This window comes from Nyctereutes procyonoides, unplaced genomic scaffold, assembly GCF_905146905.1.
Source record: "Nyctereutes procyonoides isolate TBG_1078 unplaced genomic scaffold, NYPRO_anot_genome, whole genome shotgun sequence".
Classification (NCBI taxonomy): domain Eukaryota; kingdom Metazoa; phylum Chordata; class Mammalia; order Carnivora; family Canidae; genus Nyctereutes; species Nyctereutes procyonoides.
The window spans coordinates 31,994,832-32,139,010 of NW_026575052.1; the positions used below are offsets into that span (position 1 = coordinate 31,994,832).

General features: G+C 44.2%; 1 protein-coding gene across 5 annotated transcripts; it reads right to left on the reverse strand.

Annotated features, from left to right (window-relative positions):
• Nucleotides 1–22,770: 22,770 nt before the first annotated feature.
• Nucleotides 22,771–105,494, reverse strand: PIK3R1 (phosphoinositide-3-kinase regulatory subunit 1). Of its 5 annotated transcripts, none has more exons than XM_055331414.1 (16): nucleotides 105,318–105,494; nucleotides 94,829–95,551; nucleotides 49,024–49,116; nucleotides 48,514–48,588; nucleotides 43,418–43,549; nucleotides 42,393–42,594; nucleotides 42,103–42,182; nucleotides 31,159–31,261; nucleotides 30,382–30,480; nucleotides 30,100–30,280; nucleotides 29,770–29,895; nucleotides 28,921–29,063; nucleotides 28,553–28,729; nucleotides 28,387–28,455; nucleotides 27,643–27,813; nucleotides 22,771–27,088 (listed from the first exon to the last, which is right to left on the reverse strand). In XM_055331414.1, exons 2-16 carry the CDS (start codon nucleotides 95,163–95,165, stop codon nucleotides 26,899–26,901), a joined length of 2,178 nt encoding a protein of 725 aa, XP_055187389.1. In that variant the 5' UTR covers nucleotides 95,166–95,551; nucleotides 105,318–105,494; the 3' UTR covers nucleotides 22,771–26,898. The 5 variants fall into 5 exon arrangements, with proteins under 5 accessions (XP_055187389.1, XP_055187391.1, XP_055187390.1 ...); XM_055331416.1 differs by lacking the exon at nucleotides 105,318–105,494 and adding an exon at nucleotides 103,892–104,177; XM_055331415.1 differs by lacking the exon at nucleotides 105,318–105,494 and adding an exon at nucleotides 103,871–104,177.
• Between the last annotated feature and the right edge of the window lie 38,685 nt (nucleotides 105,495–144,179).

Consider the following 144,179-nt stretch of genomic DNA (forward strand, 5'->3'; position numbering starts at 1 on the left):
AAAAGGAATTTAACCAGACAGGTGAATAGAACAGAGCAATACACTATATCCGAGTGCATTTTGGTCAGTTTGTTAGAAGAAACTACGTCTCAAGATTGTAAAGAAAAACATAAGTATACAAAAATAAAATTAAATACACTGAAAGGATAGAATGTAACTGAAAATTAAAGATGAAAATTAAAGACTTTAATACAATGAAAACAAAAGAAAAAAGGGGGAAAAAGCAAATATGATCAGACAAGTGAAGAGAACAGAGCCATACACTAGATTCTGGGTGCATTTTGGTCCGTTAGAAGAAACTTCATCCCAAAACTGTAAATAAAGAAAAATCTATATGTATACAAAAATTAAATACAATGAAAGGATAGAATGTAACTGTAAAATGATAATTTAAAAAGGTAAAAAAAAAGAGTTTATAAAACAATAAATTGGTTGGAAAAGGGAAGAGAAAAAAATTAAAATGGAAAGACTAAAGGACTGTGGGGGGGGAACATGAGTTCTCTATGCTGTGAGGGGGGGGGACATGAGATCTCTATGCTGTAGTCTCCTAGCACTGGAGGTTTGGGGTTCTCGGTGATAGATGAGCTGGGTGTTGGCTGGATATTCTTGCTGATGCAGGGGACGGGCCTGCTGCACTGGTTCTCAGGTGTCTCTGCCCCGGGGCAGACCTGGGCCACCTGGCCAGGCGGCAGGGCTAAGTAACCTGCTCCCAGATCTCTACGAGGCTTTGTTCCCCGAAGGCTTTCCGTGCAGCTTTAGAGGATGAGAGTGAAAACGTCGGCCTCCCCAGCTCTAGCCTCGGTGCACCCCCAGGGCAAAGCAGGCAACCCCTCCTGTCTCCCTGGTCTCTGACTGTCCGCACCCCCATTCACCCAGCCGGGGACCGAGCATCTCTATCTCAGGCACGCGACCTCCTTCCCAGTCTCCTAACTCTAGACTCCTGGGCGCACAGGTGCACGCGGCTCCCCTGGGGCAGGGGGAGGGGGAGACTCTCTGGTTCTGTCATCTGCCGGGCCCCTGCTCCTGGAGCCCTTGTGCCATGTGTGCCCTGGCTCCTGGTTTAGGGCCCCTCCCCGCCCTGGTGCCTGGGAGCCTGGCCGCACCCAGGCCCCTCCCCGCATCCTGGGACCCGGAGCACCCTGAGGCCACCGTCCCACGTCGGCTTCCACCCCCACTCCGCTGCCTGAGCACCTATCAGGCAGCTGTCTCCATGGGCACAGACTTCCAGAAGTCCTGCTAGCTGCTCCCAGGAGCTCGCTGCCCCCGCGACCCGGGCTCCCCTACATCGCCCCCACCTTGCAGACGGCGCCCACCTCTCCATCCTAGAGCTGCAGCTCTTCGCTTCTTAGATCTCCAGTGTCCAGAAAGAATGAACAGCTGTTTAGCTGAACTCCTGGGACAAAACTAAGGTCTCTCCTACTCCTCCTCCTCCGCCTCCCCCTTTCATCTTGGACTCCTCCCCCTAGAATTGATTGCATTCTTTTCTTTCTTTCTTTCTTTTTTTATTTAATTCTTTTCAAGACAATTTGTTATGGGCATATAGAAAAAAACTGCTGACTTCTGTATCCTACAATTTTGTCAAATTCACTGAATAGTTACAACAGTTTTTCAGCGGAAACTTAGGATTTTCTACACATAAAACCACATCATCTGCGAATAGAGACAACTTTCCTTCTTCTCCTATTTGGATGCTTTTTATTTCTAACCTGGTTTCCCTGGAAAGGCCTTCTGGGATTTTGTTGACTAGGAGTGATGAGACTGGGCATCCTTGTTTGTTCCTGATCCTGGAGGAAAAGCTTTCAACATTTCCTCATTGAGTATGATGTTAGCTGTGGGTTTATCATTTAGCATCCTTGTGTTAGGCCTGTTCCTTCCATTACCTGCTTCATTAAGAGTTAATTAAACATTAATTAATTAATTACTTCATTAAGAGTTCATTAATCTTGAGTGGATGTTGAATTTGGTCCGATGCTTTTTCTGTGTCTGCTGAGATTATATTTTTTTTCATTCTATTAATATATTTTTCACATTGATTGATGTGTATGTTGAACTGTCCTTGCATCCTATGTGTAAATTCCACAGGATCATGGTGAATGATTCGTCTAAGTGTTGCTGAATTTGGTTTACTAGGGTCCTTTTTTTTTTTTTTTTTTTTTTTTTTAGTATTTTTGGGTCTATATTCATCTAGAATATTGATCTGTTGTTTTCTTCCTTAGGAGTGTGCTCCCTAGCTTTGGTATAAAGCTAATGCTGGCTTTATAAAATGACTTTGGGCATGTTTCTTCCTCTTCAGTTTTCTTGGGAGAGTTGAGGAGTGGTGTTAATTCTTTAAAATTTGTCATAGTTACCAGTGGAGTCATCTGGACCTGGACTTTCCGATATTGGGAGATACTCCCTTTCTTTAGTAGTAATTTGGTTTATGCAGACTCTGAATTTCTTCATGATTCAGTCTTCGTAGTTTGTATGTTTCTAAGAATTTTATCACTTCTTCTGAGTTTTCCAGTTTGTTGGCATGTAATTGTTCATAGGAGTCTCAGGATCCTTTGTATTTCTGTGGCATCAGTTATGTCTCCTTTTTTATTTATAATTTTGTGGACTTGGGTCTTTCTCTCTCTCTCTCTCTCTCTCTTGGTTAGCCTACCTAAAGTTTTGACAATTTGTCTTATCTTTGGAAGGAACCAGTTCTTAGTTTGGTTAATCTTTCCTATTATTTTCCTGATCTCTATTTTGTTTATTTCTGCTCTCATCTTTAAAATTTTGGGGGGCGCATTTCTTTTTCTTGTTCCTTAAGGCATAGAGTTACATTCCTTAGTGGGCATCTTTCTTCTAAATTAGGAGTTTATTGCTAGGACTTCATTCTTAATCTGCTTTTGCTGGATCCCATTAGTTTTAGGCTTTTGTATTTCTGTTTTCTTAAGTTTTAAAAGTTATCTCCAATATTTTTCATTTGAAGTATGGTTGACATAGAATATCATATAAGTCTCGGGCGTACAACATAGTGATCGGACGTTCCAAAACATTACAAAATGGTCACCATGATAAGTCTAGCTACCACCTATTATTTTATAAAGTTACTATAATTCCTGTGACTTACTGATTTTATTAATGGAATTTTGTATCTCTTAATCCTCTTCGCAGGTTTTGCACATCTCCCCAGCTCCCCTCCCGCTGGCGGCCGTGAACTTGTTCTCTGTATTTATGAGCCAGTGTCTTTTTGGTTTTGGTGATTCATTTGTTCTTTTAGATTCCACATTTAAGTGAAATCCTATGGTATTTGTGTTTACGACTTATCTCAGCATAAATCCTATAGGTTTATTCATGTTGTTGCAAATGGATTCCTTTTTATGGCTGAGTAATATTCCATCCTTTTTAAATGACAGAGTAATATTCCCCTGTGTGTGTGTGTGTTTATATAAACAAACCAAAACAAAAGCTGATTTAAAAAATGAGTGTGTGTGTACATATATATAATATATATTATATATAAAAATGAGTATATATATAATATATATTATATATATAAAATGTATATATATAAATGGGCATATATTATATATTATATAATATAAATATATAATATATTATAATAATTATTAATATATTAATAATATAATATATATTATATATACCCATTTTTATATATATAATATAAAACACACACACACACCACCTGTTTATCCATTCGTCTGTTGAGGGACACTTGAGTTGCTTCCATATTTTAGCTATTGTAAGTAATGCTGCAGTGACCTTAGGATGCATGTGTCTTTTTTAATTTTTTTTAAAATTTTTATTTCTTTATGATAGTCACAGAGAGAGAAAGAGAGAGAGAGAGAGAGAGAGAGAGGCAGAGACACAGGCAGAGGGAGAAGCAGGCTCCATGCACCGGGAGCCCGACGTGGGATTCGATCCCGGGTCTCCAGGATCGCGCCCTGGGCCAAAGGCAGGCGCCAAACCGCTGCGCCACCCAGGGATCCTGCATGTGTCTTTTTGAATCAGTCTTTTTGTTTTCTTCAGATAAATACCCAGAAGTGGAATGACTGGATCATATGGTTCTTCTGTTCTTAATTTTTGAGGACTCTTCCTACCGTTTCCATAGTGGCTGCACCAGTTTACATTCCTACCAGCAAAGCATGAGGATTTACTTGCTCCACATCCTCACCAACACTTGCTGCCTTTTGTGGTTTTGATACTAGCCATTCCGACAAGTGCGAGGTGATATCTCATTGTGGTTTTAATTTGCATTCCCTGATGATTTGTTATGTTGAGCACCTTTCATGTGTCTTGGCCGTCTCTATGTCTTCTTTGGAAAAATGTCCATTGAGGTCCTCTGCCTATTTTTTAATCAGCTTTTGTTTTGTTTTGGTTTGGTTTTGTTTTTTTGGTGCTGTTGTATGAGTTCTTTGGATATTTTAGATACAAGCCCTAATCAGATAGATTATTTGTAAATAACTTCTCCCATTCAGTAAGTTGCCTTTCCATTTAGTAGATTATTTTCTTTACTGTTGAGATGCTTTTTGATTTGGTAGAGTCCCAATAGTTTATTTTCACTTTTGTTTCCTTGCCTGAACATGCAGATGCAAAAAAATATTGCTGAGACCTGTGACCAAGATTTACTGCCTGTGTTTTCTTTTAGGAGTTTTAAGCTTTAAAGTCTTAAATTTAGGTCTTTAATTCATTTTAAACTTTTTTTTGTATATAGTGTAAGAAGGTGACCTAGCTTCATTTTTTGCATGTAGCTGTCCATTTTCCCTAACACTTAAAGAGGCTGCCTTTCTCCCTTGTATATTCTTGCCTCCTTTGTTGTAGATTAATTGGCCATATAAATGTTATATCTTAGTTTATAAGATATATCTTAGTTTATATCTTAGTTCTGGTTATTGTTTCATTCATCTCTGTGTCTGTTTTTGTGCCAGTGATATCCTGTTTTTATGGCGAGAGCTTTCTAGTATAGTTTGAAATCTGGAAGTGTGATGCTTCCAACTCTGCTATTTCTCAAGATTGCTTTGGTATTTGGAGTCCTTTGTGGTTCCAGACAAATAGCAGTATTATTTGATCTTATTCAGTGAAAAATACAATTGATATTTTGTTAGGGATTGCACTGAATCTGTGGAGAGCATTGGGTAGTATGGACAATTTAACAATATTAATTCTTCCAATTGATGAGCACAGTATATCTTTCCATTTAATTTTGTTCTATTCAGTTGCTTTCATCAGTGTCTTACAGTTTTCCAAGTACAGGTCTTTTATATTCTTGGTTAAATTTTTTCCTAGGCATTTTACTCTTTTAAATGTGATTATAAATGGAATTATTTTCTTAATTTCTTTTTCTCCTACTTGGTCATCATTCTACAGAAATGGAACAGAGTTGTGTGTTTTTGTTGTGTATACTGCCACTTTGCTGATTTCTAATAGTTGTAATAATTTTTTTTGGTGGAGTGTTTAGGATGTTCTGTTTATGGTATCCTGTCATCCACATATAGTGGTAATTTTACTTCTTTTTTTATTTGGATGCTTTTTCTTTCTTTTTCTTGTCTGATTGCTGCAGGTAGGACAGCCAGTACTAAGTTGAATAAAAGTGGCCAGAGGGAGCATCTTTGTCTTTTTCCTGATCTTAGGGGAAAGCTGTCAGTTTTTCACCGAATATGTTAGCTGTGGGTTGTCATATATGGCCTTCATTATGTTGAGCTATGTTTCCTCTAAATTCACTTTGGAAAGTTTTTATCATAAACAATACTGAATTTTGTCAGATGTCAAATTTCATGCACCTTTTGAGATGACTATACAATTTTTATCATTCATTCTATTAATGTGGTGTATCACATTGATTTGTGGACAGGGAATCATCCTTGAATCCCTGAAATAAATACCACTTGATCTTGGTATACATTCTTTTAATGTATTGTTGAATTGTTTTTGCTCATATCTTGTTGTGGATTTTTGCATCTATGTCATCAGGAATATTGAACCATCATGTTCTTTCTTTGTAGTGTCTTTGTCTGATTTTGGTATTAGGGTAATTGCTGGCCTTCTAGAGTATATTTGGAAGTTTTCCTTCCTATTCTGCTTTTTGAAGTAGTTTCAGTAGGATTAACTCTTCTTTAAATGTTTAAAGAACATTCTCCTGGAATTCTCCTGCAAATCCGTCTGGTCCTGAACTTTCATTTGTTGGAAGTTTTTAAATTCAACTTCATTACCAGTAATGGGTCTGTTCAAATTTTCTATTCCTTCTTGATGCAGCCTCAGAAGACTATATTTCTGGAAATTTACTCCATTTCTTCTAGATTGTCCAGTTCGTTGGCTTGAGATTTTTTTTTTGTAGTAGTCTCATAATCCCTTGTACTTCTGTGTTACTTCTCTTTCATTTCTCATTTTATTTATTTGTGTCCTCTCTCTTTTGTTCTTAATGAGTCTGGCTAAATCAATTTTGTTTATCTTTTCAGTGAATCAGCTCTTGGTTTCATTGATCTTTTCTTCTTTTTTACTTTTTTTTTTTTAGGTCTATTTCATTTATTTCTACTCTGATCTTTTTTCCCCTTCCTTCTACTAACTTTGGACTCTTTTTGTTCTTTCAGTAGTTTTTAGAGAGTTTTTTTTGTTTCTGGTTACCACGAGGTTCATATATAATATCCCAAGTACATAGCAGTGTACTGGATTAAGTTGATGGTCACTTAAGATCAAACACATTTTAAAAGAACTTCATTTTTATTCCCCCTTTCTCCATGTTATATATGTTGTCATATTTATTTTATTTTGTGGGTCCCATTAGCTAATTTTTAAGATATAGTTTATTTCGGGATCCCTGGGTGGCGCAGCGGTTTGGCGCCTGCCTTTGGCCCAGGGCGCGATCCTGGAGACCCGGGATCGAATCCCACATCAGGCTCCCGGTGCATGGAGCCTGCTTCTCCCTCTGCCTGTGTCTCTGCCTCTCTCTCTCTCTCTCTGACTATCATAAATAAATAAAAAAAAAAATTTAAAAAAAGATATAGTTTATTTCACTACTTTGGTCTTCTAATCTTCATACTAGCTTTGTAAGTGATTGCTATGATACCTTTCCTATATGTTTGCTTTTACTCATGAAATTGTTTTCCTTCATAATTTCCTTCTAATTATGACCTTTTCTTTTCCACTTTAAATGTCTTTAATATTTCTTAGAAGGCTGGTTAAGTGGTGATGAACTCCTGTAACTTTGGTTTGTTTGGGGAAACTCCATCTCATCTTCAAATCTGAATAATAACCTTGCCAAGTAGAATATTAGTGGTTGTCAGGTATTTCTTTTCACTATCTTGACAATATCATGCCACTCACTTATGGCCTGCAAAGTTTCTGCTAAAAAGAAAGCTGATAACCTTATGTGGTTTCCCTTGTACATAACGAGTTGCTTCTCTCCTGCTACTCCTAACTCTGGGAAACAAGCTAGAGGTGGTGGAAGGGGAGGTGGGCGGGGGGTGGGGGTGACTGTGTGGTGGGCACTGAGGTGGGCACTTGACGGGATGAGCACTGGGTGTTATTCTGTATGTTGACAAATTGAGCACCAATAAAAAATAAATTTATTTAAAAAATAATAAAATAAAATTCTCTACCTTTAAATCTGACATTTGCATTAATATATGTCATGGTGTGGACCTCCCTGGGTCATCTTGTTTAGGATACTCTGTACTTTCTGAGCCTGGATGTCTGTTTCCTTTCCCGACTTTGCAGCTATTATTTCTTCAGATAAGGTTTCTTCCCCTTTGCCTCACTTTTCCTTCTGGGCCCCCTGTAATGCAGGTATTTGTTAGCTTGATATTATCTCAGAGATCCTATAACCTACTCTCATTTTTTTTTTTCTGTTTATCTTGAGTGCTTCCCATTATCCTCTTCCAGGTTGTGGATCTATTTTTCTGCATCCTTTAATCCATTGATTGCCTCTAGTGTATTTTCCATTTCAGTTATTGTAGCCTTCAACTCTGGTTCCTTTCAATATTTTCTATCTCTTTCTTGAAGTTCTCACAGAGTTCATTCACTCTTATCTCCATTCCACTGAGCATCTTTATGACCATTGTTTTGAACTCTTAGGTAGATTGGTTATCTCCATTTCATTTAGTTCTTTTTCTGGGGTGTTTTCCCCCCATTTGGAGTGTATTTCTCTGTCTCCTCATTTTGTTTGACTTCGTGTCTGTGTCTATGAATTAGGTGAGATAGCTACATTTTTTTATACTTGATGAAATGGTTTTATGTATAATTATCCCTGTGTAGGTTGTGTGCACCTGATGACCTTGATTGGATGACTGGAGCTGTGGATGACAGGGACTGGGGTTCCCAGGGCACTTTGTGCTGGTGCTGCCCTGGTGAGATGGCTGGAGCTGAAGTGAGCATGGGCCAATGCAGTCCTAGGGCTCTCTGCTCAGAGGATGCCCTGGCAAGAGAGCTGGAGCTGACATGGGTACAAGCTAGGGGTCTCAGGGCTCTCTGGATGGAGGATGCCCTGGCCAGACAGCTGAAGCTGAAGTGGAAGCAAGCTGGGGGATCTAGGGGCTGTCACTGCAGAGGGTACCTTGGCAGGACAGGTGAAACTTAAGTGGGCACAAATGGGGCATTCTGGGCAATTTTGCTTGGAGGCACCTTGGCAGAGCAGCTGGGACCAAAGTGGGCACAGGCCAGAGGTTCCCAGATGCTTTAAGAGGGTGATATCCTGGTGGATCAGCTGAAGGTGAATCAGGCATGGGCTGTGGGGTCCAGGGGTGCTGTATGCTGAGAGTGCCTGGTAAACTGTCTAGAGCTGAAGTGAAGGAGGCCTAGGGCTTTCCTGTATGCTTTGAGCCTCTGTCACCTTGGCAGGATGGCTGGAACTGTACTGAGGACTGACTGTGGGTGTCCCAATGGGTACCACCCTGAGGCCACCTTGGTGGGACCGCTGAGTCTGGTGTGGGCTAGAAGCCAGGGACTCCTTGAGAAAGTAGGCTGGCTAGGGTGCCTGAACCCTGCCTCTTTCTGTGCTAATAAGAGAGGAGGGGAACATAAACCAGCCTCACTGACCCAGACAGAGTTTTAGCAGCTCCCCCACTGTTTGGCGGATTTTTAGGGCTGGCTCTTTTATATTCTAGTTCCTCTTTTAAACCATACCTTTTTTTCCTATGCCCCCAGGCAACTGGGACCCAGTGCTTATTAGGGGATAGACCTTCTATGGCACTAGATCCTGCTCCGATGAGCACTATCAAAAACTTTAGAGGGGGAACACAAACCATGGAACTCACCAGCACCTCCAACCCACAGGAAGTACAAGCAGTTACCCTTCCTTTTGGTACAGTCCTAGGCCTGGTTCCTTTACATGTTAATTGTCCTTTTAAACAGCAGCTTTTATTCTGTACACCAGGGAAGACGAATCTGCTCACAGTCTCTTAATCCTATCCCTCATCGTTGCAGTTGACAGTGTTGGGGGTGAAGGTTCCCTTCAGGACTGTGTCTCTGTCTCTCTTGCCATCCTTTCGGTGGCCTGTCTTTGGTGAGCAGAAACTGTTCAGTCAGCCCTCAGTTCTTCCTTGGGAGGAATTGCTCTATACAAAATGGTGTAGATTTTCACGGTCTTTGTACCTCACCTCCTTGGACTGGAACACTCCTTTGACCATTTCTTGTAAGGCTGGTTTAGGGTGATGAACTCCTTTAACTTTTGTCTGTCTGGAAATCTCTATCTCCCTCTCAATTCTGTATGATAATTATGCCAAGTATAGAGTATTCATGGTTGTAGTTCTTTCCTTTGAGCACTTTGAATATATCTTGCCACTCCCACTGGCCTGCAAAGTTCCTACTGAGAAATCAGTTGATAGCTTTATGGGCATTTCCTTGTATGCAACTAAGAGTTTCCTCTTGCTGCTTTTAAGATTCCCTCTTTATTTTTAATTTCTGCCTTTGTTTCATCCTTAGTTTGGTTGTCTATTTCCTTCCCCAGGTTAGGGATGTTTCCAGCTGTTTCTTCAAATAAGAAGATAGGCTGAAGGTGAAAAGATAAAAATAAATATTTCGTTTGGAGATATGCTGAGAGTGAAAAGATAAAAATATATATATTTCAAGCGACTCTTGCTTTTTGTTGCTTACCATTTGCTTGAAATTCATATTTTTATTCTGTCACTGTCAGTTTATGTTTGTCTTTAAGGCTAAATTACAGAAGAACTTTATGATGATGCAACAGAGCCATAACATCCGGTAAAAAAACAAGCGTTCCTTCCGAGAAAAGCAGCTGGCGCTACAAGATGCACTTTTGAAAAAGAGAAAAAGAATGAGGTGGTAACCTCCAAGCAAGTTTTCCATTCTAAGAAGAATGCTAACTTTGTATTTATTTATTTATTTATTTATTTATTTATTTATTTATTTTTATTTATGATAGTCACAGAGAGAGAGAGAGAGAGAGGCAGAGACATAGGTAGAGGGAGAAGCAGGCTCCATGCACCGGGAGCCCTATGTGGGATTCGATCCCGGGTCTCCAGGATTGCGCCCTGGGCCAAAGGCAGGCGCCAAACCGCTGCACCACCCAGGGATCCCAGAATGCTAAATTTGTATCATTATTTTGAAAATTAGTTAATCAAGAATGTTTACATTGAAAAGTCCTGAAGTACCATATTGTGGAAAACACAGTAAATTTGGTAGAAAAAAAAAAGGCTAAAATATGTCTCTTGTAGGCAGTTTATTATTGGATCTATATTTTAAACTTGTTTAATTATTGATAAATAAAGACTTAATCTTGGCAGTTTCTTAATTGTTTTATAGGTCCATTGTTCCTTGTTTCTTACCCAACTGTCTTTTTTTGCATGTTGATGTCATGTGTTACTTCTTATCACATTTCTCTTTCTCTGACTGACTCATTTCACTTTAGCATTGTGCTAGATCCATCCATATTGTTGCAGACGGCAAGATTTCATTCTTTCTTATGGCTGAGTAATATTTCACTGTGTGTGTGTATAAATAACACATTTTGCTTATCAATTCATCTATCTGTGGACACTTGGGCTACTTCCATAATTTGGCTATTGTAAATAATGCTCCAGTAAACAGGGGTGCGTATATGTTTTTGAACTGGTGTTTTTGTATTCTTTGAGTACATATCAATTAGTGGAATTGCTGGATCATATGGTAATTCTGTTTTTATTTGTTATTTTAAAAAATTTTTTGAAGACTTTATTTATTAGAGCACGAGCAGAGAGGAGGACTAGAGGGAGTGGGAGAAGCAGACTCCTCATAAGCAGGGAGCCTGACACAGGTCTCGATCCCAGGACCCTGAAATCATGACCGGAGCCACCCAGGTGCCCTAGTAATTCTGTTTTTAATTTTTTTGAGGAAACTTCATACCGTTTTTCATGGTGGTTGCTCCAGTTTGCATTCCCACCAACAGTGTAAGAGAGTTCCTTTTTCTCCACATCCTTGCCAACACTTGTTGTTCTTGTATTTTTATTTTGGCTGTTCTCATAGATGGGAGGTGATACCTCCCTGTGGTTTCGATTTGCATTTCCCTGATAATGAGTGGTGTTGAACATCTTTTCATGTATCTATTGGTCATCTGGATGTCTTCTTTGGAAACATGGTCTTCTGCTCATTTTTAATTGGATTATTTTTTTGGTGTTATTTTGGTTGTTTATATATTTTGGATGCTAATCCTTTATTGAATATGTCATTTGTAAATACCTTCCTCCCATTCAGTACATTGTTTTTTAGTTTTGTTGATTGTTTCCTTTGTTGTGCAGAAGGTTTTAATTTGATGTAATCCCAATAGTTTTTGTTTTTGTTTTTGTTTTTGTTTCCTTTGCCTCAGGAGGCATACCTAGTTGTTATGGCCTATGTCACACAAATTACTGTCTGTGCTCTCTTCTAGGATTTTCCTGGTTTCAGCTCTCATATTTAGGTTTCTAATCCATTTTGAATTTATATTTTTAAAAGTAGTCCAGTTTCATTATTTGGCATTTGGCTCCCCAGTTTTCCCAACTCCACTGTTGAAGAGACTTTCTTGCACCCATTGCATATTCTTCACTCCTTTGTCAAAGATTAATTGATCTTATTCGGGCTTATTTCTGGCCTTTCCATTGATGGCCATCTTTGATGGCCGTCTCTCTCTTTGTGCTGGTACCATACTGTTTTGATGCTACAGGTTTGTAGTGTATCTTAAAATCTGAGATTGGGATACCTCCAGTTTTGTTCTTGTTTTTCAAGATTGCTTTGGTTATGTGGGGTCTTTTATGGTTTTATAAAAATGTTTCTAGTTCCGTGAAAAATGCTTCCGGTATTTTGGTAGGGACTGCATTACATCTGTAGTTTGCTTTGGGTAGTATGGGTATTTTAACAATCTTTGTTCTTCCAATCCATGAACGTGAAACATCTTTCTTATTTGTCATCTTCAATTCCTTTCATCTGTGTTTTACAGTTTTCATAGTAGTGGTCTTTTACCTCCTTGGTTAAGTTAATTTATGGATATTTTTTTCTTTCTTGTGCGATTGTAAATGAGATTTTTAAATTCCTTTTTCTGCTTTATTATTAGTTTATAGAAATGCAATGGATTTCTGTTATTGATTTTGTATCCTGTGATATTACTGAATTCATTTATCAGTCCTAATAGTCTTTGGTAGAGTCTTTAGGATTTTCTATCTAAATCTATATCTATTTATCTATCTATATATAGTAGCATATTAGCTGCAAAGAGTGACTGTTGTACTTCTTTCTTATCAGTTTGGATGGTTTTTATTTCTTTTTCTTGTTGGATTGCTGTGGCTAGGACTTCCAGTACTACATTGAATAAAACTGATGACAGTGGACATCCTTATGTTGTTCCTGACCTTAGGGGCAAAGCTTTCAGTTTTCCCCCGTTGAGTATGTTAGCTGTGGGTTTTTCCATATATTGCCTTTATTATGTTGAAGTATATTCCCTCTAAGCCTCTTTTGTTGAGGGTTCTTACCACATGAATGGATGTTGAACCTTGCCAGATGCTTTTTCTGCATCTATTGAAATAATCATATGGTTTTTAATCTTCTCTTCATGATGTGATGTATCATGTTGATTGATTAATCCCACTTGATCATGGTGAGTGGTATTTTTTTAATACATTGTTGGATTTGGTTTCCTAATATTTTGTTGAGGGTTTTTGCATCTGTGTTCTTCAGAGATATTGGCTTCTAGTTTTCTTTTTTGTGGTGTTTTTCATTTAATTTTATTTATTTATACATGAGAGACACAGAGAGAGACAGAGACGCAGGCAGAGGGAGGAGCAGGCTCCATGCTGGGAGCCCGATGCAGGACTCCATCCCAGGGCTCTGGGATCATGCCCTGGGCCCAAGGCAGGCACTAAACCACTGAGCCACCCAGGCGTCCCTTTTTTGTGGTGTCTTTATTTCATTTTGGTATCAGGGTTATGCTGGCCTCATAGAATGAATTTGGAAGCTTTCCTTCTTCCATTTTTTTTAGAATAGTTTGAGAAGAATGGGTATTTACTCTTCTTTAAATAATTGGTAGAATTCACCTTTGAAGGGTTCTGGTCCTAGACTTCTGTCTGTTGGGAGTTTTTTGATGACTGATTCAATTTTATTGCTGGTTATCAGTCTGTTCAAATTTTCTTTCTTCCTGCTTCATTTTTGGTAGGTTGTATGTTTCTAGGAGTTTATCCATTTCTTCTAGGTTGTCGGTTTGTTGGCATGTAATTTTTCATAATCTCCTACAATCCTTTGTATTTCTGTGATGTCAGTTATTTCTCCCCTTTCATTTCTGATTTTGTTTGAGCACTCTTTTTTTAATGAGTCTGGATACAGGTTTATCAATTTTGTTGATCCTTTCAAAGAGCCAGCTCCTGGTTTCATTCATCTGTTCTAATGTTGTTTTCTTTAGTTTTATTTTGTTGATTTCTGCCCTAATTTTATCATTTCCTCTTTTCTACTGGTTTTGAGTTTTGTTTGTTCTCTTCTAGATCATTGAGGTGTAAGGTTAGGTTGCTTGAGATTTTTCTTCTGAGGTGGGCCTGAATTGCTATACATTCCCCTCTTAGAACACCACCTACTGCCTCCCAAAGACTGTGAACTTTTGTGTTTTCAATTTCATTTGTCTCCATGTATTTTTTGATGTTTTTTTATGATTTCATAATTGACTGATGTATGGTTTGGTAGCATGTTATTAAACCTCTATGTATTTGTGTTCTTTCCAGATTTCTTCTTATGGTTGATTTCTAACTTTATGGCATTGTGGTCAGAATAGATGCATGGTCTGACTGCATTCTTTTTTTTTTTTTTATTAAGTTTCAGAGGTAGAATTTAGTGACTCATCAGTTGTATATAACACCCAGCTCTCATTATATCACTTGTCCTCCTAAATGTTCCTCACCCAGCTATCCCTTCCCTCTACCCACCTCCCGTCCAGTGACTCTCAGTTTGTTTCCTAGAGTTCAGCATCTCTTATGGTTTTCCTCCTTCTCAATTTTCATCTTATTTTATTTTCCTTCCCTTCCTCATTATTCATCTGTTATGTTTCTTAAATTCCACCTATGACTTCATTCTTTTCGATTTTGTTAAGACTTGAAATTTGTAATCTATTCTGTAGAATGTTCCATGTGTACTTGAAGATTTTGTATTCTGTTTTAGGATATAATGTTCTGAATATTGTTAGATCCATCTGTGTCATTCAAAGTCCCTTTTGCTTGCTGATTTTCTGATTGGATAATCTATCCATTGATGTAAGCGGAGTGTTAATGTCTCCTACTATTACTTTATTACTATCAATTACTTCCTTTATGTTTATTATTAGCTGCTTTATATATTTGGGTACTCCTGTATCGGTTGCATAAATATGTACAATTGTTATATCTTCTTGCTGGACTGTTCTCTTTATGATTAAATAGTGTCCTTCTTTGTCTCTTTTGGCCTGCAAAATTTCTGCTGAAAAATCCACTGATAGCCTCATGGAATTTCCCTTCTAACTGTTTTCTTTTACCTTAATGTTTTAAAAATTCTCTTTATCACAACTTTTTTGCCGTTTTAATTACCATGTGTTTTGGTGTAGACCTCCCTGGGTTGATTTTGTTATGGGTTCCCTGTGCCTCCTTGATCCTTCTCCAGAATTGGAAAGTTTTCAGCTATTATTTCTTCAAATATTTTTTCTGCTTGCCTCTCTCTCTTCTTCTGGGATCACTATAATGAGAATGTTAGTACACTTGATGATGTTGCTGAGTTCCCCTAGTTTATTGTCATTTTTTAAATTATACTTTTTCTCTCCCCTGTTCAGGTTGATTGCTTTCCATTACTGTGTCCTCCAGGTCACTGATCTATTCTTCTGCTTTCTCTAATCTACTATTTATTCCATTTGGTGTATTTTTAATTTCACTTATTGCATTCTTTATTTCTGATTTTTTTGTGTATTTTCTGTATCTGTTGAGGGTCTCCCTGAGGGTCTCTCTCCACTCTATTCTCAAGTCCAGTGAGTATCTTTATGACCAATACTAGAAATTATCTGTCAGGCATATTAGTTATCTCTGTTTCCTTTAGCTCTCTTGCTGGGATTTTGTCCTGTTCTTTTGTTTAGGAGATATCCCTCCATCTCCTCATTTTGTCCACCCTACTTTGAAAGTAGTGGCCTTATGAAGAAGAGTCCTTATAGTGCCCTGCTCACCAGAACCTGGTGCTTCAACGATGCGTCCTGTGTGTGTTGCATGTGCCCTACTGTTGTGGCCAAGCCACTTTTTCCTTCAGTTCAGTCATCTGCAATGCTCACTTTGTCTGTTGTGGGCAGGGTTTGGTTCCTGTGCTGCTAGTGGGCTAGTCTGGGGCTGCAGTGGACTTGAGTTGTGTCAGGTCAGGCACTTGGCCAGAGATGCAGTAGCATGGAACTAACTGCAGGCACTTTCCCTATCATTATTCCTCGAGATGCTTTCATTGGTGGGCAGGCCCTACAGTCAAATCCCATGCCTGCCAGGAGCCCACTCTGGGGGTTGCATTTGGACTGCTATGTGTGTGGATATCTTCTCCCTGCCCCAGGGGAGGAGTCACTGTAGTGATGCCAGCCCCTGTCGGGTCTGCTTGCTCTGGCAGGCTTGTGGCATTGGTTTGGTTGGGCTCCAGCTAAGGGCACATTGGAGGGGGTAGGTTTGCAGGAAAACTTGGGAGCAGGGGGGCAGTGTTAGCAAGATATTCACTTGCTAACAGTGTTAGCAAGTTATTCAAGATATTCATAGGTCTGCTATGGGAGGGGACCTAGACCAAATGCCTGGCTGCAGGGGTCATGTCTGCAGGAGAATGCAGGGGTAGGGCATCATCACAGCAAGTTAGGTGGAGAGTATTGGTGCCGCACTGGTTCCTGTAGGTGTCCACGTATCTAGGCTGGGAAGCAGGAAGCAAAAGCTTTTTTGTTCTTGGAGAAATGTCTGGACAACCCCTGCCCCTCCAGCACATGCTCTGAGAGCTATTGCTTCTATGCTGTATTTCTGCAGGGCTGTTTGTTGTGCTGTCTTTCAAAGGGCAGGGACTCAGTTTTCTCTCCCCCTTTGGGTCTCCCAGAGCTGAGACTACAGATTTTTAAAGGTCCAGACATTAAGCTTGCTGATTGTAAGAACTCCTGCATTTTGGCCTAATTTTCAAAGCTTCAAATGTTACAGAGGGTTGTCTTTCCTTTGCAGGTTCCCCAGGCCTAGGGTTCCTGGTGTGAGGGTCCATTTCTTTCACCTCTGTGCCCCGCAGCGTCTTACCCTCCTGTGGACAGTCCCACTTCGATGTGGCTGCTTCTCTACGTTTAGCCGTGGAGAATCTGCTCTGCCAGTCTTTGCTCTGTTTTCTAGGTTACTTACACTGATGTGAGTGTTATCTAGTTAAATCCATGGGACAGGGTGAGTTTAGGATCTTCTTACCCTGCCATCTTCCCTGGGGGTTTCTCATAAAATTATGACAAGTTTTTTCCAAGTTATCCCGAGTTTTACCTAAAATGTGTTAAAGCTACAGTGCCTCACTTTAAACTAAGAGCTTCAGTAGAATTCCTAAGCATTACACTTATTCTCCTTCCCCTCAGATTTTAGATTACGGATGTTACAGTTTATATGTTTTAGTCTGTTTAACTAATAACAGATAGCTGTATTTGGGTTATTTTATTGTATTTTTTTTAACTTTTTTGAAGATTTTATTTATTTATTTATTCATGAGAGACACACAGAGACAGAGAGAGAGAGAGGCAGAGACACAGGCAGAGGGAGAAGAAGCAGGCTCCACGCAGGGAGCCCAATGTGGGACTTGATCCTGGGTCTCCAGGATCATTCCCTGGGCTGAAGGCAGGCACTAAACCGCTGAGCCACCCAGGGATTCCTGTTTTTTAACTTTTAAACTAGAATCATAAGTGAATGACAGCCATTACCATATTATGTAATCCAGTTTTGACTATGGTTTTTTTGTTTGTTTGTTTGTTTGTTTGTTTTTACCACGACTAGTGAGTTTTACAATGCCGCCTTAGGTTTTTATGAACTCCCTTTAGCATTTCTTGTAAAGCAAGTCTATTGGAGATGAAATCTCTCAGCTTTTGCTTGTTTAGGAAAGTCTTTATTCCTCCTCCATTTCTGAAGAACAGCTTTGCTAGGTATAGTGTTTTGGGTTGACAGGTTTTTTGCCCCTCAATATTTTGGATATATCATCATACTATCTCCCAGCCTGAAACGTTCTGTTTAGAAAACTGCTGATAAACTTAGGACGGGGGTTCCCTTGGAGTTAACTTCTTTTCTCGTGCTGCTTTTAAAATTCTTTGTCTTTGACTTTTGACAATTTAATTATAATGTATCTTAGTGTAGCCCTCTTTGGTTTCAAGCTTTTTTGTGATCCTTTCGCCTCTTGGATCTGAATGTTTGCTTCTCTCCTCATCTTGGGGGAGTTTTTAGCCATTATTCCCTTAAATATCCCTTTTGTCCTTTTCCTTGTCTCATCCCTCTGGGATTCCATAATGAGAATAATGTTTCTTTGTGTTTTATGAATTTTGTAGGCTTTCTTCACTCGTCATTCTTTTTTCTCTCTGCTCCTCTGACTGGTTAATTTCAAATGTCTTAAGTTGCAAATTGCTTGTTCCTTCTTCACGGTCTAGTCTGCTTTTGAAGCTCTTTATTGAATGCTTCACTTCAGTTATTACATTTTTCCACTGTAGGATTTCTGTTTGGGGTTTTTCTTTTTGATGGTTTCACTTTCTTTGTTGAATTTCTCGTTTTGTTCATGCCTTATTTTCCTAATTTCATTTAGTTGTGCATTCTTGTAATTCATTAAATTTCCTTAAGAGGATTATTTTGAATTCTTTGTCTGACAGTTCATAGATCTCCATTTCTTTAGGGACAGTTATTAGTTTTATTAGTTCCTTTGGATGGCATCATATTTACCTGATTTTTGATGATCTTTGATTTCTTACATTGGTATCTGCACATTTGAGTGAGTGGTTTCCCCTCCCAGCTTTTGCTGGTTCATTTTGGCAGAGACAGTTTTTCATTAGTCAGTTCAGCTAAGGTTTTTGGGACATGTCTGCTGATAACGTTCTTGGGCAGATGGGGCCTGGTATTAGCATCTATTTTGGGGTGAGGCAACTGTTCACGCTCCGAGGTCATCAGGAGGAGTGGGAGGGATGGTATGACACTGAGAACAGCTGGATAGGACTGCTGTTTTGGTTTCCTGGCCAAATGAGGCTGTAGGATGGGCTGTGTAGTTGCCTAGATTTTCTGGTCAGGCTTATTAGACAGTCGGATCGGGTGCTATACTCAGCAGTAGATGGGGCTGTAAATTAGTTTCCTTGCCCTGGCAGGGCAACAGGTTGGGTCCTTGGGCCCACCTGGCTCATTGTTTGGGGACCCAAACCAGGCAGTGTTGTACACTGAATATCCTGGTCAGGAGAGGCACCCGGTGTTATTCTGCAGACAGGAAGTGCCATGGCCTGTGCCCTCCGCAAGTCCAGCTATAAGCAAGGCTCACGGTTGGGCTCTGCACCGTCCTGTGTGTTTGGGTCAGGTTCCCTGGTCAGGCAGGCTGAAGGTTGTACTCAGTGATAAGATGGTGTATGAATTAGTTTCTCTGCCTCATGCAGTGGGAGAAGTAGCTTCAAGGCCACCAGGGTTTTTTGTGGTCTTAAGCAGACCTGTGCCCCCAGTTTCCCTGACCAAACAGGGCCACTGGGTTTGCTCTGAGGGTGATGAGCTTCACCTGCCTGTCTCCTGGCTTGAATGATGTGGATCACACAGCCTGCCCTGTCAGTGGGGCCTGTAGACCATGATCTGCAGCGGATGGGACCGTGACTCAGCCTTTCTGCCTGGACACTGGCAGACCAAACTTCGGGGCTGGCAGAGCCATTTTGTTTGAGGGCCCTAATTGGGCTTACCTGAACTCTGCCAAGTTCCCTGGTCACACAGCATCCCGGACATGGTCCTGCAGATGAGCAAAACTGCTGGGTGGGAGCTATTCCTTGGGCTCTACAGGTAGGAATTGTTGGTTGAGGGAAACCCCTCCTCCTTTCAGGGTTACAATCAGATTCCCAGGTGGTTAATGTGGTTAAGTCCTACAGAATCACCTGTGATCTCTGTGGGACAAAACCAGAAGCGAGGGGCTCTCAAGAACTGATCCCCCACTGCCGTGGAGGCTGAATGTCACAGCTGGCCTCACTTGTTCCACTGGAGGAGTTGTGAGCTCAGGGGAGATCTCTCGGCATGGTGCTGCCCTGGCCAGGAGGAGGGGGGTGGGCTCAGCATGACGCTCCCATGTGCTAAGATGCTTTTGGTGGTGTTCAGTGCATGAACGGTCATTAGGTCATCCCTGACTTTGCTTCCCCTCACAAGACCAACCATGTCCCCGGCTCGGTTACGTCACTTGCTAATAATAAGCATTTGGACAGGTGTGAAGTGCTAGCTCATCCTGGTTTTGACTCGTATTTCCCTGATTAGTGACATAGGCTCCCTTTTCATGTGCCTTCAGCCGTTCACTTGTCTTCTGAGGAATAATTTCTCTTTGGGCATTCTGCGTATTTTAAATCGGATTCTTTGGGTTTACTCTGGAGTTTTCTGAGTTCTTTATGTATTTTGGACATTAACCTCTTATCTGAGAGATGGTCTGCATTTTCTCCCACTCCACAAATTATCTTTTCATTTTGTTAATCGTTTCCTTTGCTGTGAAGAAGCTTTTTAGTTTGACATAGTCCCACGCTTATTATTTACTTTGTCACTTATGCTTTAGGGGTCACATCCAAAAAATGATTGCCAAGACCCATGTCTGGGAGCTTTTATCCTGTTTTTCTGTTTGTTTTTTTTCTAGGAGTTTTGTGGTTTCTAGACTTACATTTAAGTCTTTACAAAATTCTTGTTTTTAGTCAGACTTCTTAAGGGGAAAGTTGAGAAAAAAAAAAAGTTGAATGGGCTGGTACAGTATCCATTCTTCACATACCACAGTCGCTTGCCTCCTGCCAAACCCCACAGGGTTTGGTAGGCAACGTCCTCTGACCCAGTCCTTATGCTTTAGATAGATCAACAAGATGTCATTTCCAAATTCCACTCCCTTTCACGTTGTCAAGAACTTGTCTTCTACATTTTGACTCACCTGAAATGTAGCCTTAAGACATCAGCTAGTTCATGGACTCTAATTCTGCTCATGCATTCTTGGTCGTGGGCACTGACAGCACAAGGGGCCAGTTGTGGTTCAGCTGCGGGGATCTGCAGGTGCCAGTTCTCTTGTGGGTTAGGACTGTGGCCACATGGTAAACGGAAAACCAGGGGAGCGAGTAGGCTCATTCAGTCCACTACATCACACCCTAGCATCTGGGGGTATGTGGACTCACAACTTTATTTTCACAGATAAGGAGTCAGAGGCCTGGATGGCTGAGTGGAGTTGCCCAAGTTGCCGCGGCTGGTTAAAGACAGCTAAGAACAGGCTAGGCTTCCGAAACTGAAAACCAGCCTATTTTCTATACAGACTCTATGCTATGAATGAAAATTCTATCACAAAGTAATATATAGGGATCCCTGGGTGGCTCAGCGGTTTAGCACCTGCCTTTGGCCCAGGGCGCGATCCTGGAGACCCGGGATCAAATCCCACGTCGGGCTCCCGGTGCATGGAGCCTGCTTCTCCCTCTGCCTGTGTCTCTGCCTCTCTCTCTGTGTGTGTGTGACTGTCATAAATAAATAAAAAATTAAAAAAAAACAAAGTAAAATATATTTCCATCACTCAATAACGGTGGTGGCTTTTAATTAAAATACTGGTAGTACGATTCCAATAATCAGGTGATCTTAAGAAGTGATCCTCGAACTATAGTATGTGTTAAAATCAGAGAGCTGGTTGAAAGAGATGGCTGGGTCCTACTCTGAGGGAGTAGTTCAGGAGTGAAGACCTGGAATCTGCACTTCTGACAGGTTTCCAAGTCGTGCTGGTGGTAAAGCTGTTAGGAACCCGCTGGTCTAAAGCAAACCTACGCCATTTCCTGCCATTGGCCACGTGTGCACGGTCCACCGATGGAGAACCACATGGTTAGATCCCCATCAGGAAGAGTAACCGGTTAACTTTTCTCAATGTCCTGGCATGACTTTCCATTGGAAGGCAGTTAGGGCGTCGGGGTGGAGAGCTCTGGCTTGAGTCAGACCCCGTAGGTGTTGCACTATGGGCTCTAACTGTTGCATGATCTGAGTACATCATTGAACAGTGGATGGGGACATGGTCTTTAACCTCAAAATTGTGAAAGGATTAAATGGGATCACGTATAAGATGTGGTCAGTGGATATGTAGATGGTTTATTAATCGGAGATCAACCAGGGGGAAAAAACTTCTAGCTCAAGGGATTGAATAAATCAGGAGAGTTGGTTCCTTGTGTGATGGAACAGCTCAGAAACCACAGGCGCTGGTGAGGGGATGCGGAGGGTTAGCAACAGCAGAAGGCTGTTCCCACCCCTGGGCTAGATCCAAATGGGACGAGGCACTGATGGTATAGCTCAGAAGCTAGAAGCTTCTGCTGAGCAGCAGAGTATCGGGGGGCTCCGAAATCTTGGAGAGAGTGTTTGTCTGGCAAGAGTTGGGGCCACAGCAAGACTGAGGACCTGGAATCCAGAGGGTTCTAGAGAGTTCCGTGTGCCACAGAACTGAGGGGGGCCGGCGAGGGCAGCAGGAAGTGGATTGGTCTCAACACGCTGTGGAGATTGGCGTCCTGTGCCTGTCGCTCCCGTCACTGCCCAGGCCTTCCTATCTGGGCCCCTCACTGTCCCCGTGTGTTCAACGAGTGCCGCGTACAGGCAAGGTACCCCCCGCCTGGAACGTGCTTGGCAATAAAGACAAATAGGCAAGTTCTCTCACGTTAAGAATGGTTTGTGCATGCCGACAAGATGCCGCAGAGAGAAACCTCGGTGTAGAGTCTAGTTTAGCTCCCCGAGTGCACGTCATACCCCGTGTCCCACTCGTGCACGTGGGCCAGGGCCTCGTGGCCGGCCCTGCCGCCGGGGACAGACAGCGGCTGCCTTAACAGAGCGCAGTGTGTCGAGAACAATCCTGAAGGTCTGGGGGTGGCTGGTGTGGACGGGGGAAAGGATGGCCAGGCGGTGGCCCTGCGGCAGGGATGTGCGTTGATAGGACATGGCCCAGAGGTGCGGGTTTTCATCATTAAGGACCAGGCGAAACATTGCCGGGAACACTAACTCGTCCTCCTTGGGGCCGCCTGGCGTCTCTCTCGCTTTCCAGAAATGGGGTAATGGGCTAATGGGATGCAAACCAGGTGGGGGAGGCTACGGGCCGGGCACGAGGCGAGAGAAGCCGTTTGAGAAGCCTCTCTTCTGCACGATGGACATTCCAACGCATGACTTAAGTTTCAAAACAATCTTTATTCTGTTTGAAGACCTAATACAATGCATTGAAGCAACTTAAAACAACAAGACGTAGCTCCACTGAATCTACAGCTTGAACAAAATGTCAAGGAGGCGCACTCCCCCCACCCCACCCCCGCCCCAGTTGCCTTGTAAAGGCAAAATTACAACTGATCATGACATCCTCCCTCTCGTCAAAAGACCAACTTTTAACAATGTCATATAAACAGATTTGTAAAAACATCAAACAGATTGTAGCTTTAAAAAATACACACGTATAAATGAGTTTTTTTGTTTTGTTTTGCCTTTTCTTTTTTTTTTTTTTTTTTTTTTAAATAGCAGCATCCTGGGCAGCTAATGCTATCTCATGGTGACAAGTTTAATGTGAAGTTGGATAGTGTCGCCAATGAACCCAATTCTGTTCCCTGACTACTCATGATACCAATACTTTATGTAACCCGATTTGTAGAAAAATAAGAATTTGGCATTTTCGAACTCTGTCCCATGCGAGGCATTGTGCTTTAAACTGCCCCTTTCTTAGAAGACCCTGAACTCAACTCTCAGGGTCGGCTCTCCAACTAGATACCATGCATAGCAAAAGCACAGGTGTTAAAACCAGCACTTTTTCTCCCGTGAAGGAACATCAGTAGGACTCCCAAACACGTTACTAGTCCATAACCAGCTATGTGACAAAGCACTTGGTTCCCCACAGTGACAGCTCACACAAACACATTTCGACTTGACGCACTGAAAATGAGGATTTCCAAGCTAAGCGAGTCATCCAGACCAGCTCACCCAGAGGAGGAACTTTACAAAGCAGGGAAAAGCCAAAGAATTATGAACTTCTCGCTTCACTTGCAAAGGTTCACCTTTAGAAGACAAAACAAAGCCACTTCAAAGGGAAAAAAAAAAAAAACCCACCCATACACATCCACAAGAATTGTACTAGACATGTGCTGGTTGTGTACTTGAACTCAGCGACTGTGGATCTGTTTTGGCTGAAAGGTGTACTGGAAACAGTCCATGCACATATACATATATACATAGCTCAAGGGCCGCGAACTGGTCAGATGTCGCAAACAACATGCTTTTTGCCTTCTCGTGGGGTTAGGATTTTTCTCTTGGGTGTAGTACCGGGTCTCAGAGCTCCCACGGTACAGCCCCCTCAGAGCCTTGCTTGCAGCTCATTTGCCTTCTGGCTTTTATGTGGAGGATGCTACCGTGGGTGGGGAGGATGGATGCCTGCATGAGAGCAGTTATCAGGAGTGCCTCTGCTGTGTCCCTTCTTACTCACCAGCCACTTGGTGTTATTAGGAAATGACTGACTGAACCCGAAGATCCCTCCTGGTCAAACACCTAGAAGGACGAATGCGGTGGGCATGCTACCCGCACTCAGAGCGGCACATGGCGGAGGCCTAACATCAGAGCTTTGGGGTCACTCACTGTAAAGGGAACGAAGCATCCTGCCTTCGCTGTTGAGAGAAACCCACTTGCATTTTTACGTTTGCAAAATGCAAAAACAAGGCAGGTGCCTGAACACCACACCACCTTGGGGGGAAGAGTGTCGAACCAAAAAACGTTAATAAGACTATCTTTGCATGAAACATTGCATCTTAGATCTTATACTTTAGATGCTCAATGAAAATCAGAGTTAATAGCATGTGTGGATGGGCTACCAAGAAAAAAAAACCAAAACCAAAACAAAAACAAAAAACCTCCCACCAGCGTAAGGCTGGTTCATAAGCTACTATCAGAGCATCGCTGGGCTTCCGTGTGAAATGAAAGGACGGTTTCAAAAGTTGACACTTACGGACTACACAACCAGGGAAATCCTCGGCCATGTGGAGATGAGAGGGAGACAGATCAGTACAGTCAGGCTTCAGGGCTGACAGTCTGGCTGTAAGACTGGTTCTTGCGCTTGATACGAGGAGCATAATGTAAAGGAAAAAAAAATACATTCTGCGGTGGATTAAGTCAGCTGCTAGGCTATTTCCGAGGAATTTTTAAGAGTAACTACATTGAAAACCCAAACAAAGCAGCCCTCCCCGCAGTATCTGAGATAAAGCCGCGGCTGCGTCAGTCCTGGCAGAGGAGAGCTGCGGCCCTAAGATCCCACTGCCCCCTCCCAGGTTCGGGCCTGTCCACGCTGCTGTTCGGTTGCTCCTGCCTCACGGGCAGTTTGCACCACATGAGTTATCTTAAGCCGGGGAGAGACGGCTCCCTCCTGCCCCACACAGGAGGGGAGGCCCTAAGAGGCCTGCCTCTCCCCCACAGCGGCAGGGGCATGTACGGTTAATGACTCGGGTGACCTGCAGGGGCAGTTAGGGTTCTTCCAACAGCCGTGACTCCAGCGAGCTCTCCACAGCCCAGCCCAGCAGCAGCAGCTACGATCCGTGTGTGTTTGCTCCATGATCGCAGTTGAATGGAAAAGGGCAGGCACGTGAAAAACGTGCAGAGGAAAATATTTTTTCAGATCGTGCGCTTCCTGAAATGAACGTTTATTGGTTGTGATGGGCCGTCTAGCGTTAGAGACGCGTGTTCTCAAGGCAGCGGCTCTACCTTGACATCAGCGTTCCAAACAACAGTGGGGACCCCTGGCCCCGCGAGGCCGGCTTTGTCTCCCTAAGACCTACAGTATCTGACCTGCCGCCGCAGCGGGTCCGTGCTTGTCAGGGATGTAGGATAACTAGCAGATCCAAGTGGGAAAAGACTGAAGTTAGAAGTTACTCCCTTCTCTGTAGTCATGAGAAAGTGCATTACCATCCCGCCACCCTCCCTCCACCCGCCTGTACATCCCTTTGCTCATCCCCCCCAAGATTCAAGAAGTTCACAATTCTCCATGAAACAGACATTACCAGGTACCGTATTTTGAGTCTTAAAACAACATTGTTGAACTCAGCGATACTTTGTCATATTTATATATCTTTCTCTTTTTTTTTTATTGAATAAAGCAGCTTTGAAGCTTATCAGGCACTGCCCAACAAAACATTTAGTCCAAAAAAAAAAAAAATCTGTTATGAACTTTTTAACCTTGGGCTAATTGCCAAGTACTTTGTACAAGAAAAACTGTAAAATATTTCATAGTTTTAATTCTGAAGCCATTTTTTTTTTTTACTGGCATCCTGTACATTTAAAAAAAAAGGGAAAGAATCACAAACAAATAACAACAACCAAAAGAATCAGAGACACGGTATTTTCAAGCAACAAAAACTGGGGTGGGGGAAGCTTATTCTGAAGGTACATTTAAAACTGAGATAACGACAAGAATTGCATAGCACTGTGAATTTAGCCTTCAGCAAAACGAAAAAGAAGCTATTTGGTATTGATACAAATCCATCTATGTGATAGTTAGTCAGTCATCCATTGTTATGTACATATTTTATATAATGAAGGTCATTGACAAGTCCTATTGTCCAAGCTCCGTTTTTTTCTGTTGGTGGGGTTGTTTTTAAAGTTTTAAACACCACACTTTCTGGCACTCCGCTACAACAGATTCTCCTCCTCTGAACGTACGCGAGCCGACGACGTTCTCCCAAAACATTTCTTGTGAGCCAAAGCGCCTTTCTGCTACATATCGTTCATTTGTTAGAAAATGAAATAATCCACAGTGCGACGTGTCTGGGTCCACCGTGCACAGCAACCCCCAGGCTCAACCAGCCCGGCTCGAGCGCTCCCAGGCCGGGGCTCTGGAGCCCGTCCACCCTCTGGTCTACAAGGTCCCAACTTTGAGCTGGTAAAGCTTCAGAAAGCATTAACAAGCACCATGGTTAAAGGCCTCTTTGTCCCTGCACGCAGAGATTTTTGCATTTCTTTTTCTCTTTGTGTGGTGGGTTGTTGTGGCTTAAATTAAACCCCCGCCCCAACCCCCCCGAAAAAACCGGGGTTAAAAAAAAAAAGAACTAAAGGAAGGACAAGCACTCCAGAGTAGAAACGTTATGGTCACCGCACGGTGCTGGGCTGCGTGTCTCCCCCTCTACTCTGTGGTCATCGGAAGCTCGAGTCCCATCTGCAGGCAGACGGCTTCGTTTCCGCAGCTCAATTACAGGTCAGGCTGGAGAGGAGCCCTGTGCTTTCCAGAGGCCTCAGGGTGGCTGCACTTCAGGAGAAGGATCCGAGGCCAAGCGCTTCATCGCCTCTGCTGTGCATATACCGGGTAGGCTAGTGTGACGTTGAGAGAGTCGTTGTGCTGCACCAGGGAGGTGTGTTGGTAATGGAGCACCAGTTCTTTCAGGGAGCTGTACAGGTTATAGGGCTCGGCAAAGCCGTAGCCAGTGGCCGTTTTGTTGATGACGCAATGCTTGACCTCGCCGTCCACCCTGCGGGGGCAAGAGAGGGAGAGAGAACAAATGCCTCGTGAGCTGGTCCTGCACCAGGGCAGGACCCCCAGGGGGCACTTAGCGGCTGAGCCACCTGTGCCTGGAACCCAGCCTCACCAAGCCTCTGTCTTTGCATCTTTAAAATGGGAGGAATCGAACACGGTGGCCTTGAGAGACAGGCTACCGTATGCACGAATGTGCTGGCAGGCAGGGCTGGGGGGCTGCGCTCTTCCTCCAAGCATCCGTAGGAGTCTTTCAGGCTGGCCTGCTCTTAACTTTGCATTTATCCTCTGTTCTCCTGTCCTCTGGGCCCAGAAGTCCTGACTGCGTCTGGGATGATTGCTCTGCTTAAGTGGAAGGGAGCTCAGGGAAGGTGGTGTATTTTTAGAACCTTTTCCTTCCTAGAGGACACTCGCTTGCTTTTCTGAAGCGAGAGCAGTGATCCAAAACTTCTCTTTCGCGTCTGGGGACTACTTATGCCCCAGGGGCCCTCATCACAAGGGCCGAGCCATTGCTCTCCCTGAGCTGACCACACGGTGGCTGGAGATACGTACACCACGGAGCAAGCGTAGCAGCCCTGTTTACTGCTCTCCCGGACCAGGAAGGTGCCGTCCCGTTTCCCCCGTAGAAGGTTCTCAGCTTTGTTCCTGTTGCTACTGCCCACGTTCCAGGTCTTCTCGTCGTGGTGAGGCAGGTCCTCATCATCTTCCACCAGCGAGTATTGGCTAGAGAGGTGGGAGGGAGAGGGCCTGGGTGAGGCTGGGGGCGTCAGGCCCACCGCCCTCCTCCCACCCACAGCTTCCCCGGCCTGCCCCCTTCTCCCCCAGCTCAGCCAGCCCTGTGATCTCACTGGGCAGAGAACGCCAGTAAGTCACCCTCCTGCTCTTTTCCAGGCAGGAACTACGACGCAGTAGCTGGGCCCAGAGGAAGGTGTCAACCAGTCCTGTTTGTCCAGTTCTGATCAGGAAACGGACCAAGAGCACTGCCAGCGTGCAAATAATCCAAACAAAACCCATATTTGAGCTTCGGGGCGACACTGGCTGTAATTGTCTTTCTTCTCCCCACTCCTAATCATTCCCAAAACACACTGGGATGTTCAGGGCCTGCGTGGAGGACACAGTGTCCCTTGACAGCCTCGTCGGGAAAAACCAGAGCTGCATCCTCCTTCCCTAAACTCTGCCTTTTTTTTTTTTTTAAACAGTTTATAGGGGCTCTTCCAAACTTGGTCCAATTGCTCGCTTTCCCTCAAACGAGGAAAGTCCTTGGCCGCCTCCCTCCCACCTGCAGTAAGTACTTACTCTTCCGTATTCTCGTTGCCCAGCCACTCATTCAACTTCTTTTGCCGAACACCTTTCTGAGTCAACCACCTGGAAAACAGAGGAGGAAAACTCATTCCTAATTTATCCTTAATTCTGGCAACCGTCCGTCGGCGGCTCTATGGGGGGTTCAGCTTCCGGGACTTACATCAAGTACTGGTCTCTCGTCTTCCTCAGCTGAATGAGGTCGGGCTTAATGCTGTTCATGCGCTTGTCAATCTCCCGATACTCAGCCGCCTGCTTCTTCAGGTCTTCCTCCAGGCGCCTTCTACTGTCCACAATCTCACTAATTCGGGACTTTAACTTTTCATAATTATGCATAATCCTGTAGGCGAGAGAAAGGCATGGGTTATCCACCAGCCTCTTCAGGTAAAGAAGGCTTCCTCGGGCTGTCGTGTGGTTTTGTTTTGTTGTTTTTAATTATTCATCGAAGCACAGAGAGCAAGATTGCCTTTCCACAGTTCTAGAGGATTCTGATTCTCTTTCACACAAGGACAACCCTCCCGGTTCACCAACCTTTGTATTTCTTTTTCGTTGCCTTCACGCTTAAATTTTTCTATGTATTCTTTGCTGTACCGTTCCTGGCTTTGGCACTGCTCTTCAAATATTTTTATGGTTTCATTAAATGCTTCAATAGCTGTTCTCTTCATTTGAATTTCCTACAACACAATGGTTAATAAGACAATGTCATACCTGTCACTGGACAGATGAGGTGTTACCGTGAGATGCTGTTGGGACATCGGATGCTATTACTATCTAGCATGGAAATCCTCTGGTAAGCAAGCGAGGCCTCTAATTCATAAAACCCATTAAAATAGTATCACAGAAGCTCACATTTCCTTTGGGAATGTTCCCAGTCTCTGAAAGAAGACTGCCGGACAATCTCCTATACTTTTCATTGTTTTAAAAGCCATTCCCCTTTATCAGCAATTTTAGGGAATCCACGTTGCCTTCTACTCCCTCTGGTGGTCCTAGATACATCGCGGCCTCGAGAAGATTAAGCCTCTAGGAAAACACTTAAAGGGAGCCTCTGCTTCTTTATGACGGGGCCTAACGGTCCCATCTCCATGTCAGAGGTTAGAGGAGTTTTCTGAACTAAAAAGTGCACTCAGGAATCACGTCAAATCCACTTGACACTCACAGCAGCCTTTTCAATTATCATGAGTACTTATTATTCTGGAACCTACAAGGGTCATGTAAAAGGTCTAGAGATGCTGTGAATAATCAACAGTGTTTTACAAATACAGGATCTTTTCCAATAGCAGGAGCTCAACTTGACCTTTTTCTTGAAGCTGAAAGGACACATCTCAGATTCTAGTAACTAAGAGTCTGGAGAGTCAACTGTGACTTTCGCAGAAAACTCACCTGGGAAGTACGGGTATAATCTTCATATAACCTATCGTATTCCCGACTTTTTTCTTGAAATTGAGTGTTATATTCGTGTAATTTTTTCCCTACAGCTTCAATATTATCCTCTTTGACAACCTGATCCTGGAAGAATGAAAGAGTGGAAGAGAGACAGAACTTCATCAGTCAATCAGGTATTGAGTCAATGTTTTGGCCATTATCAAACCGTCCTTTTGTGATCACAAGTAAAAAGTCATTAATGTCTCATTACATGGGATTCATCTGCTTCACAACGCTGTGAAGGTATCTTGTCTAAATACTGTAACAGGAGAATTTCGTTTCGATTACCTGTTGGTATTTGGATACTGGATAGAGTAATTTCACGTCCAGTTTGGGGTTATACTGAGCTAGAGACTCATTCCGGTAGTGGTTTATTAGTTCAACCACAGAGTTGAAGGTCAGTGGGTCAGAGAAGCCATATTTCCCATCTCGGTGAAATATTTTGATTAATTTGTTATTTCCTCCTTTCCTGTGGATACAACAGACGTAAGGGCGTTACGGTTTTCTCTAAAGAAATGTGTTTTAATGTCTGCTTGCACACCTCAATCTTTGCTACCTTCCCTGACTCACCTTAGTGTAAGAGTATAATCACCATGCATTTTAGTAGATGCGTCTCGTACCAAAAAGGTCCCGTCGGCTGTATCTCGAAGTTTTTCATTCACTTCTTCCCTGAAATGAAAAAAACAAAGCTCACCTTGAGGATTCTTCATTTAGCTTCACAGCAAACTAAACACAAAGGACACAGAGCTCCTCTATTGCCCCCCTAACCCCCCACCCCTACAGATCACATGTATTGTTGATATAGAAATGCTACAAATTTCACCTCAGTACAGAAAGACAAACCTAAAAACTACCCGTTTCAGTAATGGTCTATCTGTGGGACAAAGTTTTCATTTATTTTTTAACCAAACACACTGACAAATGAGCACAACAAGACGTGATCCGATCCCTGAAAGGACTCCTTACTCCCCCTTCAAAAAAAGCTACCAATAAAGATGCCCTTTTAAGATGTGTCTCAGACAAGAACATTAACCCTAACAAGTTCTCCCTAACAGAAAGTGACTTTGGGCCCCACCTTTAGACAGTGCCACATCACCCTGGGGGCTTCCCTGACATTTTCTGCAAATAACACAACTTGTCGAGGATTTAATTTCCTGTGGCAGCCAGCACCCACAGTCCCCCCAGTGCTCTGGGACCTCTTTGGTCTTCCCTGGAAGACAACCAACTATGCTTCATGCTTATGTTGGAGGATATCCTAAAAATGGAACTTAGCATGCTGGTGCATTTCTTGCTCTAAAACTAGAATTCTCTCTCGAGCGAAAACTCAAAGAGTGTTTGTGGCCTTACCTTGAGATATCTCCCCAGTACCATTCAGCATCTTGTAAGGACATATTGTTATTCATACCGTTGTTGGCTACAGTGGTGGGTTTCGGTGGTTTAGGAGGCAATGCTGCAGATGAAAGAGAAAGAAAAAGTTGTTTGCAAATACCAGCTACAGTCGAATACTTAGGTCTAATTTAAGTTTCTTGAGAATACTGTGAAATAGAGCAATAATTCACAAGTCTATGAAACAGGACCGTTTTGTTAAACAAATAAAGACATCTTTCACAGAGGATGGATCAAAAAGAAAGGAAAGTGGAGAAGGGAGAGAACAGCTTACAGATTCACAACTACACTGGGCTGGCCATGTGAATGAATTTCAGAGTGAATCCAGAGTCCCGGCATTTCCTACTTCTAGGCTCTAGTTATATTAAAGTTTCAGGCCTGATCAAATCCATCTAAAATAGGAAACCGTGAACATATGAGCAGGAGAAACCACATGGGTTGGCTTTAATTTCCTCCTCTTATTTAATTATAAAAGACAAATTTGGTTTCTGTCCTCCACAAATGCTGTTGCTGTAATAAAACTCATCTACAAGCAATATGTTTTAAGAGGAGGAATTGGGTTTCTCTAATCTTAGTATTTCAGGCACTATCCTGCCAAAAGCCACTTTAAGAAACTCATCTGTGACCCAAATCTCTTTAAGTATTCACGTTAATATTCTTTTGGATAAATTGTTCTCTCTATGCCAAGAGTGAAGAAAAACCCTATCCCTCTTCCTCAATGTCAAATCAGTATTCCTGTACCAATTGGTGACAAATAAAAGACTGCAGTGTTTCTGAATTTCTTAACTGGGAGCAGGGCTAGTGCTGGACTACAATTGAGGAAGCAAAATAAGGCTAGGGTTTGTAACCGAATTCTGAGTCACAAGTTTTAAAGGACGGTTAGTATTTCATGCAAAAAAATCCTCTCAGGAGTCTATCGAGAATATTTTATAAAGGGGGAGACTGCATAATGGGAAGCCAACTCCTTTTCCCATTCCGGTATCTTAATATAAGAGCAGGCAAAGTCTCGGCGTTTGATTTAGAACAGTCTCAGGTCACCTAGGACTGAGTTGCAATCACTGCTAGGTTTTACATGTTCCCTCAAGTACCAAGTGTTATCACTGCAAAGTACCACACTGTCCTCCTCCACTGTCACAGAGAAAAGCAGCACAAAGGACGCATCATTTTAATTACAGGAACAGTATGAACGACACACAACACTATAACCCACAAATAGCAAAGGACCTCGATTAACAAAAGACACTGGTGAAAAACTGGAATCCAATTCCTATCTGTTCAAGTAAGAAAAAGCATTCCCCACACACAGCCTGACCTGCTTGCTTCCACAGGCAAAGCATGTAATGTGCAAGCTCTGATCAAGCTAATTTTTATTAAATTAGAACAAGTTAATAAAGAGAAATCGAAAGAGGATCAGTTACAGTAGTTGTCAAAAAAAAAAAAAAAAGCCACAAAATTAACTAGCTTTCTAAAAGAATACTGCAGTATTACCTGGTGGATCCATTTCTATATAAAACATCAAGTCTGTGCCACAATTTATATCTGTCTTAGCATATTCTAAATCCAGGTCTTCCATATTCCAAACAGTGTTGTACATTTGTGCGAGAGTTTCCTTGGCTGAGCTCAGTTATAAGAAAAGAGTCCGGCTTTCTTTGTAATGGTGTCTTGGAATTCATTTTAAAACCTATAAGGGGCTGCACTGTAACCTATTACATCACACACCCCAGCCAATCAAGTCAGAAAAATGTCACCAGACCACTCCTGCTTCATCATTTCTCTTCGACATCCAGCCCTAACACAATCCCAACCTCACCGAGAACCCACATACTAGAATGGCAATGTATACATGCACATCGTTTCAAAAAGGTGTTTAATTTGACTATTCTCCTCCACCAGTGAGTTTTCTAATGCCTTTTTTATTACTCCTTGCAGCATGGTACGCTCCGCTGTTGGCAGGTTGACAAAAGCTGATATGCTGCAGCACGTAGCTCTTTTTTTTTCCCTCCCCTCTCCCCCAGTGCATCTGGGTTTACAGAGAGCCTGATCATGCCTCGGTTTAAAAATCTTACAAATGCATGGAAATGGTATATTTAAGGTCTGTTTTCCAGTCCTTAAATACCTCCTGTATGTATTAAAGGCAGAAGGGATCAAGAACTCTGGATATTTAATTTCTTTCCTACAGAATGCACTGACAACCCAGAACTTAAACACTGTTACAAATGTACCACAGGAGAAAGCACAATTGAAAGAAAAATCTCCTTCTACCAAACATGGTAAAAACTAGACCTTAAGGGCTAACGATGGAAAATCTTAACAGGATTGAAGATGTGTATATTATCTGCAGAAATTTAATGTTACTGTCTAATTCAAAGTCCAGTCAAGGTAAGTTATAACTTCCAGAGAGAAAGAGGCCGTACCTCAGAATGGAGGGTAGAGGAAGCAATGATGTTTGCAAACTCTTTCTCACCGGCAGCACCAGAAGTCTGAAGATGGGCTTAATGCTGCTTGAAGGGGGGGGGGGGGGAGTGATGTAATCACTCTGTTTTTTTTTTTTTTTCTCTCCCTCCATCTCAAATGCCTCACTCTGGGGACTGTTAATCCCGGTTGGCAAATTTGTAAAGTAAAGAAATCAATTCCCCTATAAATCTGTTAATTTTAGTTCCTTAAAGCTCTTCTGCATATAATCCTGCCACCCTCACTAGAGCCTAATGTAGCTTCCCATTGTCAACGGGCTCTTCCCACCTACCGTATAAATCATGGAAAGAGTGGAGCAGAGCAAGGCATTCTCTGAGCTCGGTTCACTTGTGTCCCGTCTGGTCCAATTCATCTTCCCCATTAATGAGGAAGGCAGGCTCAACCCAACTCCTGCAGCCCGCTCCCGGGGACACTTTGCTATTCCTAAACTCAAAATGACAGGCGCACGCGCACACACACACACACACACACACACACACACACACACACACACACACACAAAAGGTCCAAGGGGTGGTGGGATCTGTCCTCAGGAAGGTTCAGAAAAAAAAAAATTTTTTTTTTTTCCTGCTGAACGCAAATGTGTCCTCGTCCCCCTAGAGCAGCCATGGGCAGGCTCACAGCCCAGAGGATCACCCCCTGCCTTTGGGGGCTCCCGGCACAGCGCGGTGGCGCCGCCGGACCCCGGGGCAAGCCGCCCGGGGGGAGCGCGGGGAGACAGGTGATTTTCCACGTCTCCCCCGCCTGGCCCGGCACCAAGGTCCACGCCGAGCACTCTGCAAGCGCGCCCCTTCCCCGGTACCCGTGGCCGCCCCCCGCCGAGCCCCCGCGGGGAGGGGGAGTGTCTCCGCTGGGCTCTTATCTGCCCTCCGCAGGCGGCACCTGATGGGACTCGGGCTCCGCACACCCGCGAGGTCGGGCCGCGCGCGTGCACGGAGCGGGGCGGGGGGTGGGGGGGCTCCGGGCAACTTACTTTGCAGGTTGTGCATGTCTGCAGTTCCCGCGGCGGGGCCGGCGCCGGCAGCAGCCCAGCTCCCCCCGCGGCTCCCTCGCTCCCGAGGCCGGCTCGGGCGCTCCGTGGGCGGCGGGGGCGGCGGGGGCGCGGGCTGGGGACCCCGGGACCGGGACCGCGCTCGCTGCAGGGACGCTGCGCGGCGGAGGGAGAGGGGCCGGCGCGCGGCTCGCAGATAACGATCACGGCTTCATCATTAACCCGGGCAGGTTCAAATATTTGCTGAGCTCGGGATTTGGGGGGGGGGGGGGGAGCCCGAGGCAAAGTCAAAGTTGTCACGGGCTAACAAGTGGCCCTAACGGAGGGGCCCTGACACGCGCTCCCTACCCGGCCGCGGCCCCGAGGAGCGGGCGCTGCGGGGCCAGACACAGGAAGCGGCGGAGCTAGTTCAGCAAAAATAGAATCAAAGCCCTGCTTGTAAAGGCCTGAACCTCCCCGAACAGCCCAGAACTCCGCGCCTCCCACGCGCTCACACACGCAGCCCCGCAGGTGGCCCGGGACTGCCCCCGGGGGCGCGCGGCCCGGGGCGGGGGGGCGGGGGGGGGGAGATCCCGGGAAGGCGCGGCAGGAGCCCACGCTGCATGGGCCCCGATGGCAACTCACATTTAATTGGCCACAGGGCTGTCTTGATAATGAGAAGGTGTGTCTGCCCGGCGCCCACGTGACTGCTGCCCGGCGCAAAGGAGAGGGCCCAGAAGGACAGGAGGCCTTCCCAGGGCACCTCTGGCCCCTGAGAAACTTGCCAGGCACCGGACCAAAGTTTGAGCTACGCCAATGTTCACTCCCATCAGCCTAAGATGGACAGCTTTCCGAATATCCCCAGAACCATCACAATGTAAAATCACAGAATCGCTCACGCTAAAACCAGAAAGTAATCTAAAGTGCACTTCAAGCAAATCCCTCGGGCTACATACACACACACACACACACACACACACACACACACACAGTCCTGAAGCGATCAAGGCAAGAACCACCACCACCAGCCTTCAGGTGTCTGGTCCTAAACTCCCTTTTTCTCCACCCACTGGCCCAGGTCTTCACTTCCTTCTGCCAGAGAAAGTTAACATTAACAAGTGAAACCGAAGTTAATTACTCTTAGGCCACATGTAAAAATTTCACACCTAAAACAAAACTTCTTCTCTTTGCTATTTTTAGCTTACTTGTATTTTTTTTTTTTAACTACCTTCTAATTCCCCATAAAGGAACATGGTTCTATCTTATTTACCCTCGGACTCTGCCTAGGAGGGTGACCCATGGTCCCATGCAGAGCTCAAGGAAGAGCTAGGTGTTAACATCAACCGCACACGGGCAGGCCCAGCTTGAGGGTTACCTGCACCGACCTCACAATGAAAGTGGACTTACACACTTTCCTTTGGTGCCACCGAAAGAGCACGTAAAACCTACTTCCTGATGGAAAGGAAGAGTCTCTAGGTGAATCTTCCAGCTCCTGCCTGCTGATCACAGAGGTGTTCGGTCCGTTCTGAAAACACCCTTGCACCCTCAGCTGTAGATTCCAGCCCTACTTTTAAAAACTTTCTAAAGCCAGAAACCAAGGAAACATCTGTCTCTAAAGCACACCTGTCTGAATTTACATGATGTTTCATGTCCAAACCTTCCAAGATGATCCCATTTTCTAGTGTAATTCCATCTCAGAAGCAAAACCGTCCACTGGAAAGCAGTACAACCTCAACTTAGAGAAAGCAAGTCTTAAAACAGATTAGAAAACTTTGCTGCAAGGTTTTCACAACACGTATGATCCTCTACCATAGAGGTTCTAGAATATCACGGCAAGTGTGAGCGGAGTCCTTTGCCCATTCAATTTTAGGCTTTGAAAAGTGATGGGCAAGCGGACGCGCTTCTTCATTAGCTTAAAAAGGGAGCCCTCTGCTGGTAGAACAGAATCAGTACCTTCTTGGGAGAAAGTGCTCAACCTCCTGCGTGGCTCATGCCTTTTCCCCCTATGCCCAAAATGTCACACAAATTAAAACCTAGGATTCATTTCAAATAACTAATACACCAAAAGCACAGGTGTAATGCCCGTGTAGGAAATGCTTTTCAAAAAAAAGAAAAAAAAAACGCTGTCTTTTAATTTCAGCATGTATCTGAGACCCAAACACTCAGCCACACTGGAGAACTTAACACATACTTGAAAACTAACTTCACCTCTGGATTCTTCGAAACAGTACATCTTACTACGTGTCCTTTCCTCAAAGTTCTGTAAAGCTCAAACAAGCCACATTCTGTTTCTCAGGAGGTGTGATCAAGGCAGAGAATATCCTTAAATTGTGCAAATATGTTCGAAAGGTACAGACTAACACTCTCACACTGTGCAAATCGACTTCAGATAGTGAGTGTTCCCCAACCAGCTTTCATCCCACACAGCTTCTTAAAAAAAAAAAAAAAAAAACTGCAGTGAAAAGAAAAGAAAAATAAAGAACCAAAATCTTCAAGGGTTAAATGAATGCCTCCCTTCATAATTTTAACTTAAGACAAATTAGGACAGAGGACCTTTCAGTATGATGCAAATTCTTTATCTGACACTGCACGAAGGGTTCACTTGAATTTATAAGTAAACCCAGATTTCCATAGGATACATTCTACAAACTATGTGAAAAGGTGTGACCGTTGCTTAGCAGAATAAAGCGCTGCCTTCCCTCTCAGACGCTGTCCTCCTTGGAGAGGTGAAGGCTGCGCCGTGAGAACAAAAGCTGACCGATACCCCATCAATATATATGCAGCCTGAAATACATTTCTTTATCAGAGCACCAATAAAACTTCCTATTTTTCGTTATAACCCAGTATGGCCTGCCTCTTTGTTTATTCTTATCCATCTAAATATATGCATTTTTTTCTAGTTTCATTTCTCACCTTTGAAACAACCCTCTAATGTCAGACCACATTTTAAATCCAATAAAAAATAAATCAGAGAAAGTAAAACTCTTTGAAAGTCATTTCCCTCTACCTTAGTGCTTGCTTTAGTCCTGGTTGAAAACCAAGCCCAGAGCATTTAAAACAAGATTTATGAATCGGGCTCTTCAGGATGAATGTTTTGCAATGTGCCAGTGGTTAAACATTAACTCTGACAGGTGTAGAAGGGCAGGAGGGAGAAAGAGTCATTTATTTTCCACTCTGGGCTTGAGGGTGCAATATTAGACTTCAATTATGCTGCATTAATATTTCTGAATATATCCATGAAATCTGAAATATGTAAATACACTTAGAATGGGTTTCATTCAGAGCCAGCCTGTGTTAAATGGTCCTGTTTTTACCTTAGCTGCCCTATAGAAATCTGCTTTAGCTACCTGAGTATCAGTAGGGTAAACAGAACACCTAATGATTCAAGAAAACCTGCTGTTCAGCTTTCGGTATTTTTAAGACTTTCTGTAACAAAGGGAACAGCAGACCTATCCAAGTTCTGAGAACCTCGGGACTCTGTGTTTAACCTTTCAAACGTTAGTTTCCCTCCACAGAGGGGAGATGCTTGCTTCATGGGTTGCTGGATGCTTTAAATGAGTGGGTGTGCCAAAGTTCTTTGAAAGTTGGTTAGTTTGTCAAAGAAATTTCAAAAATTCATTTGGATGATTGTTATCTTTTGCTTTTGCTCACTGCTAGGAGGAGCTCAATGGGAGAAGCAACCTGTGTCCTTGAGGAACGACGTAGCTGAGCAGAAAACAACAGGAAAAACTAGACAATAAGCTAAGTTTAAGAGGACCAGGTCTTAAGGGCATAAACCTACTGAATGGCATTGATCACTGTTACCTCGGGCAGGGACACGACCTACCTGTGAGATGAAGTCGACGGCACTGCTATGCGCTGCTCTGTGTGGTTGTGCATTCTGTGCACTGCACAGAAGCACGTGGCTGGGGAGCTGCTACAGAAACCCAGGGGCCTCCACCCACCAGGCCACACACAGGGGAAAGGGCATGATACTCAGTAAGGAACCTTGCTCCCTCCAGGCAATGCACCCACGGAGCAGCACCTGCTCAGTGAGTGTGTCTTTTGCAGATTAGCAGGGAAACCCGCGCAGGCGCCTAGAGGCCCAGCTGGGCTGGCTGGCTGGCTGGCTGGCTGGCTGGCTGGCAGCATGGGCTCAGGGGCGAGAAGGGCCTGACGGCAGCAAGGTGCTGGGAGCTACAGAAGGGGGCCCCCTCTGGAAGGTGGGTCAAAACCCAGAGTTGAGCGATGGTAGAGACAGGCTGTGGGTCCTGAGGTGCAGTACTTATCACCTCCTTCAAATCTCACACCCATCCCGGGGAGAGGCATTATTTCTATTTCCCAGATTAGAACACAGTTTGGAAAGGCTGAGTTACTTGCTAGGAACTCAGCAAATAAATAAGTAGCAAGAGCTGATTCAAACCTAGATCGACTGGAGACTCTGTGGGGTGATTCTGTAAAAACTGCCCTGGGGTTCTTCACCGCATGTGGCTTGTACTGGAAACTTCAGAGGACTTTGGAACGGACATGACATGCAGCCCCACTCCTCATGAAGGTTCCCCCCCAAACCCCAGGCAGCAGCTGCAGCACAGGTGACCCAGTTCTGGCTCACACTGCTTGGTCAGCACCAGGGGATGCTCTCAACTTCTGGGGGTGCTTCCGTCTCCTTAGGAGCAAAGGAAGAGTGGGACAAAGCTTTCAACTCAAAAATGATGCCTTTTATGATACTCTTCATTTAAAACATTTACTCCTTAACATCTAGTGTAGCAAGCCATCCTTTTTGTACTCTGCAATGTATTCTTACTAAGCCTTTGGAACTCCTTGAAGTGAAATATTGTTTCCTCTCCCCCTCTTCAAACTGTACCAATTCCTCAAAGCCCATTTCAAGCCCATTTTTTTCCCTCCAAGCCTTTTCCATCTACTCAATCATCCTCCGTGTCACCCACCACATCTCTACAATTCTCTTCATAGTTAGACACCCTCCTACCACCTAATACTTAAGATTCTGTGTGCTAATGGTCTCACATAAATGCATTGACACATCGCCTCAAACATCATCAGTTTTGCCTATCATTTCATAGTTCTAGCAGGTTAAAAGCTACCAAAGATGTCCGTCTATCCCGTAGTAGCCTTGCTTCCCTCTCTTTCCCCCAAATCATGCAAGTACTTGTTTCTATTCACGACAAAAAAGTTGCTGCCAATGAAGGATGGGTGAGCGTCCACTGGAGATGCTCTGGGAACAGCACATGCTGGGCAATGACGGAGGAGTCTAGGAAGATGTCAGATTCCTACCAGGCCTAAGGAATCATCTCTCTGCCCAAGGGTGTGTCCTGCCCATCACTTGTGTGAATCTGTTCCTGAATACAAAGGTGTTCAGGACGAGGGCCTCCATCCGTTCCCACAAGTCAGACATACCCTGAAGTATCTCTTGGCTCCCAAAGAGCCTATACATTCTTCAGAATAGCTAAGAGATGCCGCACAAAGGGAAAAATGGCTCAACCTGGGGTTTCGAGATTACTCAGATGCAATTTACCTGAAGAGGCTGCATAAACGGGGAGCAGTAAACATTTAGAGTGTTGTTTACCACTCACCCCGGCCAGCGGGGGACTAACCCACCTTGGAAACTGGCACACCGGTTTCTTGGCAGAGGAATGCAGCAGGGTCTGTGACCTAGCAGGCAGTCTTAAGTGTCCATTGCGAAAAAGGATAAATGTAAAAAATAAATAAATAAAATAAAGTTTTTTTTTTTTTTTTTTTTTTTTTTTGCTGGAATTAGAGTGAAACTGATGAGGACGTTTAACCAGTTTTCACCAGTCAGACTGATTAAACTCCAACACGGATTCCCACCGGTGGGTATCTACCAAACTCAGGCTGGCTTTTAAGCTTCCATGTGTCCCCATCTCCTGAAGGGTGGGGGCTCTGAGGAGACCGGGACCACCCTCAGCGCTTCACTGCAAGCAGGGCTCAGCTGTCCCTGGTCCCTGAGACAGACCCCAGCGCACACACCACAAGGAAGTGGAAGGCAGGGCTCTGCCCTCTGGCCCAGGGTCCTGTTTTGTTGTTACTCAGCCTCTTTCCCCATCCAGGTGTTTGGGCTGGGCTGAGGGAGAGGGGCAGTCACGAAAGCTGTCATGTTTCACACCCGCCCCCTGTCCCCTCAGCACAGGGTACTTGTGACCTACCACTGAATCTCTCCTATTGAGCACAAAGGCAGCCTCTGAACCCCAACACAGAGTCCCCAAATCCATTAACAAGGAGTCGCGTGAGAGGAAACCTTTTGGGCGCCCCTGGACTAAAGCCCTAGGCCACTGGTGACCGATGTGTCTGCTGCCATTCTCCTACAGTTCAGAGTAGCCCCCCTGAACATGCTGCTGGCTGGGACCTGGAACATCTGGAACATACCACACGTGCCCTCACGTACTGTTTCTGCAGCCTCTCTTACCTCCAGATACCATATTCTGGGCCCAGCTGCAGGAGCCCTTTCAAATACCTATCCCATCCTGCCGTGCACACGGGTGGGTTCTAAGCCCAAGGCCCCTCCCTCTCAGTCTGCCCCATTGGGCTGCAAACCCCCACGCCAGGCTGTGAGGCACCTACAAAGGCATGACTTAATTCCCCGTGGCCGCACGCACATCTGTGGGTCCCCATGCCCATTTATACAGGGAGAAGCTGGGTAGTTTGCATGAGTTACCTATAATAAAGAGTGAATTCATGATGTTTTACTTTAATTCTAGGCATAAATTAAGACCACATTCTCTACTGGTCCTGAAACTTGAACTTCACTTACTGGGCCCTGATCATTCTTCTCAATGACCAGCTTCTGGTGGCTAACTTTTAACAAGTATACAGCAGAGTGGGGTTTGTTGAGACTTTCCACAGTAGAAGAAAAAATACGTCAGTTTAAATTAAACCCACTGCTAGCATGGTCTACATTTCCTGCTTTGTTAAATGGCTACTTGAATGCCAAGCTGCTTTCAAAGAAGTGTCTGGCCTGCTCCAACTTGCTGCAACGAACACCCCGGTCTCATACTGCTTGCATTATTGAAAATGTTTATTTTGACAGACATTTCTCAGCATACCTGCTTCCAAAAAACACATTCCAAAATACTTCAGATTATATAGTAATTATAAATCCCCTACTTTATAAGTATTAGAAAGAAAAACAAGAACGTCAACAACTAAAATGAGCTCCATAATTCATGCAACAACTGGAAGCATCAAAACTGAGAGACAGGGCGAGGTCTCCCAACAACTCTCACCTAAAACTAAGATCACCTAAAACCCACGGATACTGAAATGCAGGTGCTGTTGACCGTATATACTACCGCTCAGCCCCCCTTTTCTGTAAATCGCAAGGCAACACCTTATGGATCTCGAGTCTAAGAAGAAACTCATGTCACTTCAGAGAAGGTCTAAAGCTACCATTCTAAAGGAAAAAAAAAAAAAAAGAACCATGAGAATTTTAACAGTTCAGAAGGCATTACCTGGTGCAGGCTGTCGTTCATTCCACTCCGTTGAGATTAAGATTTCTATAACTTTTATGAGGTGTTCAGTATTCTCAGAGCTACAGAAAGGAGAGAAGAGTTTTATTAGAAACCTTTCTCCTAAACAACAAACTCACATTCACTTATACACACTCAAGTCAGTGTGTCTGTCGGGCATAAAGGTGCACATGCATCTGTGAGCGAGTGTCCTTAGAATAAGTTTAATGACCCATCAGGTTTGGACCACCCCCATCACCCAAAAATGCAATGCTCCTCTCCTTTTACCTTACCTGGCTGCTGGGAATCGGAAAAGCAGAGGGCTGAAGAGTTCAGAGAGTACTCTTGCATTCAGAAGATTCTTGCTGGAGGTTTGCGAGAGCTTGAAGAAATGTTTGAGCAAATACTGAAGCGTAAGCCAATACTGATGAGGTATGTTAGGTGCCCTAATGAGCTTCTTCAACAGCTGGATATATTCTTCAGAGCTTTGCACTTCTACAGTTTTAAAAAAAAAGAAAGAAAAGAAAAAAGGAAGATGAGATTGTTCCTAGATGTCAGTGACCAAACACCCAGAACATTTCTGTTCTTCTAGCCGCAGAAGAACGAGCCCTTTTAAATCAAGTCATCAGATGCAATGGACAGTACATTTGCTCTTCTCATTAGAAAAGGCGTTGTGAGCAAGGAGAAATCTCAAGTCAAATGGAAATGCAAGAAACTCTTGGGTGTTAAAAAAAACCGCAAGAGGATCAGGGTGTGCTGGCTGAGATCTGCCCTCTATTGAGCAGCTTCGAGTGTGATTGGCTGATTTGGAGGAGCATCAGATAAGCATCACTCGTTCTAACTTTGAAGGTTACGAACCACAGTTTCCTGTCCCCAATGCATTTAACTGAGCAATAAGCTCCTAAGCCTGAGAGTCCTCTTCCCTCAACACATCTTGTAATGGCCACTCGAGGAAAATGAGGAGAACCACCCCGGCCCATGGGTCCGGGTCCCTGGTTCCCCTGAATCCAAAGATGGCACTTGGAACACGGTGGCCTTCAGTGACGTAGTGAACTCTGTTAATGCTGATAAAAGGTCAACAATTAGCCATCTCAACCCATGGACAGTCCTCCTTGGCCAACGAGGACCTGGGTCTTGTTCCGGATGCCCTGGTAAGGGGGCGAACCGGCGCTACTGGGGAGGGAGGGTGCCAGGAGGGGGCCCGTTCCCACTAAGATCTCCTAGAACGTGACTCTTCATATGCAGGATTTACTAGAGTTTACACGCACCCCCGCATACCAATACATGCTCTTTGAGGTTCTCAGAACAGAAGACAAACCTTGGGCTAAATAAATCATCTCATTGTAAACGGCTACTGGAATGACAGGATTCGGTAAGTCCATAAGATAGCGTTTGAAAGCGTCTCCCAAGACTTGCACATCGATCATTTCCAAGTCCGTGGAGGCGGCATCTGCGACAGAAACATTTAAAAAAGGCATTTCAGATGTCGTACATATCGGTTGGGCCAATTTTTCTGAACATCTGACTTAAATATGACACACGAAAGGCAGCAGTGCAAGGACAGCTATAAAACTCTCGAGTATTTATCAGCAGTGCTTCTCACAGCGGTTGTTCCTGGCACTGCAAATAGAACAATTCTTCCTTGTGGAAGTCTGTCCCTCAAGTGCTGAGCATTGAGCGTGATGGCTCCTGCCCATGATGCCAGAGGCACGTTCCCAGACTGTGGGGCAACAATAAAAACAAAAAAATTGCCCCGTTAGGAGCTGCACTGTGTCCCTCTGCAAGTCATAGGGTGAGGCCCTAACTCCCATGGTCTCCGAAGATAAACGTATTTTGAGAAAAGGGCCTTGAAACAGGTGGTTCAGTTAAAATGAGGCCTTTAGGGTCGGGCTCTGATCCAACTAGGCTGGTGTCCTCGTAAGAAGAGGAAACGTGAACGCACGCAGGGACCCCAGGAACCGAAGCACAGAGGGAATGCCTTGCGAGGACGCGGTGAGAGGGTGGCCATCGTGAGCCAAGGAGAGAGGCCTCACAGGAAACCAAAGGTGCTGTGATCTGGGACGACCAGGCTCAAGGACGGTGAGAAGACAGGTTTGTGTTCGAAGCCCCCCAGGCTGTGGCATGTGGTAATGGCAGCCCTGGCAACTTACAGTGGCCCCCCGGGATTTCCAGGCCTTCTGGAGGGCGGGTGTGCCCTGCGAAGGCCTCTGTCCAGGGATGGCTAATCAGTAAAGGCTTCCGGAAAACCCCAACAGGAATGCAGGGGCCACAAATCCAGAGACTGCCTAAGTTCTGCGTTGCTCAATGCTGCATGCACCTCAGAGTTCATGGTATTTAGCTCAACAGAGCGAATGAACAAACGTAAGATATGTGGGATTTACCCTTTGATCTCAAAAATAGCCGGAAGGATATCTTTAACATTCTTAGAAAGTTTAGGCCCCTAAAGCTGACACGGTCTTCTGATGAGGATACAGCTCATCTCATCTGTGGCACTGAACGAGCCCAGAAGGGGGGACAAGGGGCGCCCGGGGGCTCAGTGGTTCAGTGTCTGCCTCCAGCTCAGGTCATGGTCTCAGGTCCTGGGTGCGCTCGGGGAGCCTGCTTCTCCCTCTCCCTCGGCGGCTGCTCCCCTGCGTGCGCTTCCACTTTCGGTGTCAAATAAATACATAAAGATCTTTGGGGGGAAAAAAATGACAGGATGAGCCCATCTGTCCAGGAAAGCCTCCGGCGGGAAAAGAGGTCGGACAGTAACGCCTCGGGGCGGCACCACCCCGAGCCGCGCTCTCCGTGCCCGGGTAGGAGAAGCCCCAGTGGCCCCAGAAGGAGGGGTGCTGGGGCCGGAAGGGCCGCGGGCGCCCCACGGCGGGGGAGGCCTCTGGGGCACCGGGGCCTTGAGGAGGGACCCGGGGGGGGGGGGGGGCCGTGAGGGAGCCCAGGACCCCAGGAAAGCTGAGGAGAGTGCGTGTGGTAGAGGACGTGCATTGATGAGCTGCGGGAAAAGAATGATTAAACTGAGCAGAGGGGGGAGGGAGGGGGAGAGCGCGCGCCAACCGCAGGCGCCACACGTGCAAGGCTGCCAGGCGGGGGCAGGTCCGCGCCCAGAGGCCCCGTCAGAAGTGACAGCCGAGCTGTGTGCGCCGCCAGCGCCGCCAAGGGACGTGCCACGGCCCCCAGCCCGGGCCCTTCATGCCCTGGAGGCTTCACTCACTAGGTCGCGCTGCCCAAGGAATATTACCTAATTTTTCCCCATCGTAAAGACGGTGAGAAGACCGCCTGGTGATGGCAAAAAACAAGAAGATGCCCAACGCTCCGCAGGCCGTCCCCCCGCTGCCCCCTCTGCGCCGGCGCCGGGCTGGCCCGCTCCACCAGCCGGGGGGTCCCCAGGGCCCGGGCGGCTCCCTCGGGGCCCCGCGCGCAGGCCGCCGGCCTAATGCTCGTGGACTGAGCTGTCACGGTCCTCAGGGCGATGGGACTCGCCCCAGCCCTTCTCTGAGGCGTGAGGCGTGTGGCAAAGAGCTTCACGCCTTGGAAGAAAATCGTCTTATCTCAAGTCTTGGGATAAGCCCCCTTCGCGACAAATCCACGAGCGTTGGTGACACGGCACACTGGTTTTTAGTTCTCCCAAGGTAACTTCTGAAGCTCCTGGGAGTTCCTGACTTGTTCTGGACGCCCCCTCTTCTGCGTTACAGCCTCCCTAGTGAGCTCCCCCAAGAGCCAAGGACGTCTGTTACGTGAGGACTTAGGTTAGCTGGGCGAGACCTGCACCGCCTTTCAGTCCCAGGGGGAGGAGTTTACACTCTGAGTGAGCTCAAGACAGGTAGACCAGCAAGCCCTCCACCCCCCACCCCCCCACCCCCGCTCCTCCCGAAGGCAGGGGGTGCCTCCCTGGCTGACCTCTACCTAAGTTCTCAGTGGAGGTTTTCAAGTCTAGTACCCCGCCCCACCCCCACCCCCCACTCTCCATGTCTGGGGACATTTCTGACTGTTACAGTTTAGGAACCAAGCTACTGGCATCTAGTGAGTAGAAGACAGGTGTGAGCTTAGAAAAGCCTCTTAAAAAATGAGGTAGAGCTGACCTATAACCCTATATATGACCCTAACAACACGATCTGGTCTTTGGTCATGTTACAATCACCAGTCAGTCCAGCTGACCCCTACCACCAGAGCTACAGAATTTCTCTTTCTTGTAATGAGAACTTTTAAAGAAAATGCCTGCTTCTGGGTAAGAGCCACCAAAAAAAATAAAAATAATGAAATGAAATGAAATGAAATAAATGAAATAAATAAAATAAAATAAAATAAAATAAAATAAAAAAATAAATCAGGAGAAAATTCAAATGAGAACAAAAATATAATTCACGTTAGGTCAATACAATGGAAAAAAAACAAAGAATAAGGACTTTTGGAATGAGACCAATTTGGATGCAAGTCCCAGCTTTGCCATCAGCAGTGACAAATACGGCTATCACAGGGGTAATATGGAGACAAAACAAAATAGTAGGGTGCTAATAAAGGTGGGTGTTGTCCTCTACATCTACCCCTTCCAGACACTGCTAACTTACAAGGTTGGTTAAAAGCCATGACTTCTTTTCTCTCTCTCTTTTTTTTTTTTTTTCTAAAGTAGGACTTATGCTTCCTCCAAGGTATGACAATACTTTTATGGACTGAAAGATCCTCAAGCTATAAAAAGTCTCCACTCCTAAATTTAGATGTTTACCCTTTTTTCTTCTCACAAAATTCTACTCGAATCACACAGAATCCAGGTGAAACCGGTTTTCTCCGGGTGGGTTTTGATCTCCAGTGGCAAAGAAAAACTGTCAAAATACATTGCTGACGTGATTTTTGGTTAGTTCTTCCATCTCAGAGGTGATGCAAAGATGTTTTCTACAGCTGAAGTGCATCATTTGTATTCAGTCACATTTAAAAGCTTAACCACGATTTCTCAAATAACTCCCGTGTCACTGGTCTCTGATGTCTACACACTTCCTGTGACCAATTTTTTGACCAAAACATGTATCTCAATTGCAACTAAGGACAAAATTCACTGTTTCCTTACCACTCTGGGTGAGGCTGTGAGAAGTAATGTACAAGTGTTCCACCTAGAATTCTCTGCCAGTCAGCTCCTACTGACCTACTCCAGCTGTTAAGGCAGGAGATACAGCCACCAAGGCACATGCCCTGCACATGTGTGAGGCTGGTTTCCATGCACAAAATAAAAATGAAAGTTTGAAACATTTCTCTTTTTTTTTTTTTCAAACTTCAAACACTTGGGTGGTGCATTTAAGGTGAAACTATTTACAGACAGAGATAGGATCTTTTTTTTTTTTTTCCCAGAACATCTTTTCTAGAAATTGTCATGAGCTGCCTCAACTTCACATTTTCATCCACTACGTTCTTCGCATGAGCACAGTTCCTACAAGAAGAGCCTCTTCCCAAATTTGGTTTCGTTCTTTCGGTTTCCAACATCCAAATTCAACTAAAATAATGTGAGGTGGGAAATTATCTTTTTTTTTTTTTTTTGGAAATTATCTTTCTAAAAAAAAAATTCTGGGGGAGAATGAAGAACCTGAAAGATCCTGCAAGTTAATACAGAAGATAATACTTGCTGGCACGATGGCCAGGGAATTTATTCACATGGGTGGTCTTATTCCGTTTGGCAAAGAGAAGGAACAAATAATGAAGCCACCACTTGGGTACATTAATCGGTGTCATTTACCCAATGGTGTGCTGGAGCTGGCCTATTCTTAGGGGCCACCTGTGCTCAATGCTTTCCACGTTGGGGTTCAGTGATGACACGTGGCAGCCTGAGACTGGCCGAGGCGGGCATATTCACTCCGTGGAAGCGGCCAATTGCTACAAACCAGGGTCCCCCTGCCTCCCTGAGAGCTGGGTTTACCAGCACACCACCAAATGCAACAGGCCCGTGATGTTACCTCCTATAAACACGGCACAAGAGAGCAAATGACCACGAAAGGAAGAGCAAAAAAATGTTACAAAGGAGAGGAAAATGGAAAAGGTCAGAAGAGACATTTGTTAAATGACATGGACTCATAAGTATTTTTTAAGCTGATCCAGATGAATCCGACGTAGCCAACTACAGTCAGAGAAAGATGGTCGGTAGGCAGAGCCAGAGAAATCCCAAAGGGGGCGCTTCTCTCTTCTGCAAGTCCTGCGGGGCCCAGAGGCTCTTGGCTATGAGGACAGGCCACATGCCTGCAGGCAGGCGTGCACACACACCCCGACCCAGGACACGGACATCGAAGATCAGTGCCGGCTTGCCCCATCACCCTAATAGGGCAGAGGGAACCGTGCGTGATTTCTGAGCTCCCTCCAACTTAGAACTCTGCGCTTTATCTGACACCCAAAGGTAAGGACTGTGTTTCCCGTTTGTCTTTCTAGCGCCACGACACTCACCACAATCAAGGAGCTGTCGTAACTCAGCCGGGTTGCTGGAGCTCGGTGTCCTGTATAGAGTTGAACATTCCAGACCTAAGACACAAAACAGACTGAGCATGCAAAACACAGCTCTCTGGAGAACCTGTGAGCCTGCTGCCAGAAAGACATTCCAGTTTCCATCCCATATCTACTCTAGATGTGTACCGAGTATTCTTGGAAGTGAAACCCTACTATTAATCTTAGCTGGCATGTCAATGATTTTGGCAAAGCCATCTGGCCACGAAGGGAGCAAGTTAATTGTATTTATTAAATTATGGAGCATTTAATAGTTTCCATACAGTAAGTACATGTTACCGTGGAGTCAGAAATCGGACCAAGGTTATTTCCGCACTACGCGGCGACAGAGAGCTTGTGTGTCTGGCTCGCAAGTAGCAGATTTAACGGACACCCGACAGACAGAGGCAAACTGCGACAGCCCCGGAATAAGACTCGATGACACATTAACGGAGCCCCTTGACCGCTGATTACCTTTCTTTTCAATGGCTTCCAGGAGCTTCACCAGCAGAGGCGGAGCGATGTCGGGAGGGGCAAACTGCTCTGCAAGATCCGGAAGGGCCAAGGCTGCAAACAAACAGAATCCTATGGTTATTCGATTGGGGTGATCGAATGCATCAGGCAACAGGGAGGAGAAGTGAGACGCAAGCAAAACAGTTGAGCTGTGACACTAGCGAACTCAGGCCTGAGCAAGACGGAGCGCGGTGCTGGGCCCTATTCCCGTGGGGCCTCTCCCTGCAAGTTTCAAGGACGGGGGCCCAGATGACAGGCCGCCTCTCTCCGGGGACACACTCAGAACACTTAGCTGGAATCCAGGACTTCCCTGCCTGACTGGCCTCTCAAGCCTCCTCCCCAGCTCCGTCCTCCCCAGGGCAGGCCTCCCAGGGGCTGGGCCCTGGGCCCAGGCTGGATGTGTGGGGCTCGGGGTGGGACTGAATTCGGATGTGCCGGAGGCTGGGGAGGTGGGCTACTCTCCCCACATCACCATCCTCTGGGGCAGAACGTGGGACCCAAGAAACCGAGATTAAATTCACTATGAAGGAGTAACTGCCCAGGTAGGAGGATGGAACAGATTTGACCGAACAGTCCGTTCACGTGATTTAGAACTTTAAAATATTTAGACGCAGGGCACTTGCAAATGATTACCGGCCCCGTTAACGTTCAAATCAAGCCCCTGTGTACCCCCACCACCTGAGCCTTCGTTGGCTGACATTCTGGTCAGTCGGTACATTCTGGTCAGTCGGTAGCTTAAGAACATGTGATGCTTTCACCGACTGGTTTTTGCAGGCGACAGCTCCGTGTTTCACCAATCGCAGTGGTACGAGAAGAAACGAACTGGACGGCACACTAACAACGGCCCTCAACATCACATTTATAACTGCGGCGTCGCTCCCAAAATACACAAAACCACTTGAAGTAAAAATATCCATCTCATAATACACCAGAAGAGGGAGCTAAATATATTCACCTCATTTTTCTCAAACTCCAAACTACACCTAAAGGACAGTCTACATGAAAATACCTACAGGTGCAGCCTTTACATTAGCCACCAATACGTAACCTTTTGACACTCAAGGTTCATCACTGTGCAGTCTTACCTAGGAATAAATAGGCAACATATGATTCATATTTATTTATATAAATATAATTACATTTATAAATTAAACTTACATAATTTATATTTGTATAATTTAAGAAAGGTTAAATATAATTTTCAGTGAGATCTTAGTGGTGGGATTATGATGACTCATACAGTTAAGCAGATCTTTAATGGGTTAAGCAGATCTTTAATGAAACCCGTCTTCCTAATACTAAGAGTCATCACAGATGAGATTCCTGATGCAGTCAACCTCAGAGAATTAAGTATGATTTGCGCCATTTTACGAACCCTAAACCCTGTGGTCTAAGAGCCTTCTGGACCGCAGTGTGCCCTGGGAGAGACAGGCACATGGGATCCGGCCACCTAACTCAACTGGCCGCTCAAATACCCAGGATAAACGGAAGAGAGCTAGCTTGGGGAAGAAAATCCCACAGCCGCACCATCCAGTAGAACCTTCTGTGATGACAGAGATGTGTTTTGGATGGCTGTGCTATCCAAAAAAGCAGTGGCCAGCCAACTAGCCGCATGTGGCTGGGAGTGCTTGAACATGTAGACACAACTGATGAACTGCATTTTTTTCAGCTGAAACAACCACGGGTGCTAGCGGCCACAGTATAAGAGAGAGCAAAGCCCCATGGCCTGAGCAAGGACAGGTTTTTGTCAAGACCAAACCAAAGATTCCCGAGTTGGCTCTGGGCTACTAAGACCCCACCATAAAGCCATCCCTGGGGACAGAGCATCTGGACACAGAGCTCATCGAGATCTGAACTCAGGGCATGAATAGTCCGTCACAGCTTCCCGGGTGACTCTGTCCAGCGGCACCATCACTTGAACACATTACGGACTTCGTAAGGGAGGGACAGCCGGGCCACTGACTTTCTAGACAGTCACTAGGCGCAGAGCTGAGTGGGAGTGACATCTCTCCCGTGTCTCCCGCACCTGCCCGAGCCTATGATCACCTGAAGAACTTGCTGGGAAGACAGGTTCCCGGGTCCGACCACCACCCTCATCCCCCCTACCATCAGGAGGCCCAGGCATGAAGCTAGTGATGTAGTTTGGGTTAGTACTACGTCTTAGGACATGCGATCACGGTAAGAAAGCCAGCAATGACATGCCCCACATCTCTAGACGTTATAATGTGAGCACAGCCAAAAAGCACTGAAAATACCAGATGTCTCGCAAGTTTCATTTACTCTTTTTCATTAAAAGCCTTGTAAAATCAGGCTACACTGTGAGGTGAAAAGAGCATATACCGTTTCATTTCCTCTGATAAACTATAAACTACTTCCTCTGGCCTCAGAAGATTATCAGCTCACAAAAATGTTCTCCCTGCAAAATGCCTTCTGCACTGAACAAACTGATATGCATCGTCCTATCAGCATAGGCAAGAGGAAAACAAGGCTAGAGAAACGGTGTGGAGAAAATACTAGTTTGGAATCCATGGTAGTGTCTCTCTTTAGGCTTCTCAAACTTACAGGTCTTAGTGAGCACAGCCCTAGATACAAAAAGGTGAAGATTAACTAGTAAATACACAATCACACATGGCCACACATGCCCTGTCCCCCTGTCCGCACCCTCATAAATTTTACTCAGGCCTTTTTTTTTTAATTAAAAAAAAAATCTTTAAAGTTGGCAACTGAAAATGGAATTACTTAATAAAAGGTTTATCTCCTCCCAGAATCTTATCAACACCATCATTTCTGCAGGCAAATTTGAAAGTTAAATTAACTGATAATTAAAGATTTCACCTAATTGCAATTGAAATATGCACCCAGCAGTTGTTTTAGAACTGGGCTGGCAGCTACTATATATATAGAACAGGGTTTCCATCTTCTCTATGTATTCCCTTTGGCTTGAAGAAGAAAAAAGAAAAGAAAAAGTCAAATCTTCTTATGTTAGACTTTTCTAGGTTTCCTTGGGGGAAAAAAAATTGGTAGTTTACCTTCAGTATCCTGAGCTACAGAATCTCACGTGTTTCACTCAAAAACTGTTACATCAAGAGGCAGTGAAGCGTCCAACTGGGGGGGGGGGGGGGCTCAGGAGGTTAAGGGTCCAACTTGACTTCGGCTCGGGTCATCATCTCGGGGTCGTGAGATCAAGCCCTGCCTCAGGCTCTGCCATCAAGTGTGGGGCCTACTTGGGATTCTCTCTCTCCCCCTCCTTCTGCACCCTCCCACCCTGTTCTCTCTCTAAAAATAGGATGCGGAGAAAAGGGAACCCTCTTACACTGTTGGTGGGAATGTGAACTGGTGCAGCCACTCTGGAAAACTGTGTGGAGGTTCCTCAAAGAATTAAAAATAGACCTGCCCTACGACCCAGCAATTGCACTGTTAGGGATTTACCCCGAAGATTCAGATGCAATGAAACGCCGGGACCCCTGCACCCCGATGTTTCTAGCAGCCATGTCCACAATAGCCAAACTGTGGAAGGAGCCTCGGTGTCCATCGAAAGATGAATGGATAAAGAAGATGTGGTCTATGTATACAATGGAATATTCCTCAGCCATTAGAAATGACAAATACCCACCATTTGCTTCAACGTGGATGGAACTGGAGGGTATTATGCTGAGTGAAGTAAGTCAATCGGAGAAGGACAAACAGTGTATGTTCTCATTCATTTGGGGAATATGAATAATAGTGAAAGGGAATATAAGGGAAGGGAGAAGAAATGTGTGGGAAATATCAGAAAGGGAGACAGAACATAAAGACTTCTAATTCTGGGAAATGAACTAGGGGTGGTGGAGGGGGAGGAGGGCGGGGGGTGGGGGTGAATGGGTGACGGGCACTGAGGGGGACACTTGACAGGATGAGCACTGGGTGTTATTCTGTATGTTGGTAAATTGAACACCAATAAAAATTAATTTATTAAAAAAATAAAAATAAAAAAATAAAAATAAAAAATAAAAAAATAAATTGTCACATCTAGTGTTTGAAAAGCACTGTGATAACCACCAGGTACCTACCTAGGGCAACACTAGAACTTTTCCCAAAGAGACACCAGAATCTCAAGGATAAAGCTAGATGTACATAGAGAGGGTACAGGTACTCTTCTTGTAACATGTCTAGTGGATTTCCCACAGAGTTAATGTTGACATAAACTATTAAAAAAACAAAAACAACCTATTATTCAAACATCTGAATCATTACAGCTGATTCAGGTTTTGCAATGGAAGTTTTAAAAGAGAAATTTTATAACCTTATTTTTTTGAATAACAATTCAGGGATTTCCTATTCCCTAGTACAAAATCTGTGATTCAGTCCATTTCCCCTTTCAAATATTTAAACATAAGGGAACACGAAGCCCTACCCAAGAAGTCTTTTAAAGTTCACATGTTCTACTTCAGGCTGCAGGATCAATCGACATCAAAATCTAAAAAGTATCTCAAGGCAAAATACTAATTATTTCAACAATCCTAAAATCAACTATTCCTCTAATTTTATTAAGTACGCAAGGTCAGTGTTTCCTTTTCCATTACATGCCGTTTTAAGACATCCCAGCAGGAAATGACAATTGCCAGGCACTACCAAATTTGGCAAGTCGTTCTTTGAAAGGCCCCTGATAAAGCACCACATCATATACTTCAATAAACTAAAGCATAATGGAACTAAAATTAAAAAAAAAAAAATACAGATCATATATGGTCACTATCAAAGAAAACACAAAATGACGCAGTGTGACCCTCATGATGTTTATCTATAAATTGTTACTGGGTTTCATCTTCCAGACAAATTTTTATACCTGAATGAGGAATGCTTTTTGGCTCTGAAGCCTGCTGCAGCCAGGATGCAAGTCTGGGGAGCCAAGTCCACCCTTAAGAACCTGGATGAGTATGCAGATTCCCCCGCTAGAGTCCAACACTAAGTTTTTGACTTAGTGGGATCAGTTTTCACCAAAAGAAATCAGTATTACTTAAGGAGAAAGAAGAAAGAACAGCAGAAGGCTCTAGAAGTAACAGAGCCAAGACACAGACTGCTTCCCAAGAGGAACCAGCCTTCAACACTGATAGGAACACCAATGAACTAGGTGTCCCCGACTGTAGAAAGAATTTTTGATGACACATCAAGACGCTGCCTTTTCCATTAGTTCTATTTTTCTACCTTAACCCTGGTGACAACCAATCACATGGAACAGGAGAGCTTTCTCGCCAAACTCAGACCCTTCCCAAACCACGAACATGGACAGGCCTGAACAGTCCTTGGGCACCAGTGGTGTGTGGGAGACAGTGGCATTCCTCACGTTAAATGGTGCCAACGCCGCTACAAAATGCAAGATGAAACCAGCACACAGCTGCACCTTTTGGAGGCGGTCTCCATAAAAAAAGATATTTCAGAGTCAGTGCCTGGCAGGGACGAATGGAAAGTTTAAGCTGAAATTCTGGGACTCCAGAGACTGCCCAAGCCGAGTATTTCATTACTGATGGAAGTAGCTTGGAAGTACATGAAAAACTGCCACTTACCTTTTAAAATGTCATACAAATACACAGAAAAGAAAGTGTATGTGCAAGGCGTGGGTCAATATTAAATCAAGATGTTTGTCGATTAACTGTTGCCAAATCAAAATTTTATTTCTCTCTGAAAACGACCTCTCTCGTTATTTCAAATGAAAAATATACATTCTGGTGGGCAAAAAAAATGTAACGAATCCCAAAGCTTTTCTGAAATCAATTGTATAAGCACGTTCATGCCTTAGGTCCATAATGGTTAATATCCTGACATTTAAGCTTTTTAAGTTTCTACTGGCACAATGCCAACACACGCTGGCTGAGACAGTATAGCTAAAAAACTAAAACAAAGCCAAAAGCCAGTATGGTTTCCTTTGCTTTGAAACACACCTGTTCAATCAGCAGTAGTGCAATTATTAAAAGCACACGTGGTTTAGAGCCAATGAGACCGGGGATTTCATCTTGGTTTCCCTACTTACTGAGTCTATTTCTTGGACGTGTTAATTAACTTGAACCTCAGCTTCTTCATCTGTAAAATGGGAATAATTATGAACGCAGTAAGGATTGAATGAATTATATGGATAAACACGGCAGGCACAGTGTCCAGTACGCAGAATGCACAAACTAATGGGTAGCTGTTATGAATTTGGAATTATTGATGTAATCTTTTACACTATTATAGATTTTTAATTGTGATGGCAACTTTTAAGACCAGAAAGTATTATAAACGAGACAAAAAGAATTTTCAATGTTTTTTGAAAGATTATTTCGTTTACATAAACAAAATGATCTTTTCAGAAGTCCTACCTAAAATATCACATTATTTTCAATATATTGCCCTTGTTCCCCTATCAAGTATTTGAGTTATTATCCTTGAGTTTTCTGACCGTAAAATAAAAACGGAGCTGGAATGATATCCAACGTAGTAGAAACAAGGACAGTTTCTTCAGGAGGGAGGAGAAAAAAAAAAAAAAGTATGGGGGGAAAAATAAAAAGGAGTCGCATCTAAGTGGAAAGAAATCTTCAGCCATAACTACGTTATTTTCAGAGATAAGTCGTCAGAGGGAATGAAAAGACCTGTCAACAGATTTAAATAGGAAGTTTGCAAATCTCTTCAGACGCCCTAAACTAATTAGTCTTTAATATCTTTATCTTCTCCCACTTATCCCTTCTGCTCCACAGCTTAAAAACAAATGAAAGGGATCTGAGATCTCTGCCCATTTAGTTTTGTTTCTAGACCACAGCCTGGTATAGGACACAGACAGCAGGCAGAGATCTTATTAAACAGAAGCAGGCAGTACAGCTTTGCTTTGGACGATGGCCTTAGCTAGAACCTCAGGGCTGAAAGATCACTGAAAGCAAGATCAGACTTCCTCTTTGCCAGGCTAGCCTCGAGAATCACGAGTGTCGCCACCCAAACTGGAGTCTCAGTCCAAGACGACAACTGATGGTGTACGGCAAACATTAAAATGCTTGGGCAGGAGGTGAGTGAGAAGAAAGAGACTCCCCTCTTCACACCCCAGGGTGTCACTTACAGGTGAGTCCCTGGGACTTTGGGGGAAGGGGGCCCACTGGCTTAGGAAGATTTCACAGGAAGCGTGGCTGAGCAGCCACCAAGAGGGAAAGGGGGAAGGGAAATCACAGGACACAGCACGGTGGATGGGTGCTGGACCACGTGTGGCCTGGATACCCCTGAACGTCCACTGGGAGTCACAGCTCCACACCCACGCAGGCTTTCATTTCTTTATTCCTAGCAGCCCTTATTATCCCGCCTCCAAAGGCGAGGAAGTTGAGCCTTGCAGAAATTAAGTCATGTGGTCAAGGTTGCGAGGCTTATTAACAGAGTCCCGAAGTTCCGCTTGTACCTGTTTTCCCCCCTACCCCCCCCCAACCCCTGAGAGCCTACAAGTCAGTCCCAGTAAGGAAAGAAACCTACTTTGCCAGACAGAACTTGCTGCCAAATCTCCCTAATTTACAGGGGAGCTATGATAATAGTGTTGCACAACACTCAGATACCTGATGCTTGATCCCACCCGTGGGGAGCCTGGGTACCTTCTGGCCTGCTCAATACGGCTACCCGGACTAACGCCAGTTCCCGTGCTCCTCCCAGATAAGCAAGGCAGCACCTTCTCCCTCACCGTAAGGTATTTCTTAATGTGGGTAATTAATACCCTCAACAGAAAGCACCGAGAGCCCCTCCAGCAAGAGGCAGGGCCTCCAGGTGAAGCTGCAGAGCCACTCGCTTCTCTCCCTTTGGTATCTGACCACAGATTTCAGTCAAACGCATAAAAATATAAATGTTAGGGATCCCTGGGTGGTGCAGCGGTTTGGCGCCTGCCTTTGGCCTGGGGCGCGATCCTGGAGACCCCGGATCGAATCCCACGTCGGGCTCCCGGTGCATGGAGCCTGCTTCTCCCTCTGCCTGTGTCTCTGCCTCTCTCTCTGTGTGACTATCATAAATAAATAAACATTTATAAATAAATAAATAAATAAATAAATAAATAAATAAATAAATAAATAAATAAATAAATAAATGTTAAAAATGTTTCAAATTCATAAAGCAGGGTCTTCCGATGTAACCCGAGAGGCCCCCCCATCTCTCAAGAATTAATGATCCTCTGATCAGAAAAGAGCACAGAAGAGAGAACCTGTTAAGAGATCACCGGTTTGAAATGGGAGACCTGAAAGAAGCATCTTGACCTAGGCGGGACCCTCACGAACTTGAACTTGCGAGAAAAGCAGGACGCTCTGCAGGACCAAGGAGCAAGTGCCAGAAGAGGGAGGAGCTGCCCAAGAGGCAGATTGGCCCAGCAGGGTGGGACCAGCCTCTTAACAAAGCCTGGATGGAAATCAGAGGAAAGAACCCCAGATTCCATTCTAATAACTACACAGAGAGCTGGGGCTTGCTCTCTGGCGTTTTAAAATACACCAAAAAGTTGAAAGAATTGTACAGTAAGTGCCCACAAGCAACATGTGTCATATTTCATTACCGATCAATCCATCAATCCGTCTTACTTTTCGTGAAGCATCTCAAAGTGGGCGGCAGAAAGCAGCTGCTCCAGACTGGGCTGCCTTGCCCGGTTTCTCCCCCAGCCCCATGAGGGAGCTTTAACTACCAGCCTGGCCGTAGCCGGGGAGGGGACTTCGGAGAGGGAATTAAGTTTAACCAAGGTCACGAGAGCGGGGCCATCGTGATGGCCATGTGAGAGCAGGAAGAGAGGCCACAACAGCGTGCAAGCCAGGGAAGGGCCCTCGCGAGAACCCAACCAAGCTGTCCCAGACCCCAGACATCCAGCCACCGCCTGAACCGGGATGAAAAAGCGTCTGTTGTTTCGGCCACTCGGTCTACCGTATTTTGTCACAGCAGCCCAAGGTGACCGAAACATCGATTCGCTACACCCAAAGAAACGGCCAAGTCTAGAACAAAATCAGTGTCAGATACGAATTCTATAGGGACTTCGGAAAGTTAACCTTCCAGATGTGTCAGAATATTCACAAAGGCAGGACTTCCTACACTTCATCGTGCTTGTGAATCACCTGACTTGGATCTGGGGGGGGCCACAGGGCTCCGCCTAGCCCACAAGCTCCCGCATGAAGCCCCTGCTGCTGGTCCCTGGAACACACTTTGAGTAGCAAGGATGGAGGAACCCCCAGATCGCTGTGGGAGAGGAAATCCCAGCAGCTAACCGTCCTACTTCATACCTGTCGCCGAGATGTCCTGACCTTCAGGGCCTCCACCAGCTCCCAGGAGCCCAGCATCTAAACGGGTGTCCCGCAGATGATGGGACTGACCCGGGGGAGGGGGGGGGGCTGGCCATCAAATCTAATCAGATCTGATATCATACCTAATTAGATATCGAAAGAGAGACATTAGGAGCAGAGGCCCTGCGGCCCCGTACACCTGCGTACTGTGGCGCATGGGGACAGGGATCACACGGGTCATCACCTGCTAACGTCCCACGGTCAAGATCGGGCTGAGGACTAGCACTCAGTTCCCCTGACCTCCCAAAGAAGCTCCTCCCACCTGGTCTCATTTCAAGGGGACTCAGATGTTTACGTCCCGCTTGGAGGAGAGGAATAGGAAATACTACCGCCACCAGGACCGCGAGTACCCACACTACTACTGATACTGCTTCTACCTATAACTGAGACCTCTCGTGTACTTAACACTTAGCACTAGAACTGTGCTCAGGGTTTTATCTCATTTAATCTGTGCAACTTTGTGAAGTACTGTGACTGCCTCCATTTTACAGCTAAGGAAACTGAGATTGAGAAGAGTTAGGCACAGTAGCCAAAGCTGTGCAGCAGTAAACCCTCCCTGAAACTTGGGTGCCTCCTCAGGGAGATGCACTGTAGGACTCCATTTGGGGGGGGGGGTGTCACAAAGCTATGAGAAGAGGATAAGGATCGTAATGGATGGGCAAGAAGAGGCACCCACAGTGACAACCCTTAATGACAAGAGGGGCATTTGTTCAGTGTGAGCTTGGGCTGGTGGGCCAGCTTCTAGCCATCACCTCTGCTTTATCAGGACTGAACCCCTGCCAGCCCACTCGGCCAGGCTAAATATTTTGAGGACGGCATTTATTAAATATTTTCTCATAAGGCTAAACTAAGCGCATTCTTCCCCAAGGATGTAATGGGTTTCACTCAGCTAAATATAGCTGGCTAGCTTATCACTTTCAGCAAGGTACAGATGGACGATTCTGGTTAATCATCAGGTGGAGAAAGAGCCCGGCAAATAATTGACAAATGCATGTATGTTGTAACTTCTATTTCAACGGATCCCAAAGTGAAATCTTAGTAAGATACACTTGATAGGTACAGGAAAGGACTTAAAGTGCTCATGATCAGAGAGGGAGAGAAAAGGAAAAGGATTACCTGTCTATGGTATTGGGAAGAAAACAAAAACAAAGCAAAAAAGACAAGGGGCCAGAAAATAATGAACAGAAAATTCCCTATTCAGCTACTGCAGAAAAAAATCATGTAAGAAAATGTGTAGTCAGATTAAAAAAAAAAAAAAATCTTTAAAAAAATCACTGATACACGAAACTATCCACTTATAATAAAGCAACCGTTAGCAATTTTAAGATAAAATAAACACAATCCTTAATAATTTTTAAGGATTTAGATTAAAAAACTTAAAAATGGAGCAGTATGCTTTCACTACCTTTGATAAATGTGATGAATTCTGGGGGGCTAATGAGTTTCCCTAGCTCATGATATACTAACGATCACCAGTGAACTGAGCAGATTACTCACCTCTCAGGTACAGAAATTCATGGACTTCTACACCAGATGCAATTTCCCTTTTAAGGGTCACTATTTTAGAAGGATCAATTTGGGCGGCAGTTGGACCACCGTCACTAAATTCTCAAAAAACAAAACAAAAAACAAACAAACAAAAAAACCCCCCAGGTTGATACATAGTACTACGCCATAGAAAGAAGCTAAAATGAAAAAAAGGAAACACATCGACGGCTGCTATCTGAGGAGTGGATGTATTTTGCAACTGCTTACAAGTCAGCAGGGGGAAAGCAGCTATGTCCAACCAGCTAGGGCGACCTGTTCAAAGAAAAGGAGTGAAGTCAAAAAGATGAAGCTGGACCCAGAAACGGAACTGTTCCATCAGCCATTCTGATCAATAACTTGGGGTTCTTGAGAGAAAACACACTGTGACAGTTAGAAGATGTCATACTGCTGAAAGCTCCCAGATGGAAGACGCGGGTTTAACCAGAATGGAAATGAGTGCGATGCTGGGCAGGAGGAGGTGCCCCTGGGGGACACCCCGGAGGGAGAAGCCATCACCCACCCAGGGGGGCTCCTTTCTGCCTTCCTGCCTCAGGGCCACCTCTGTCCTCACGACAGACCCTGACGGCCTGGGCTGTCTCTCTCCTGCACCACTTCTGTCTCCGGGGGAAAGGGAAGCGATAGGGCCTGAACCCCAGGAGGGGGCGAGTTTTGTACATTTTGTTCTATCAGATTAGGCCTCAGTGACTCTCTGAATTATGAGCTGTCAACTTCTTTTTCATCTGCTATAGAATATGCTTCTTAGAAATTGAGGCTATAAATAAAACAACAGATGTTTTTTGCTGGCTTCAACAGGAGCTTGGGTAATTTTTTTTTTTTTCAAAGGGGCTAGAAGTTAAGAGAATTAATTCCAAAAGGATGTACTAGGTTTCCCCCTGTTGGTCACTTTTTGCATTATCCTACTGAAGCCACAAACTCGTTTTACTCTTTTGGGGGCCACGGTATGTAAACTACTGAAGAAACTAGGAAGGGCTTTGTAACATATTGCATCGTCTCTGTGACTTCTACTTAAAAAAAAAACAAAAACAACTATTAAACACCTTACCTATGCTTGTAACTGGATGACACCAAAAAAACGATTGAAAAGCTACTGTGCAACAGGTGAGGGCATGAGTTCTAGAAGGCTCAGTAACAGGTTGGGAACTTTGAAGAAAACATTTAATACACCCCCCCAACCCACATATCAGTAAAGTGATAAGGTTTAGCTAAGTAATTCTAAACTAATTTCTAGATCTTAAAAGTTCTAACTGGAATGTTAAAGTTGAGGGAATCACAGAGCCAACATAAAACCACTGAATTACATCTCAAGATGAATTACCCCCCAAATAACCCTATTCTCTTTAGCCATTACGTCGTTGCACGGCACAGCTGACCCAAGTCACGGGGAGGCATCCTGGTCAGTGGCAGGCAAAAAGTTACTTCAAGTAAGGGGGGATGGGGTGGGGAGCGAACTGGTTAAATGAATTTAAAGAATGCAGGAAAAAAATGGAAAAATTTAATTCCGTTTCATTGGGCGACCTCAACCTATACAATTTCCAACGAGGGACCGGGAATCTCTTTGGAGCTCCTCTCTGCGCATCAGATCCAAACTTTGACTTTGTCAGGTGATCACACTCAAGAGAAGGAGAACATTTCTCCAACATCCTCCTCCCGGCGTGTGGCTCAAACCGGAGGCCGCTTCCTACTTGTTCTTTGACGTGTCCCTAAGTTGCAACCGGGACAGGGCCACCTAAGAGGCAGGCCAAGGGAAGCAAGGTGGGAGGGGCTGACACTCGCCGACCTGGATGCGGCTCGAGGCACCTGCTCCTTCCCAGGAGTCCCGCCAACAGTTCCATCAAGGACGTCCGTCTCACTGGGTACAGGGAAGGCGGGAGGGCAGAGGACAGCAAGGTCACTTGATCCGTGTCTGGCAGGGCCACGTCCGCCTGCACCTCAGACCCCCGGGGCCACAGGTACGCACTTTCCCTGAGCAGGTGCGTGTAAACGCAGCCCCGCTTGGCATCTTGAGATTTCTGACCAACACACGCAGGGATCCGGGGGAGAAGGGGGGCGTCCCCGCAAAACTGGCTCACTCAGGGAGCACACACGGCCCTGGCCGAGCAGGCCCAGGGGTTCGTCGGGGTAACGGTACTCCTAGGTGGGTGCTCTGCAACCGGAACCTGGGTCTCTGCAGTGGATCCGCTTCCTCCCAGGGCTCTTGGCATCCCCTCAGGCATTCAGAGACCGCCGTAGGAAACCATCCCCAGCCCAACAGGGGCAGAAATGACACAGCCAGGGCTGCCGGTCACATCTGAGGCTCTCGGGACCGAGACGCTAACGCTTATTACCGCGCACGGAGAATGCGCCAGGTACTAAGCTGCTTTAATGAAATCATCCCCCCTGAAGGGGCAGGTTGCATCAGCATCTCCATGTTACAGAGCGGGAGTGGCTCAGAGATGGCAGGTGATTAGTCCAGGCTCACCCGGGGCCAGGACTTCCCCGACAGAGGTCATCTCGTTGAGACATAAAGGTCCCTCCCCACCCCCACCCCCCAACCCTCGAGATCCTTCTTTACCATAGTGTTGGCTCACAGATTCCCTTAGGGCATCTGGTTTCCTTAAAGACTGCATCTTTTTTGGGGGTGTGTGTGGGGTACAGCTCAGCCCACCACCCTGGCAACTGGGACTGCCTAGAGCCAGACAACTAAGATAGAAAAAAAGAAAGAGCTGTCCAGATCAAGAACAGCCACTCTGCTCCGCACCGGCCCATTTCTCTACTGTCTTCTTCCGATTCTACGACGTTGTGCAAGACGCTGAGCTTATCTGACCTCTGCCTACCCAGCAAGGGAAGAACTTGCCAGTCGTGGTGGCCACCAAACACCCCAAATCTTTGAAAACCACACTGTGATACCAACCATCTCCACGGTCCTGCGTCCTACCAGATGATCATTTACTTTGGAAGAAAGGACACAGATACATACGAAAAGATGCCGAACAGAATTTACAGAAACAGTCACCAAGTAGAACATATTCCAGAAATTTGGAGACAGAAGGACTTTTAATACCCTGGAATGGTAGTGTTCAAGTATAAGCCATACACGTAATTTAAAATTTTCTAGTAGCCCCATTACCAGCACCAACGAACAGGAGAAAATATAATCTGTCGCTTAACCCTATTTATCCAAAATATTATCTCAACATAGAATCGATATAAAAGTTACTAATGGGCTATTTTCTGTTCTTTATTTCTTGTTTTACGCTCCCAGCACATCTCCGTTCGGGGCTGGCCGCACTTTCACGGCTCAGTGTGCCTGCGACACGTGACTGGGGGAAGGCACTAGGGCAGCGCCACTCCAGAAGACACAGCCGTCGCCTCCCCCCACCCCGTGTGGCAGTCTGCTGACCACAGCTGACAAAAGTGCCATTATCAGGGAAAGGCTGCCACAGTCCAGCTATTAAGGGAGACGGTCCAAGGTCTGCTTAGGTTCACGTCTTGACAACACGAGCCCCCATCGTGTCATTTCTAAGATTACACGAATGATCACATGTCTGACACTGGCCACAAGACAGACAAACACAGCCGGGTGGAGGGAGGGAGGTCTACGGAGCAGTCTAGGCAGGAGGAGGAGCCCAAGCGAGGGTGCTTTCTCCCTCGAGGGTAAGATGCTCCCATGCTGTGCTACTTTTTAAAGGCCCGCATCTTCCAATTCAAGGTCTTGGATGCAGCCCTCTTTCCAAAACATGCAATTTAATGAATCCACTCATTTAAAAAAAAAAAAAGTGGAAAACTATTTTTGCTCAGCTGTGTTGGTGACACTATTAAGTGCAGGCTGGGCACTTCCAAAGGCGGCAGGCAAGGTTGGAACAATCTCAGAGCATCTTGTTCTGTTAAATACCGTCACTCTTCTAACAGGTAGGTACCCGTGCTGCTTGCTCCCGGGTCCTACAACTTGATTCTTTTCCTAGTATGTGGAATGTAAGGCTTAAACCCAGCTCCTAACTGATGCTTCTTTAAAAAAAAAAAAAAAAAAAAAAAAAAAAAAAGGCTTTCACAGCTCAAATTTCTGCTTCCCTATTGGACCTGGAAGAAAAACTCTTTCCTTTAAAAAGTCAAAGCTGGTTATTGTTTTCCTTAAATGTGAAATACTTTTTTATGAGTGGCAGAAACCAGAAGTGGAAAGCAGTTCCCAGCTCAGATTATATGATAACAGTATACAAAGCGAAAAGGCACCCAAATCCAATATTATTATTTAGGAAAGGCAACAGGAACATAGATGACAGTGTCGCCCTCCAGACCTGTGGGCTCTTACTGGGAGAGGGCCGTGTGTGAAGGTAGCAGGGGTCACCATGCCTGAGTTTCAAAGGAGAGGTTTACAAGAGCCTGCCCTTATCAGACACTTGACATTTTGAGAGTTTATCAAGTTAACATGGCTTTCAAGGTGTCAATTTTAATGGTTTTAGCACTTGACTATGCAGGTCACAACTCGGTATAAGGTGCTACTTGATGACGGAACCCAGGAAATTCACTCTCAGGAGGAAGTGCGTGGTCTGTATAGTGTGTCCACACTGCCTGTGTTGAACAGCTAAAAAAGAAAGACTAATTTTAGATGTAAACCAGTGTTTCAAGAAAGAAGCTCAAGACTGCCAAGAGAATGTCAGCTTGGGAAGGTCATTCACAGCATGCGTCCCAAATCCATCTTACCGGGATGCAGAGCATGGGATCACTGAATGCACTGGTAAATGAGTCCTTTTCTCCCAAACTGTTCAAGAATTCTCGGTCTAAGAGAACCACCTGAAGATGAGATTTATGACAGACCGTGACCTATATAAGATCCTTAATTAAGAGATCTTACTTATAGTTTAATGCAAATGCAATTTGAACAATCACTTTGGAAGTGCTGTTGTTTGGGTTCAAATGATCCCCGTTTCTTTTTCCCCTCAACGGTGAAGTGTCTCCAAAGCCAGCATCTAGAGCAGGGATGCTCATTACTGCACCTTGTGCTTTGTGGGGTGCCCGGCACAGGTAAGGTTCTTCACGAACAGTGGTTGGAGCCTAACTGGCGTCCTTCTGGACCTTGGTTTTCTTGGACATATGCTATATGGACTGGGTTATCATCACTGGGATCCTTCCTTTCAAGTGCTCTATGACTATTAGGAGTTGGACTTGCTGTCTGGAAATAACTGAGCAAGGGGCGCCTGGGTAGGTTAAGCGTTCGACTCTTGACTTGGCTTAGGTCATGATCGGCGGAGGCGGGGCGGGGGGGTGTCATGAGATCAAACCACATGAGTCAGGCTCCACACAGGAGCCTTCTAAAGATTCTCTCTCTCTCTCTCCTTCTGCCCCTCCCCTCCAACCCATCTTGCACGCCTGCGCTCTCTCAATCAAATAATTAAGCAAATGTGTTCTGTATTTCTGCTAACAATACTGAATGTAAGCCCTGAGCAAATGTTTCACTGAGATTTTTTACACCCAAAAGAAGCAGCCCTTCTCTTGCCCAGGACTTGAATGTAATACACGAATAACTCAGGGATTACTGATGAACAAAAAAATACTAGGGTGTTGGGAAAAAATCCAAAGCCAACCAAACAAAAAACCCAAGTAACAGGTCATATCCAGTGAATGTTTGAAAATGTTAATCTGTTCCACAAAGACTGTTTAACAAAGGAAGAAGAACACTATCTTGCAGGACACAGGAAAAAAGTAGTATCGGAACAGAGGAATTTCAGATGCCGTAGGCACCTTTCCCCCATCCTCACGGACTGTCGCCACTGTATCATTCCCTCTGGGGACGTCCCACAGACAGTAAGCCAAGAGCATAGGGACCACTGCAATAACTAAAGGTTAGCCCCATGTACAGCAGGGTCACCGTCTCTCGGTTCTATCTTTTGCCAGACTCTCCAGTAGACAAGAGGGAGTGAAATTTGTGGGTATAGGGAACTTTGTGGCTCCTTTTGATGAAGAAGCACCTTTTATCACCCATCTGTCTATATTTCATGGAATTACGAATCCCTTTACTTGCTCCTATAATACAAACTGCTGAAGCAGTAAAGTGGCAGGCAGTGCAGGTGAGCTAGGCCTGGCGGGGCCCTGCAGCTCGCACCTCCCTGGCTCTCCCACCTCAGGCTGAGGCCCACGCAGCACCATTCCTCCCTGGTGGTATACTTCACGGTAGGGCCAGAGGGCCCCAGCCAGCATGCTGCCGCCCCCTCGGTTGCCCCTGCCCCGAGGGAGAGGCTCTCCACCCCAAGACGTGTGCCAGGGGCACCGCAACCCTGGCTCGGCAGGTCACCAACCTACAGCTGGCAGCATGCGTGCCCTGACCTCCAATGAGCCAGGCCTAGGCCAAAGTGAGAAACAGAAAGTTGATCTTGAGCATCTCCGTCTCCCTTTCCCAAACCTTTCCCCCACATTGGCAATATTCTTCTCTATTATTTCACTCTCTTGCTAATCAATCATCCTCCTTGGTCCATGAGACTGTTCAGTGCCTCCTGGTCTCTGGTAACCCCGCGAGGCTCAAAAACCAGCCTCTTCCAGAAGGGTCTGATCGACCATCACAGTGAAAATAGGAATGACCAGTGAAGTTTCATGTGTTATCACACAGAAGTACAGGGTTGACTTCAATAGGATCTCCAGCCACACTCTTCTAATTAGAGAATTCCAGGCATTATGTTCTCTGAAGACACACACCCACATATATGGCTCTTTAGTACTTTGCTATGAGTCATTAGACTGGGTCTCATTAAGATCATTACAATGCTCTCTGGTCAATGAAAGAGTTTGTGAAGCTGAGACCAAAGGATCAGTGAGGACACCAGCCATGCTCACTGTGCTTCAACCACAATCAACCTCTCACACCACAAAAGTAAACTTAAGAAATACTACAACAATACCTTAAAATTTCTATAGCACTTAAAAGATTGCAAAATGCTTTTTGTACTTTTTTGGTTTTTTTGTTTGATTGTTTTTGTTTTTTTTTTTTTTTTTTGATCTTCAAACTAGAGAGAGAGAGACACCTAAAGAGAACAGCAAGAAAAAAAAAGGTAGAAAAAGACACAGGTTAATAAATAAATTCAGGATGTTTACATTAAACACAGCAGGAAAACATATAGTTGGGGTCATCGATGTTGTTTTGAACAATGTGCTATTCTGAATAAACAAATACTTGGTTTTAAAGATTTCTGTGAATCCGCCCTTATGAATTCTGTGTCCTTTGCACTTGCAACCAGGTGCTTCGGAAACAAAGCCTAAAACCACACCAGAAAGGCACTTGGTTATCAAGCCTGCAAAGCCCATGTATTTGTGAGTTGTTTTTTTTTTTTTTAAAGCATTCTAAAGCAAAATGTCTTACAGACTGAAGTTCCAAACAATCACTGCTTTTTGGGAATTGTGCAAAGCATACATAACGTTCCGCACAACATAGGAACATTTATGGATGTGCGTTTAGATTATAGTCTATTATAAGAGCGATTAATGACAACCAATCCTAGAGAGAGGCGCTGTTGCACACTCACAACATGTGGGTTTCACTCGTGCCCTGATTCCCTCCCAAGAAGACCAATGAGCTGGGATCTTAAACAAAAAAATACTGAGAGCAGCGAAGCTGTCAATCAAAATAAGAATGCAGCTCACTCCAAGCAGGCCTAGGTGTTTCCCCCAAACCCCCTTCTCTTCATAAAATTATGAACCCATTTTCCCCCAAGGACTCTTTCACAGAGCATGGCTTCAAACTCATGCTTGGTTCACGAGACTCCTGAAGAAGCAGCTGACAAGTGACATTTGTTTACCACCTCCTTGCTGAAGTAGATGATGTGGCTCCATCAGAGGTCGACCTGATAAAGATGCTATTTGCACACAGCCCGGTCTCAAGAATGAAGACTGCCAAAGACCCCAAAGAAGCCTTGAACTCGCCATTTGTTGTTCCTTTACAGCACTACCTTTCCTTTTTCAGCAAGAGTGGGTTATATTTCTTCTACATCCGTAGCATGGAAAAATCTTTATCTGACAAAAATGTCACAAGGACTAAAAAGTGAGCACTTTGCAAATTAGGGGATGAAATGATTCTTCTTAGGTAATCTCGGAAAATCAGATGCTATTAAATTCTATCGCTCACTTGAAAATCTCAGGAGTCAACCTCTAAGAAGCTTCTGGCTCAACCCAGTGACTAGCGTTGCAGGCCATTCCAGAGCTATTTCCCTTGAAGGATTTCTCTCCCCAGCAAGTTTAGCCACAGAGTTATCATCAGGTCCATTTGTGGCACGAACCATGGCCTGATCCGTGTCAACTAGGGACAAAGGCAAGAGAATTTCAAGGTTACCCAGTGGAAAATTTAGGAATAAGATTCCAGAACCTCAGGAAACCTTGATTTAATTTAAGATGCTGCTTAATTTGCCTCATTGAAAAAAAAAAAAAAAAAAAGCAAGACGGTGCTCGTGCAATCTACTCCCCTGTATTATATAAAGTTTTAAGACCTACAAGAAACATAATTATGGATATGAACCATAGCTAAGCACTTCCAAGGGTGGCTTCTCTTAAATAGTATTAAAATCATAAAAAAAAAAGTTACAGTGAGTAATGAAAATACTTACGGGTTCCATTCCGGCCCCTGCTCCAAGAGAAGGGAGTTGACTGTACAAAACAATGAAACACCTACACAGTTCACTTTGGGATTTAGGATGCAGAATTGTTCTTTTGTCAGCAACAAATCTCTCCTGGTCTAGCTCTCTATTTGCTGAGAGCCAGAAGAGCAGAGAGCTCACCAGAGCTCTCATTAGAAGTTTGCTCAAACGTGGACTGGTCCACTGAGCTGTGGGATATTCAAGCGTGCAGGCTCACATTTACTTACCATGTTAGCGACCAAATGGCAAACCCTTAAAAAAAAAAAAAAATCACTCAAGGGTCTGGAAAGGTTGTAAAAATACAAAAACAGCAGCAAAAATAAAAGGGGGGGGGGATTCATGGGAAGATACAATGTGGATATGTAATAGCTCCTGGCATGGACACAGATGGGTTTACAGTTCATTGTTTTCAGTAATCCCCTGACTAAATCAACTTTCCACCTGCTTAGTCAAGTGCTGAGAGAACAGGACAGCACCCAAGTATGTACCAAGCATGCGTTTCATTTACCATAAAGAACTCTAATAAGGCAAATGTGTGCAGCTGGAACTAACTTGTACCACATTTCGCCAATCTCCCGTCTCATGGTAGATATTTTGCAAACACCTCTCCAAGTCCCAGCTGTTTTGAGTTAATAGCTGATGTGGTGAGAGCATCTTGCCTAACTTTCCAGACTATCATTTTATTAAAAAGATGATTCTGAATCTTTTTTTAAAAAATAAGGACTAGATCCATTTATTTTCAAGTCAAATATATGACCCAAAGATAATTTAAGTTTAGCTCTTTTAAAAACAGTAATATTTCACATTGAATGTGCTCCTGAGGCCAGAGGAAATGTTCTTTCCTTTCCTAAAATTTCTAGCCAAGTACTAACAAACCCAGTTTTCTTCCCAAGAATATTTGTTTTCTATTTCTCCGAGTCTCGTTTAAAAGGGCTGGAACCTTTCACAAGACAGAATTATTCCATTTGCTGGCTGGCTCTTTCTCTGAATCCAGCTCCGATCCTATGGGACCCACAAATCCTCATCCAAAATGTAGGGTAAGTGTCAAGAAACATACTTGGAAACTGGGGAACCACAGTTCAAAGCATAAACATGAAGACAGAAGTGAAGACCCATTTTAAATTGAAGCTCTGAAGCACAGAAATTCTACTAACCATTAATTCTGTAGTCAAAAAATAATTCAAGGAAAAATTATGCATATTATTACTAATTTAGGGGGAAACACAGTAACGCAGATAATAATCAGGACTGCCAGGAAGGAGAGAGAAAGGTCAAGAAGTTCACACTTGCCCTGAATGACTTAAGCCAGACATATAGTTCACTTGTCTCCCCAAGCACGGTGTCAGATAGTATCTGAGAAAAAAAACATAAAACAAAAGCAGGAGCCACAAAAAGGTAGAAGAATGAGGCCGACTGCAGAGCCACCGTGCTACACATACAGCTGCCACTGGATAGCAGCGGGGTGTCACACAGGTAAGCGCGGGGCGCTGGGACGGGTCCTTCAACACACTTGTCCTTCTGCCCGGGGAACCCAATGCTTCGGGGAAATGAAATGCAGCCCCTCTCTGCAAAAAAGGCGGGGGGCCTCTGGCCTAGGAATCTGCACATCCTCCTTCTGATCATAACCAAGTGCCCTGAAAACTACTAATTTACTCTGAGTATGGAAATGGGGGAATGAAACAAATTAAAACGTATAAATAACTTCTAGGATTCCAAAATTCAGAGCACGCACACACGCACGCACGCGCACGCACACCCTCCTTCTCTCCCGTTTACTAGTGAAACATTATCACCTCAAGCCCAGTACAGCAAATTGAAACCACATTTTATTCTACTTTTTCTTGTTAACTTGATGGCTTCACTGCACTTTTAAATACTACACATTCTCCTCCCTCTCCCTTGGCACCTGACTCCCACCCGCGCCCCCCGCCCCACTTTTTTTTTTTTTTGTGAAATCAGTAATCTTACCAGTGACAAGCTTTGCTTTCAATAAGTGTATCTGCCAACTTAAACAGGATCTCCTAAGGCAACGGAATAATGAAAGACACATGTAGGTACTTGCCCATCATTAGACACAACCTCCTCAAGTTGGCCTGAAATTGGGCCTGTAATTCTGCTGATCCTTGGGTTCGGGACGGCTGTGGAGTAGGCTCGGACGGTCTAGGTCTTAGTCTCAACAGCGGAGGACAGAGACACAAGCAGCCAACCTTTCTCATCAGCGCTGGACTCACCGTGAGACAAGTCATAGCTCTTCAGTTCAATGAGGGAGATGTGAAGGGTTGCTCAACACTTGGCAACAGTTAAGGTCTCAAGACATCAAATCCTGAATTCTGCCTCATTCCTGCTAGTGAACTCGAGGCAGTGTTTTCCAAGCCCAGACTCCTGATCCAACCAGAACATCTCCAAAGTCAGCCGTTCCTTCTGCGTACAGCCAAGGCTCCACCACCAAGTCCCAACCGAGGCGGGCGGGGCCTACGGAACTGATCTGCGTCCCTCCACGGATGACACACGTTCACCCCTTTCTCCCCCTCTCAACACTGTCAACTGGGTACTTCCCTCTGTGGACAAGGACAGACTCTAAACTTATACAGTCTGAAGGAACAGACTCACAAAAAGGCTGGAAGATTTGAAAGACAGACAGGAGTTGTAGTCTCAGCTCACGAGAAGTTTCTGACTTTCTTTAGCGGCTGGGTCTGCCATCAGAAATCAGTGGCTGATACATCAGCCCTACAGGACTCTCCCCCCCCTCCCCCCACACAACCCAATCCCAACCTGGAGACGGACTTCAGCACCTGTGCGTGTGCTTCCTATGAGTCAATGGCTCACAAATGTCCAGCCCCCTTACTTCTGCCTAACAAGTAAAACCCTGGAGGAGGGGGATCCTTGGGTGGCTCAGTGGTTTAGCGCCTGCCTTATGGCCCAGGGTGTGATCCTGGAGTCCCAGGATCAAGTCCCACATCAGGCTCCCTGTACGGAGCCTGCTTCTCCCTCTGCCCGTGTCTCTGCCTCTCTTTCTCTGTGTCTCATGAATGAATAAATAAAATCTTAAAAACAACAACAACAAAAAAAAACCTGAAGGACCCTAAGGTCTCATAAAGACACACTCATTAAAATTATCACTTTAAAAAAATAACAGTACATTGAAATACCAACTCAGAATTAGTTGGCACCTTTTATCTTCTGAACCAAGAGTCTCTGAGTCATCTTATGCACAGCATGGCAATCAGAGCTGTGTTGCAAAGGTTTTATTAGGAATACACTTCCACTATGCATTGTTAAATAGCAATTTTAAAATCAAATGTAGAGGGACACCTGGGTGGCTCAGGGGCTGAGTGTCTGCCTTCAGCTCAGGGCATGATCCTGGTGTCCCCAGATCGAGTTCCACATCAGGCTCCCTGCATGGAGCCTGCTTCTCCCTCTGTCTCTGTCTCTGTCTCTCTCTTGGGTAAATAAATAAAATCTTTAAAATATAAATAAATAAAATACAATGTAGAATCCAGGAATTTTAACTTCCTTAATGACAAAGGCAAGGTTAACCAACATAATCAGTTATCACCGAACCAGTTATCACCTACCACTTTAAAGAAGCCCCCTGGCCAAAAAAAAAAAAAAAAAAATCCTAAGGTAGTTTAAATGGAACCCTTATCTGGAAGCAATAGCAGTAACCCATTGTATGCTGATAGCTATTAAAGATTTATCTTCAAAACCTAAGAGTTGATTATTATTGTCAGGAAATGAATCATCTCCCTCACTTCCCTTCTCCCTTGGGGAGTCACAAGGCAACAAGTTGTTGGAGCAGTGGGTAATTTTAGGAATATGCATATAAGGTAAACACACACTCTCAATTTAAGAAGACCTTTCAGGCCATGAATTAGGTTTCCTTTAGTTCAGAGGCTCCGGTAAGCAGGTTGTGAGAGACAGTAACTTCAAGAACTCCAAGAGAGTCCATTCATAATCCCCAAGCAGCAGCACAAAAGTCTGGGGACATCAAAAAGCGAACAAAGCTTTGGTAGCCTGGCTAGTTACCAATGCAGGAAGGCCCCAACTTACATAGGGATGATGTTTCTAAAGCTCATTTCTAGGTTGACTGTGCAAAACTCAGAACACATTTCACCCCAGATATGTTCCAAAGGGTGGTCAGGTACTCAGACTGGACCAGCAAAGTCCAGTTCACCCAAAGTATTTTGAATAACTCCATTTTTGATGACCACAAACGGGCATATTTCCATGATATGATGAACAATAAAAATTGTAGTATATAGATATGGAAGCCTAACGCTCTTCTCTATCAAGTTTGTCAAGACCAATGGGAATAATCCAACCCACTTCCTTTGGCAAATGATGTCAGAGGCAAGGGTGCGGACAGAGCAGCGGGACCTACAAGGGGCTGGTGGAAGGAGATGGAGGTCTGGCAATGTCAGAGAGTGTGTGTGTTGGGCGGGGGGGGGGGGGGGGGTCCCCACTGCCTTGCTATCCTCTGCTGGGCCCTGTCACTGAGATCCCAGAACCTGTGGGAGGCACCCACTCCCTCTTCCTGCTCCAACAATCTGAGGGGGCACTGCAGCCCCAGCCACCCAAGGAAGGGCCGGGAGGCACAAGTGGATGGAGAGGGTGAAGGAAGGTACCTCCCTCCTGCTTCCCAGGTCCAGGTACACTACTGCTCCCACAGCTGCAGTGGCCCTCAGCTCAGGTAGGCCCTGCTTCCCTCCACTGGGTTCTGAGCTTGACAGGAAGCAGTGAAGATTCCTTAGCTATTATGGTGACCCCAGCATCCAGCCTGGTACTTGGCATAGAGCTAATAAGCTTGTAATAAATGACTGTGAACAAGGGCACCCAAGGAACAACCGCCCAAGGAATCTCTAGGTCTCTAGGGAAACAGGTTAAGGTCACTGGCATGACACGGATATTCACCCATTAATTCATTTGCTCACCAAATAGTCCATCATCTGCCCTTCTGTGTGGCAATGTTCAAATAGTGGCCTGAATGAGAAAGTATCTGTGTGAACCTCCCCCCCCACCCCGAAGTTCCCATTCAGAGTACTTGAAATGCTTGGTAAGTGATGCCTATAAACACCTACTAAAATGCAGCTTTATGGGAGGTTAAATCATTACCGTGCTAGCACAGCAACAGGAGCTAAGCAGGGTAGCAGTATTCCTACCACGGCCTCTTAGACTAACCAATGTCAACTGGAGAAAGAGATGGTTGTTACAAAATCCACCTGCCCAACACAATATTCTATAAAATTAAATAGTCTGATCCCATGTGTTGAAGTATAGGATATTGTGACAGGACCACTTAAGTGCCAGAGTAGATAATGTCTGGGCAGCACTTAAAAGGTCCAGTGTATCTGCTTTTATGGAAACACACTATAAAAAGACCAAGGAGAGATACTACTCTACACACGTGAAGGTCGAAAGAGTAGAATTTAAAAGGGGATAAAAAGTTGGATAGTTGGGAGGAAAAAAAAAACAGCAGAAATTGAAGAGACATCAAAGTCGCACATACACCCCAGGTCTACTCTTTGTTCACGTTAAGAAGAAAACCAACCAGAACAGGAAAATGACTCTGAATTTTAAATAGTGAGTAAGCATATATTCCTTTTCCTAAAGGAAGGGACAAAAATAGAAGAGAAAGAAGGTATCATTACTGGTAAATGGGCAGTTCTTTACAGAAGGAAATTACACAGCCTGATTATAACAATGCACTTGGACTTTCTGACATAAAATGCTCGTGTCTTAAATTCCCTGACAACGTTCACAAAGCTGTCTTCTCCTCCACCTCAACTCTTCAAATTACACAGTGATGCTAGGTATGAGCCTACTGCTGACAGCCACAGGAAGCTACTGGAAAATATAAATATATTTTACTTTCTTCAGGAAACATTTCTTGATTTCTTATGGACTCACTCCAACCACTCTTCTGTTGGGTTTTTGCTTTTATTGAGCCTACTCATTTAAATTCACCAATATGTTGCTTTATAACAGTTTATATTTCTCACACATATATAGGTGTACTATATAAAAATTAAAGCAAATAACATATGGTTCTCCCAATTTCCCAGTACTAGGTTCCCAATGCAAAGTGGAGGGGGGTTGGTGGTAAATAACCTTTGCCAAAACAATGAACTGAGTATGTCATGCCACCAAAGGGTATCAAATAATTATTTGAGAACTACCTAACATCAAAAGGCTTAAATTACAAACCTGGACAGACAGGGGAGCAAAAAGTAAGGCTACAACAGAGGAAGAGTGGTGGCTTTATTCCTAAGTTCTTAGGCTACACACCAATACACACATACATACACAGACCATCTCAGATAAGACACAACTTTATGTAGGTTTTAATTTTCTCAAGATGTGAAAGGTGTTTAGCTACTGGGGACATGGAGGAGAGGTGGATTTAAGATGATACAGCATTAATAATTTTAAAAATTGCAACACCACTATTTCATAGTTAAATCCAAGTACTCATAATAGTTGAATCTATGTATCCATCCTAACATTGCAGAAAGAATTGTTATGAGGAACGCTTTCCATGTTTGTAGCCACTTGAGACTTAGACAAAAACAACACACTTTGTTGTTGTTATTGTTGTTGTGTTTAATTATCAATACACCTTGACTTTCAGTGACTATGGGGAGATGATCTCACCCAGGACTGTGCTCTCTATGTACCACTCATGATCTGGAAAAACAGATCCTGGCACCTAGAGGCACAGAAGGCCAATGTCACCAAGCCCATCCCATTTTGGTTGGACAGGAAATGCTGGATTCAAAGCATGGATTGAAGAAAAGCCCAAACTAACAATAAAGTTAGAAAACTATTTTCAAAATCAAGCCTCCAACATTTGTCTAATCAAAAAATGCATCTATCCATGTAATATTCCATTAAAAGAGAATTCTCAGAGTCTCAAAAATAGGCTTGTAAAAGGGACCATGAGAGCAGCACACCTCCTCTCCTTCTGGATCTCCTGTGATTTAATGACACTGGCTATGAAAATGTGAAAGTACTGAATAAGGGTTCCTCATCACACATTTTCAAATACCTCAGCTAAGAGCACCATCAAAATAATTGTGTTTTGATCACACCCACTACCTGTTAGATTGGCAGATTGGCAAACATTTTTTAGTTTTACTTCTTTTTTTTAACCAATAGGTGGCAATCTTTATTGCTAAGACTATTTAAGAAAAAAAAAAAAAACTAGAAAGATTGTTTTTCCTCCCTCCTCCAGTCAGGACTCAGAACGTCTTTAGCTAATGAGCTACTCAATAAATGATTATTAAACACAAAATCAAAAGAGTTGTGAATTATTACATTACTGTGATTTTGGCTTTGTAAGAAAAAAGACCCGACAATCTCCTCAATAAGAAACACACCAAATGGATAAATGATTGAGCAAAATCAGTCTTTTTCCCTTAGCATGGTTTTGATGGTGTCATTACTACAAAGGAAGGCAGTAAGTACAGAGTATAACCAAATGGCACATTAAAACTGTGGACTGGGATCCCTGGGTGGCTCAGCGGTTTAGTGCCTGCCTTCGGCCCAGGGCATGATCCTGGACACCTGGGATCGAGTCCCAGGTCGGGCTCCCAGCATGGACCCTGCTTCTCCCTCTTCCTGTGTGTCTCTGCCTCTCTCATGAATAAAATCTTAAAAAAAAAAAAAAACCACTGTGCGCTGGCTTCTCCCCAAATGGTGTAGGTAATGAAGACATACAATGTAAAAAGAATACAGGAGTTGACCAGACTACATCTTCCAAGTGACAAGACTTGTTAAGTGCAAATGAAGACACACTGTCTTAAGAAACAAAGCATATGCCAGTGGTCTTTCGTTAGAGGCAACATGCACACAGGTGTCTGGCAAATTCACTGCTCCCTTCATGGTAAGTGGAGGCAGGAGTCAAGAATGTGTTTCAGAAAATGGGTCAACATCACTGCTGGTGCTAAATCCTGTAATGCCATTAGTCTCATTTCTTCTTGGGAGAGTCAAGTGAAGAAAATATAAAAGAATTCATTACTATCCTCCATAAAACACTGGTGCATACAATTTTCAGATGTTTAAATTGGCTCTAGGTCCTTATTTCCTGTGGCTGAACAATTTCAATCTCTTTCATTTCCTTCAGATCTCAAGCTATCAATTAAGTTCAAGAACTTTTTTGGTGTGTCTGCCAAACGTGTTTTTAAAATTTGTGAATCAATGAGTTTTTGGTTTTCACCAAATCCTTGATTTTTAATAGCCTAACTATCTTTTCAGGGGCTTAGTTGTGACCATGACGCCCCCCGCCAAAATCCTCAGTGTGGTAGACTGTCATTAAATTCGGTCTTGCCAAAAAAAAAAAAAAAAACTAAATAAATGAATAAATTCAGTCTTACAGATGAGAAAACCCAAGTGACGTATGTTACTGTCTTTAGGACACACAGCAAATTAGTCACAGTAATTAGGACGAACGATCAGACAAGGGCATTGTTCAAAGCCCAGCCTGTTCACAAGTGTATCCGAAGTAAGCAAGAACAATGAAAAAGGACAATGAACAAAAGTGCAATGGTTGCTTGCGGGATCCCACATCAGTAACAAGCCCCATCTCCTGTAGAGCTTCCAAATGCCCACAAACACCCCAACTGAGCATATTCAATACTCAACCCACTTGAAATAACAAGGAAAGAAATCCTATTTATCAGAATTCCTAAACTTTCCAACAGGTGCAACGACTGTTGCACATTTACAGTGCAATAAATTATGAAATACAGTAAGAATTTGCTCGTGTAAAAAAAAAAAGTATTTCAAAATCTTCCTCCAGCCAGGAGGCTCTTTGGAAGGGGGCGGAAAAAAAGAGTTTGTAAGACACATCACATATTGCACGCTATGTTCTTTTAGGATACCGAAATGGGTTTCTTTTGAAGACAGCAGCCGGGTCTCAGAGAACCAACCCGAAGCAGAGGGACTGGATGCCTGATTTAATCCAGCAATTAACTGTGAGTCACTTCACCCCTGGTTTGTCCCTTCAATAACAAAAATAATTCCTCGTGCCCAAGGGATGCAGGGAGGTTGATCAAACTGCACACTACTTTGGACTTCTGTAGAAATTGTCTATAAAACCCATGGGATGTGTTATTCAATAAAATATCACAGAATCTTAGGGGATGTTCAGTTGAACATCATTTCTTACCTCTAGTCCCACTGACTGCCACATGAGACCTGAGTCCAAAGATGGATATTTCCCGAAAGACTACAACGTCTTAGGATGGTTATTAGAAAACAAAGGGAGAAAATATTACCATGGATCTGACGAGTCCACTATTCAGGGAACAGCAGCATTCACACATTCAGCATGAGCTACAATTATGGTTACGGCAAATACTCTTCATCGTACCATGAAATTTAACTTCTTCCTTGATATAAAATATGCAGTTAGAGGACAAGTTTTCACAAGGACTACTGAGGGAGCTTACTAATCTAATTAAAAGCAATACACCCTAAAGTCTTTAATTAAGACCCATTTAGGTAAGAAACTTTCAACACATGCTTGCTACTAAGTCCCAACGAAGGAAAGACCAGAATTTTCCACCCCCAGCCCTGGACCCATGCATATGTACTCTTTACAACTGCGTTTCACGTTCAGATGCTTTGTTTCTCTTGTACCTAACCAGAAACGGGGAAAAAAAAATTGAGTCAAATTGTTTCAATGGGTAAAGGGTTTTTATGTCTAAATAAAATATCACCAAGGATCAGCGATTCACAGAACTTTGCTGTGTCCCCGAAACGCCACACTCCAGCTTATATGCACCTGTCAAATCCACGGGCGTGTCATCTTAGTCAAGACAGAATCCATGCAGCCACAGAACTCTCCAAATTAATGCTTTAATTTAAATTATAGCTGTTTAATCTTCTCATTGTAAGAGACCAGAATACTTGATTCTAGAAGAGCAGGAAGTAAACAAGAGGAAGAAAGGAAACTGAAGTTCCTCAATTGTCCATGAAGCTTAAGGAACCATTTACGTGGTTTCAATCAGACAGGCCCCTGCCACTCCGGTCCGCGTGACTGTTCAACGGCAGATGATCCAGAACCCGGATCCCACAGCTAGGAACTCCCGTTTCTGCGGGGAGCCACCTCAGTTAACTGAGCACTTGCTCTCTTCTGAAAGCCCTGGGCTGGGAGCTGGTCTCCGGGCAGCTTCTGTTTAACACACCCAACTGCCTCTGCAGCCAGAAAAGGGCTGCCCTGGACACGTGTGTCTGCCCACAGGTGGCTGACACGGATTTCCCTCAGGCAACAATCTGAGAAGGAAAGAAAGGTAGGCCTGTTGATCCAAACTCCCAGCGGGACCCAGGCTACCGCTCTCCTCCCCTGTGAAGGGACATCAGTGACTTGTGTAGACAAAAGCCTGTGACCAACTGTGGGACTGCCCAGGATCCAGGCCGAAAATGGGTTGGGTTTTTTTTGTTTTGTTTTGTTTTGTTTTGTTTCCAGTGACAGCTGTGATAGAACCGAACTCTGAGCTTCCCAAATTCCGCCCTCATTTAATCCACTGAAACTTCCCTTCAAAAATGGTCTAGGTTATGACCTCCACATAGATGGTTCATCCCAGAGATGAATTTTCTCTGAGGAAAATCTTCTCATCCAGTCAGAGTTAGTAAGAAAGGACATGTTTTTTTTGCTTTGTTTTGTTTTACAACAGGAAACAAAACATCAAAACCTTTCAAAGTTTTATGTGTCTCCTCACAGCGGCTAACCAATCTTTTTTCGATCAAAATCAGACTTTAAAAGTTAGAGAGCCCAGGTCATACTTGCCTGCGGTAGGTTCCAAAATAACCATTCTTCTGATACCAAGAACAGAAACGCAAGCACGTTTCACAGAACGCAGAGGCAAAGACCTCAAAATGGGCCTTCCTCTTTCATCACGGTCTTTTTGCAAAAATTGCGACAGTGGACCAGTGGGAATTCTGGCAGGAAAAAAGTCCCATCAGACAGGCTTTTTGTTTAGAAAAGAAAAAAGGGGGGGGGGAACGCTTATGCAGAAAATTCTTGCTTTTTCCATTATGTGGTGTCTGGGGGAGGGTGGGAAGAGGAAGGCTTCTTTCTATATCTGTAGAGCACTGTAATTTAAAATGAGTCATGAAAAACATAAATGAAAATGTTGACCTCTGAGCCCGGGGTCAGCAAATTTTATTCCTGTTTAGATCCATTTTTCTCTGGCAAGCTTGACTGATCCCAAACCAGGGGCTTTCCCCACAGACACACTCCCAGCGTACCCTGAAACTGAGGAGGTAAGTCTGAAAACCGATCGGTGTGAGGAAGAGACCCCAAGGCCTCAAGGATTGAGAAATCCTTGGCCACAGCTCAGCCCTGGGTTATCCCCAGGCTATCACATCGGCCCAGCCCACCTCTATCTCACAGCAGCGAGTTTTCCCAAACAGGGCTACCGAGGAATCACCTGCAGGACGGCTTACCTCTACCTCTACGTCCGAGGCCAGGGCTGGGCAGGCATCCACACGCCTGCCTACTGTGGGAGGCCTCTCTTTCTGGGTATCCTGTATCTTACATCCAACCTGATGGTTTAACAGAATCACCTAGCATTCAGGACTTTTCTTCTGCCTTCCTGAGTGCCACAGGGACCAAAGTGAAACTGCTGGGCTCTCTGAGCAAAACTCAAGGTGGGGTCATGTGCAGCGAGTGGCTCAGCTGTCTGACCCATATCCAGCCTCACATACTCTCAGTTGGGGCCCATCTCTTCTCTAAGATTAAACTTTTACCGAATTAAAGCACATTCTTCTAGGTTGTAATTGCTTTTGACGAGTCCAAATCTAGGTTCAAATGCCAACCATGGATGGTCTAATAGCGCCATACTTTCACCTCGATGGAATGGTCACTGCTCGAACTCACAGTATGTCATACAGTCTTCCCTCTTTGTTGGAAGGAATCTTTTAAAGACACTGGTGATTTTGTACATACTGTCTCATCGAAGTGTTTGGTTTGATATACGGTTCAAATACGTGATCTTGACAGAAACAAGACACCAGCCAATCGAGCGTTTTTAACACCTAGAGCTTTATGATTTTTAAATAACGACAAGGGCAACTGAATATGACCCAAGATTATAGAGTTGTGAGGCTGTCTTTGAAACGTAGAGGTCACTTCTTCCTCATATTTACTTAGTATGCACTTCCAGAATCAGTGATGGGTTTAAGATGACGTGGCCTCTGGGGAAGTTAATACTGCCAGAGGTTCTTTTCCTTCTGTTTCATGTTGAGGGTGGGACACAGCACAGGCTTGGGAAGGCACACACCCTGCAGTCAGAGTCGGCCTGCAGATCCCAGCTCTCTACCCTTGACTAGCGTTTGCTTTTGGGCAGGTTTCTCTCTCTCTGAGACTCAACCTGAAAACAACCATGAGTGAGATGATGCAGGTGATGCACACAACATGGTGCCCTGCACAAAGCAGATGCTCAACGCATGCCAGCAGACCACAGAATCATGAGGAAGAAATGTCCAACTTTTCACTCCAGAGGTAAAACATTTCATCCTACATGTATTTAAGAAAAGAAAAAGGCAGCAACCAGATGCAATGAACTAAAAAGGGTAGTATTAAAAAAAAAATGCAAAGACAACCTTTTTAGCAAATAAAAAATTCAGTGATATGCCTATAAACGAAAGGTTCAGAATAAGGCAACAGGATTAATCAGAGCCTACAGTGCCTTTGCCTAAAACATTAAATATCAATTTTGTCCAATGAATTTCTGGGAAAAGGCTAAACCAATCAGTCAAGGACTCTTCTTTCCAACTCCTATAAGCAAAGTATTTTTGCCTTCATTCTAAGCTTTGGTTAGTAGAAGTATTATTGCTCCCGGCCTTCTCCATTTCCTTCTCTTAGCAAATGATACATTACATGGGAGATAACATAATTTGGAGATTCCTAACTACAATTTGCTAGGATATAGAATTTTAAACATTTCAGAATGTGAACTCCACATAGCACCTGAGGCCGGCAAAAGATGGTCCCTTAGTGATTCATTCAATCAAGAGATTCTTAAGCAAAAGCCTCGGCTGTATTTCAAACGGGCTTTAGAAAACGGATTGTGCGGGGGTGTTACCTGAGAGGTGGCAGGGACAGTGCTTTTGTATTCTGGGAAAAAAGGTCATTGTAAAACTGTCCCCATCTTTCTCTTTCAGAGTATATGAAAGGCAACTAGTCTCAGGGCCAGGCCATAACTGACACTACTGGCCTCCCCAATGCGCACCAGAAAAAAAAAAAAAATGTTTTTTCACCCTTAGAGCTGATCCTAAATACTAAATACTAAAATACTAAGTACTAAAAGGATGTAACAGCTAAGTTGGAATTCACCAAAAGCAGTTAAGGGAGTAAAATAGTTATGTAATTAGGCAAATTCCCTTATTTGACCACACTGCCATCAGACAGGCGGAGGGCTCAGGGTCCAATGCACAGACTCCGGAAGCCAGCAAAGACAACAAGGGTAAACACTGGGTGCATCTTGTGAAACTTGTCCTGAGTGCAGGCCACAGTTAGACTATCCCAATCGCACAAGAGCTGGATAGATGTGGTCTGACAGGAAACAGAGTTTCAACCTAAACAACTGTGAATTTTATGCTCCAATGTTTAAACTTCCTCTAAATGTTAAAGCTGACTGGGTTTCTCAAGTTTCCCTGATGGGGAAGAGGAGACCACAAATGACAGTTACGATATAACCGGTACAAGTAACTACAAGCGTCTGACGATGGCTAGTGGGGTACAAGTTACAACTAGCTTTTAATCCTTTAGCAAAGCTGATTTTAGTGCAATCAGCAAACTCAATTACACAGGTACATTGGTATCGCTAAATCTACGACGACTTGTCTATGCTGCTTTATATGATGTGCTATCAGACACGTTTACGCACAACCTGAAGTGTGAATGCTGTTTTATGCATACACCTGTCATCTCACAAACACGTGACATCACATATATGTGTGTAACACTCTGAGAGGCACTAGTCCTGTGAGTGCTAACTTGAAGGGTATTATTTTAACCACTTATGGCCCAGAGATTCCAACGTGACTTTAATCACCTCTTTCCAGCATATTGTTCTGATGAGGTCCTTTTGCTGAAAAGGAAGAGTAACTCACACCACTGCTTCATTTCTCTCGAGTTGTTCTTGGGTCTATTTCCTGAAAGTGGAAAAATCTGGATATTGAACTCATTGCCTAATAACAGACCACATCCCAGGTCACTGGTGAGCCAGGGGATCATCTGCCTTTGGCTCAGGGGTGCCCTCCCGGCCGGTGGGCTGTGTCCACAGACACTCCTACCCGAGGGCCATTCACAGGAGGACACAGCTGCTTAAACACACTGGGGCAACAGGCAGATCGTCTGGGGTCAAATCCCAACTCCTCCCCCAGCTGGGTAAGCTTGGGCTATCAATTAACCAAACTTTAACTTCTTTTCCTTTACAACAGGCATAAGGCGGCGGCCAGTGTCATAGAATTCTTATGAAAAGTAACAAGTTAATGTAGTAAGATGTTAGCAGGGCACCTGACCCAGAACTAGCATTTGTTGAACACACAAATATAGGTAGACATAAACCCACACATCTGTATTTGCGTACGGACACCAGCTACACAGCTATGTGTACTATGTATTCCTTTAAAATGTTCTCCAAGGTTAGGTGTTTTCCCCACACCAATCATACTGTCACGCTTTCTCTGTAGTCTGTGTTTTGGAACGTGCATTTTATTTCTAGGTATTTGGAAAATACACACCTTAGAGTTTTACTCTTTTTAATTCTTCAAGGTCATCTGCCTCCGCCTTTCTCATCACAAAGGTTAAATGAGAAGCAGTGTTTAAGTTTTCCCACGTGACATGGGAAGTTTAATCTCTCTTTCTGAGCTCCTGCTGATATCAGAGGGTATCTCTCACCTGCCTCTCCATGTGAAATGTACAGAAGCAGGTGTCGGGCTCCCTGCATGAAGCCTGCTTCTCCCTCTGCCTGTGTCTCTGCCTCTCTGTGTGTGTGTGTGTCTCTTATGAATAAATAAATAAATAATATTTTTAAAAAAAGAAAAAAAAAACAAATATAAGGAAGCAGGACCCTGAGTTCTCAAGTCACCATCTTTTCTCCTCAAAACTCTGCTACTATCTTTTTGGCATTTACTGCTACAAAAGAGGAGGAAGCCTGAATTTTGTTCCTTCGTACTTAACTAGGTATTATGACTAGATGCTTTAATGATATTTTTATACTTTAAAACTTTCCCCCACATACTCACATACCTAGAGCTGGCTTTCCAATCGTTCCTATGAACGAGGTGGAGGACACATTCAAATGTGCACACTGTGCACACACGCATGCAAGGTTATTTTTATTATGTTGCTCTTTTTCACTTGATAGGATTTCCTGTTTACTAGCACTTAACAATTCTCATGTTAAGATCTTCTTTCTATGTATCTATCATCTTTCTCCCTTATTTTTCTTTTTCTTTGGAGTTTGGAAGAGTTATCTACATTGCTTGTTCACAACACTAATTTTATTTTTAGCTGTGTTAACTCTACTCCTTACTGTCTCTCAAATTGATTTTAAGGTGCTATTGCAATTTTAATTCCTTTGCAATCACTCTTTTTACAGTTCCACTCCCATTTCATCCTATCCTATCAGTTTTTCAACTCACGAACATTTAACTGCTTTCTGCTCCTCTTTCATTAGGGCCGTGTCATTTCGAAGTAATAAATCACTGTTGGAGGTCTGGTCTTCCTTCGAATCTTCTATTTGATCTCCCCCCCACCCCCCCACCCCAGCCCTTCCTTTATGGAGCAATGCCGTTCAGCAGGCTCAGCTGTACTTTTCCTGTTTAGTGATCACTCAGCAAGGAGAAATCTACCCAGACCTGGTGTTTGCTCGGAGCTACCCCTGATCCACCAGGTGCTGGCTTCCAACCTAGAGTTGGCTGGCCAGTGAGGATGAAGAGCTCCCAGCCCAGTTCCCCATGTGGTTTTCATTCCAGTGTAGTTCCACTAGCCTAGAAGGAAACTTCCTTCTGCCTTCACCGGCTGGCTTTCTGAGGCCCTGAATGGTGCAGAATTCAAACCCTCAGTCAACAGATGTCTTTCGAACCCTTCCCCACCTCCAACACTTTACTTTTACGAAGGAAGATTCTCAGGATGTAAGAGGATCAGCCCCTGTCCCACCATCTCAGCCCTGCCTGGTTATTTTCTGAGTTATGATCTTCCACTGAATAAAAAAGCACCACTGGGGGAGATCAGAAAGAGGAAGGGAAGGGCATTCTGGGGACAGCTGCCTAGGCTCCTTCTGAATTACGGACGGAGAGCCAGGGAGCCTCCCCTATTAAGAGGTGCTCAGAACGTCCTCTGGGTTTGTAAACCCAGCTCCATGTAGTTTACTGTACTTTCCCTGCTAGTTCTCGCTTTCCTAACTCTTGAGAATATGAAGTGCTTTTTTTCTGCCTTCATAGGAACTCTAGGGAGAAGTCTCAAGAGGTGGTGTCAGGATCACCGGGCAGAGGCCTTTTTTTTTAAGTCAGGAAACTTTCAAATGTTTCAAGGGGAAAAAGAGCATAAGCCAAAAAAAAAAAAAAAAAAAAAAAAAAAAATCCAAGAGGTTTTGCTGGCACTCATCGCCTCTGAGAGACTATCCCCCCGGTGCAATGTCATATCGTCCTTTTAAACACCCAGAAATAAAATTCACCTGTGCCTTTCATGTGCCCTCATCTGCCCTCTTGTCCTTGGAATTCTGGAAACAGAAACACAATGTTTATGTTATAAACTTGGCGGTGACTGACTTTCTTGAGAAATAAAGTTTGACATTCAAAGGAATTTAGCCATTTAGCCAGTCTTTAAAGTGGCGTTTACTGCTAACTCTGACAGACCTTAGGCCTAGCTTGAAGACTTCAGATTCATCTGAGTCAACTTGGGATTTCTTGTACTTAGGGATTTCAAGCAGCCACTATCTACCTGCCAAAATGCATTACTTCGGATGCTGGACATCCTCAGCTTTCTGGCTTTTAAACAGCTAATAACCAGCCTGTGCTCCGTTTTAATCAAAATGATGTAAGTTATAAGTCAGAAAGAAGAAAATCTGAAATTCAGGGAAACATCTGAAACAGACAGTAACTTCTTCCAAAATAACAGACATGGAAGGAAAACCATTTATCGATGGTATGTAGCTTCTGAGGATCTGATCAAGTTTTATTTCTTCCCAACAAAAACCGCGTATACACACATGTACTCAAAACTGTCTTCCTTTCATGGCCTGGTCAGTCTCTTTGGAACTCAACCCTTTAATATACTTAACAGACACTTGAAAATGCCGAGAGGAGAGTCGTATGTAAAACAAAGGTAATTTGTTGTGTGGTTGTACGAATGTAACAGCCAATGAAACTTAAAAGATACACATAATTAAAGACCACCCAAAAAGCTGAAACTATCTTCTTTCTTCAGTAACTGATAACTTCACAAAAGACTGCTTAATAAGACCCACACAGCTGCCTGCTGGAGGGATCCGGACCCTCTGAATGCCTCTCCGAGGGAGCCCCCCCTTTCTTTTTAAATATTTACACAATCATTTGAGCTTTAGCTTCTTAATCTCGAAAATGATTATAACAATGCAATCTCTGCAGTGTGGATATAAGAATCAAATGAAAAAAAAAGAATCAAATGAAAAATGTCTACGAAAGGCCTAGCAAAATGTGTGGCAAACAGTAAGTCTGCACATTTTCAAAGTCCTTTTTTTTTTTTAATTTTAAGGCCTTGATGACACTTATTTTGTTAATATAAGGTACTTTTTGAAAAACGCCTCCTCAACATTTAAAAACAACTCTGGACAAGTGTGGTACAAAGACCATGCTACATACTTTTGATATATCCTGACCACATTCACTAAATCTCATTCCTTGGTCCTTAGTGGATGATCAATAATATTTAGCTGTAAAACAGTCATCTTGCTCTAACTTTTCTGAATCAATCTTTCTCCTTCAACTATAGGGAATTTACTTTCTCACTACCTAAAAAAGCAAGTTGGTGATGTTGTGAAATACTTTTAAATCATAGAGTACGGATACAAACATTCCACTATGTTTCTACAATTAGGACACAGGGATAGAAAGATGTATTTCGGGTGAACCCTTCACTGATAAAGAAGCAACATTCTTAAACGTGACAAGTTATTTTTTTTAAATTGGATAAAAAATAAATAAACCCAGTGGTGTCTGATGCGGATTTCACAATAGATTATCTTATTTACAACCTGAAATAATTTTGACAACTGAATCTTTCAAGACCGAGCAACAAGTGGGAACCAATGCTGACTTTTTCTCGCAATGACAGTGGTACATCTGAGGGCCTTAGGGCAGTTTCCTTTGTCGGGGTAAAGCCTGGAGGGTGAGGATGACCACCCCAAAAACCTGGCTAACTTTCCCACAATGCAGTCTTGGGGAATGCCTACGCTAACGTGTTACCCCTTGAGCACGTACTCTAATACCTCTATCACATAAATTTGAAGAGCTCTGAATAAATCTTTCATCACCTGAACAGACCAACGTTTTAACCATCACACTCTACCCACCTTGGAGGATTCAACAAAACACCCACCAGACAAATCCTTAGGAACTCTGAGCTCCTATCATGTCAACAAGTCTAGTTACACCGCCCAGATGTGGTACAACGGAGGCACTCCACGCACATCTCCTAATTCTCTCGTGAACCGCAATGTGTCAAACTGGAAGTCACAAACTCATTTAGCTGTCAGCAATTCCGGAGCGGCCTCCAACAGAGGGAGAGCATAAATTCTCATACTGGTGAAGTGCATCTTAAGATCATACAGTACGTGGTTTTGCAAAATCGAGCTACCAATTTGGCACTTTCCTTAGCAACAGTCCCATCTGATCTCACAGCCCGACCTCCACAGCAGATCTTGCAACGAGGTCACGCAAGCACGTCTGCCCAACCGTCCTCGCTTGTTTTTCTACCTAAATCCCTTCACCACTTATGCTGCTTCTGGCTTCTGGGCTGAAGTGCTGGGGAAACACTAGTAGTGACAACTCAGGGTTTCTGGATTTTTGTCTCTTAACCATTCTTACGAGTAGGAATAGAGAAATCTTTATTTGATCAAGTGTCAGCAAGTTTAAAATAAAAATACAGTCGAAACTCAAAAGAGACAGTGTCTCCTATTTGACAACTCGAAAATACTGGGATGAGAAGGGTTACGGAAGTAAAAAAAAAAAAAAAAACAAAGGGGGGGGTGTTAAGGAATTTAGGAGAAGCAAAGCAGAGTGGAATTTCCCACTCAAAAAAATGTATCACAGAGATCTGTATTTCACTTATACCAACATCTTTACTGTCTTGCTATCAAACTTGATCATCAAATTAACAGTCTCCCACAATACAATGTAATGAATTCACAGTCAGAACGTCAATATGCATCAGAAATGTTGACAGGTTAGAACCACCTATGGGCACCACATAATGCACATGCTACCAAGTGCAAGCAGGTGAGCAGACGAACGCAAACACCTCCAAGCAATGCAGCGTCCAGAAAAGGTATTCCTGAAAATGACAGCCATCCTCGAACTGGCATAAAGCCACTGGGACAAAGCTCTGCCTACAGAACTGAACAGAAAATCTGCTGCTTGTTTTTATTTTCAATTGTGAGGCTATGTTTTATCAGATCATTTTAACAACGTGGAGTGCGTGGGATTCTCATAGTAAAAATAAATTCCGTGGTCGTTAATAGAAATTAGTAAGTAAGAATAACACATTTATCAAGTATTCTGACAATATTTTGTTAAGCTTGACATTTTAGGGAAATTATACCCAAGGAATGAAAATAAAGCCAATTTCTAGTGCACTCTGACCTCCTCTATTTAGATTAGTTTCAATGAAAGCCTAAGAACTGTTTTGGTACAGAATGCTATAAAATCAACCAAGACCTCAAAACATTAGATATAATCCATCATGCAATTATGCTCCTCATTTCTAGCTATCACACCAAGTTATTTTCTCCCACTACAGCCTTCAAACCAATTTTATGTCATTCCTCATGGAAATTTGTTCGCAACAAAGACACACATATATGCAACAGCCAGCTGTACTGCGAACATCTGTTTTCTTTTACTAGGAAAAACATGGATATGTAAATGGGCATCACGTATTTGGTATTCTTTTTTGCCAGAGGTACAAAATCCTCCCCTTTTCGGACGCTACTTAGCAGATGTAAGGCACCGTTTGTCGTTGAATTTAAGAATTTCAATTGTTTATTTTCTCAAACTCTGACTTAACTGGAGAAGTGCTCATTAATCGGAATTTCTGTTTTAGACAAAGCAGCGTTCACCTAGAAACCAGAGAAGGCAGACGTCAAAGGTATCAAAGAATCTACTGACAACTAAAGTAAGAAACATTTTCGAAATACAGAGTTCTACTTTTATGACAAGGGAAGTTTCATCAGAACATCATCATCAGCTTGGTTGCTAGGAAACTATTAAATAGGCTCACTCTGCTTAACGAGCTGCTCCTGTTCGAATCAGAGGTGTGAAGGCTTTATTTAGGCTGTACAGATATGGATGCTGGACCCTTTACACCCACTTTGGGGGGAAAAAAAAAGCACAGAATGAAATGTCTAACGCCAGAAGCCTGAATGAAATCATCTAAACACAGATCTCACCTAAGAAAATATAACCATACCATAGCCCTGTGATTCTAAATGACACGGGTCACGGTAACACAGCAGACAACTCTTTCTCAAGGCAGGTCTTATCTGGGACCTTGAACTCAACTGTCACCACAGATCCAGGAAAGAAAAAAACCCAACTCCTTCTGATCAAATAACAGACTGGAGAGGAAGACAAACGATGAGAGACTCTGTGGGAAACAAACAAAGGGTTGCAGAAGGGGAGGTGGGTAGGGGCTTGGGGTAACGGGGTGACGGGCACTGAGGAGGGCACCTTCAGTGTTGGGATGAGCACTGGGTGTTATATGTTGGCAAACTGAATTTAAATTAAAAAAAAAAAAAAAACACCAAGACTGGAGGAAGGAGGGAGGAATGTCTCCCTCTCGGTTTGGGGATATCAAGAGGAATTCCCTACTTATCCTCCCTCAGGGTTTGTTTATAATTCCTAACATGGCCAGCCAGCTCAGGGCAGAACTTTTCAGCTAAAAAGCAGCAAATAAGTGAGAATCTTTTCTCCATCAATTTCCTTCTCAAGTAAACCAAGGACATGCAAATTGTTAGCGTCACTTTCTTTGCTCTTCACATTTCTGGGAAGATAAAATAAACTTGAAATTCACAGGAAAAAAAAGTCTTAAAAAATCAAGAATTTAGTAAAAAGATGAGAAATGGAAAAAAAAGAATAAAACTGCAGGTACTTGAGCAGAAGAACTATATTATAACACGTGGCTTAATACATGAGTAACACATTCTGGGATCCTAAGAGAAGTGGTTAAGCTCATCTGATCTTATCAAAAATAATTATCACATTTGTTTTCACCAGGCCTACTCTCTTTTATCAGTTTATACTCACGGTATCTTTTGGAAATGCGTTTCATGTCATATTAAAACACAGAGGCCAAATGCTTAAATTTTCACACCTGGGTAAAAATCTCTAGTGTTCTGATGAGTTTTTCCAGGGGGGGCAGTTAGATGGCAGGGCTCTGAGGCCTTTATCTTCAAAAACCCTCTAACCAGGCCTGCTTTTCTCACCAAAGCAGCCTCAGCCCCTGTCCCTGGGCAGTGAGCACCCCGAGGCAGGTGGGCTTACCCAACCAACCCAGGGGAGCTCAACAGGACGATCCTCCAACTTCAAGCAAAGTCTCACTGATGTCGGACAAAAGGTGAAGACCGTTATGACCAGGCAAGAGCTCAACCAAAACGGAAGTCCTACAGGCAGGGATGCGTGAAGCAAAGTACTTCCAAGGCACTATACGGCTGAGCAACAGCAATACGTTAGGACCATGAGGATCAGCGCAGGTGTGTGATTTGGGATCGCGTCGCTCTCTTCGGTGACCACTGCACAGTGTGGTCAACGTATGTGATTTATTGCAGCCTTGCTTTCTAGACGAGGAGCGACAACCGGGGAGGAGACTCAAATGCGGAGTGTGGCAACTAAAAATAACTTGGCCGCAGAAACCCTGAAAGCAAAGACAGGTTACGGGCTCTTTTCTTTCTCTGCTCAGAAAGAATTGTGATCAGAATTCAAAACAGGCCTCATCCGATGTGTGCTTTATGTTTTACGTGTGGAACCAGCTGATCTGGGACTCGCTGTCAGGGTCTGGACAGAGGTGGGAGCTGGTAAGGGGCGTGTGGATGGGGGAGGGGGTTGGTATGAACTCGGATCCCTACGTGCTCTCTCAAGTTAGCAGATTCCAGTGTTCCATACAAACTAACATGGTTACGAGTCTGTGTAATGAGATGCTAGTTTGGCCCTAGTCTAAATATTCTCCGTTAGCATGACTTTAAAGAATCACAAAATACGGTCTCAAGCAACAGCCCACTGGACGGCTTATATATGAAAGAAAGGAATACACTTCCATTCCTTTATGACCACATCTCCACCTCCATCCCTTCTTTGCGTACAGAGGAAACGGGGACCAGGGATGAATGGGGTTGTGTGTTTGGGAACGGAGTTCCAGGGTCTGAAGAGCCTAATGCAGAAAGAGCTAGGGTATTGTCTTTCCACAGCATGGCTCCCCTAAGGACCATGCGACACCCAATTTGCACACCCTTCACCTGTACAGAACACTGCAGACATTCTCTCCAAAGAAGGTCAAGAAGGGCTTCGCTAGGTTGTGGGAAAGTGTAATGCGACACTCCTGGTGGCAACTTCAGCCCCCAAGCAAAGGGAGGGAGATGAAAGGAGGGGTGAGGGAATAGGATCTGTGCCTGAGGACACTCGCTCATCTTGACACATGTTCTAATCGCTTTGCTCACGTGGCTAAGAGAACCCACTATCAGCTCAGCACACTTTCCCACTAGCAGAACTGCCTATAACCTACGCGCTGGAGTAGAATAGTTTTGTAGACCATATGCAAGGGTCAAGGCCAAGGCTGCAAGAGTCCTCAGAGGCGAATGATGCGAATTCTGACAACTGTGTTTCTAACCACAGGATGGGCTGCTAGCGCCTTGGGCGCCTGCACGTCCAGAGGACCCAGAGGACGTGGCTCTCCTTTCAAGTCACCTGAGCTGTGTAACAGCTAGAGGATGAACCTCAAAAGCAAGCCTCTGTTTCACTAAGAACCTGCTGCGCTATTCTAGATCCTTGGGATAACAGAGGAACCACCAAGAAGCCCGCCGCCACAGAGCCAACAATCTACCGGAGGGAACAGAGAATAACCATCAGGTAAATTCTACAGCAGGTGAGGTAAGAAATGCTTTTGCAAACGCAGAGGGGCGGGTCACCACGTGAAACAGGGTAAGCAGGGCCAGCCTCCTCCGTGAGGTCGGAGCAGAGCTGAGGGTAGGTCGCCTGAGGGATGTGAGGCAGAGCCACCCCAGAGGGGGGAAGGGAGCACAGCCCTGAGGTGGAAGGAGGAAGGACGCGGTATGCTTGCTCTCTCTCAATCTTGATTTCATTCTTCATCACTACTTCCCAGCACAAAATAGGGAGGGATGCAGTCCAGGCCAACTGAATGAAGGACGCTGAAGCCGGTAAATACAACAATGTCCAGGGAACAAACGCAATTCGATGGACAGGCCGGGCTTCCTAAGAGACTTTACGCAAAATGTGCTGGTGGAAGGTTTAGATTTTCAAATGGGTTTCAAGAGCTTAACTTCACAGCTTTCTCTCCAAGAACATTCAAGGAAACAAGGCTTCTCTCACATGAGGAATCCCTCACACAGTCCACTTCCGGCCAGAGTCCAGTCACCACTTTTTAGAGAGAGAAGGTTAGCAGAGCAGGAGCCAAGAACCACACAATTCGCAGGCACCCAGGCATGTAAGCACCCTCTATCTATCCCACAGCCGCTGGGGGCGGGCGGAGCACCAACTCTCCATTTGACACTATCTCCACAGGAGACCTGCATCTGACCTTAGGCCTCAGGGGTGACCTTCTAAGTAACAAAGTCTAACACAAAAAACAGGCTAAATCAAGTCAGGAGAGTAAAAAAGTGCTGAAGAATAAATACAGTTACGGTAAGAAAAGAACCCTCTTCTCTTGCTGTCCCACAACTGCTCGCTGCGAAGGCCTCCAAATAAACATCCACGTGGGCTCAAGACACCAGAATCCCAGTGTCCCAACATATTCATCCTTACAACTATTTTCCTTATCGATTTGACATGCACTTAGTACAAGCTACTGAATTCTCGTTTCAGACAAATTCTACTTAAAGCAGAATGGAAGACCAGCATTTCCAGAAAATCTAATGTTCAGTTCTACACTCCCCTCACGACCTGCCCATACTGACGATGCTGCCTTTTGGTTACTCCTAATTTCTCATTTATATTTAGGCCCACTCTTTCTAATACCTGAATGCACACATGATTATGGGTTTCTTTCCTAAATTCTGCTAAAAATTTTCAATTACTCTGCCTTTTCATGTGTTACAAAGGAAAAAGAAAAGGCTGTGAAAAATCTCAAATGTCACCATATCACATGAGAAAAAAAACACTGTAAAATAGGTTAGGACGGAAAAAAGAGAAAAATCCTTTTGCTTATAATGAGAGTTACACCTAATAGTAGTTATCAAATGCAATTTTGCTTAGAAACTATTTTTTCCCAATCTCTGTGTCACTAATCTTGACAAGATACCCCCTTTTTTCCACGTTTTAACTAATCTTTTCTAATCCAACACAGATACCTGTAGGATTCTGTGATCTTCTGTATTCTGGGACAAATTAAGTAATTTTGCCTTTTGAATTAGCCTACTTTAGTGTTTTGCTTTTAACTTGAAAAATAAAACAGCCAAATTAAAAATATGTAGTTTGGTGGGGAAAAAAAAAACAAGAACGTATCCACTTTCCATCTGCTCGGTGCAATGCAATGGTTTGCAGAACTACACATACGTAAGTGGTCAAGCTTTTCTGACTTAAACTTGCAAAGAAAAAGTAACTTTTGCTTTTCAGCTATAGAGCAAAAGACATTTTTTGGACATTACTTATAAAGTAACAGTATAATGTTCATCAAACAAGTACCCCTCAGGGTCGGGCAGGGAGGAAAGAGCACATCCCTTCAGGTGTCTCTAGGCAGGAACACTTGACTTCTACAAAATATTGGCTATCGTATTATTACTCAGTGCCAAAAGGCAGATATTTATCCTTGCATTCTGCTCTGTTATTCTCACGTCACTTCACTCCATGTGCTAGAATAAGCCAACATTTAAGAAGGCATAATAGTATCAGAATCCCTTCCAGAAATACGCTGTAATGCCATAGGCAGGTTGTACTTAATGTGCAACCACAGCAGCCGGGCCCACCTGTTTTAAACCTACCTTTCCAAACCTTTCTTAGCCTGAGGGGGAAAAAAAATTAAGTAAGACAAAAGAAAGCCTGAAATGTACTAATGAGGAAATGAGCATTTTAACAAAGGTCATAACAGCAAAGCTGAGCAAAGGTCTTGTCTCTGTGGGAAACTGAACAGCAGAAAAACCTTAAACGACCAGCTGTGCACAAAGCTCAAGCATGGACCAGCTCCAATAAAAAACCAGGAGAAGGTTTTCAATCAAGGTGGTTTCCATTTAAGAAAAACAATCAGTCTATTTTTTTTTTCTTTTCTCACGAAGGCCAAACACACTAGAGGCAATAATGCTACGAATCACACTGCCCATGAAGGAAGAGAACTGTCTCCCCATCTATGCTGAGCACAGGATTAGGTGTCAGCTTCAGCCACCGTGTTTCTGGAGAGGAAACCAAGAAGGAGATACCAGGTTATAAAAACAATGCTTTCTCCTCTGTGGAGTCCTGTGGTCACTTTATGGCTCTTACATTTTCCCATACAAATCAAATTAATGTGAAATATATGAACATTAGACTTACCCTCTACTTTCCCCCAAGTGATTATTTAAATATATTAATGCCTGTTGCAAGAGGAAGAATGTAGTAAATGTTTAACTCCATGGCAAGAATAATAACAGGGTTTAAAGGCGCCCACGAAGCAAGTTCTCATACACCATCTTCCTCGTCTTACAACTCTCTACCCCACAAACACAAACTTCTAGTCTTGTCATGATTGATCAAGCTTTTGTATACCATACATAAATTCAGATAAAGTGGCCAAAATGAATTCTTCACAGAGCACTACAGCCCGACGCAAATCTCAGGCTTTAAAAAAAAAAAAAAAAAAAAAAAAAAAAAAACAGCCCCCCCCCCCACACACACACAGAGGTCACAAAGCAATCATTCGCTAATACTGACCTTGCTGTTGCTCACTGTCTGCTTCAGCTTTCGAAGAACCTGGTGCCACAGGAAGGGGTCGAGGGGGTCGGGGCTTTGGTGTGGGAGGGGAGATTTTCTTCCTTCCAATATATTCAACATAAGTTCCCGGAAAGTCCCCTCTTTCCCCCGTCGTTTCATTATAACCATTTAACCAGCCAATCTCCTCAGGCCTGGCTTCCTGTCCGTCACTGAATCCAAGAGCTACTAAGGACCCTTTATTCACAGTCAAGACGTCACCCAAGTGCAGGTCAATATCTTCCTCTCGCTCCTTCTTGTAATCGTACAGCGCCCGGTACTGGTAGCCCTCGGCACTCATGTCTGCGAACCTGCGACCATGCAACTCAAGAGTCTGGTCACACACTCAAGTCTAGTCTTACGTTTCTATGGAAAGTGAATTCAGAGAGGATGTTAAGACTCGTAATATGTGTCCAGTAGAGGACAGAGGACAGCTCTCCAAAGGTTTAAGAGGAGAGATGACTGGATGTCCGGCTGTCCATCTGTCCTCCATCAATGGTGTGACTGAAGACGGGGTCCACTTCCTCTGCAGCCCACAGTTCTCCCACTGGCTTCCTTTTCAGCAGCTTGTCAACACTTGGCCTCCAGGCTGATTCTCGCAGCGAGGCCCAATCCTTTCTGACGTTTTTGTCACACTGTCCATCTGGCGTCTGATTTGTACTGTGTCACTCCACACGCGAGCTTCACCTAGCAAAAGGAAAAACAAGACTTATGAATGAACATCACACTCTGCCATCTGTGTGAATCTGAATTTCTATTTCCATTCAACAAGTATTTAATCAATTTGGCATCCACGTGCGGGCCAGCGCGCTATTGCTCAACACGATATACACACAGGGTTCAGGAAGAGCGTCCCTGCCTTCCAGGAACGTGAGGCAGGGCCCGGAGGTGTGCTGGCACGTGGCAGCGCCCCCAGGGGGATGGTCCACAGGGGACCAGAAACACCAGGCAAACAGCAGAGACCGGGCCGGATCGCTGCTGGGTTCCGAGGCAGGAGGAGCCGCGTCCAGCCGCGGGATCTGAACACGGAGCGGAATGTGCGGCACGACCTCAGGGGCCGAGGTGACTAAGCAGATGCCACGTTCTGGGAAGAGCTAGCACACGCAGTCCCAAGCATCGGAAGCCAAAGAGGGAACCTAGATCCAGGGGAGAAAGACGGGCAGGGGTTGTGTGACCCGCCACCTGCCGCTCGGGGCCCGGGAGCACTGGGCCAACTCAGCCGCCGAACATGCTTCGAGAAAGAGGAGCAATGACATCACAGACGCGCCTGAGGAATCAGAGTGCAACCACCGTGAAGGGGGGGGAGGGGGGTAGGAACTGGGGGGCAGGAGAGCCACGGACGCTGCCCTGGCACAGGAGGCCGCAGCACGGGGTATGGAAGGGCACGGACGGAACGACAGACAGCACAGGGATCGCATGAGTGTGCATGCTGCTGCTCACGCCAGTCAACAGGTGCAAAAAGCCAACCCGGAGCTGACCTGGGGAGGCTTGAGGGCAGGCAGGCCATGCAACTGCCAGTGTGGAGGGGGCACTCACAGGGAAGAAACACTGCTGGTGCAAGGACAGCTCAAGGCTCAAACACGGAGGGGGGTGGGTTCCCTGAATGCAACCTCAAAAGCCAAGGGAAGGTCTGGAGACACACTATGTTTGGGAACAATGGGTAAGACAAGACGAGTCTGGTGGTGAAAGGCGATCCCTAGGACTAAATCCTGCAAGGGACCTCCAGCAGGGGGAAACTGAGGCAAGGCTAGGTGACCCGGGGCCCTGCCCACCACAGTATCCTCACCAGCATACCCTGGGCTAGAGGTGAGTGAGGACAGTCTCTAGAACTGAAGGAGTCAAGGAACTGAAGAGGAAGTAGAAATGGTTGCTGCAGATCACCCTGGAAAGATAGCCCTGGTGTGGGGGGAAACAAGTAGGGCAAGTTTTTGCTTTTTTTTTTTTTTTTTAACAGAGGAATTAAAGACTCACTAGAGAGCAAGTAAGCACGTGGCCTGCCAACAGAACAGGGTGTACATGTACACGCTTTGCACTCCGGTCATTTCTCAACCCTAGGTTTATTGTAGAGAGTAAAAGCAACTTAAAAGGTCCAGTTAAGCTAGCCCAGCAGTGAAGCAATAAACGACGGCCACATACAATCAGTGCGCTGCATCAAAGGGAGCTTCCTAGGTTTTATTTTTTAGGATTTATTTATTCATGAGACAGAGAGAGAGAGAGGCAGAGACACAAGCACAGGGAGATGCAGGCTCCCTGCAGGGAGCCTGATGAGGGACTCGATCCCGGGACTCCAGGATCACACCCCGGGCTGTAGGCAGGTGCTCAACCGCTGAGCCACCCAGTTTAGTATTCTAGGAACTTGTCGGTATATGCATCTTAATGCACAAAATCCAACCCACATCTAGTGACATTGGCACTCAGAAGTGTCAAGTACCGAACTGTACGTGGTTAGAGCCTCTCTGTGGGAGTCCAATGACACTCCTAGGAGAGTTAGTATTAAAAGAAGCAAAAACAAACATTGGAAACTTCTGAGTAGTAAGAATATTAATTTGAGATAGTATTCTATTTGTATTTCATCATCAGATTAAATGGAAAACAAAACAAAACCTAAAGCAACCAGCAGGGTGTATTAGAAAAATAAACTATATTATGTTTGAAGACAACTTCTCCTTTTGATGGATCCTGAATCAAACATCCACTGCAGAAATTCACACAAAAAATGTAGAACTAGCAAATCTCATTTTTAGTACTAATGTACTCTGTACAAATGAGACACAGAACTCTGAAGAACATGAACATTTACATATCCCTAAATGCCTGGAAACCAGGCAACATGCCTAAGAATAATTTAATTCCTCCAAATCTGCCTTGAAATTTTTGTTAGCTTTTCCTGGCAATGTAGGTCTTTTTTGGGGGAAAAAAAAATCCTCAACTAGTAGGTTGGATAGATCTTTCCACCAGCTGCTGCCTATGGCTTGTTCTATTTCAACAACCCAGTGGGCCAGTTTGGTGAGATTCTTAACAGAATGGAGAGTTATTATATCCTCCTCCTCCCCCTCCCTGTCTCTCTCTCATAATTACTCTCTCCCCTACATGGCCCTCAGCAACCACTGGGCCCCTGATCACAGCACACCTGTGCAGATGTGCATGTTCCTAAACAGGGGGCACTACACTAAGGAGAGGCCCCACATCTGGTCCAGGTTTTACAAACCTGAAAACTGTGTGGATGTCAGCCTGAGGCTAAACCTGTGCCCCCCCCCCCCAAAAAAAAAAAGACTCCACGAGGAGCCCAATGACGGAGGGTAGCAATCCCCAACCCAGATGCCAGAGACCTACGTGATTATGAATTCCTACCCCTCACTGTTTTTAAAAGGAGAACCTTACTTTCTGTGTGAGAGGAATCCCATACAGAATTCTGGGCCTGCATCTGATTTTAAAAAACAAACAATAAAAAACCAAAAAACCCCAAATCAACAAAAGCCCTCATCTTCTACGATGCTAGGATTGTAAGAACACACCATTCCCGTCTTCTGGGACTCCACGATGTCAAGGCCCGGAAGATCAATCAAAACAATTCAAGGTTGGCCAAAAGTCAGTGCCAACTAAGTGGTTGGAGAGCAACCTTGTAAGAGAATGGAGAACTGACTAGTCATCTGGGCAGCGACTGCACAGTGTCCCGTGGCAAAGTGCAGAGAGGCCTTGGCCAGGGAAGAGGCAGGCACATGCCCATCTCGATGACTGTCCCCTCCACTGTGGTCATCGTGGAAGCGCCGCATGTGCTCATCTATTCAATCCTCATCTAACGCGTGGTGGGAGCCCTGCGTATTAACCCCTAAACCATTAGCACCTACTGCGGGTTAGGAACTGCATGCTAGGAACTGCATGCGTATCAGCAAGTTCAATACTCAGCAGAGCCCTGAGGCAGCGCTACCAGCATTCTCACCTCGCACAGGAGGAAACTGAGGTGCAGAGAATTTAGTACCTTGGCCATGATCACTAAACTCAGCAATGGAGAGGTGGAATCACAATTCTCATTCAAGAAGTCGGGTTCCAAGGCCACCGCTTTCGCCACCACCAGAATCTACCACCCAAATTCACCTTGCTTTGATGACCAAGGACAGCCCAGGTAGGTCCTCGGTGTCCATGATGCAGGTACTTTCGCCTGCACCTTCTGACCCCTCAGCTTAACCCTAAATGTCTGATTTTTATTTACTCTCTGTAAGGGTGGCCTGGTAGTGTTTGTGGCTCTTTTACAAACACACCTGCCCAAAAAAAGCCACCACAACTTGGCAGCAGTTCCATCGAGTTCAGGGCCCAGTATCTTGGACAATGCAAATTTTTCTTTCAAAGAGACTTCAGTAAAGCGCCTCCTTGCCAACGAAGTCTATAAACTAGTGAATGAGAGGATACTGGGCACATCACTTCTGGAAGGCTGCCCACTTCTGGAATCCTGCCCACTTCTGCTCTCTGAGCTGAAGCTTTCTGCCACCTGTACTCCTCCTGGCATTTAGGTCCCCCTCCCGATATCCCAGACCCCGACTGCACGGTTCCTAACAGCTCAGCTCCTCCACAGGGGAATATGCGAAGCATTAATTCAGTCACAAGAATTATCACATCTAGACAACTGGCCAATTCCCTTTTTTTTTTCCTCTCACCTTCAAGTTCTCCCCAGGACTGCAGAAGGCTCAGCAGCCTCAGACACTGCCAGTCCCTGGGCAACGTAACCCTCCCAGGATCAATCAGGAGCCTGAACTACCGAGGTCCACAGGATATATGTGGCCCAGATTCACAACACTATGCCTCCAATCTCTTTGGCTACATTTACGGGTCCAAGGAAGTACTTCCACCTAGCTCCAACATAATTGTTAACATAGTAAGGGTTAAAAAAAAAAAAAAAAAAAACATAGTAAGGGTTTTGTGTGTGGCTAATACCCACCCGTCCATCATTCACTGTTTTCAAATAAGCAATGCGGATTTTAGGATCTAGGAGCCAAGCTGGTGCATATGTAAGTTATTGTAACAAAAGAGATAAAGGAATCTTATAAACAAAAACTAACTTACTCTTACATAACATCACATGCAACAGTTAGAAATTTCTTTAAGGGTAATTACTGTATTCTAGTCTTTCAATCCCTTTAAAGGCTGCCTGCCTGCCACACCACTAATCAATGTATATTTTCTCTCTTTGAGAAGATACTGTGCCATTCTTATTTTGTTCCTCAGAATAAAGTTGTATTTGATGCCTGACAATCAGCAACCCGTGACTTCTTAGCATACAAGGGCCTGGATGTGAATTTTCAATTGAACCCTCTAACCCGCAGGCATTCTGGCAAAGAACCAAACCAAATTCTTTGAAAAGTCCTCTGACTTTGCTAACTTACTCATTCTCCTTTTACAAAGGACAAGGATTTAGCAAACTTGGTGGGGAGACAGGAATACAGGATATTTTTAAATCACTTTAAATCAATCAGGAATTCGCTCCAAGCATACGATTCTATTCCTGTGATTAAAGTTTTTTTTTTAATTTGTATTTATTTATGATAGTCACAGAGAGAGAGAGAGAGAGAGAGAGAGAGAGAGAGAGAGAAGCAGGCTCCATGCACCGGGAGCCCGAAGTGGGATTCGATCCCGGGTCTCCAGGATCGCGCCCTGGGCCAAAGGCAGGCGCTAAACGGCTGCGCCACCCAGGGATCCCTATTCCTGTGATTAAATGAGCAGCTTGGTACTGGGTCCCAGCACACACTGGGTCTACATCTCAGCTGCAAAAACCATGGAGGCTTCCTGGGTCCTAACCCACACTTGCCTACATTCTACTTCTCCATCCTCCCTAGGCTAGCTCTGAGTCCAGGGCAGGCTCTCAGCCTAAATTCAGAGTCCTAAAGAACCAAACCATCATTGAAAAATCTCTTCACCTTTCTGGGGCACCTGCGGGGCTCAGTGGGTTCAGCATCTGCCTTCGGCTCAGGTCCTGATACCAGGATCCTGGGATGGAGCCCACGTTGGGCTCCTAGCTCAGCAGGGAGTCTGCTGCTTTCTCTGCCCCTCCTCTTGCTCATGCTCTCTCTCTCTCAAATAAATAAAATATTTTAAAAATAAAAATCCCTTCACCTTTCAAATACAGTGTCCTGGACATCATAAAAATCCAAGTTAGAGCAAAGTTAGATCAACCCTAAAGTAATGAGAAGATTAGTGTAAGCACTGAGGTTCAGATGCAGGCAGCCATCCCCATCCCTGTCGGGATTTTTAACCTTGGGCACGTTACTGAGATCTCTCCGTGGCACAATTTTATCATTTGTGAAACACACAATAAGCAAACCTACAACTCCCAGGGTTACTAGGAAGATTATATGAAATTGCGTATGTAAAGTACTTAGCTCTGTGCTTGATAATTAGAGCTTAATATAATTAACACTACCACAGTGTTTACTAGGGGCCAGCCGCAGCTCTTAGGAGTTTTGCACAGATGGACTCAATGAACCCTTACTACAATGACCATCCCCATTCTGCAGATGAGGAAACAAGCACAGAAAAGTTAAACAATCTGCTTTATGTCACACAGCTGTGTCATTACTGCCACCATTACTACTGTCGTCACTACTAGTATCCAGCATCTCTTACTGCCATTTATATAATTCATATTTGAAACAGAAATATTTGCTAGGAATTTTTTTTTTTTTTGCACTGCTTCTAAAAGCTTGCAAATTCTTGTAAAGGAATCCTCAAGTTAGCCCCAAATAAAACTCTCGGCTGTCCCTTTAACTCCTTTTTCAGAATAAAGAGAGACAAAAAAAGGCTGCCTGTGGACTTTGCCCACCTAGTTGTCTCAGAGCCCCAGGGAGAGGGGTGGCTCCAGAGAGGTCAGGGCAAAGGAGACAGGGGAGGGGCCAATGCTGCTCTTCAACAGGGTTAGGTGGCTGCTCCCTAGCTGCCCTCAAAGAGGAAAGAAAAGGTCCTCCAGGGACTAAAGGTAGCTGCCGCCTGAGGTTTCAGCCCTAGCTCCTGCAGGGCACTGGGTTCAGGGTCTGAACCCTGAGGTCCAGCCAGGAAGGGGAGGGGCAAGGCTTGCCTGCACAGGCACCTCCCTTTATTAACTCACTCTTGAACCCTGGGGGAGTCTCCTCACACTTTGGCCAGTACTCTCTGGGGGTGATCCTTAACCAGAACCTATTTTGACTACCGGTGCCTGTGGGAATGTATTTGGTTTACTTTAAGGAAAACAATGCTGGGAGGGTAAAATCTCCAAAGATGTTTTTATAGCAGGATTTTTTTTTTTCAGCAAAAACTATGCTATGCTCATTGTATACATGGGGAAAGAAAAAAAAAAAAAAACTAACATAAGCCAGACAAGTTTATGAGTAATTATGTCGCCTATTTTTCAGCTCATTTGGCATAATGCATGTGAAATGGCCTTTAATCGCCATTCTTCTAGGCAAAAAAATTCCAGTAAGAGAGATGGCTGAGGCACAGCAAGAAATCACACTGATGTAGGTGGAGGAGCCAGACAAAAAAAGCAATAAATAATATGAATATTTTAAAAATTACTTACAACCCAAGTTTCTGATTAAAAATTTATATAATTTATCTTGTGCCTTCTAAGGTAAAAAACTGAATTGATAAGCCATTCCTTCCACTGATAAGTAACCTCATTTTCTGAGAGCTTCACTAAGAGGCTCCATTCTCTTGAGTTCACTGGCAAATCCCTGTGCCCTTCCAAACAGATCTGTGGGGAGCCTGTCTAAAACGTGTAACGTACAGAGAAAAGCACTTTCCATTTTCTTCTGCATGGTGTGTGCCCACAGGTGAGAGAATTAAAAACAAAACCACAAATGCAACTATTATCTCAGCTTTTTATCACATACCTGACCATAAAATCAGTTTCTTTAAATATGCTCATTCATCATCTCTTTATTAAATACAATGCATTCTGGAGATCACAAAATGCAAACACAACAAAAGGTGAACTGAAATTGTCCCTGTTTTAATGAGCAAGTGGACAATCTTTCAGAGTGGATATCTTTTTAGAACCTGATCCCTGAACTACCTAAGAAAAAAAAAAAGGACATTCTAACCAACACGGTACCTTTAAAATTACACGGAATTCGTGGAAAAGTGTAATTGCACGTATGATCACTTTTAATAACACGAGTTTTGGGCAGCTGGTGTATGTTTGCATTTAAGATACAAAACTCTTCAAAACTCGGCATTTCCAGGAGATAAATGCACACATACTACAAGGCACCACTACCAAACCAGAATATGTATTCACTATAACGTATCTGTACCACTTCTGTCCCCCAAAAGTAACTTTATGCTATGGGAATTTCCTGATCTTAATAAATAAATTTCGAAAAATGGTTAAGACAATTAATTGATGGGAAGTGAAGTGCTTCTTCACACTATCAGCATCACAGATGTGAAGACACAGTGATAACATCATTTTACAAAAGCAGATAAAAGAGCAGATAGACATGTGTACACTAGAGTTCTGTTATGCAACTGACAAGAACAGGTTCCAAATCAAGATGGAAGTTAAAAAGCAAAAGCACGTCACACTTGGAAAGCCAATATGATATACAGGTATCTTCCTTCCAATCACCGAAAAACCTATACACATTGTCATGAAAAAAATTATCACTATCTACGACCTACCTGCAACTGGCATATAAAAGCTGAAGAGGCCAGCAGTGACACAACCCAACAATTCTGCAAAGCAGGTAGTTTCCTCTACTGACCTTTCCAGTAAAAAAGCTTGATTCTGAACCAAACACACCTCAAACTTCTGAGGGACACCACCCCCGCCCCTCAAACTAATCGTAGGGTATTTTCTTTGTAACAACCAAAAACACTTGCTCCCCCAAGTGTAGGCAACTTCTGTTTCTAAAAAACTGCCCTCTACTGATTTTTAGGTGTTTTATTTCTAGAACAGTGTAACCTATCAAAACCCATATGGGGAGGAGGTTCTTTTTTTAAAGATAAAAACCCATCTGTGGCCTTCTGGGGAGAACTCACCAAATTCCCAATGATTCCCACCTTGAAGATCCATTACTGTGACAGCATGCCTTAGAAATGAACTTGTCTTCTCCCGTCTTCTCCCATCTTCTCTACCCGTCTTTAAAGTTGCAAAACGCGACCCAAAGCTAATGAAACATTAAAATAGAATCCAACATAAAAGCCCGGGTCAATAAGCTTGGCGAATGTCCCGCCTCATAACTAAAAACTTGAACCTTCATTACACTGAAATGACAGTCTTCTGCTGCACTCAAAACCCGGAACTGCTTTATCCAGTCCTACTTCGCACTGAATGACAAAGAGGAGAGGAACGGGACAGAAAAAGAAAATAGAAAAAATACCAAAAAAAAAAAAAAAAAAAAAAAAAAAACCAACCAAGCAAACAAACCCAACGTGTCGCTTCCAAAGCCCCCAGATGAAGAGTAAACTCAAACCACCAACGGTGCTGCTGCTCCACCGGGGATTAACGGGTGGAAGGGAGACCTTTTTGATATTAATAGCACTCAGGGAAGCCGAAGACTGTCCCCCAGGTCCAGCTCACACGCGCTGTGCACTCGTGTGACAGCCCTTCCACTCCCACCTCGCATTTCGGGCTGGAATTCCGGCCACCGGCGTGTGGATCCCGGGGACCCGTGGGTCCGTGCGGAGCGGCCGGCCTGGGCTCCCCGGGGCTCTTTGTCCTGGAATCTGCGGGGCACCTCCTGCCCTGGGGGACCGAGTGCCCAGGCTGAGTGGCCCGACGGTCCCCCACGACGGCCCGGCCCTCCCCGGCCGGCTCCAGGGCGCCGGGCAGCTCCCTCCAGGCTCGCCCCGCGCGCCCGAGAGCTGGATTTCCGGGCAGTTCCGAGGACCCCGCTCGATGTGAGCCTCCCGCGACCGGCCCAAGCCAGGCCGGCCCAGACGCCCCGAGGCGCACTTCCCCCACCCCGGAAGACGAGGCCGGCAGCTCCGGAGGGCGGGGGCTCGGGGCGAGCTCCGGGGACCCCCGCCGCCCCGCCCGCCCCGCGGAAGGGCCCGGGCAGCGACCCCGCTGCAGCCGGAGGACGCGGGGAAGGCTCCGCTCCCGCCGCTAACTCCAGGGCAACGGGCTGCGCGCTCTCCTCGGTGAAGGACCCCGGAAAACCGCAGCCGGCGACCGTAAGGATCCTCCCAAGTGCGCGGGAGCGGAGGGGTGCGGACGGGCGCCGCAGCGCCCGCAACTCGGGGCGCTCGGAGCCCGGGGGCGTGCAGGGCCAGCGCCGAACAGGGCCCGGGACTCGGGAGCTCGGGGGCGGCCGGAGCACGCAGGGCCGGGCCGCGAACCCGTGAGGCCGGCGGCCCGCTTCCCTCCCGGCTCGGCTCTGCAGCGGCGGCGGCTGGTGACAGGAAGAGAGCGGCCGCCGCCGCGCGCACGCACGGCCTCCCCCTCCCGGGCGCACACACACCCGGACCCGCCGCCGCCGCCTACCTCCCCCGCCGGCCGGCTTCCTTCCTCCGCGGGGGCCCGGGCTGCAGCGGCGGCGGCCTCCGACGCGCCTCTGACCCGGCCCCGACCCGCCCGCCGTCCCCGGTCCGAGCGCGGCGCCTCCGATCCGCTAGCCCGCCGCCCTCGCCGCGCCCGCCGCCTCCTCCGACTCCGCTGCAGCCGCCCGAGCCGCCCGCCCGTCCGCCCGCAGCTCCAGCGCCCGCGGCCCGCCCCGCCCCCGGCCCGTCCCCGGCCCCGCCCCGCTGCCGGCCCCGCCCCGCCGCCGGCCCCGCCCCCGCCCCGCCGCCAATCAGCGCGCGCGGTCCCGCCCCCTCCGCTGGCACCGCCCCCCGGCCGCTGCCACTCACCGTGCGGGCCCGCGGGCTGGCGGCCGGAGGGGCGGAGCTCGGGCGCCGCCGACCCTTCCTGCCGCCCGCCCCGCCGGCCTTCCGCCCCCCGCCCCCCCCCCCCCCCCGCCGCGGGGATGCCCCGGGCACCCGGGCCGCGCGCTGCCTCCGCCGGGAGCGCCGTGCTCCGCGCTCGCCCGCCCCACGGCCGCGGCCGGCGTGTCCGGGCCCGGAGGACGTGGAGGACGAGCCCCGACCTGCAGGCTGCATCCCTAACCGGGGCGTCTGCAGACGAGCCCCCAGCGCCCCAGCGGAGTGCCGGCGGCGGGGACGCCCCGGGGTCCCGGCTCGGCGACGCGAGGAGGCCCCGCAGTCCCCGCCGCGCCGCCCGCGTGGCGCCCGGGGCTGAAGGCAGGGTGGACCCGGAGCCGGAGGGGCGGGCGCCGCTGCCCGCCGCTGCCCGCCGCGAGCCCCGCAGCCAGGCGGGCCCGCGGACAGGGAAGCGTCTGCGGACGGGGGCGCGCGCCGGCCGGTCCCTTCCAGCCTCCGCTCCGCCAGCAGATGTGGGGCGGGCGGGCGGACCGCGGCCCCTCTCGCTGCTCAGCGTGCGGGCAGTGCAAGCTCCCGGGAATTACAACGTCCCGAAAATCTGATGTCAAATGCAGGTTCTTCCACCAAGAATCATTACTAAGTTGCTAAAAACAACAACAACAACAAAAAAAAAACCCTGATGTTGGTTCAGACCTAACAATGAGGCCAAGGTGGAAGGCCAACAACCTGTGTTAAGTCTGCCCTTGACTCTTAGGCTGGGTAGGGGTCTGCTTTTTAAACGTTTATTCCCTGATTCCTCTATCAGCACTTCTGAGCCCTTTCTACAGCTCTTAATTTTCTTGCAAGGATATTCTTTTTTTTCTTTTTTTTTTAAACAAGCATTTAGACTTCTGTCAAACCCTGAACTTGGTGCTTTTATTCCTGTGGGTGTCAGAAGTAAAGAATATCCTGAAACCTAAGTATCGTCCAAAAATAAAATCATTTTTAAAGGCGACTCACACTCTTAACAGGAAAGTGAGTCCTACTTGAGGTTTTGGGTCCCGGCCTTTCTGTAACTCCAACGGGTCTCTTGTACAGACAGAGAAATAGAGAGCTACCTTCATGTTTAAGAATCCACTTTATCTAAAGGTTCACCCAAGCCGTGGCCTTCCCACCTACTCTGTGAAATGAAGGGCCTCATGTGTTGTTTGCCTCCGCTCCATAAGTGAAGAGTCTCACCCTGTAGGATTACTTTGACCCAACCCAATAAATTGAGCTGTAACTGCTGTGATGTTTAGTTTCCTTTAGGCTTTCATCTGAAGAAACCTTGCCAGCCGCCTCCTCCTCTTACACACAATGAGTTCCTGGAAAGGTACTTATGTACCGTTAGGTTGGGGATCTATTCCCCTCAAACTTAAAAAAGCATGAAATCTTTAATTGAGCTCCCTTCCTTTTTTTTAAAGATGGTATTCAGCAATTTATATTTAATATTTTCCATCGCACTGAACCACAGAGCCTAAGTCCAAAGAGTGTGCCTTGAGAGGACAACGGGGCTCTCTTTTTGACAAATTCAGTAATTTCAGTCTTTGTTTCATCCATATTAACATCTGCCCCCCGTATCACTAACATTAGCTTTCTTAATTTTCATTTTCCATCGATTTCTATGAAATAATAAAAAGCAACAAAACACCAGTACTCAAACTTTAAAGTAAACCTTTTTCCTGAATAAAATCTTATCTGGACTTGCAAGATGTAACTGGGATATGAAGCCACGTGGTGAGGCCAAGGGGAACCTCTAAGGTCTTTATGCAATCCACATTATTCTCTCCTGGGGTGTGTTGCAAATGCATTTTCTCTATCCTTACTGAATCAGAAATGCTGGGGCTGGAGCCTAGCAATCTTTTTAAATAAGCCTTCCCAGTAGTCTCAGGGAAGCTAAAGTTTGAAAGACTTTGCTCTGGGCCTAGGACATTTGGGAACACAGGCTGAAATCCGCTGCAAGGAAATGCTCAAATGGGCCCAGAAACGCCACCCTTCCATCAGTAGCAGCCAAAGGCTTGGCTGGCAGGTGGTGCCACCACCAAAGAGCTCAAGGTGTCAGAGGATGTACAATTTCCCAAAGGAAGACAGGGATGTCATATACAGCTGGCAACTGGAAGTCAGACCTAAGAGAGACAAGGACCCCCAAGCACCCTGAAAGGCTTCCAGCAGCCACAGCAAGCTAAGTGTCCTCTCCAAAGACGACTGGTAGGATACTCTCATTTGCCACCATCACCCAGCTACTGTAATAAAATGAGGGCTAGAATACAATTCCTTCAGACTCTAAACCCAAGGATGTAGTTTAGAATTCAAAAAGTAAAATAAAACAAATACAACAAATGCCTTAGAACCTTACTTCTCAACAAGACGTCCAGAGACCAGCAGCGCTGACACCATCTAGGAGCGTGTTAGATATGCAGCATCCCAGGCACTATCCCGGACCTACTCAGCCACAATCTGCATTTTAACAAAATCCCCAGATGACTGATGTGCAATTTAAAGTTTGCAACGCTCTGTCTCAGCAGGGGTCCTCAAATCTGGCTACAGCACTTGTAACTGCCTGGGGAGCTTTCACAAATCCCAATGCCTTGGTCTGTACCCCAGAGAGATTATATCAAAACCTCTGTGGGCAGAACACAGGCATTATTGTGGCCTTAGAAGTCCCTCACGTGGTTCCAATGTGAAGCCAGGACTAAGAACCACTGCCCTGGGGGACCCAGGTAGCAAAGTGTCATCAGGAAAGCCAGCTGGGAGAGACCAGAGCCGGAATGACTGGGCTTATGGGAAGCAGCTGGTACTAGCATACCACACAGGAACGTGAGCCCAGATTTGCAGACCTTCTAATTCTCACAGAGAAGCTGGAAACCTAAAATTTGATTGGCAATTTCTCAATTACTAAGTGCTGGTGATTAATTCAGCATTTTTTGAAACCTAGGTTAGGCCACATATGTGCGATGACCACCAGTTTATGGCTTTATGATGCCTTACATTATAAAACTAAGTGGACCTCAACCAGAAAAAGGACACCCAAGAGGACAACTAACTTGTTGGAAAGTCAAACTGCTGGTCTACAGGCCCATGTATTTTCAGTCTTCCGTTTTCTACGGCACCAAACATTGCAGGCACTCAACCGCTGAGAGAGGGCAGTGGGTGAGATCCCTGCGCAAGCCACCCTGGGGCCCAACACTAAGAAATTTGGCCTATTATTTTAATTCTTTCTCTCTCCTGCCTTGGTAACTGAAATGCTTGGTGGGGGGGGGGGGGAGTGTCAACCCTTGTATTACTTAGCTTAAGATCTTCCACTATTGTGGGTTAACTAGGTTAAACACATACTAAAAGAAACATGAAAAAAAAAATGCTGGAAAGCTTCCAAGCAGAGAATTCATAAGGCCACCAGTACTATACTTCCTGTTCTGTTGTTTCTGAGCTTGAACAAGCTGTTAACCATGGTGAAGTACTAGAAAGAGTGGCAACTTCTTGATTGTACCCAGAGAACGTGCCCGATCATAATCACCTGTACCCCAAGTTCTCTGATCATCATCTGCTCTCTGGGCACCCTGTCTAACCCTCATAAACTGTTGGGAAGAAGACTCAAAAAGTCAACCAGTATGAGATGCAACTGAATGAGTCACTTTGATTAGTAGTGTCAGTTATATTTTACTCAGTATCTGCTTTCAAAATCCCTTGAAATAAGAAGCTGGCCTTAAAAAAAAAAAAAGGTTACACTATAATAATCTCAGAGTTGATAAAATGTGAAACACAGAAACAGATTTTTGTGTAGTTATTTTCTTGAATTCAAGGACAGCTTCTTTTTATTTTTGTGTAACTCCAGCAGCTAACAGACTGCTTGGTACATAGTGGGCACTCAGCAAGGGAGAAAGGGCTGGAAGGTTCAAGGAAATGCAATACAAATTCCTGTATTTGTGATTGTTGAAACAATAGTATGCAAGTGTGATTCAGAAAGAACCTCTGAGGGTCTGAGGAAGTCAGAGCCAGATTTGGGGACAGAGTCAAAGGCCCCCAGGCTGCCAGTCTATAACTGGTGGTAAAACATCAGCAGGCATGGAACAATGAGACAACCACATGCAAAGAAAAATGAACTTCAGTACTGATAGCCACCATATAAAAAATTGACTGGAAATGGATTAAAGACCTAAAAATTTCAGAGTCTACAAAATTCCTAAAAGAGGGTATTGGTTTAGAAAAGATTTCTTAAAAATTAGGACACAGAAAGCATCAACTATCAAAGGAAAAAAAAAAACCGATAAACTGAACTTCATCAAAATTGAAATGTTTGGGGGCATCTGAGTGGCTCAGTTGGCTGGGCATCCAATTCTTGGTTTCGGCTTAGGTCCTGATCTCAGGGTCATGAGATCGAGCCCCCACGTTGGGATCAACAGTCAGTGTGGAGTCTGATGGAGACACTCTCTCCCCCTCTGACTGTCCCCCTCATTTGCTTGCTTGCTCTCTCTCTCTCTCTCTCTCTCAAAATAAATAATAAAATCTTTAAAATAAAGCTGAAATCTTGTGCTCTTCAAATGACACCTGTGAAAATAAAAAGCCACATCTTGGGAGAAAACAACTACAAAATGTATATCCAACAAAGGACTTGTATTGAGAATGCATTAGGCGCTCTCACGGCACACTAATGAAAAGAAACAACACAGTTTTTTAAAATGGAAAAAGATTTAAACACTTTACCAAAGAAGATACGCGAATGAAAAACTCAAGCACAGAAGCTAAACATCTTTAGTTATTAGAGAAATGCAAATTAAAAACACAAGAAGAGACTCAAACAGAAAGTTGCGTGCCAATGTTCACAAAAGCATTACTCGCAATTGCCAAAAGCCAGAAACAACCCAAGTGTTCATCAACTAAAGAAGAGATGAACAAACGTGGTATATGTGCACCCAATGGAATAGTACATGGCCATAAAAAAGGCACGGAGCTCCGATCCATGTCACGATGTGGATGAGCCTTGGAAACATTCAGTGTAAACTCTGGAATATTTCCTCCCGGCTTTGGAAAGCCTCCTTGAAATGTCCTGGGCGCCCAGCGGAGTATACCTCCCATCCCTCCCTGGGAAGCAGCACGTCTATACATCCCGCCCCAGCAACCTTCTCCTGGGGGCTGTCTCCCTCTGCACTCCCGACACTCCTTGGCATGGGCTCTGTGAAGCTACCTCACTTTGATTAAAAATCTTTTACAGAGCTTACGGGACACTTAGCTTTCAGCTCCCTGAACTAACATCACACTCCGGGCTTGCCTCTTAGGCACTAAAACAGAATCACCTTACTTAGACTTGGTTGATACAAGATTTTCTTCACCACTATTTACAGGCTCTCTCTCTCTGTCTCTCTCTCCGTGACACACATACAAGAAACACACACACACACACACACACACGCTGCTACATCATGTGTTGTTAACAACAGATTTCTCTCTCTGAGTGCCACTTTTCCTCAACCTTCTGGAGCCACCGTATTCCAATACAAGCAGCTCACTTAGATCCATAAGCATGTGCCAGTAGAGCTAAGAAAACAATTCTGAGACATTCTATTTTTTTTTATTTGAAAATTGAGCTTGCATTTGAAGAGTGACAAGTGTAAATACAATGAGAAGCAAGCAAATAAAGTGGTTTTTTTTGTTTTGTTTTGTTTTGTTTTTTTGCTGATTCGAATAACTGGAAATTTAACCCATGGTTGAGGATATTCCACACCCAAAGCTTTGAGCGCAGGCACAAATTGTAAGGGTGCTATTACAGCTGTCTGGGTAAAAGGATTTGCTTAAATATGCTCATGTTGGCCCTGCCAGCATAAAAATTAAGGGCAAAGTCATACCGATAGATAATGAGCCCTTTATCAAGGGAACTGTGTTGGACAATCTCACTGCTCAGAAAGAATTTTTCAAAAGAAACCCTAGCCTTTGTTCCCTCCACTGGAGGAGGTCCAGAACTGTCAGTGCTTCTGACAGAACCTAGCCCGAGTATTCAGACAGCCTCGCAGAATAAAGGAAACCCATTACCATCAGCCTCCCCACGCCAGCTCCAAGCCCACAGCCTTGCCTCTGGGTCTTGCCAAGCTGCGTAGGCAGAGAAAACACTGCGGATCAGGTAAGGCTGCATTCTGACAGGACCGATCCTTCTAAAATCGGTTACAGTCTTTTATTTTAACACCCCAAATCTTTGCTGGGTGGATACATCATAATGTTCACAAGGATTTCCTTTCCTCGGTGATGAATAAAATGCATCCCGAAGGAATGGATGACCACTCATGATTTAGGATGCTTTCTAGGTTATCGGTTTCTTTAGCCACTAATGTCTTCTGTTTTCCGTTTTATGAAGGGAGCTGTGCTTACGATGGCTTTTGTGTTGGATTTCAACATTTAAAGAGGACTTTCCCATGAATCATTTAATATGATGCACTGGCCCTGGGTTGCAGGCAGAGCACGCATCACGATTTCTGTCTTAGAGATGAAGAAACAGACTCTCGAGGCCTGTGTGATGTGGCCCAGGTCCCAGTAGCAGGAACAAATCTCCACTTGGGCCTCCCACCTGAGGACTATGGTTCTTGCTGCCTCTGCGCTCAGTGATCCCTCCCCCTTCCGTTAATGCACCCCTTATCCTGAATTTGTGACAGGCTGCTTCGAGGCAACTCTCCACTGCGATTATCCACTCATCTATCATCACTACCCATCAAAGAGAAACTCTGAAGAGCTCCCAGAGGATTTGGGTTCATCAACACAGAATTCCAGACCTCTGGGGCCACCTGAGCTCTCTCCTCGGGTAATCCTGAATCACAGAGCAGCCTGCTGCTTCTAGCGTACCCCCTCTCCTTTTCAGATACAGAGACCGAGGCCTAGAGAAGTTGGGTAACTACTCTGTGCTATAAATGTACTTGATGCTCCAAGCCACCAGCTCCTGAGTGACAGCATTGTGACAAGTACCTAAGGCTCCTTGACTTGGGCGCAGGCCTCACTGGGGTAGCTTGTGGCCTCACTGGTACCAATCCAGTTTAGCTAGTCCCTGGTAAATACTGGCCAAATAGAATAGGCACTGTTGAGTTATTAAAGATTTATGGTTCGTATACATGCTGGCAGGCCTGTCAACAATGCCCTTGTAAAGATTACTAATCTTGTGCATAACTTAGGCACTGTGCCACTTGAAAAGTCGAAGAAGCTATGCAGGCTGATGATGCAACCTAAAGCAGGACTTCTTCAAACCTGAAATGCCGTAAAATACTTGACCACACAATTCTGTGGCAAAGGTGGAGGCAATTCCTGCTAATTTTTTTTCAAGATTTTATTTATTTGAGGGAGAACGAGCGAGAGAGAGGGGCAGACAGAGAGGCAGAAGCAGACTCCCCACTGAGCAGGGAGCCTGACACAGGGCCCTATCTCAGGACCCCGGCCGGGATCATGACTTGAGCCAAAGGCAGATGCTTGACTGACTGAGCCACCCAGTTGTCCCCCCCCCCCGACCTGCTATTTTTTAAATCACTGAATTTGATGAGAAAAAAAGATACATGTCCATTCCCAAGCTGTTTACCCAACCATGAATGTCAGCACACACACCCACATGCCCACCATATCTCCGTGCCTCAATCCATGGTGGATCCCATTTAAATCATATCCTAATATTCCTCTCATTCAGGGAATATTCCCTCACCAATCCCTGTTCAATACTAAAATCCCAGGGTTACTAAGTCTGAAAAGCTCACTCTCTCCCTCACATGAGGCTCCCTGGCTTACAACAGGCTACCCTGCAGAAGGTACAAGGCCATTTGTCTAGATTCAAAGCAGTATCATACAAGTGAGCATGAGAGCTTTTACTCTGAGGTGGGCCACGTTGATGTGCTTTTGCTCTGGTAGGAAGCTTTAGCTGTATCTAGGACTTTCCACCACAAGAAAGCTCAAGAATAGAGAAGTTTCCTTACAAGAATAGGTCTTTCTTCCCCCAGCAGGTGAATGGCTCTTGCCCTATGACCACCTCCCTGCAGAAGAGGTTGTTGGGCCAAGCTCATCAACAGAAACACAGTCTACAGAAACACAAAATGAGGTGGAACAGAGGAAGGACAATAAGAGTTAAGAGCACTTATAAATTGAGCCTTGTGCTTTACAACACATCTGATTTCGTTGATTCCCCACAGCCACCTTAGGTGGTATGTCTAGTACTGTTTCTCTCACTGTTTACAGATAAAGGCATCTGGGGGGCACAGAAAGGTTAGGGAGCTGGCAGGGCTGAGCTTTGAACCCAAGCAACTTGGTTCCAGACAACTTATTCTAAACTAGGGGGTTTACATCGTTACCTTGCAGGCCAACTCCAGCCACACCTGCTTGTGTAAACAAGTCCAGTTGTCTATGGTTGCTTTCACATCACCACAGCACAGTTAATAGTTGCAACAGGGACTACATGGCCCACAAAGCCTAAAATATTTACTCTCTGGCTCTGTACAGAAAAGTGAGCTGACCCTTGCTCCGAATTACCCTGGGGAAGAAGAAGGACTGTCCATTTCACACATTTTAAAGATGCTAAGTACACCTGGAGCCTCTTGTTATAGAAGCCAACAACTGAATATCTGGAGGACAGCTTAGCATCGATCTAATTCTTTCGTGTCTGATTTAAAGTTGAGAAGATGCGTCTGGGACAGGAAAAATTTTGCCCACCCTGAGTGATAACAGCAGAGCCAGGTCTAGAATCTAAATCTCTACCACACAGTTCTGCTGTGTCTGAGATAATTGTCAATTATCAATTAACACCTCAGCAGCAATTAGTTGAAAATGAGTTAAGAACAAGACTGGAACAAATTACAGGTACCATCTAGTAGGTGGAAGCCAAAGGGAAGTATAGAGAGACCAAAGGGGAGCAAACACAGTCCTTGCTGATGGAGGAGGAAGGCCACCCAAGGCCAACTGCACCTACTTCACAGCCTTGTCAGAGGCCAGTCCAGGCAGGGCTACTCAAGCCTGCCTGCATTCCCAGCCCCTGACTTCTCGCTCAACCAACAGAAATTGCCTACTGGACAGTCAAGAATCAAGGAGTTTATAAATGTTATTAACCATGTTATTCGGTTAGTCCTAACTATACATTTCTTGAGGGGAAATTCCAAAGGTCACAAACACATGAAGTATAGGGTCTGCAAAGCAGGCCGTACCCTAGGAAGTCCGAATGCAAATACTGGGCCTGGTTATTTCCTAGTCATTTTCGACGCTCATTCATAAGAAAGCTCATGGAAGATCTTTATTTATGATCATTTTCATCACCAGTAATCTGCCCAGACCTCATATTCATTTTGGAGCTTCCAAAGAACACACTGTCAAAACCAGCTTCTTCATGACTTTTCCTCTAGCACGTTCTGCTTTATTTCTTAGGGAATAAAGTACATACGTTGCCCCAGTGCGACTGAAAGCTCAACTCCAGCTGCTTCTCTTTGGGCTTTGGGGAATCTCAGCGTTAAGGAGATACTGAGGAGAATCAGAAGAGCTGAGCTGTGCTACATAATTATCCAACTACAGAAATGCAAATGATAGTTTTAAAATCAGTATGATTTCAGAGCTAGTGCCCTGCTTTGTTGAATCAGCTCAAAACTTCACAATCCAAATAATACACCAGTCTCCTGACGTTCATCACTATCTAATATAAAATTCTAGAAATCTCGGGAACTTCAGACGCTGTAACAACTGCAGTCTAGAGAGATGGAATATTTCGTAAAAATGATCAACCTGTTTGGAACTGCTTTCGCTTCCGTCTTGTGGTTCATTCCTTTGGTTGGGATGTAGTGGCCAACCTGTACTACTTGCCGAGCCCCTGCTTTTCCAGGACTTGCCACCCTAGTCCTACCACGGTTCCCAAGGACTAGTCCAGGAGCACCCATGTCAACCACAGTGACGTGGGATCAATGAGTCAACGTGGGCCAATCCCAACTAGCCGCAGGTGAGCCAGCGAGTGCCTTCCCCGGGACTCTGGAGTCTGTGATGAGAGTCAGATTAGCTTCCCTGAAGTCTGAGCTCTAAACCAAGGGATTGACAAGCCAACAGCTGCCGATTCCTTCATGTGTGACAAGAAGAGGCCTGGGATCAGTTTGTGAGGAGAAGGGAGGCCAGAGCAGATTGGAAGAACGAGAGACCCTAAAGTCACCAGTTTGTGATTTTAGGTTTTCGTGGAACCCGGCTGCCAGTTCCTCTCTGTAACCTGCGTGACACGTCTATAGCCTCTTGGAATAAAATGTTCCTTTTATTTAAGCTTGTTGGGCTGCGGTTTCTGTCGGGCGGCACCAGACGCCTAAAGGACGGAAGAACGCGGACAATTCCGAGGAGAGGAAAGGGCCACAACTCTGCTGGGAAACGTGAATCCACTCGGAAGGCTCGGCTGCGGGTCCCTGAACTGCTTCTAGGACGATCCGAGGCCCATCCATCAAGCCACTGACTTGGATTCAGTGGTTCGTTGTTTCCTGATGTTCCTGCTGCCATCATTCTAGTGCATAACAAGCAGCAAGGGGTGGGGAGGCCCAGAGGAGAGAGAAGCAAGGAAACGAGCCGAGCCGACACCTGCACCTGCCAAGCCCGCGTCCGCCTTCCCTCGGACCAGGTGTGGCTCTGGCTCTTGCTCGGCCTAAGGACAGCCCCGCTGCCAGCCGCCGCGCCCCCGCACCGCTTCCCTCCTCCGGCTGCACGGGAGCCCCAGGCGTCGCCTTGCACCCAACAGACTCGCCTACCGATCGACCTCTGTCTCTTCAGCTCCACTGCTGCTATTCCAACCCAAAGTCGCGCCACCCAGCAGCCATGGAACCCAGCTCCTTTCTCTCTCTCTCTCTCTTTTTTTAAAAGATTTTATTTATTTATTCATGAGAGACAGAGAGAGAGAGAAAGAGAGAGAGAGAGACCCAGGCAGAGGGAGAAGCAGGCCCCACACAGGGAGCCCGACACGGGACTCGATCCCAGGACCCCGGGGTCACGCCCTGGGCCGAAGGCGGCCCTAAACCACCGAGCCCCCCAGGCCGTCCTGTCTCCTTTCGGAGAGCAGACCCAGCTTTCCCAACCCCAGGGTCCCAGCCCCGGAAGGCTTCTGAAACATCGATCCTGTGATGACATGCCTCTCGCCCTAAAAGCACCTGGTACACATGGTCCCTTTTAAACACCTTGTGTTTATCCACGAGTGGAGGGTCATGATTTCCAATCACCTGGAAGCTTTAAAAACGAAAAAACAAACAAAAAACCTACGCTCAGGTCTCACTTTCAGGAGTTTGGATTTAATTTTCTGGAATGAGATTCTCTGGTCAGTGTTTCTAAAACGCACCCAGGTGATTCTGATGGGCAGCCAGGGTTGCGGAAACCACTCTGCGTGTGTAGGCCAAAATCCTTACCACGGGCCAGGCAGTCTCGGGCTTGGCTGGCTTCTCTTCCCTCTCCCTGGGCCACGTCCCCAGCCACACGGGCCTTCTTTCAGTTCCTCAAAATCCCCACACTCCTTCCTGCCTGGGTAGAGGGCCTCTAAGCAGGTTCATCCTCTGAGGCGTCCCCTTTCCTCCCCGGAGCTGCACCGTGTACCACCACCTCCGGGAAGGCTCCCCTGGAATCTTCGGCTAGGCCAGCCCCCCACTCTGGGCTCAGCACACTCTTCCTTTACACCCTAGTCATGGTGCCTCTTTCTACGACGTGTGAATGATCTGCAAGCAGGAGGCAGAGGCCACGTTTGCTCCACTCACCTCGCCATCCCCAGCCCCCGACTCCACCTGTGAGAGAGGGCCCCCTCTTGATATGTGGATGAAGACCAATAAGAGAAGGGGGATATTTACTCAGAGCAGGCTACCTGGCTGTGGAAATTAAAATTCTGTGCAAAAAATTTTTTGATACAAAGGTAGCAGAAACTTCAAAGCATAGCCCAAGTCTTGAGTGGAATGCACAGTACAATACTCCAAGGCGCATGTGGTTGAGGGCAGGTTGCATGATGGATGGGGGTGGGGTGTAAGAAAAATTCTGAGGACAGGTGACTGCAGGAGAAGCCTCTGCCCTCTGCTAAGTCTGGGCTTTCATTTCGTCCCCCTAGACCTCTGCCTGTGGCTCAAGCAGCATGTCCTGAAAGCAGGAAAAGGGAGCACTTGCCCAGCAGCCCTGCAGGGCCACTGGAGCCCACATGGCTTTGCCTGGGTGGCAGAGGTAGAAATCACCCCACTGGACACCTCGCTTAGTAGTTAGACATGAAACTGGACTCCTCAGTTTCGAATCCCTGCAGGTAGCTCTGCTCCTTGCTTGCTGTGTGACCTCAGAACCAGGTACACGACCAGGCCTCTGTTCCCAGACTGTACCATAGGGACGATAACAAAACCTGCCTCACGGCAGGTATATAAGATTATATCATCTCTTTATCATGGTAATGACAAAAAAATATGCATTCCAGCCAACAGAAGCATGAATTCTCGCTAACACGAGCCTTCCTCAGCCATCGTGCTTATAATTTTGTTCCTGCTCTAAGAACTCCGCAAGGTTCCCCATTTTTGCTTCTGTGTTGACAGATCTGCAGTTGCAGATCTTCCCCAGTGCAAGCCAAACCGTCTACTATCAAATGGGGAAAAAGCTACCAGTTTCTGAATGTGATCAAAGTGCAACACACTGACGATTTCTGAATTTTAGATAAATCGTAACTGTGCAGATGGTGTGCTTCCCAACTCTGTGCACTGGAATGTCACTGCTGAGACTATCCACGAAGCTGTGCTAGCATTTCCATGACCCGTAGGACCTCTACAGGCATGTCTGACAGCTTCTGGAGTGAAGACAGAAAGCTTTCACCAACACCCCTGTCTTGGAGCGTCACAGAGGCAACATGCGACACAGAACATCCCCCTCCTTCTGACCCCCCAGGATCACCGCAAATGCATTGCCAGCGACACAAACAAGGAGCATCCCATTTGTTCACGTGCTCTGGAATGGGAAGTGCTGAGTGCACGTAGACACCCAAAGGCTCAGATAACTGGATATGTTACATATTTTGATAAAACATGCTTTTTAACCAGAAGATCACTTTTGTTACAACCATGCAAATTTCATCTACGATTCCAGTTTGACCAGGACTTGTCGGAGGAGTGATGGTTCATTTTGTATGTCAGCTGGCCTGGGACGTGGGGTAGTCAAACGTCATTCTGGCTGGGTCTGTGAGGGTGTTCTGGATTGGTAGGCTGAGTAAAGCACACTGTCTCTCTCTGACGTGTGTGGGTCCCATCCAGTCAGGTGAGGACCTGACTAGAACAAAAAGGCTCCCACCAGTAAGAGGCAGTTTCCTCCTCCTGCGTGGCCACCTTGAGCTGGGACGCTATTTTTTCCCTAGATTCAAACTATAACGCTGGCCCTTCCTGAGTCTTTAGCCTGTGGGCTTCGGCCTGGAACTATACTCCTGTTCTCGGGCTCTTGGTCTCATAATGGAATTAAATCTCTGGCTCTCCTGGGGTCTCCAGTTTGTTGACCACAGATGTTGGGACTTGTCAGCCTCCATAATCACAAGAGCCAATTCCTTATATTAAACGTCTTTCTGGGGACGCCTCGGTGGCTCAGCGGTTGAGCATCTGCCTTTGGCCCAGGTCATGATCCTGGAGACCCAGGATCAAGTCCCACATCGGGCTCCCTGCATGGAGCCTGCTTCTCCCTCTGCCTGTGTCTCTGCCTCTCTCTCTCTCTCTGTGTGTGTGTGTCTCTCATGAGTAAATAAATAAAATCTTTAAAAAAAATTAAAAAAAAATAAATGTCTTTCTGGGGACACCTGGGGGGCTCAGTGGTTGGGCATCTGCCTTCGGCTCAGGTCGTGATCCCGGGGTCCTGGGATCAAGTCCCTGCAGGGAGCCTGCTTCTTACTCTGCCTCTGTCTCTGCCTCTGTGTGTCTCTCATGAATAAATAAATAAAATCTTTTAAAAAATAAATAAAAAATAAATGTCTTTCTGTGTGTGTGTGTGTGTGTGTGTGTATACATATACAAGTGTCTAGTTCTTGCACAGGCATATATTCTATTTGTTCTCCGGAGATCCCTGACCAAGGCACGGAGCTTAAGAGAAAGCCTTAATAAAGCTTTTTCTGGCTTAGCAACTTTGGGAGGCCAAATGCATGACTTTTTTTTTCTTGCTAACCAAGATTCAGAGGATTTTAGAGAAACACTCGACATTGTGCGCATGAGTCACTGACTACACAGTGCGGAGGGGAACAAAAGGGGAATTAACATGTAGGAACACTCACTCTAAGTCTGTGACTTCCACAACAGCGACTTCATGAATTAAAGCAGAATCTACCGGCCTATGGAATTAGCTTAAGAACAAGTCCTCATTCCATCATTCGTCTTGCCCGGTAAATACGGAATTTACGGAATTTACTAAATTGGAAGAGCCTCCGATAAGGCCCGGCCTGACACAGGCTAAGGCAGTAAGAGCCTTTCCTGGCTCAGGGAAGTCATAGAAACTTCAAAGGAGAAGGTGTGATTTCTTCCGTTGTTAAGTTACTGAATAGGGATGTTAAAAATGCTGTTCCTCTTGACAAAACTGCACCTTTGTGATGCAAAAAAGGTGGCTTGACGAGTTGCCTTCCTGACCCACAACAGCTGGGTTGGTGTCTTACCACATCACAGGACCACATGGGGTCACCCCCTGGAAATCCCACAGGCCCCTGTCACAGATTTATGCAGGCTTGGGGACATCTCCGTTTCCTGATGGGCAGTTTTGTAAATCACAGGAAGCCTTCCAGACTCAGCAACACCCCAGTGTAGAAACGACAAGATTTTCCTGGAAGACATGAGGAAAGGGCCAGAGAGTTGGTTTTTCTGACCTGTATCTGAAGAGGGTGACTTGGGAGTCTCATGGCTCCCAGGTGCCATCTTTCTGAGACCTTCCTCTGTCTGAGGAATAGATAGAAAGGCTGAGGAGGAAAGGCCTCTCGGCTCATCTCACTCAGCCTCATATATAAAAAGATCTAAACCTCAGTCACCCCCCCCCATTTTTGATAAAGTCATAACCTGACTGATGACGGACAAAATGTTTTATCTTTATCTTGGAAAAGATGCAATGGCTGGCATTTACAAATAGACACTCTACCTCTGTCATTTAGTCAAGTCACTTTAACTTCCCAGGACCTCAGCTGAACAACTGGAGTTGGGTAAGGAGGCCTGGGAGGGGGCAGGGGGTGGGGTGAGGCAGGCCTAGCGGGGTAGGAAGGTGGCGTGAGGCAGGCCTGGGGGGGAGGAGGGTGGGGTGAGGAGGACCTAGAGGGGTTGAGGAAGGTGGGGTGAGGCAGGCCTAGAGGGGGGAGGAAGGTGGGGTGAGGAGGGCCTAGAGAGGGGGAAGGGGGGGTGAGAAGGGCCTGGGTGGGGGGAAGGGTGGGACCACAGGATTTCTGTGACTCTTTGACCTTTAAAAACCCATGCTTTTCTGTTATCTCCATATTAGGGTGGTTTTATCGGCCTGATAAGCCTTTGAACTTATCGAAGGTAAAAAGCTGGTAGCCCACAAGTCACTTCTTTATTTGGATGGCAGGGTTCTGAGCTTGTCGGCCCTCTGTTTAGTTTAACAGATACTTTGGAGCATTTGCTAGAACACAGACCCACCCTAGCTTCTGGATGCACAAGACAAACACACAACCTTGTGGGGTCTGGAGGAGGATCCAGGCTACCGTTTAAGATAATACACACTAACCTGTTATTCTCAGAGAAAAACACAGAAGCCCACAGAGGGCAGCCTAAGAATGGCTTTGCTATTCCTTGCAACAAGAGGGGGCCAATCTTTGCAACTCGTTTGTGACCAAAGGAGTCTTGCAGCAGTGATGCTGTGTTGTGGCGGAGGCAAGGATGGAAGGTTCTTCTGGGACAATCACCGTGGCAGAAGCCACCCACCACGTGGGAAGTCTGACTACCCCCTGAGGCCGCTATGCTGACGGAAGGGCTCTGCTCACCCCCCCTGCTGGCTCCCAGGGGACTCTTCAACTGTGGGCCTGGGAGCTAGCACAGGGCAGCTTGGGTTACAGCGGCCTCCCCAGGACCAGGCTGCAACAGCGCTGGCACCGGCCCACGCTGAGCTCTTCCTGAATTCCCAGCCCCCAAGACTGGGAGAACTAAGGGGTAGTGGTAGCTACTGGTTTGGGGGTGATCTGTTATGCAGCAATAGCACCCAGAACAATATCCTCACCAAAAATCACTCCTGAGATCATTAATCCAGATCGCAGTTACCACAGCAACACTTCTACTACCAGAGGCTCCTCCAGTGGGTATGAAGTCCACACGTAAGGAGAGGAAGAACAACGGTACAAGGGACCTAAAACCTTCGCGAATGGAATCATGCAACGCTCTAAAATATCTTTGTGTTTTTATTTTTTTATTTTTATTTTATTTTTTTTCTTTGTGTTTTTAAAAACATAGCCTTGAAAAGTAGTCTTTGCTCAAACTAGAAACAGATCCACGGAACACTATATTCTGAAAAACAAACATTTAATAGAATTGAAACCAAGATGACCTTTTTAAAAATTTTATTTATTTATTTTTTGTGTGAAATCAAGATGACCCTTTGAATAACAACTACAGTTGTACTATTTCATATTATCAGTGCTCCTCAGGACAACTGAATTTTTTGTTTTTGTTTGAAAAAAAAAAAAAAGTCATCCTGAGTCTTTATTTACTCTAACCACAGTGAAACACATTCTAGCCTGGTGATCAGAGGAAAAATACAGGAAGGTAAGAATAGACTCTCTGCCTCCTACCCTTTCAGATAGATTTCACGGCACATAATCTTCCCATCATAAATGCACAGATATTTTCAACACCATCAAGGGTCAAGTGCTCTAACTGAAGTGGTGAGTGGAGCATGAGGCATCTCCTAAAAAAGAGAGCTTTGTGACTTGATGGACCTGAAGCTTGCTGAGGATTCAGCTTCTAGTCACTGCAAAAAAACAGCTCCATTTCAACAGGTGACAATTTAGGGGCCCACCTGGCACGGCAGCTAGCAGCTGACCTCACCTCTTCATTTTGGGTTCTCTATTTGCAAAGCTGTAATTATACCCCTGGCCTGCCTGTAACAGTCACTGCGTCAGTCGAGGGAGGCTGCAAACACGTTAAAAAAAAAGAAAAAAATTCCTGAGAATTAAGAACACTGAGTCAGCTTTGCAAGTGTGAGGGTTTTCAAAATAAACTAAACTTTATTTTTAAGTTCATGTTTGAAATTTTGCATTCACTCTGGCCATATCTGCCTGTACGAGGGCCTCCCTTTGGTCACCTGAATTTTAATACTCACCATAAGAGCACAGTAAGCGCATGTGTGTGGATAGGGGGGAAGGTGGCAGCAAATAAACATAAAACTCAGGGTCCTTTTGTGCTTGGAACTAACGAATGGAACAAGTGGGGCGACATCTGTTTACATGGTAGCACGAACCACAAATGGTATGGAAAGTCCTATACGAGAAAACAGCCCAGAAAATAAGGGGTCATCTTGATCAACAAATTCACGATAAGCCTTCTTTAAATATCAAGTCCCATTATTAATCGAAATATACTTAGAAATATCAAAGTCCATCCAGTGCAAAATGTTTCAGGAATACTTCTTTTAAAATAAATAAATAAATAAATAAATAAATAAATAAATAAATAAATATAAATAAATAAATAAATGCATACCTGTTTCAAATAATTTTGGGTCTTAAGCCCATGAGGAAAAAACATTTTAAAATACAGTTGCTTTTCTTTGCTAATCAAGTGTGCAATGTGGAGTGGGGTGTTAGTGGGGTAAGGCGGGTGAGCGTCGGGCACCTGACACCTTACTATGCTCTTGTCCATGCTTGAGAATTTACATAGTGAACGCATTAAAAAAAATACTACAGTAAAATGCCCCTGTGGTCCTCCCTTCTCTCAGGCTACAATGCAAAATGTGGGTTTTCTTTTATTTTTTTTTTTAAGATTTTATTTATTTATTCATGAGAGACAGACAGAAAGAGACCAAGACATAGGCAGAGGGAGAAGCAGGCTCCATGCACCGGGAGCCCGACGTGGGACTCGATCCTGGTTCTCCAGGATCACGCCCTGGGCCAAAGGCAGGCGCCAAACCGCTGCGCCACCCAGGGATCCCCGATGACTCTCATTTCCTGATCTAAGTTGCACTTCGGTGCAACCAAAGGAGACTGTCTTCTCCTGATCAGGGCCAAGGGCGACCTTTAGCAATAACTCTCATTTCCTGAGAGCTTTCACGTGCCAGGAACAGCATCAGGTACTCTGTGTTCATATCCTCGCTCACTACAGCCCTGCAAGGTTTTGTTGTTGTTGTTTTTTTTCTTTTTTAACAGAAGAGAAAAAGGCATGTCAGAAAGGTTTAGTACTTTGTTCAGTATGACTATGCAGCTTATAAATGGTACAGCCAAAATCCAATCTTGGTATGATGCTAATAACAACTTTTCCTCTTTCTTGGGGAAACACACAGCTTATGCCTTGTCCACTTTCAATTCAAGGTACCAGGAGACCGTGGCCCAGAACAGAAGAATTGGCCACGGGAGTACAGAGTAAGCCCATGACTTATACACACAATATCTACTCTTCATTACAGGGAATTATAGAAAAATTCAGATGAGGTGGAATCATTTTCCAAAAAACCCACAAAGGGCAACTGACTCTGTGATGATAAACAGGAGGACAAAGATGATGGAGGAAAGGAGTTAGGTGTACGTCAAACTCCTGCACACTACACATTTCTACCCTGTACATACATAACATTTGTTTGATGTCTACAGTATTTGTAAAATAAAAATAAATAAAATAACCTCAGGTGTAAGCACAACTGTTACCCAGCGAGACACAAAATTTAAATCACCTCTGTCTCCGGACTAACGAGGCCACTTTGTTTACTTCCATCTTGTTTAAGTATTTTATAGTGTATTTTCATAAACTACAAAAATTACAACTTTGTCGCCATGTTGGCAATGTCACTAAAAATTGTCTGACAGCTTACTTTAGTGGGGAAAAAAATGGACAAAATCAGCAGTGTGCCTTTGACCTTGAACTGTTATTTAACTAGCAATCTGAGGACCAAACTTTTAATGTCTTATCAAGATCCCAGATTACTTAGGTGTATCTTTCCTGTAGGTCACATTTGACTTTTTTTTTTTTTTGAGAGGGAAGATTCATAAAGCAGAGTTCAATCTGATCCAAAAGAATCTGCCTCCAAATCTATATATGGAGAAAGATGAATTAGGGAAGATGGGTTCTGTGAATTCACCCAAGGGAAAAATAGAGATTATTTTCTTCAATAGAAATACACTGAGGGATATTTTAAAGGAAATTTTTATCAGACACGTTTATTTTATTCAATGTTCCAAACAGGACACCAAATAGATACTCTCTGGTGGTGGAAGTGGTAGGCAAAGGGATTGTATTCATAAACCTGGTGCATGATTGAAGCCCATGGTAGTGGTCATGAAGAGGCAATGATACAGCCCAATGTTTCATATATTTTGAAGAACAAGAATCTCTTTTGAAAGTCAAAAATATTTCACAGGTCCCCATAAGATAGGAGCTGTATTCATTGATAAAATAAGGACTTATAAATTAGGGATTATATTAATCACATGACCATACTATCTATAGATCCCATATACATTTGGAAAAGCAGTGGCATATAGGTTTGAAAACATGTGTCTATTAAATCTGTAGAAAGTGCATAAAGCCTTTTAATAACCTCTGGGGCCTCTCAACATGAAGACATAAACTTCTGCTTCCTCACGCTTCCCTCCTTCCATGTCACTGCTAGGTTCCTGACCTAGGTCTTCTCTTCTAGCAGATGAGCTATTAAATCTAGTCTTCCAGTTTCTATGGGTCTACTTCCTCCTATCTCCAGAGAACTGTGTGACAAGGAAGTACAGATGGAACTCCATGTGGGCTGTTGTGTTGACCTGGCCGTAGTTCCGGTGCTCTTCCAGAGTCCAACCAACTCTTGGTCACACAGGCCAATGTATCTCCCAACTCCCACCCCCAACTCTTGGGACAGTGTACCAAGTCCAAAAGTACCAAGAGTGTGGAAAAAGGAGTGTTAGTGTCTCGGCGTCTTGCATTTGTCTGTGTCCCATTGCACCAACTAAGCTCAAGTAAAAGAAGGGTGTGACCTCTGGGTTTGGACTCACTCCTAAGGTCACTCATGGGGCACTCTGTTCTACTGTGGCATTTTAGAGATGATGCATGCTTTTTTGTTCTCAGTAAAGTCTTTGCTTCTTGGCAGATCTGCCTTCCACCTCAACCCTTTTGTCCCCCGAAGGCAATGCTGAGTTTTACCCCAGCTGGGCTGCCTCAGGAAGTCTTGGGAAAAATGCAACACTCCTTTCCTACCTGCTCACCTAGTTAGCTTTAGCTCCCTCCCAGCCTGGGGCGTGGAACCTGTATTCATAAGAAAGACATGGGTTTCCTCCCTTTCCTAGTCCCTTATCTCACACCAGCAAAACACAACGAAAATGCAAACCTGTCCCACTCTTAACTGATACTAAAACTGTAACATTACAGATCCTTTGGTTTAGGCTTTAACTTTTGGTAAAAGTACAAAATGCAGCTAAGAGCAGAGGTCACCGGTTAAGCCTTATCAGCAAGTTGCCACTGACTGAGCTTATCTGATCCTTTCCTGGTGGCAAATCTCAATACTAAGTGGGTAGAAAGAGGAGAACACTGAACCCTGCTCCTTCAGCATCTATCAACAGTCAGGAAAAGCAAAAAGAGAAAACTAAAGGTTGGAAAAATTAGGAGTAAAATTAGGGACTCTCTTCTCCCATACCATGATCAGCAGAGATTCTTTTCTGGAGCAGATATAGATAGATGGTTGACAGATTGTGATTTATTTCATACTGGATGTAACCAGACTAGTAGACTCCTGAGAGGTGCTCCAGGTTGGGCCAGGATGGGAAAAGAATCAATGCCATTGAAGTAGTGAGTTGTGAGCTGGAGATGGTAGGAAGGACCCAGCACTCAGTACATTTATGATGTTCTTTCATGTGGTTTATATCCAAGAGATAGATGCTATTACTGTGCCCCATTTAACAGATCGGGAAATCAAGGTCCAGAAAGCTTAATTTACCCTACCCCCTTAGTAAGTGGCAGGGCCAAGCACTGACCCCAGGCAGTGTGGTTCCAAAATCAGAACTCTCAAACAACACTATGCTATGGACCAGAGAAGTGGAGCCAAAAGCATACTCTGGTTCTAGTTTAAGCACTGCCTGTAGCTATATGACTTTAGGCAAAGTCATTTCAGCTCCCTGGCCTCAAATCTACCCACCATGTAAAAAAAAAAAATAGTAGAGTACACGACACAACGTTCTCCCACTGTTCCAACATTCAGTGATTCTACATGGAACACATACAGCCAAGAAGAATTGACAGCCTGTGCAACTAATATATGTAGGCTGAGGGTACATGCACACATGTTTATCTTCAAAGACCTGAACATTTTTTTCAAAATCAAATTTTATTATTTTAATTTTTTAAGACCTATGATTCCATTTACCAATGTGTCTATAAGTATTGCTAGGATATAGTCTTTTTAAAAATCCATGGTATCACCATCCCTCTTAAAAATTAATGACTCCTAAATATCAGATCAACATTCAGGTTTCACTAATTGTCTAATATTTTTTAGGGCAGTGGGTCTCCAAGGGAGGCACAGTCCGTGACCTCAAGGAAAAAAATAAAACAGGTGCATGTAAGCTGAAGAGCCTGGCCTTTCTCTCCCTGTTGCATTCCTAGTCGTTCTTTCCAATCAGCTCAAACTGGACCTCTTCCCTTATGCCAACTCTATCTATTCCACCAGGCTGACTTACTTGCCTCTCTAGTTTCCCATAGCTCATTGCAGCAATCTTCCAGATATCATTTACTCTGGGAGGTGGGAACTTTCTGTTGCATGGGGCAGACAGAATTTTATGATGACCCCTAAAGACCCCTTTGTATGATTCCTTCCCACTGTGTGTGACCATGTAACGCTATATGGCAAAAGGGATTTTACGGATGTCCACATCGGTTAGCCTTCAAACAACATGATCGCCCTTTGGCTGGACTGACCTATCTTATCAGGTCAACTTTGCACAGAGATGAGTTTCTTCAGAAGACACAAAGTGTGAGAGGGATCTGAGGCAAGGGAGATTGGTAGGCTGGCAGTGGAGGAGGCCACATGCAAGGAACACAACTAGTCTTTAGGATCTGAGACCAGTCCCTGACGGACACCCTGTAAGGAACTCAGTCCAGTAACCTCAAGGAAATGAGTGCTGTCACAAGCACACCAGCTTGGAGTAAGATCCCAGCTCCAGAGGAGACTTCAGCCCACCTGAACCCATGATTTAGCCCAGTATAGCCCATCCGTGCTATACTGAGACTTCTGATCTACCACAGTGCGAGCTAATAAATGGGTACTGTTCCAAGCTGCTCAACTTGTGATTTGTTATACAGAACAGAAACTGATACATTATACATCTGTCTTCTCCACTGCATTGCGACCTCTTGGAAGGCAGGGTCCATGTCTTAATTATCAAGATAGGCTCCTCTGAGCAAAGTGCCTGACTTGGAGCAGTGGTCTAATAGATAATTATGGAGCAAAATTATAAATTAATCCCAAGTGTTGCATTCTGCAGCACTGTTTAGGCAGTTAGGAACAAGGATTCATTGTACTGAATTTATTTCATTAAGTGTTCTTCAAATGCCCACGAGGTGCTTATTAGCACCATGCCAAAGTCAACTTCCTCCCAGGTAACACCCACCCCTGATTCTCTTGGTCTTCCAGGGAGCCTCTTTATATAATATTGAGTTTTGAAACATTACTGAGGCAGACATAATTAATCACGGTTATCATAGTAGTAGAGGCAAGAACGGATGGGGAGATGAAAATAAGAGATAGGACAAGTTTTAAAACTTAGTTTGAGGAATGGCTTTATTACACTACCCTGACAGAACTGATTAATGCCACTCTTGATTATAACTCAGGGCAATTCATTTATCTCTGAGTTTCAGTTTCCTAATAAAGAAGTAGATTACATTATGTCACTCCTAGCCATTGAGATTCTATGTAGCCTATGAATTTCGTGTGTTCTTTCCATCCCTGCTCACTCTCTGTATAATGAGACTTCCCCATGGTGACATGTAGGCTCAAGAAATGGCAAGGCCACAACCATCTTCAGATTAGCTGCATTATTTTCTGCCCCTGGGTCAAAAGGTACATCTCAGAATCCTCAAGAAACAAGAAAACTGGCTTGTATTTTAAAAAAAATCTCCCAACATCTTAGCCTAAATGTTAAAAAAAAAAAAAAAAAGTAAATAGCTTTTTTTACTTGGAAAAGTGCAGGCATTATAGTGTGTTTGGAAGAATTCCAGTCTGAAAGTCTTGACATTTGACTATCTGAGCAGCAACAGAGCATGCACTCAAAATGAGAAGACAATGACATGATGCTTCAACTATGCTTTAAAGTCCCCCCACCCCCGGCCCTGCCATCCATTGTAGTGGGCTGGGGACAGGGCAGGGGGAGTGGGAGGCTCGATGACATAAGAAAGAGTATTTCAAGTGTGGATGAAGATGTTAAAGGTGAGCAATATCCGGAAGCTTTTAACCCAGAAAAATAAAATGCACTGGTAACTAATTTTGGTCCTCTCTACAAATGGAAAAATACTCAGAGAAAGGCAGTTCTTATTTATTTAGCAACCCACCATGTGTTAGGTACTGCTCTAAATGATAAGGATACAGCCATGAACCTGCCTGTGGAGCCCACAATTTTAAGTATACTAAATATTATGTAGAGGTCACTGTGGCCAGGGAATTCAGTTCTACAAATGTTTACCATGTGCCAAGCATGGAGTATAGACGTGGCTTTTAAATTTTTTTTAAAGGTTTATTTACATGTAAGAGAGAGACAGAGAGAGAGAAAGAGAGAGTGTATGGAAAGGGGTAGAGGGAGAGACTCTCCAGCAGACTCCCTGCTGAGCGTAGAGTCCCACTGGGGGCTTGATTCCATGACCCTGAGATCATGACCTGAGCCCTAATCAAGGGATGCCAAACTGACTGAGCCACCAAGTCACCCCTAGAGGTGGATTCTTGGTAAAACTGATGAACTTTGAGTTTCATAGCTGCTTACTTTCATGGGTCCCTTCTAAGATATAGGTGTCTTCCTCAGAAATTTGGGGCTCATCTTGGTTCTTGGCATGCTGCCCCACAGCTAGGGGGCTGTGCTCTGTATCTTGGGTCTCTAGGTGAGGTCAAAGGGCTGCTAGAAACCTGACCACTTTTGCTGGCCCCCAGTGACATCCTGTACTCCGTGGGGCCTCTGTAAGTATCTGGAACTTATCCTTGGCACCAAGGAGAAGGTGAAGGTTCTGATTCAGATACCGCTCCACTCTCTGTGTAGCGCCCTCCAGACTAAGGCTGCACCAGGACCACCATGTGCTCTGCAGTGTCCCTTCCCCTGCCCAGACCACTAACCGGATGCCGGACCTGGCTGAGCTAGACCAGCTGCTGGGGCAATGGTCCAGCAACAGCAAAGATCTGAAGCCTCTAAGGGCTTTTCCTATGACAACAGGCACCTCCAGAGCAAGACATCGTTTCAGCTGTGGCATGACCAACAAGTTTTAAAGCTGAAAGAACCTTTTATAAACCAGCAATAACGAAAAACATATTTCTATCTACTACGCCAGAAGACAAAATTATCTCTCCATGAAATGGTATTATAAAACATTTGCCCTATGAAGAAGGATCAAAGAATATAAGGCCAAAAAAGGAGAGAAAAAAATTATTATATAGGTGAGTCAAGCAGTGAAGGTGTAGTAGTAAACATACTCATTAATTAATGCTAATTATAATAATGCTATTTTTCTGGATGCTTCTTAAAATGTGTAATTCGTTATGGTTTCTTTTTTCATATGTACTTTTGAACTTAATTTCATGTTCTCTTTCATCAAAAGGGTTCCATATTTGATAAGCTTTAGGACCCATAAGAATCTGGATCTCATCTGACATCTTTTCCTAAAGAAGTGAGGAGAGCATATATATACATATATATATATATATACATATATATATGTATATATATATCATAATCACTAATATCATGAGAAATGTGGGGATTGTCCCATAGTCTGTCTTTACTCCATTAAATCCTCACCCTCTCACACTTGGTCTTGAATCTATTAAAAAAGTTCAGAAGATTCAAATGCCAGTAAGGACTGTTGAATATAATGAGATACAAAAGCCCCAATTGAACTGACCTCAGTGAAAAAGCAAGACTCCAACTCTGTCTTCCTACTCTTAAAGAAGGCACATTTCGGTATATTGGTTTTTAGAAGGTAATTGCCTTAGAAATGCAGTTTCAGAAAATGAAAAGTGTATCATTTTGTGAGTATGTTTCTTTTAAAATTAGTTATTAATACAGAGGCGCTCACTCTTGAGTGTCTTTGTAAGGACACATCCACCACTATTTTCCATCAATTCAGGAGGGAATGACGAGGCTGAGAGCCAAGGAAGGAAACGAAGTGACTGCCTATTTTGTTGCAACAAAACCAAAGGACTCTTGATTTATCAGTACATTTGGCACACTCTTTTTTTTGGGGGGGGGGTGGAGGGGTGATCGGGAGATGGAAATAAAGGGTTGTAAATTTTCTAAATGCAAGCCCTCTAAAGTAGGCCAATTGGTCAGCTGCAAACTTGGCAGGCGTGATGAAGCATGTGTGCTGGGGCAGCTTCAGAACACGATGTTCTGGTTCATTCTGAGAGCAAAGGAAAGTGGAAGAAGGGCTCAGCCCAGGACAGACAGGGCTCAGCACAGACATGCAAGAGGCCAAGAGACAAAGCCAACACCAAGGAATAAATGCAACTTGGTTACACTGTTGGCCACAAAATTAAGAGAGAGAGAAAAAGAAAGAGAGAGAAGGAAAGAAAAAAAAAAACTATTAAAGCCCCCAAGAGAGGTCCTGTGGTTCTGATGTTTATTCGAACTAAATTCTGGAAAATTCAGAGCTGTTGTGTGATTAATGATGAAGAGTAATCACTGAATGTTTTATGTAACTGTAATGATGAAATTCTGCAAAAGTGCTTGGAAATCATGCTGAGTGTATAAACTTTGAGACATAAAGATGTGTGGCATGAAGAGAAAAAGAATATAAAAAAAAACATAGCTTGAAGCATAGGCTCTTAGGTCCAAATTTAATAAGGACCTTCTAGGGTTTTTTTTTTTGACCCCATATTTATATTTCACACTGTTTCAATGATTACTTGGCTGCTAATAAATAAAATAGTAGTGTGGAATATATATATATATACACACATATATATAAAAACTTATATTTATATATATAAATATAAATAACTTAAAATATTTGCCATCTTTGATTATGCAGGCTTCTCAGATATTTTCAAATGATTTAAGAAAGTAAACTTAATGCTTCAAGTTCAAATAACATGAAATAATATTAAAAGCTCAAGAAAAACAAAGAACCAATAGTAAATTATATTTTAATTCACAAAACATTTTGTGGATGAACACTGATTGGCCATAATCTTGAGATTTTTATTTTTATTCAAATGATTTTGAATGATGCTAAGGTTTTATTCCAATAGATGGGATCATTTACAACCCATAACACACAATGAGTAAATTCACACATGTTTTTCTTCAAATATCTGGTACTGTCAGAAGCTTGAAAGGACAGAGATTAAGCTAGTGATAATTGCTTAATTCCAAATGTACAATATCATTTAAAGTTGAAAGTAATTTCTTAAGGAATGTCTCTACACTTGACTTATTGCACGAAAGAATTCAAGTCTATATGAAAAAAGGTTTTTTGCTACTCCTCTACATAGGGGTGGAAAAAGACACCTTATTTATCAGTGTAAAAAACCAGAGACCATAGTGGCCAGAAGACTCAGCTGGTCTTTGTAAAGGAGTTTATAGCTTTCAGCTGAAAACTGTAAGTGAGAATTCTCATTCTCAGCTGCTGGCTTCTTGTGAGCTCCCTGCACAGCCTCTGGCCCCATCTCTGTGGAAACAGAGGTGGGAAGGGTAAAATAAATAAACAAACAAACAAACAAACAAATAAATAAATAAATAAATAAATAAATAAATAAATAAATAAATTTAAGGGAGAAACTTTTTTTAAGGCAGTATTTCCAAATCCCGATTCCTCTAACATGTAAGAGCATCCAAGTTAAAGCTGACCACACATCAGTTACTGGAATTCCCATTCACTTCTTTGAGGTTCAAGGACTGAAAATAATATAATTAATTGTAAAGGTAGAGTTGCATGAATAAAAGCAAATACCTGCCCTGTTTGGTACCATGTGAGTTCAAAATTGAAGCTTGGAATGAAGGTAAAATGACTGCTGCCCTTCAACATAGTGGACAGAGAGATCCTACCATGTTTCAGGGTCTATTTACTCTTTAACCAAAAATCCTGCCATTTTTTAATTGGCTGAGACCTGTGGATATTACATGTCAGGACCCTGCAGACCTTTGCTGTGGGGCTGGGTGTGTGGGTTGGTGTTACCCCAAATATCAAAAAGTTGGGTTCTTCACCAGGAGAATTTTTTTAAAAAGTGCAGGGGCACCTGGGGGGCTCAGTTGGTTAGGCATCTACCTTGGATTCAGGTCATGATCCCAGGGTCCTGGATGGAGCCCCATGTCGGGCTCCCTGTTCAGGAGGGAGTCTGCTTCAACCTCCCCCGCTAGCAGGCGCGCTCTCTCACTCCCTCTCAAATAAAATCTGTTTGTTTTTTTTTAAAGAAAGAAACAATTTTTAAAAAAAGTGTTGGTTTTCTCCTCATGTACTAATTAATCCATTGCCTTGCTGTAGGCTTTTGTTCCTGGCCATATTCCTGAGGTTAATAAAAATAAATACAATGCTTAAACTGCCATCACTCACTACTAGTGGTCATTTATTGAGTCATCGCTGCATATTTGCTACTATCTGATGTATTTGCTCTGTTAATGATCATATCCCAGGAAAAACTTTCCATTAGAGAAAACTTCAAACATATACAAAAGACAACAGTGCGACGAGCCCCTGTGTTCGCTCAATTATGGCAGTCATCAACTCAAGGCCACTCTCCTTTCATCCATACCACCACATATTCCTCTATTATTTTGAAGCAAATCTCAGATATTTTTCTTTATGTGAATATTTTAGAATGTATTTATAAAACATAAGGGCTCCTTAAAAATGATACCATTTTCACACCCAACACGAACAATATCACACCTAAAAAATTAATAATTTCCTAATAAAATATTAAGTCAGAGAACTTTGTTAATTATTACTGTCATGTTATTATTATTCATTATTCACAATGACAGAAAGGGAGGGCGAAAGAAGTTTAAAGCCCTGCACAGTACCACACAGGAGGTAAGCAGGAGAACTTACAGAGAGGTCCAGATATAAAACTACCACAAAGTCACCAGGCTTACAGTAAGAACAATAATGATACTAACAGTTTTTGTGTTAGTTACTCTGAGCCAAATTTTGTCTTGCCTGCTTATCTAAACTTACTTAACCCTCCCAACAACCCAGTGAAGTAGGTGCCATTCCCTGCATTTTACAGAGGAAAGCACAGAGCTAGTCTGGGGTGCATCCAGTCCGAACGGACATTCACTCACTGTCTTATTCATTTACTCACTGGCTTTCACCTTTTTAAAACATTTTATTTATTCATTTTTAATTCCAGTATAGTGCATATTACGTTTTTTTTTGTATATTACATTTAATTACAACATACTGATTTTTAACAATTCTATGCACTACTCAGACTCATCGGTTAAGTGTATTCTTAACCCCCCTCCTTCACCTATTTCTCCCAGCTCCTCGGACCCACCTCTTCTCTGGTAACTGTCAGTTTGTTCTCTAGAGTTAACAGTCTGTTTCGGGGTTTGTCTCTTTTTTTGTTAATTTGTTCTCAATTCCACATATGAATGAAATTGTATGGTATTTCAGATCTTAGGGGGAAATCTATTAGTTTCTCACCATTTGGTATAATGTTAGCTGTGGGTTTTTCCTATATGGCTTTTCTTATGTTGAGGTATGCTCCCTCTAACCCTACCTTGTTGGGTTTTTTTGTTTTTTGTTCTTTTTTTTTTTTTATCACGAATGGATGCCATACTTTGTCAAATGCTTTTTCTGCATCTATTGCAATGATCATAGGATTTTTATCCTTTCTCTTCTTGATACAGGACTTTGTCGTTTTACCTCTCGATCAATCCATGCATCTATAAATCTATTTATGTGAATACATAATATATTTTCATAGCTCAAAACTCAAAATGTTCAAAGAGAAACTCAGAAAAAAAAATCTCTGTATCACCTCTGTCCAATTCTCATGTCCAGAGGCAACTGACAGTTTTGGTTTCCTGACTGTCCTTCCATAGGGATCTTATGCACACACAAGCAAATGCATATCCTTTCTCCAATTTTACATGGAGGGCAGCATACTATATACATCATTCTCCACTTTAGCGTTTTTTCAGTTAGCCTATTTTGGAGATTTATTATTTTCTTTTACATATAGCCCACACTATCCCATCCCGCCATTCACAGAAGTAAATCCAGGTCTGAGTTTCTAAGTCTCTAAATCTTAACTTCCATGTAAATATTTAATATTGACTCAGAATTGTATGTTTCCCTCATTCATATTTTGAGGTTGTTTAAGCATTCTTTAAAATCAGTTCATTCTGTTACCAATGTGTTAGGCAATGCCCGGAAACTTACTTTTAAAGCAAAGCACATTGGATTGTGTTGCCTGAGATACTAGCAGTTTCACTTAAAAATAATCCAATGCTATAATTAACTAGCTTTTAAATGTTCTTGAATTTATTTCTTTCATTTTACTGTCTCTATTTAGAAGTGTTCTCAAAGAGGACAGAAGATGGCTTGCAATAATGGCACTATCAAATAATGTAGTTGAAATAAAAAATAATAAAGATAGGAAAAATAATTGAAAATGTTTCCTTGGAGCATTTCTAACCATAGGTTTGAGGCCTTTGCTGCCTCTATACAGTGTTTACAAAGATCCCAAATTGATACTGTCCCTAGATGCATGGGAGAAGTAAACATAAATCTTCTTTAAATCCAGCCTTCAAATGAATTCCTATATACCAAGTTCCAAGGATATCAACCATAATCACCCCCCCCACACACACACACGCACCATGGTGAGAGACACCATGAGTAAGAGTTAGCAAAACACCACAATAAGCAACAGTCCCACAAAGGCAGGAGATTTGAGAATTATCAGATATAAATAAAGTTAAAGAAAAATAGACTTGAAAACGAATGAAAATATAAAAGAAGAGTCTAGAAATAATGAGCATGGGGTGAGATGATTCAATGTAATCAGACTGTTAGAAAATAGAAAAATTTAGCACATTTTAAATTGCATGAGAACTGTAGAATTTAATTCATTTCTCCATGAAAAGACCGTTTCTTAGATTCAGGCATCCCAACAAATCCCAGGCAAGCTAAATGGAAATCTACATTTAGACATATTGTGGAGAAATGGCAGACATTTAAAAAAAAAAAGAAAGAAAGAAATAAAGAAAGAGCATCAGTTTGAGCATAAGACAGGTTTAGTATAAAAAAACAATTTGGTGACCTCGCAACAGCTATATGGAAATGAGAAAAACACTAGAATACTGGTTGCATATATCCCAGTCATGTAGCTTCAAATACATCAGCTAAATATAGACAGAACTACCAGGAGAAACTAACATATCTCTTATCACACTAGAACTGTGGTTCTTAACCCTGAGTGTGCATTGGAATCAGTTGGTGGTTACGTTAAAATGCAGATTCCTGGGCCCACCCTTTTAGTTTCTGATTAAGTAGGTCCAGGATGGGGCCCGTGAATTTGTATTTCTAGTAAGTTTCCAAGTGCAGCTGATGCTGCTGGTTCATGGACTACACTGTGAGAATCACTGCTCTAGAGAAGTCTTACATATATGCGCCAAGAGACAGGTATATAGAAGTTTAGAGCAGCAATGGATATTACTGAAAGTTACTGACAACCTGTTCTGTTAATCAGCAACACAAACTATAAATAACTCATAGGACACTGAGACAATCGAATACTGTTCAGGGATGACAAAGAATGAACTATGGCTACATGTAGAATGTATCTAATTCTCAAAAACAATGAGCAAGGGAAGAAATTCTAAGAAAAATACATAAAGTGGGATCTCATTTACATAAAGTTCAAGTCAAAAAAGAAATTAAAACATTGTACAGGGATGTATCTAGTCATAATGAGCCCACAGAGCAAGAAAATGAATAACCCAATCATAGACCTGGTAAGATCCCTGGTGTGGTGGGGTGGGGTGCAGAGATGAAATCATGGAGAATAATGTTCTATTTCTTAAACTGGGAGGTGAGTTGTTAGATGCTTATTTTATTCTAAATTGTACAGCTATGCGATGCACATTTTCTGTACCTAAAGTGCATTTTGTAATAAAAAAAATTAAAAGGTAACAAAGCCATATAGTATACAGGAAGATCAAATCACTGTCAACTAAGGTGATCAAGAGTAGATTCCAGAAGGAATGAGGATTTGAGTGATTACTGGAAGTGTGAAAGACAAAGATTCAGAGGGGTAGGGGGCATTTTAACTTCAACAGAATAATATAATCAAGTGATCAGAAGTGGATCAATCTGGCCAGAGAGAACTGTCATGTGGGATATAGCACACAGATCAGGTTGGAAAAGGAAGTCCGATCGAACTCTTAATTAAGGATATAAAGTCAAAATTTAATAAAACATGACATACTGCAGACACATTTTGATGGGAGGAAGTCAAGGAAAATCAAGGCTGTGATACTCTTAGGCACAAGTCTTGCTATACAGTCAGAGCTACCTACAGAGGAGGTGAAAGGTCTTTGATTTAGTACCAGTATAATTTGAGGTAAGATATATATATATATATATGCAATTTTTGATAACTCTGTAAGGCTTAAAATGAAAAATAATCACTTTGAATCTTAATCCTCCTGCCCATTCCTAAGTTCTATGACTCTCAACATTTTTCATGCTTTTCTGATTCTAACTTCCATTTTTTTTTGAAGTAACATACTTATAAAGCAAATCTTGATTTAGACATGATTTTTCTCTACCAGGATTTGGCTCTTTTATAACCACCACCTGTAGACTTAAGCACACACAAGCACTTTCCCATTCATTCCCCACCCACCCCCAACATAAATCTTCAACAATTTTTAGGTGAATCAACGCAATGTTTCCATTATTATGGCCATGTGAACAGTATCCTTGACCTGAGCCATGGAGCACGGCATGAACACTTCTTTTCTTGTGTAGCTTTTAAATTTCCTAGGAGTTAACTGCCTTTTTAATATTTGGATAGTTTCTATTTACCTATTAATAACTGATACCCAAACTCTCCATTCAGGTCTCTAGAATACCCCTCAATATGGTGAAATGCAAAGGGTAATTTGTTTGTTCCATTTCTCCTCCTTGGAGGCATCCCCCTTGGACTACTCTATATTCTTGCTTCAATCTAGTTTACTAAAGAGCTGTTATCTGAGAATTCACTTAGTAATCTAGAAATTCTTACCACTTTATTTTTTTGTCGGATATCATTTTTCTTTTCCCCCTCAGTACTTCGGCGGGGGTGGTGCTTGTCAAATAGCAGACCATGGAGTTTGGGTGGGAATCCCTATGGCAGTTATGAGTAAGTTTTACCAGTTTTCTCAGACAGAAACGTTCAGGTGCCTGATAGTAGGAGGCAGTGGGTAAGACTGGCAGCCAGACTGTCATGGCTGTGCCACGGATGGCACTGGGGAAGGAGTAGGTTTATATCCAATATGAGAAACTACCTTAATCACTCTGTTTTCAATAGAGAGCCTGCTTTTGACTTCAAATATTCCAGGGGCCTAAAAAATAGCCCTCTCCTGTCTAGATGGATGAAGGTTGAAAGTCATATCACCAGACCATAAAACTATCAAGACTATAAAAGATAAATCAATTAAATTTTATAGTTGACAAATATTTGAGTGCCTAATCTGAACAAAGCACTGTTGGAAACTAAATGAACGCATGCTTCTTTTCCAAATTCCTTGGAACTGGAAACTATCCTTTAAGAGAAAAAAAAAAATAGAATCCGGAAGTAGTGCTGACACATAAGGTCTTGAAATTCATTATTTTGAGAGGATCGAGGCTAAATGTGAAAGTAATTTAAAAAAAGATACAGGAAAGTTCGCAAATGTCAGCTCTATGAAGAGAAACTAAAATGTTTAGAAATATTTCTAACTTCTGAGATTGTGTAAACAGAGCAACAACCATCGTTTTCCACAGTTTTACTGGCTAAGGAAAAAATATTCCTGGAATGCCATGTGCAGTTCTTGAGATCTACTAAGTTCTAGTTTGAAGAAGTACATCTGCTATTATGTATGTCTATCAGAAAATGTTTTCGATAATCTTCAAATTCAGCGTGTTGTAGAATGATCCTCAAAGACGAGCATTTCTTTAAAAGTTAGTCTGTGGGTCTCTGGGGATTCCCAAGGTCAAAAAATTTTTTATAATAGTTCAAAGATATTACTGGTCTTTTTTCACTGTGTTCATATTTACACCATTGGTATGATTCATGCTGGTGCCATAGCAAGAACCAAGAGCGTGGCACCAAACTATATTAGCAGACATTTTCTTTACCACCAGGCACTGACAGTGGGGGGAAAAGCCAGGTTCACTTAAGAATGTCTTTGATAGGGATCCCTGGGTGGCGCAGCGGTTTGGCGCCTGCCTTTGGCCCAGGGCACGATCCTGGAGACTCAGGATCGAGTCCCACGTCGGGCTCCCGGTGCATGGAGCCTGTTTCTCCCTCTGCCTGTGTCTCTGCCTCTCTCTCTCTCTGTGTGACTATCATAAATAAAAAATAAATAAATAAATAATAAAAAGGAATGTCTTTGATAGGACAGCCCGGGGGGGTAGGGTGTAGGGTGTAGGGGGTGGGGGGGGGGCTCAGCGGTTTAGCACCCGCCTTCAGTCCAGGGTGTGATTCTGGAGACCCGGGATCCAGTCCTATGTCGGGCTCCCTGCATGGAGCCTACTTCTCCCTCTGCCTGTGTCCGTGCGTCTCTCTCTCTCTGTGTGTCTCTCATGAATAAATAAAATCTTAAAAAAAAAAAAACCAAACAATGTCTTTGATTAAAAAATGATTACTTGTATTAAATCTCAACTATTAAGCAAACTTTAAAATATATCCTGTATGACAAAAGAGGAAGTGAATGTAAAACTCTCTCCTGGCATACTTAAGTGGAATGGTTGTCTTGAAGAAAAGTGCACATTTAATTGTATGGGTTGCAAGCTAAATAGCCATTTTTTCACAGAACACTTTTTTATTTGAACAAACGACTAACAGACAAATAATGGTTTTCATGCTTGAGTATTTGTCTGACATTTTCCCAAAAATTGATGAAGTGGGTCTGTCACTTTGAGGGACACAACTGGCAGTATTTGTTGCCAATGATAAAATTCAAGCTTTCAAGTGGAAATTAGAACTGTAGAAAACTATCTACCACTGTGAGCTTGACAACATCCTAAATCTTAAATATTGCTTTGAGATTGGTGGTTATGTTCATGACTGACTTTTTATGTTAAAACAATAAAATTGATAATAAAATATGTCAAATTGGTAGAACCACCACATAACTCAGAAAACCAGTGTTTTCCAAATGACCAATGATGGATGGGTAAAAGACCCATTGAAAATGAAAGGTAGATAAAATAATTTAAACATTACAAAGTCACCTTTAAGAAATTACTGCCTGGTAAGTTTGGGGACATATGAAAGAAAAATATCCAGAAGGACTCGAGAACACTATTAAAATACTTCTCCATATCTATGTGGAATTTTCTTTATATACTTCAACCAAGACAACATAGATCGGCACAACAGAGAAATAGAAAAATGTAATAATGCTACTCATCTCATCAGTTTTTTTAGAAAAATACAGTTAATATTCATAAAATATAGTATTTAAACAAGCATGTAATGAGTTTATTATTGTTTTTCAATGACCACATAAATGTTTTTTTCCTCATACAGCACATATTGATAAGTTATACCCAACATACACAAAAGCTCGAGGAGTTCCTCAATATTTTTTAAGAGGGATCCCAAGACTCAAAAGCATGAGAATTAAACAAACCTTAACTGGTCTTTCTGTTCATGGCTCAATCTTAAATTGAGTCACAGGTTTGGGTAGATGGAGGAAATAGATGTGGAAGCGATGACTAAGCACTTAAAAAAAAAAAATTTGGCAAAGCAATGATTCCCAACTGGGGCCACATTGATCACCTCCCCCCTCCCCACCCCAATATTTCAAATGTGAAATGTGTGTAGACATTTTTGCCTATCACACTGGGAGGGTGCAAGGTCAAGGAGAGGGGGATAGGTGGGGAGAGTTGTTACTGGCATCTAGTGTGTAGAGCCCAGGGATGCTGCTAAACATATTACAATGCACAATACAACTCCCACAGTAAATAATTATCAAGCACAAAATGCTAGTAGCACTGAGGTTGAGAAACCCTAGAGTGAAGTGTAGTAAATAAATATAAAAACTGCCTGTCAAAACAAAACAGCGATGCTAAATCACTTAAGCGTATGCATCCAAAACATCACATTTTTTCCATCAAGATACATACAGATTAGCAGAGGACAGTAGGTCTAAGCCATGAAACTGTCTTCTGATTTACCAGTGACACCAGTCTGTCACTTTCTAAAGGCAAATACAGGGCTAATGTTTGCAATCTGGTCTATCATTAAAATGCCAGTAAATTCTTAAAAGTTCAGTCTATCCCACATTCAACATATAACTCAAGTCTGGTAATGTATATCTGTATTTTTGAATACATAGCAAAAGTGAGGTCCATAAACTTTAATGTTACTTTAAAAGACACAGAAATTAACAACTTATGCTCTGACTCAAGGCAACATCCTAACGTTCCCCACTTGTTCATAAAATATAAGACTTAAAGAATCAGCAAGGCAGACACTAAAAACAAACAAAAAACCAAAAACTAAACAAGAGATTAATACTTACTATTCTGTTTAGTACTAAGGGAGATTGTTAATAATTGTTGGGCCAACTAACGTCATCATTTTGGTAAAAAGGAATAATCAACTCCTGGAATCTCACAGTAGATAGGATCTTCCTACCAGCCAACTAGTCATACCTAGCATACCTAGTGAGTCGGACTGTGCGCTCTCCACAAGCCCCTAACCCTTGGTTGTAATCCTTACCTTCTGTACCTGTGAATGTGACCTTATATGGAAATGGGGTCTTTGCAGATGTCATCAAAGGGGTCATACTGGATTAGGATGGACCCTAAACTAAATGACTGAAATCCTTGTAAGGAGAGAATGATTTGGTGTCACACACAGAAGGAAGAGGTCCCCATGAAGACAGAAGCAGAGGTTAGTGTGACACAGCTGCAAGGCAAGGATTGGGATTAGGATTTCTGACAAGCACCATAAACCAGGAAGAGGCAAGGTATGACTCTTTTCCTGGAGCTTTCAAAGAGAGCATGTTCCTGCTGCCATCTTGATTTCTGACTTATGGAGATGTGAGACAATAAAATTCTCTTGTTTTGAGCCACTTAGTTTGTGGTCTACTTTGTTATAGCCACTTAAGGAAGCTAACATATCTACCAATCTGTACCAGAGTCTCTTCCTTCTAACCCTTTGTTAATTATTTTCTGACACTGTTTTAAGAAGGTCCAGTGATGGGTCACTCATCAAGTAGCAGAATAGGCAGGTTCATTGCTGGATGGTTCTAAAAACTATGAAGCTCTTCTTTACATAAAGAGCAGACAGTTTTTCCCACTTGGTTGTCTCAATTGTTTTATTTTCATGAAACGTCGGTCTAGAATCTATTATCTTTCATGCTTATTGTGATCCACTTTGGCAAATGGGCCACTGAAAGTTCATCTCATCCAAAGGCAGAAACCAAGATTACCAAAGGCTGAATCAAGCCTCTATCTAACTCATTATCCTCAGAACAGACAGTAACACAGATGTGGAGCCTGCACACTGAGCTCAGAGGAATCAGTACCTCGAGTGAGTCATCACCTCAAGGCATTCAAACTCAGTCATAAAAACGTTTGTGGAAGGGAGGGAATTTGGCCCAACGGGTAGAGGCTCAGTTTACACAACATGGATAAGTGACTTTTTTAACCTTCACAAAATGAATAAAGGAATGAGATTAGAATCCAGCCTGTTAGGTATCAAACTTCTAGTGTTTTTTCTGACTTGTATGCAGAGCCTTTCCTGAGCACACTGCTGGAATACTCATCATGGACGCCATTGTACACTGTCCCTTGGAAGGGGAGATCTTAATAAGGTGTTTAATAAATGCTCACAAATTAGTTTACTTCCGTGCCATTGAGTGTCCTTCTCTCACAGCAATTGCAATTCTATTTATAATAAATTCACTCAGTATTCACGTGGGCGATGCATACATTTCAAAATGTTCAGCTGCAATTTGGATCTAATTAGTTGACACTTTGAGTACTGCCAAAAGTTTTTTTATTCAGGAGTGGATTGGCTGTTTCAACAACAAATCCTCAAAAACATCTGTAGAATAAAGCCAACTGACAAAAATATTTATGTTACAGTTTTCAGCTGTGACATAAGGGGACATTCCGTCTTATGTGCTTTGCATTTATTGCAAGAGCTTTGGCCACAAAGATGCTCTGTGGGAAGGGCTTTCCTCGTTATCATCTTGTCTTGTCCTTCCTTTCTGTTCGTTCAAATTTACAGGGTGCTATAGATAGAAAATTCAATGGCCTAACTGCATACTTTGGTGTCTCAACATCTCATTGTCCGTCATGAAAAATTGAAAGCAAGGATGACAGCCACATTGAAGATCACTTTTCATGCTGAAGAATGATAACAACAGAGCAGGTGGTGCCTAATTATGATGAAGATGTTGAAGAAGAAGGTGATGAAAACACGAGTGGCTAACGATTATGGGGTGCTGACGACTACACAGTTGCTGCACCAATCACAGCATCTCATGTGGCTCTCAACAACTCTGGCATGTACGTGTGTGTGTTATCCCCTTTTAAAGATGAAAAAACGGAAACTTGGGGAGATTAAGTTACTTTCCCAAGGTCTCAGAGCTCCTAAGTTGGCTGGAGTGGGGGTGGGGGTGTTGGGGGCAGCATTTGAAACCAGGTCTGACTTGTAATGTCATAACTTTCCATGGACTTAGCAGTGTTTCTGGAGAAGAACAGGAGAACGATGACACAAAATGAAAATCTGGCTTTCTACAGTCAGAGGGAGTATCCAAGGGACTGTGCCTTTCTAGGCAGGTGTCCTATAGCAACACATAAGAAAACCCCGAAGTAACTCTCTTGGCAACCTAGCAACCTTCCTTCCGAAAATTGCCAAATTTTGCAATTTGGTTAATTCCCTAATAATGTGCAGGGTGGATTTTACCCAAGTAATTGTT

Excerpts from the sequence above, each read along its gene's own strand:
- PIK3R1 (XM_055331414.1), bottom strand. The coding sequence starts at position 95,165 with ATGAGTGCCGAGGGCTACCAGTACCGGGCGCTGTACGATTACAAGAAG. Across the intron at positions 42,595-43,417 it reads GATGATTTATTTAGCCCAAG|AAGTGCAAAGCTCTGAAGAA; the intron begins GTTTGTCTTCTG and ends TTAAAACTGTAG. Across the intron at positions 31,262-42,102 it reads TGAACGACAGCCTGCACCAG|CATTGCCTCCTAAACCACCG; the intron begins GTAATGCCTTCT and ends TTTCATCTGCAG.